General features: G+C 37.8%; 1 pseudogene; it reads left to right on the forward strand.

Annotated features, from left to right (window-relative positions):
- Positions 1 to 45,208: 45,208 nt before the first annotated feature.
- On the forward strand, positions 45,209 to 46,617 carry LOC110307534 (cytosolic non-specific dipeptidase pseudogene; annotated as a pseudogene).
- The last annotated feature ends 97,562 nt before the right edge of the window (positions 46,618 to 144,179 follow it).

The following is a 144,179-nucleotide window of genomic DNA, read 5'->3' on the forward strand; positions in this document are numbered from 1 at the left end:
TTAGATGTCTGCTTGTTTTCTAAGAGAGACAGAAAGGGTTTGGAATTAATTGGGATGGGAGATGGGGAATTCTCAGAGAATGTGGGGGAGGAAAAACTGTAATCAAATATATTGTTTGAAAAATATCTATTTCCAATAAAAGAAAAATTGAGGGAACAAAAGGATTTCTAGGTTTATCAGACTGGGCAGAAGGAAGAGAGATAGACACTACATAGAGTAAATAACATATTACACTGTGATGATGCTCAGTGCCATAGAGAGCTTAACAACATGAAAGGAATCTGCAGAGTGTGAGCTTTAAGAGAAGTGTGCTGTATCATGCAGGAAGGCTTGGATGCTGGCAAGCTCACTAACAAGTGGCATTTGAAACTGAGTGAGCACTCAGGTCTTGTGTTTATCAGCAGGAAAATGTTTCTAGATGGGTAAGAGAGAGTACAAACTTCTCAAAATAGAAGAAGGGACAGCTATCCAAAAATACCCATCAGGCTACATAACTGGAATGAAAAAAGAAGGTCAATACATAGGAGATCGCAACCATAGTCCAGGTTGGCCCATGAAATGGCCCTTGGCTCTTGGACTCATGCGATGGCCCTTGGTCATCATAGGTCCAAAACTTTCAGTTGAATGACATGTAGTGGGGAACTGGAAATGAACACTGACTATGCTCCCACAATTTAATCATTTCAATACTCAAAACATGAAATTTGATTTATTTATATTACAGTCTCAAGTGTGTTTTTTCTGCTATGAAAATTAGGAAAATTATGGCAGATTTCATTTAGTAATATTCAGCCATCAAAATCAGTTTTTAAAGGAAAGAAGTAGGATCAGTCAAATTAGACATCATTCACATCTGAGTTATTAACTAGTGCATTCCAATATTGGAGTATACATATACAGATGCATATCTGATGATTTTTGCTATTCTAAATCAAGTTTGAAAAGATAAACTACTCAGTAAATATTATTGCAAACTATCTATTTGATAGATAACTAGGATACTTTAAAATAGGTTCGAGCTCTTAAAATAAAATATTTTTCTGATCTTTAAAAATATCTATACATAAAAATAAATTTCACAAAGAAATAGAAATCAATAAGGAGAAAATGCATGTCTGCATGGGTGTTTGTAAGATAACTTGGTAGTGTAAGTGTCTAAAACCTAATGTGTAAAGACTTGGTATTCAGTATGATCAGGAAGAGATGGGGCAAACTTTCAGAGGTGGAGCATAGTGAAAGCCTTCAGATCATTGTGGGCATGTCCTTGAAAGGACCAAGGCTTGATTTCCTTCTTTCACTCTTGGTGTGGCCATATCTGTAAGAAGGCTGGTTTTCTCTGTCATGCTTTCCCTTCATGATGCATTGCCACAGGTACAAATCCATGTGGCCAATCAACCACAGACTGAAACCTATAAAACTGTATGTCAAAATAACTGTTGCTGTTTATGTTGACTTTTCATATGATGAAACACCAACAAGAGCGTAGTGTATCTATTTACTATAGTGCAAAACTCTATGGAAACATACATCCTGGTCATGACTTTTTCAAGGGAAATAGTAAACACTGAGTCAGATAAATATACTGTACAAATATAAGAAGAGCAATTAAAGGTAAATTTTGAAATAAGTCTTAAAATAAATAGAATTAGTAGTTAAAAGCTAACTTATTTGAAAGAAAACCATTGTTAAAATTATGAAAAACTATCTTGATAAAAACCAGAATCTAAAGGAAATCTAAATATGCATAAGCTTATCTAATTATATGGTTGATTTAAAATATATGAACAAAAGATAATAATATTGTTTTTCCAAATAACAGATTGACAAAATAATTGAAAATATTCAAAGCTGAGAGGTTAATGGAGAAAAAGAGTTATATATTATTGTAGCATTTCTAGGGCATGCATTTCTCAGACACTTCCACAAAGAGTTTGAAATCTCTTTTTACTTGGTGCATTTGAGAGATAATCCAACTGGTATGCAGGAATAACAATGTCATTGGAATAGAATATAAACTAGAAATAGACTCAGAACTCACTATGTTGAAACTAGTCTTTTACTCCAATGAATTGAATATATGTCATTCAATTAATAATGTTTGCAAAATGTCAAAAAATAGAGCCTCAGTTCACAACATATCAAAGTTAAATTCTAAATAGATTTGTTTAAAATAGTTATGAATAATTTAAAAAATATTCTCCTTGATCCTGTGGTGGATAGCAGCTTATCACTCGAGTTTATTAGCCAGAAAATTTCAAGCAGTATCTAAGTAGAAAAAAAAAAAACAAAAAACAAAACAAAGACAAAAAATTTAAAAGAAACCTAGAAACTCCCAATGCTAGTCATTGTGAGTTAAGTTGAAATTTTAAGTGTTTATCAATAAAATAAAATTCATATGACTATTAAAGAAACTGAGGTAGATCTGGAGCTCCATGGGAAAACTGCAACCACTTTAACCTATCAGAAGTGAAAGGGAAAGTTAAAATTAATGGGGTATGCTGTGCATGTTTGTTGTTTTCAAGAGGAAGCATATAAAAATAATAATTACATTAATTATAGTAATTACAAAAATCATTATTTGTTACTATGAGTCAGGTAGTATTTTGTGTGCCTTACCTCTCTCAACAACTCCAGGGTGTTCACAATCTCTGGGACCCCTGTGTTAGGAAATCTCAGTTGCCTGTAATACTAGTAAATGGAGGAATTGTATTCAAATCAGACAGTCTGACCTCAAATTCTGTAGCAATGACTTCTGCAGGCTGTGGATTCCCACAACATATGCTCTTGAATATTTTCTGGCTACAAAACAAAATAAAAATTTGTAGCTACCAGTAGTAGATGAGTAATAATTATATCTTGAAATATATGAACCATGTTGTCATTTTATATCAAACTTACAAATTTGTTTGAATTTACTTTGTTGATATGCATGATTAATCAAGGGGGGGGGAGAGAGAGAGAGAGAGAGAGAGAGAGAGAGAGAGAGAGAGAGAGAGAGAGAGAGAGAGGAAAAGAGAAAAGAAAAGAAAGAAAAGAAAAGAAAAGAAAAGAAAAGAAAAGAAAAGAAAAGAAAAGAAAAGAAAAGAAAAGAAAAAAATGAAGGAATCCGGGAGGGGGGGAGAAAACAGACCCCAACTGGTCTAAGTATCTCTTTATGGCACAGATCAACAGAAAGCTAAAGTTGCTGAACCTGAGAGCAAACAGCAAGCCATTTGACTGGGCTCCTTTCCTGTGTCAATGGATGGGATTAACCTGCTGGGCAGAACCTGGGCGCCAATCTCTTTTCTATCAGCAGAGATCAGAGTGGGCTACTGTCCTTCTTATCACCTCTTCTATCTATTGATCATGTCCTCTCCTTTTCTGTGTGCCTGACACCATGATACCTAGGAGCTCAAAATGCCGCTGGACTCAGAACAGACAACAATGCTGGGGGCTGCTCATTTACCCTCCCCTGGGAAAGGAGGTCTGGGAGTCAGTCCTGGTTAGCTCAGTCCCTGGCAGAGGGGCTTGGTTTCTTTGGCAAGGAAGAAGTCACCATATGTCTCCAGATAGTGGCAACTTTGCCACCTTCAAAGGAAAGTTAACTATGCCCTTCTCGAGAGGACTCAGGTGTCAAGCATACTGGCAAACCCCTGGATGTTACCTGAGACCTCTAGAATGCTGCATTGTTCTTCCTAGGCTTCTGAGAGTGAAAGAGATCTAACCATTATTATGTGGATGCAGAACTAAAATCAGCCTTTTTGTGATCTATAGTTGGTGGGAACTGATAAAGTTCCTGGGGGTGAAAACAAAGTCAGACTTGACAAGTTTCCAAAGCATCTTGCCCATGCCCAGCTGGGGAGAGATTTCTTAGTGTTTTGTCTCAATGTCTCTAGATAGTGTAAGGAATGGGTACAAAGCCAGATTATCAGTTGATACTCGAATTCTCATCATCAGGAAAAAGCTACAAAGGGAAAAATTCAACTATGTTTACAGATTGTGTTAATATAGAGAAGTTCTCCTATTATCTTCTGACAGTGAGTTATCAGGGTGAAAATGTTTATTTACAAGACCAGAGTATGAGAATAAAGTTCAAATATTTTGGAAAGAGAAAGACATAGCATTTGTATGTCCTTTCTGTACTTGCTTCATGAGTTGTGTTTCTCTTTTGGAAACCAAGGTTAATCTTTTGCTGTGTCTTTTACAAGGAAGTACTGACATTTGTCTAGGGCATTGGTGCTAAACTGTTTGGTCTCAGAACTACTTTGCATAATTAAAAATTATTGAAGACCTTGAAGGGTCTTTACTTATATGAGTCTGTCTGTCTAAACTTAATCACAGCCAAAGTATAGTTTAAACATAGAATTAATTAAAATGCACTAGTAACACTGTCACACTCACTTAAATACCACCAATGCTCACTTCAACATAACTGACAGCCAGATACCTTTATACACAATCTCACAATTAAGAGAAGGTAGGCAATGTCATGGGCATCCTTCCTATGCGTGATGGAAAGAAAGAAGGGTACAGTCATTTGCAGGTGTGTTCTACGGTGCTATGCAGCTTAAGGAAATCCACTATACATTCTTAAGAAAATAAAATAATAGTGCCTTCTTTTTATTAATCTGTACATGGATTTGACTGTTAAGGACCTGCCCCTGACCCCCCAAGGGCTTCAGGTACCTACAAATATCTTCAGGCCACATGTTGAGAACTGTCAGTCTGATATCTAAGCAAACCAGCCAATAAATGAGATGAGATTAGGCAAAAACCACCTAGGTACTTGATCAAATATGATGACAACAGTATATTATTTACACAAAAAAGCTACTCACTAGAAGATGAGTAGTAACTTGCTTTAAATGAGGTAAACTATGATTCTGAGATTCAAACCATGTGAAGGCCTGTTTTGAGAAAGTCAGGTGAAAAAAAAAACACACACACACTTTAATATCATTGTCAGCCAGATGCCTTCACGCACAAGCTCACAGTTAATGTTGAAGCAATCTGAGAACTTCTGGTGAATTAGATAATTGAGAGTTTGTGAACTATTCGAAATTAGAACTCTAATGACATTATTCATAAAATACGTGCTGTATTTGGAGCAATTGTGTCAAGGTTATTTGCATAAACAACACTCCACTTTTAATTCATCTACAGATTGGATGGGACAGATCAGGTCTTTGGAGCAAAAGGCTATATTTATCTCTCAAGGATTTATGAGAAAAATGACAAGAAAATAGATGTAAAGGGCCACTGTGAAACTAGTGCAATTAAACACAAGATTTATTTGCTTATTTCTGGGTTTGGTTCATTTTTGGAAGTATCTTTGTGGGATAGCTGTAATGTTAATGTCCAAGATCTGACCTTCAGGGGATATATGGACCACACAGGGATCCAACCTTCAGGGAATATATGTACCACACAAAGAGTTGAAAATAGGAATAAGTAGTAAGAGTTTTTAATACATTAATATCCAACAGTTTCTCACAAGGCCATGTATCTGAAACACAAATTGGCTTATGGCAAATGAACCCAAATAAACTTTATAAAATATTAGATTATTTGTAATAGCAAATTTCCCCCAGGTAATTAAAGAGCAGTGAGTTAGCTGGACAATCATCTCAAATAATAAGAACACACACATGCAGACAGACACATATGTACATATATGAATTCTTACTCACTCATGCAAATGCACATATTCAGGTACACATATTTACATATGCATACATAATTTCATACACATGCAAATGAATGTGCATATACAAATTTACTTACTTGCATATACAAACTAAAAAGAGTGTTGTAGAGACAAGAGCAGTGAGTTTTCAGCACAATAGTCCCAAATAATAAAATACACACATACACTTCTACATGCACATATGGGCATTCATACAGCATAAGAATCTCAAACAATAACACTCACATAAGTACATAAATATTAATACATAAACATATATCTGTGTACATGTATACATATACAAACACATAAACATTCACATATACCCATCACACATACATACAAATACACATATATACATATACCTACACATGCGCGCGCGCGCATACACACACACACACCTAAACCCTACATGTAGTTCTAAAAGGAGTATGTGTTTGTTCAATACCAGACTTATTAAAGCCTCTAAATACTAAAAAATTTTCATGTTGATGTAATGCCATACATATTTCTGATCTTTACTAATAAATACAATCTCATTAGTTATAAAACTTTTGACAAGTTATAACCCAAAAGAATAAATCATAAATAAATATAATGATATATTTCTTGCTGAGTTTGGAGGGTTTAGTGTGACCACATGTGCTAAGATTCAAGCTCATTGCTTGATGCTTAGAAATACTCCAGGAATCCACTCCATCCTCACCCTTCCCATCTGCTCCAAAGAACACATCAATCTTTAGTGCTGAGGACCTGAGGATTCTGATTCTTGACTCCATCAAAACAAAATGATGACACTGACAAGAATTCTCTGACATGTGGGATTTGGGTTTACAAGGTAGAAGAGGAGATATGTTGTTAGGATTGCAAGTGGAAAAGCTACAAGAGAAATCACTGAGAGAAATACAGAACTGTTATTCAGCTAAGGATGCCAAGGCGCTATAAATGGACAAACTGTACTGTTTTCTTTGCTACAAAAGAACTCAGGTGAGAGGAGAGGCCAAGACTGTGCTAGCAAGCCAGACTAGATTTGTTGACTTCAGGTTTGTTTCAAGTGAAGTCTTCAAGATAATAATTTAATAGAAATAAATGATGCCACACACACACACACACACACACACACACACACACACACACACATTCCTAAATATTTCTCATTAGTGCAAGAAGAGACTTTAAAGATGGACAACACTGTTTTATAAAAGGTGTTAGCCTAGGCAATCTGGATTTGCTGTAACTTCCTGGCACTGGGATAACCACTACAGAGAACTGCTCAGGACACCGAGGAAGCTGGGGACAGAAATATGAATTGCCTTGCAGTTGCCTCTGGGAAGCAAGCATGCAGAACACTCCCCCAAATCACAATGAGCTTCAGCAGTGTGCATAGATTATCTGATTTCTCAGTGTCTTGAGAGCTGCTTGGGGAACTAGGGCTTGTATCTCTGACTTCTGTGTCTCTATATTTCCTCTAATAAATTTTTATAATCTTAATTAAAACATGCTTAGAATATGGTGAATGAGATTAATGCTTATTCGAGTAGGCATACAACATTTTCTAGTTTTTAAAATACAGTGGGCTATTAATCATTCTCAAAGGAAGGAAGTTAGCAAGCCTGTTTCTTCATCAGGAGCTCTGTAGCTCTTGTCTATGTTCCCATTTCAACTCAAGGTCTGCTTTGACTCTCCAGGTTGTGCAACAGGGGCCCATTATCTTAAAACCACAGGAATGAAAAACAAGGGCTGAGAGAATGTTTCTGTGCTACACATAAGCCTCTTGTTTTATATAAGACACACCATTATCTGTAGTTTTGCTGGGTCTATTTGAATGTAATGAGAAAAGTTCACAGTATTTTGTGCATCTCAGCTCCGGTTAAAATAGCTGTTACAATTCAAACAACTCAATACAAATCAAAATTCTGCATTTCTGGTCTTTACCATCTGAAAAATATTCAGTTAGAAAACACAAGAACATAATTATCTCAAGTGAATAAAGTTTTGGGCTTATCAAAACTTCTAGGTTAAAAAACCATATAGCTCTTATTTCCTGAAATGTAGCAGGATGGAATTATGGGGTCAGGCTGTCTAGGAGGGTGCAGGCTAGGCAGTCTCTAAGGTCCATCAGCAAACTGTGTTCCAGAGGCTCAACACTATGCGTAGGATTGACAATGAAGAATTCTAGGTCCTTTAAAGGCTAGATCAGAAGTGAACATTGCATTCCTAGAAATACAAAGAAATAGATTGTATATCATAAAGGAATAGATTGTACACCGTTCATTGACAAAGGTTTTTTTTTTCTGTATGAGCTTAGTTAAACCACATTAAATGCTTATCTTTCATTAGCTGCAGCAGGACTTATTATTTTCACTTTTGATTTTTAATGATTTTGGCTTTTTTTTCCCAAGGCAGGGAGAAAAAAACAGCTATTTAAAGAAAACAAAGTTCCTTGAATGTTGGATAGGGAACCTGTAGATGAAGAACCAAAAGTAATCTCTAGACTTGCTTTTTAGTAATCTCTAGACATGATGCCTTCTTCCTATTAGTAGTAAGGAAGAGTTCATGAGAGCTAAAATGTTGTTTATGTGGTTTGATTTTGGTCACAGGAGAGCTATGCGTTAAGGAATAGAGCAGATTGATCGTTGTGGTTCTCAACACACATTAATAGATATTCTATTTAGCTGTGCTTGTCTGCTTTCTGAGGCTATGATAAATACCATGTCCAAAAGCAATAGCCGAGGAAAGAGTTTGTTTCAGCTTTCAGGTTACAGTCCATCATTAATGGAAGCCAATAAGAGCTTGAAGTAGAAACCACAGAGGCAGGCTGCTTGCTTTCTGCCTTTTGTTACATGGACTCTGTGCATTCTGCATGGAGACACACAGTAGGTTTCTGCTGATCAGCTCAACATACTCCATGAAGATGTTCAGTCTGATTGTATAAACATGGATAAATGCATGTCAGTACAGGGTTTTATTCTATTCCCTTTCCTCTAGGAGTAGAGAAGATAAAACTTCATGAATATTCCCGAGCAATGCCCAAGTTAATATGCTCTGGTGTGCTGGAGGCTGTAACCACTAGTGAGTCATCATAGGAAGGGTGGCCACACAAATTCAGACCACACAAGACTTTTCAACCTGGGCCCTGAGTAGGTCAAAGAATCACCACACATTTAAATTTCCTCAGGAATAAATTGATTGTTGAATTAGACTTTAGAATTGTAATTGAAAAATTGATAAAGCTCACATTATAGCATTTTTCCACCATGTGATTCAGCTAGTAGAGACACACAAATAAATGATGGCTAATACTTGCAGCCCAGTTGTTTTAAAAGCAATTTTTGACTTTTTTTCTTTTCTTAAAAAGTTTAGTACTAAAGTTTAAACTTTATGTTTGTTGTGTTTGATATTTTCATTAAAATTATTTCAAGCCTGAATATCCTATGAGAAAGCTGAACAATGAAACATATACAGTGTCATAGCACTTACGGCTTTTTAAAATGAGGAACTGAGCTGCTAAAATCTCAAAGATTATGCGCCAAGAAATGTAAGGGCTATTCCTACAATTTAGAGTGCATTTGCCCTATCTAGAAGACACTGTTTATGAAATGGTATACTAAAAATATTGAGATTAATTTACATCTTAATTAAGGGTTTATGATTAAGATAAGTGATTGCAATAACTCATACCGCCTGACTCTACTTGTCCTTTTGTTTATGGCCTGTTATTGTTGTTCACTGCTGTTTTCCCATGATGCCCTGCTCCAGGAACTGTACTTCAAATTTTACAATGCACACTGCCTGGCTACAAGAAGTTATAAGTAGCACTTCTCCTGATGCTGTAAATCATACACATCTTCATCAAATAAGCACAACTATTTAAGAAATGACAGATTAACAGGGTAGACACAGATTTGACATGTATCCTCTGTCTGCTCCCAGTCTTCTTTGTCAACAGTGTCCCATCCCAGAATGGCACACTCTATCATGAGTCTAACCAAGATATCGCTATCACCTAGGGAACATACATCATATCAGAATTCTATCTTATATCTATCTATATCTATCTACATCCCATGAATTTTAATAACTGCATAAAGATACAATTTCTTCATTGTAGTATTCTATACAGTTGTTCCATTTCTTCAAATGTCTCATTTATTCTGTTTGTTCATTCTGCTCTCCATTTTCAGTCTCTAGGATCCTTTAGAATCGCCTAATCTTTTCACAGCATTGATAGTGTCGTCGTTTGAATGAAAGTGGCCCCTTTAGGCTCATGTGTTTGCATGTTAATTCCCAATTGATGAATTAGGATGCTTGAGAGGATTAGGAGGTGTTGGAGTAGTTGTGTAATTATTGGAGGAGGAGAGTTTCTGGAGGTAGACTTTGAGCTTTCAAAATCCCAGGCTGGGCTCTCTCTGCCTGTTGCCTGTGGATCAAGATGAAAAGCTCCCAAGTACTTCTCTAGTGCCGGTCAGTTTCTCACCGTGATAATGGACTGACCCTTTGAAATTGTAAGCATGTCCCCAATTAAATGCTTTTCTGTTAAAAGTTGCCTTGTTCACAATGACTTCTTACAGAAATAGAACAGCAACTAAAACACATAGTTTTTTTTTTTATATGTTTTCCACAAAGTTATAAAACTTCAGTGAGAAACTTGTTAGCCTCTTTAGATTGACCTCTTTCATTTAACAATGAACACTTAAGGTTTATCTATAGATTTCATAGTTTGCAAGTTCATTTCACTTTAATGCTGACAGATATTCCATTGTCTGGATGTACCACAGTTGATCAGTTTATTCATCCAACCAAAGATTTCTTGGTTTCATTTTATTTTTTCTAAAGCAATTATGAGGGAACTATTTTCCACATTATGTCTTCTACTTCCTCAGTAGCTAAGTACAGTGCTAGCTATAAGATCTATGTATGGACAAAACTAACTTTATGGGATATTTTTGTTTGTGATTTTTGTTTTTTTCTTTTTCTTTTTTTTTGCATTTTGTCTCATCATTTTTTGTTGTTTGTTTGTTTTGATTTTAATTTTTTTTGTTTTGGGGTGTTTTGTGTGAGCAAGAAGGAAAAAAGAGAGAAAGAAGGATAAAAAGAGATTGTATATAGGTAGTAGGTAGATTAGACAGACAGTGCATGAGGTTGGGAAGTGGAAATGATATGGGAGGAGTCAGGAGAAGTAAAGAAAATTATTGAAACATATTGTATAAAAAAACCACAATTTTAAAAAGTTTTGCGTGTGTGGAGGGGTGGACTTCTTCATAAAATTCATGGCATTATCAAATACTTCTAGTTTGCTGAAAATTTTTGATATGAATAGGTACTATATTTTTCAATTGTGTGTTCTGTTTCATTTGAGGTGATGTGTGGTATGGCTTCTCTTTAACCAGTTGGATATGATAATTAGAGAGATAACCTTTCAGAGCATGAAATCCTACATTGGTATGCTTTTAATCAATCCTAATTTAAGTTTTATAATATTTACATTAATTTTCAGTCTCCCTTTTAAACTTCTTATCAATGTATAATAATTATTTTAATAATGGGTTTCACTGTGACTTTTTCATGCATTTGCATAACATATTTTGCTCATATTCACTACCTGTTACCTGCTTTTGTCTGTCTTTCAACTTCGGTTAAATTTCCTCTTCATAACTAACCTCCTGTTTTCTTCATGTCTTTTGTGCATGTATGTAACCCAATGAATTTCCTGGTTTAGAAAATCTATGCTAGTCAGTGTTCTTAGGAAGACCAGAACTAATTGAATGAACAGAATGAATTTGTGTATTTATAAAGGAGATTTATTAAAGCACCTACAGGCTGTGGTAAAGCTAGCCCAACAATGGCTGTCTCCTAATAGAAAGTTTAAAAAGTATGGTAAATCCTTAGTCCATGAAACTGCATGTTTCAGCTGGTCTTTAATTTATATTAGGATTGTGAACCTAATATCAATGAATAGCAGAACAGATGACCTTGCCACAAGAGCTAAGGCCTGTACACAAAACACAAAACCTTCCCTTTTTCATGTCCTTTTCTTCTGGGCCAATGCATGAGTAGCAGCATGCTGATAGGACGATGTATACTTTTCCAGTGGCTACATCTTTGTATAAAATTCTTCTCCTTCCCCATCAAATTTTATTTGTATATAAATCCTCAGAGGTGGGTAAGGCTTTATAAGCCTCTACTACCTCCAAAACAGGCTCAATTTTGTGAAGCTCTTGTACAAGAATCATGAATGCAATGGATTCAATGGTGCATCAGCTGTGCTATGCATGGAAATTAATGTTTGACTCACACCCCTTCCTCTGGCTCTTAAGTTCTTCCTGTACCTTCTTTTCTTGCTTGAGCCTTGGAAGGAGTATTTGTTATCAATGTCTAACTTATGGACAAGCCCAGCACACTATGCACATTTAGTATGCCTAAAATAACAGCTTCCATTTTGACCTGATTTACAGCATAAAACATGAATTGTTCCCTAAGAAGTCTTCATCAAATCCAAGCAGGAAATGGCTGGTTACCCCAGTAATCAAGTTATCATTCATTATTGCATCAATGGGCTCATCTTTCCAGGCCAATTCAGATGTTTTCACACAGAATCCATAGCTGAGCAAGGTTAGTGATGACAGCTATTGCTCGTCAATATATACACACCACCTTTGGCACTGTGAGGACTGGGTTACCAAGAAGCTAGGCAGTTTCCAGTCTAATTCTAGCTTGATCTTCTGATAACCTGCTGGGACCTCAGAGACAGCTCTAGCCAGCATATAGACTGATAGTTTACTCTTGGCACTGATGTTTTTATTTAATAGTGTTGTTTTCTGTAATATTTTTGTCACTGTCTTTTTGCTACTATGGTTTCTAGAAAGACCATAAATAATTTATATCTTTATAAATAGGCAAGGTAGCTTTTTATATGCTGGACCCTTTCAAGCTTTTATACCAATTCTCCATGATGTCTTCTATTAGAGTTTATATTTTCATACTCTAGCACTGATTCATATGGAAAATAGTGTTCACAGACTTCTCCCATGGTAATTTGAGAGTCTCAGTATCTTCATACTTCCCTCTTCAGTTTCAGAGGTTTTTCTCCATGAAATCTGACATTGGAGAGATCTAAGAACTGATGTGTTAGAAGTATTCTCGGTTTCTTTGCCAAATGGCTTGATAGCTTCCAATTTTTTCTGTGATGGGACAGAGACCAGAAGCCTCATGCATTCGAAACTACATCTCAAACAGAAAAGATGTTTACTTTGATCTATTATGGGGAAGAAGTATGTACATTTAATTGAAATGCTGACAAGGTCTGGAAATTAGACTGGTTTGCCACTTGGGCTTATAGACTAATAATGCTGAGTTTTGTTTCTTTTACCCCCAGAGATTTGTTCTTTATCTTTCCCCATTGTGGTGTCTCATGCTATGGACTGTATCAGTTCTTGGACTGTTGGTAACATTTGGGAAATGGAACACTCTAGTGAGTCATCAAGAGATGAAGAGAGAGTTTGTATGAGAGAAAATTTCTTGGGTTTGTGTGGAATATCTCTTTTAAACATTTTCTCTGCTTTGATGTTTGAATTCTATGTTTAAGTGGCCCTGATTCCACATGCTAGCCCAAAGCTAATGGGAGGTAATGGCTTTCTTTTAGTGGCAGTCCATGGATAACTCAACATCCTCGTTTCCTTTATTCATACTGAAAATAGTTTCTTCATGGACTTCTATTTAATAATGGAATGGACATCAAATTACTTACAAGTCAAAACTCTCTATGTGTAGCATGTCTGTTCTCTAGAGCTTCAATGTGTAATAAATAGCTTTTTTTTTGTTTTATCGAAGTAGTTCACATATGGTGTTACACATCTGCATATTCAAATATTAATTTAAAAGATATTCACTTACAGATAATGTTTGAAGTTATCATGTCAAAAGAAATTACGAAGAGAGAGACTGTTAATAGAAAATAAGGGGACTGGAGAGAGTACTCAAAAGTTAGGAGAACTTGCTGCTCTGGCAAAGGACCAAGTTCAGTTCTGAGTACCCACACCAGGCAGCAGCCAGTGTCCTATATCTTCAGCCTAGAGAATTTAACACTGTTTTTCAACCTCTGCAGGTGCAAGCACGCGCACGCTCGCGCACACACACACACACACACACACACAAAGAAAATGTAAATATAATAATGCTAAGGTCTAAACCTCCAAATCCATCATTGAAATCATGTAAAGAAAAGTAATCAACATAGAAATTAAGGAGGAAAATACAGGAGAAGACAGCAAATCTCAAGGGGTATGCTGTTAAGAAAGCCACAGAGTATAGCTAAGAGAAACACTGCCAGGAGGTAGGTGAGAGGGGACAGAGAGAGGAAGTGTCAGAGCTTTGCCCACTCCAATCACTACATTTACTTTTCTTGCAAAGTGAAGGCCACTAGAGAAGAATCTTATTGAGAAGACGGTCATCATAAGACGTGTGTGGGAGGAGACATTGGTGTTGATGAGCTCTATGGAAATGGCATCTACAGGCCATCCTTTGAATTGTGCCTGAAGTTTGTAGGCACATTTAAGGAGAGATCTGTACATTGCCACTGAGTATACATGGTATGGTCTCCTGCCTTTGGAGACAGTTATATTTTTGTTGAGTTGTTCTAAATATAGAGAAAAAAGATGGAGGATGATTGCTTGGAAGAAAAGAAGCATTTAAAACTGGATTCCTTCTGAATACTTTTACCCAATAAAGGACATTTGTAGGAAGGTGATGAAAGTACAGAATTAATTCTCCACATAAGAGACAAGTGATGAAATTTAGGATGCTATGGAAATACAAATGGAAATGTACCCTGATCACTAGTTAATTAAATTCCATGTGAAGAAGTGTCAAATAATGAGGATGGGGTTAAACTTCTAGAAGAAGAAACTATATAAACTATATATAACTAGGTACATTATGACTTGAAAAATAACCCCCCTAGTCTCCAGCACAGATTGAGAATAAACAGTTTAAGGAAAAGATGAGGAATCAGAAAAAGTCTGAATGAACATAAATGGAAGGAAATTACTGCAGGTGTCTATAAGAAATTAATGAGGTACATAAATTGTGGTCTATATTTCTTGTCACAATTTGATAAAAAAAAATGTGTGGAGATGGCAAAGAGTGAAAAAAATGGGCCTGAGATCTTCAAAGCATTCAGTCTGGTCAGAAAGAGTCCAGCATCCCTTTGCCGTGAATGCTGCCAAAGAATGATGTCATCCATAGCACACAGCACATGGAGGTGGGAAGGGGGTCAGAAAACCATGTAATTACAATGCCCGAGGTGAAAGGCTGAGGTGATTGGTTTTAATTGGGATTGCCTGATCTTTTTAGAACTTCTGTGGCATTTTGTTTTATGCCCCCTGTCACCTCCCATCCCCATCTGGGGACTAGAGTTTAATATCTGTTTTTTTGTTTGTTTGTTTGTTTTTTTCTGTGATCATCCATGCTGTATTTACTCTGTTCACTGTCTAGTTCCATGAGCATAGAAAGTCTGTATTAGTCATCTTAATGTCTACCACGTCATTCCCCAGACTCTTAAATGTGGAAGAAAATCAGTAGACACTCAAGGCTAATCCTTCACCAAAATACAAGTAGTTTTTCACCCAAACAGGGTTTTGGACTGCCTGGAAAAAGCCACTTGAGGTTTGGAATGTGCTGAACCTACATTCTTTGGACGCCAAAAAGGTGCAAGATCAGACTATTTTGGTTACTGTTCAACATCTAGTCATTATTATAAGACATCCATTTATAAAGATAACTTTCTAAATTTTCATTTTGACTATCTGCTTTAGAGGTGTGTGTCATTGTGGCTAACCAGTATTCCTATGACTGATGACTACTGCTATTCCGTGTGTGTGTTTGTGTGATTGTGGAGGCCAGCCCACAGACTGCCTCTTGGGTGCATTTAAAAAGTAATGCCTCCGAAGACAAGAAAGAACTTGTTCAAAATTGCAATGAAATGATATCCCAATGCAAACACACGTCTTGTGTTTTAAAGCTCTTTAAAAATACCAACAAAGAAATCATTTATTGTACTCTCTATACACAGTCACCAGAGTTGCTGACATATAATACTCCAAAGAATCTTGAGTTGTTCTCAAACAACATGAAAACTACTAAATTCATAGAAGTTTAGTCTTTTGGTATAAAATTAAAAGTTAAATAAAGGAAAGCTGGCATCCAAAGCAAGGTTTTATGATTCTAAATTATCTACTGTATTCATCCATTTATAACAATGTGAATAGTAAGTATTTGATAAAGTATCATTGAAATAAATTCAGTAATCCAAATGAAAATGAGTATGTGAAAATTATGTCCAAAAATGAGACAAAACACAAAATGTAGACAAAACCCACTTTGTTTTGTCTCCTTCCTTTTCAGGATATGGAGTGTTAGTAGATTTTTCTGATTATTAGCACTTTACTATTCAAACAGATCGACAGCTCTAAGACCAAGTTAAAATGGAAACCTGTCAATTGATAAGGTAGTATGTCCAAAGCAGACAATGTATATAACTTAATGATCATTTCAAGGGTAGACTACTCCACTCGTCCTTAGTCAAGGCTATTTTGGGAAGGCAGCCACCATCTGGAAAGAGGTGTGGTTAGCTTCTCTCCTTCTCCCCAAGTTTTTATTTCACTAGTGTGCTATAGCCAGCTGGCCCATTCCCACTCACTGTTCTCAGATGGTCTTTTCCATGTCCAGTTTCTTCTGATGGATTCCCTTTCTTCTGAGTACCCTCTTTCTTGAGGTAGACTTAAATAGCTCTAGATTTTATTCTTTTATATAATCCAGGGGAAAGGGCCCCCTCCCCCATGCAACAATATGAACAAACCAGTACCCCGGAGCTCATGTCTCTAGCTGCATATGTAGCAGAAGATGGCCTAGTCGGCCATCATTGGAAAGAGAGGCCCCTTGGTCTTGCAAACTTTATATGCCTCAGTACAGGGTAATGCCAGGGGCAAGAAGCAGGAGTGGGTGGGTAGGGGAACAGGGCAGGGGCAGGGTATAGGGAACTTTCGGGATAGCATTTGAAATTTTAATAAAGAAAATATCTAATTTAAAAAAGGCAAGAAAAAAAAAGAATAATTGCTTCTTAATGAAGTACTCTAGACTCTGTCCTGCCACAGACGACAGCAAACTTTCTGAGACATGAATAAGCCTCAGATCCAAGCTAAGCCCACATTCCATGAGCAAACTTGAGCTGTCCATATGGCTCCATACTTGAAAACAAAGTAGATAGCAGCAACCCACTCTGTCCTACCACCCAACATATCCTCTAAAGCTTGGGAGTGACTCACTGACATGTCAGAGACCTGGAATTCTTTTCAAAGACCATAACTCCTTCTTGCATATTGTGATCTGATTATGACTTTTATTTGGAGAAGGTGTGAAGACACTGGTCTTTCACTAATTTCTTTGTGAATTCTGTGTACATTTTGATAAATGGATCAGATGTTGTTGATTGGAGATGGGATGAAATGTTATTCCCTTCCCATTGGTATGCTTGAGCTTCATGTCCCTAGTTATTTTTCTTGGGCGGTAGTTTATTGACCTTTCTGAAGGACCATTTTATGTTCTAGGAAACAAGGCCAAATATAAAAGTAGTGTGAGGCTTATTTTTGATGAAGCTTGTTAGTTGGGCAATTTCCTACTTAGGAATATATTGCTATAGTAAGATTGTATTTATGCCATCAACACTTATTCCACTCAGAAACTCATGGTAAGAAAATGACTGGATTTCACATATGAGTAAGATGAATGGGAAATCCCCAAAATCTGTAAGTATTTTTCCAAACTTCTTCTATCTTCAGGCAAGCAATATCTGCCACACGTCAAGGAAGCAAATAGGGTCAGAGTCTATGCCTGCATACATGTCTACTTTCCCTCCTTTAATATAGTATAGAAGTCATTTACTGAGTAAGGCCAAGTAAAAGTTACTGACTGGGTGAGTGATATTCAGCAGTGACTGGTAGAGATATCAAAAGCCAAATTCAGAAAGTACAAAAATCCAGGGAACAGCATGACTTTGTTTAATTTAAAGGGTTAGTAACTTAGTGGTATTTGGCTACTTAAAGGAACAAAATTCTTGATCTCCTAATAATTCCAGAGAACCTCCTTAAATGCACCACTCAACAGCAAAAAATAAGACAGAAATTATTAAAGTAACCAGACAAAGATGAAAAAGCTGTGAAGTTTACATTGGCAGGATAAAGGGATTGGTTAGGAAAGGTGAAGGTGAAGAACAAATAAAATTAGTTGGCAGTACATAAAACCCATGTAACTTTAGTATTGGAATAGTGATTAGTTTACATGGGGAATTATACTACCTTGGATATGTAGCAAGGGACACTTTAAGTTGGGATATGATGAAAGACAGGAAATCCAGAGATGAAAATTAAATCCTGAAAAATTAGAAGGAAGTATACATTTGAAAGTACCAGTGCAAAAGTAAGACTTGAAGCCATTCCTTGGGTTATCAATAAAATATAGATTAAGAAACCAAAGGAAGACCCCAGAAACTAAGGGGATGGCGAAAAGAAGGGAACTGAGGGAAGAGGGGAACTAAGAAGACAGCAACGGACACCTTTCAGGATTACAAAACATATTATTGATCCTTTGTATCTGAATAACAATAATTTTATACTTCTACACAACCAAATTTTCATCAGCACTAGGGCTTTTTGACAACTATCATCGAGTTTATAAGTACCATTCAGTTAAACTGGTTTCCAGAACAAGATGACTTACTGACAATCCTTCCTGTTTGTATCATTTCATTAAGAGTTATGGTTATAGTATGACCCACAATTGATTTATTCAGATGTTTGCACACAGAACCCATAGCTGAGCAAGGTTAGTGATGACTGCTATTGTTCAGCAGTATACACACCACCTTTGGCACTGTGAGGACTGGGTTACCAAGAAGCTAGGCAGTTTCCTGTCTAATTCTAGCTTGATCTCCTGATAACCTGCTGGGACCTCAGAGACTTCCCTAGCGAGCATGTAGACTGACAGTTTACTCTTAGTACTTGTCTTTTTATTTAATAGTCTATATTTTCTGTAATATTTTTGTTGCTGTCTCTTTGCTACTATGGTTTCTGAAGAGACCATATATAATTTTATCTTTGTACATAGGCAAGGTGGCTTTTTTATGCTGGAAACTTTCAAGCATTTACACTGATTCTCCATCACATCTTGAATTAGAGTTTATATTTTCATATTATAGCACTGATTTATGCGGAGAACAGTGTCCATAGATTTCTCCTATGGTAATGTGAGAGTCTCAATATCTTCATACTTTTCTCTTCAGTTTTGATGGTTTTGCTATATACATATTAGTGATAAACATACAGAGAAAGGACTAAAAATCTCATTCATGATAGCTTAAAAAATAAAATACTTTGAAATTAACATATACAAATGAGAAAACAAAGAAATTTCTACACTAAAAAATTCAGAACAGAACAGTAAAATTTAAGATACTAGACAGTGAAAACAACTCTATGCTATTTGAGCAGTAAAGATATTACTGTGAAAATGGCCATTCACAAAAAACAATCTATGGACTTATTACAAATGCAATAAAAATTTTAGTGCATATTCTTCATAGTGGTTAAAAGGTAAGTTCACAAGTCCCTAGATAAAGAAAGCAGCACTGAACATAGGGGCTGCTACTGAAATTATCACCATTCCTACTTTTATAGGGCAGAATTTTTCAGTAAATGATGCTGGTAAGACCAGATAGCTACATGTAGAAAACTGAAACTGGATATTCCTCTCCCATTCTGCCAAAAATTCAACTCCAGGATCTCAACTTAAGACCTGAATCTCTGAAACTGCTAGATAGAAGAGTAAGGGATTTATTTCAAAATACAGGCAACAAGAAAGACTTCCTGAATACGACCATCATCAAGTGTGAAATAAGACCAAGAATTGAAATCATGGGACCTAATTAAATTAAAAGGGCTCTGTTTAGCAAAGAAAACTATTAAGTAAGTAAAGATATAGAGTATAGAATGATAAACAATCTTTCTGCTATAATCTGAAAGAGGATTGAACATTTAAAATAGAATCTACACATCAAGAGCACAAAACTCATCAATAAAAATGTATGGAGTTGAACAAATACAAATCCATAATGAATGTTTTAAAATGGTCTGTTTCCTCAGGCAGTAGAGAAATACAAATTAAGGCTACTTTATATTTTATTTATCTTTATACTTTATAATTCTATTTAACCTCAGTCAAAATAGCTCATACCAAGAAAATGACAGTAAATTATGGTTAGGTAGTGGGGAGAGAAACATTTATTCATCCTATTGGTGGAAGTATAAATTGGCAGAACCACTTGGCAATCACTGTGGAGGCTTCACCAAAAGCTAAAAATGGATCTGCCATATGACTCAGCTATACCACTCCTGTATATTCCCAAAGGTCTCTATAGCCTACTCCAAGACACAAGCCCAGTCATGTCCACTGCTACCTTGTTTACAATAGGCAGGAAATGTAACCAACCTAGATGTTCATCAAATGATGAATGAATAATGAAATTGTACATGTACACAAAAGAATTTTATTCATTTATTTAAAAAGACATTATAAAATGTATAGGAAAATGGGTGAAACTAGAAAAATTAGACTGTAAGGAAACCCAGACATAGGTAGATGGTGCTACATGTTCATTATTGTACATAGATTCTATCTATGATTTATTAAACTGGATTTGGAACTCGCAGTGCCTATAGGGCATGGAGTTAGAAAGGGAGCAGTAGATGGGAAAAATGAAGCCTGTTAGAGGGAGAAAGTATATAAAAAATGTTTTCTTTGAAAATGTGTATAAGTGTCAGAATTAACCATGTGATTAAATGTCAGTGAACCTTGATGTCAATGTGAGTCTCTTCACACTCCAAGAACATATTCAGTGTCTTAGATTTTTCTTTTGTTTTACTGTAAATAAAACCACAGAAAATGACTGACAACACTTAATGTATAAATAAGCACAAATTGGGATAAACAAATTATTGAAGATGAAAACCATAATGCATATATATGTGTGTGTTTGTGTGTGTGTTTTATACATGTGCACATACACATGTATAGAACATATTCAATGGCTCTATACAGAAACCTCAAGTTTATATACAGTTGATTCTTATTGTTTTCCATTACTCATGTCCTATAGTCATGTTTAATTAGAGAACACCAACTCATTGCTTCAAGGAGAAAACACAGGGTTTGTTTCTTATGACACTCTGATGACATTTTAATCAATGTATTGATATTCAGTCCTTAAAGCCCATCCTCAAGACTCTGTGCAACCAAGCCACAAATAGATTACTAACATGACACCTTATTATTATAAGCTCTAAAACTAGAAAGCATGCATTAGTTTGATTGAGTTTCACAATAGATGTCTGAAGAAGATGATGCAAAGTTGTGATCATTCAACACAATGCTATGAATGACTATGAGGTTCTAATAGAGAATCCATGGAAAAGAAAGATTAACTTCACACACACACACACACACACACACACACACACACACACACACACACAGTACAAAGAAAAAAAAGTGGGCTTTTTATTTTTAATGTTTTTTAAGTATTGTTTACTCTTAAGATTATAAAATTGATTGAAAAAGAAGAAAATATTTATGACAAAACCCTATGATATATGAGCATTTTTTTAAATCTGTAAATCTACCCCCCTTGACCTCCCCCAATGGAAAACCCAGTTGTTTTGAAGTTTAAATAGTATACATAACAAAAAAAGGAAATTTCAGTTTTGAGAGAAAATGAAACAAAATAACTCTGTTAGGAAAAAAAAAGTAAGAAGGGGTGGAAAATGAGATAAAAATGATTGAATAGAATAAAGGAGAAGAACCAGAAGTCCCTATAGCTGAATTAATTTTATCTCCATTGCATCCAAACAAAAGTTATTCTCTCTACAAGTAAATATACAACCAAATAAATACACATTAATCCATGAATACACATATATTTATGTATATAAATTTGTGCATATTAATATATGTACATTTCTGATTTTTAAATATCCAGATGAAATCCAAATTTTCAAGATCAGACTGAGAGTAGTATGTCAATGGATCAATGTCTTTTTTTTTTTTGAGCAAAAAATGTCTGTGATGCAATTCCATATCTAGCAAGGATAAAAATGAGAATAGTATCAAACATGCAACATCTCAACTATTGTGCTTCTCCTACACATCTGGGGAAGCCATTAGCTGACTTTTAACAAACAGAATAGATTCCAGTTTACAAAATGGAAGAACAGAGGATTAAGAAGTGCATCACATATGAAATGAACAATGGTGAGCAAGGGGATTTCCAGGATTATTTAACACCACAGGCAAAGGCATTCTAGATGCAAACCTTGTCATTCAAAAAAAAAAAAAAAGAATAAGACCAGGCATGTTGAGGTATGTTATTACCATATTTTTATTCAATGGCATACAATGGCATATTTTTAAATCTTTCATAATGAGTAAATGAGTCAGTGATTCAAAACAAGGTAGGTCATTATTAAGGAAAAAGTCATAACACAGGGGGAATCCAAACAAGGAGTAAATAAAGGGAATTTTAAGGATGATGAACTAAGGAAAATTCCAAGATTACAGTTATAGAACAAGTCTAGAGACCTACCAAACCAAACCAAACCAAACCAAACCAACAAGCACCATGGAATTGAAACATCATTGATTTATCGTCTGAAAATTAACCCAATACACTGTTGGAAGAAACATGAATATGTAAGAATAATTAGAAATGAAATAATCAAAATGAGATTATTAACATAAGTAATATGTAAGAAATGCAGGAAACAGAATCATAACATGCATAATCCTAAGCTCTGAATAATATTTCAATTGACAAAATATAATGCTAACCATCAACATTGATTAAGCTTCAAGATACTACACTATGTGAGTACAGGAAAGAACACATGGAGGAAAATTATTATTGGAGAGCCAAAACTTAGTCTACCAATGCAGGAAGTAATCAGATAATGGTCTGAAATGTGAGAAATATGAAAATGTACAAATTCTGAAAGCAAACAATATTAAGAGTCCAAAGAGGTTGCAAGGGCCTCCACCAGGGCATAACTTTCTGGATCCATTCTGCAGCAGTTCGGACCTCCAAGGATTCTGGCTAAGAACACCCCTCATTTAACAAGAATTATGATTTGCAAAAACATCTCTATGCTAGTCATACATATTTTAGTGTAATTTACCTTTAAAACTTTGCTATGGTTATTATTAAGTGAAACAATTAACAGTGAACTTGAAAATATTGACCAGTACACACTCTTCCAGAAAAGACATCATTTCTGACTCCTAGGCAAGCAACCATGGAGGTCTGTGTCAGTGTGCTCATCTGGTCCATTGGTTCCAATCATGGGGATTGCTTACTTTCCAGGTACTGCAGTTATGCCTCCACCAGGGTATTACAAAGCAAGCTTTCTGGAACTGGACTGCAGCTACCCAGACCTCCCAGGATTCTGGCTAAGAATATCCTCCATTTAACAAAGAATTATGACTAGGATTGTATTGCAATAAGTTAACCTTTCATTTAATTTAATTCTCAATGTTGGATTGGTACTGAAATCTATTTATGGACTTTTTCCTTCTTCTCCTCTTCCAGGAACATTATCTGGCATTCTAAACTTGGGGAAAGTCTGTATAAGGAACCTCTAAATCTTGGCAGAAAGTATAAATTTTTAGAGATCTCATGAGTAAGACCAAACTGTGGGATGTCTCAGAACTGACCTTCATGATCATCTTTTCCAACCCCCTCATTTTACACGCTACAGAAAAATGCAGCCAAAGCAGCTGAGTGATTTATCCAAGGCTGTACAGCTTATTAATGGCATAGAAAGGATGAGAATTCAATTGTCCTAAATTCTAGCTCAATAGTCTTCTATTTCTGCATTACATGAGACTGCATTGAGGCAAAATGAGTGCAACATGGAGCATAGCAGACACTATCATTATTCCCCCATGCTGTGTTACCCAAAAGCACCCCATAACCTATTCTACACTACACTAAACTTAACTGTCCCTCGTGAGATGCACTGCACACTGCTCTGTAATACAGTATTCTTCACTGCCTCATCATACTACTCAATACCACTTCATTCTAGACTGCAGGGTATAACTACCATACTACCAAATAAATAACCTGACAGGAATTCTTGGTTTCTATTCTGTGCCTTATCATCAGGATTCCACTAATCTCTTCCCTGTAAGCCCAGCTTGAACTTCTAAACAGGAGTTGTTTCTGTCCTTGCCCATCACAGTCCCTAAGATTCCTGCCGTCTCTTTGCTATCTTGAGATTCAATCACCTTGCATGTACCATGGAGCCAGATTTTTCTAATTTTCAAGATTGAGGAGAATAATAATCCAGCATCCCGGACCAAGGTCTGACTCTTAGACCCTCCATTGTTATCTCCCAATTTGTAAGGTGCTTTGCTTTGAAGTCAGAATTCCATGGATTGTTCTGCTCTTGACTTTGACTGGGTTCTGGTCTAAAGGAATGATCAATTTCAGTGCCCTTTCTAACACACCAAGGAGACCCTCAGCTGGGCCTTATAACTGAGAATACCTTAACCTTTCTCTCATCTAGCACCGTCTTTTAATAATCAAGACTGTCATTAATAATCAGGATTTATGAAGATCATCCTCACCCCTTACTAACAATAGTAACTGCTGCCTCAGCATTCTCAAGCATGGCAGTATCACTAGGGAATGGTTGGAATTCTCTAAGTAATTAGCATATAGCTACAAAGTAGTCCCATAAAGTCAGATCTGGATTTATCATTACCAGCTGGTGGCCTGAGAATCAATTTCTCCATATATGAAATGCAGATAGAACAATGAAATCTATCCTACTGGATTAAAAAGAGTTGTTTAGCATACAGTGAGTACTGAAAGTGTTACAGATTATTCTTATTTCAAGCCTTCCGTTAAAAAGTCGTAATCACATCTGTTTGAATAACTTGACCACAGTCTCACAGTTAAACCGAATCAGCATCAGACTAGAAGCCAATGTTCTTAGCATTTGTATAATCTGCCTTTTAGATAAGCAAGTCCCTAGACAGACTGATTTTCTGAGCAAGTCTCTGCCCACCTGTTGGGTGGATCCAGCTTGGATTCCCCTAGTGCCAGGCGGCTGCCTGAATCGTGACGAGAACATGTTGATCACTGTTGGACCTGTGCCTAGCCCACCCAGCAGAAACCTCCCCGCCAGCCTCTGCAACAAGGACAGCTCTCTGCTCAGTTCCAACCTATAGAGCAAGGCTGGTGTCAGCTTTATTCCCTGGGCCAGGCCTGTCTGGCTTCAGGTAGGATGTTATGACTCAGGAGAGAATTCAGAGTTCCCATAATTTTTTTTTTATGTAATGTCTGTTGCAGGGTCAACATTATACTCACACAAAGAAGGGGATAAGGGAATAAAGAAAGGCAGAAAGGAAAGCTTGTGTTTACCATCAGCGTTATGAAGCCAACAGGAAATGGCTCAGGGTATATTAACTACCATCCTACCCTGAGTAAGAGGGAGCGATGACCTCCTTGAGTGACTAAAGAGTTAATCATGCCCCAGGTGAGAGTTTATTGACTAGTTTCATATTGTATTTTGAAGAATTCCCTTTGTTTCACAGCAGCAAGCCACTTCTGTGCTTATGTCTATTTTTAATATCCTGGAATGCAAGGCTTTACCCATTATTCTCTTTAACTGTGGGTTTTTCCGACCCTCGGGTAGATTTATACGTCTAGCTGAATGATTACTCAGTGAGTCTTTACTAAGGGATGTTCTGTTCCAAGAATGACACATTTCTTTGGGGATGACTTTCAACCTAACAGAGGTGGGTGGGAGGTCAGGGGAAGCCCCTACCAAGGAGAAAATACCTTCTTTGTGTGCTTGAAGAAAAAAACAGTTGGATGATGAACAGCCTGATTTGGGGGCTGTGTGTGGGTGAGCCACTCCAGTGAAGTTGTCCTCAACGCTCCCTCATAAGAAGAGATATGAATTTAATGAGCTGAATTCTGACAAGCCTTAAAGCCAAAGACAATTAGAAAAAGAATAACTCGAATTCTTACTAGTTATGAAATCAATTTCATTTGAAGGAAATTATACATGCATATTCCTTTACAGTGTATTGTATTTAGATCACCATTACATATGAAATCACACTGAAATTTGTGTACATAAGCCTTGCCTAAGAGATACTGCCTGAAGGCAGAAGGCCATGGGCATACCCTGCTGTAAATATCCTCTTCCAGAGTACTATCATGGTTGTTCACAAAGGATACTGGAGTACTTACGACTCTAAGAAACCCTACAATAAGGATGTTTTCAGCTTCATTGATCTCAGTAGTCCAAATGCAAACATGACCTCCCTCTTCCCACCTGAACACTTACAGAAATCCCCAAGATTCAGTGCTCCATTGATCATTGGCGATATGCTCTAATGTAAGAGGCTCTTCATAATACTAATGCCTAAATGCTTTGTTATTATTTAAGAAGTGCATTAAGGTGCTCTGTGGTGCTCCTTATAGCACACTAAACAACACTTAAAACTTTGATTTCAAAGGAGGTTATTTAAGAAGTGTCTTCACTAAAACCTATGTCTGTTGAATGTGGTAAATGACAGGCTACATCAAGTCATTATTGAGTCAATAGCAAACTAGCCTTGGTTGTCTTGGAAAAAATGAATTTTAAAGATGTTTCTTAGAGTGTTATGTCAAGCTCTGGTTATATCCTCCCTCTCCCCCCCTCCCAGCTCTACACTCTCTGTGCTGCATTTCACATTGCTCTGACCCACCTTTTTAATTTTCACAATAAAGGGTCTCCATCCTTCCAACCTCATTCTCTTCTACTTCCTAACACACTGTTTTTACCATTACACAAGTTTCTTAGGCCTTTCTGGTCTCATGGCAACTGCTGGAAATATTCAACTTTCTCCCTGCTACTAATGCATAATATACCAAGACCCTAAATACTTATCTACACTTATAGAAATTAATGAAGATACACATCATCAATAAGAAGAAAATATTATAAGGATTTCCAGTCCTGTCAGTGATCTATTTTTTAATCCCACAAACTGTTTATTCTCTAGAAATTCACAAAAAATCCTAAATTATATACAATACTCTCAGATACCATTTCACGTCTCACAATTTAACAATGATATTTCCCCCCTTAATTTGATGGGACAATTGTTTTGTACCAACAACTCTCAAAAACATTTCAAGTTCCATCACAGGCAGGTAGGCAGTTTTTCTCCTTCTGGCTCCCTCAGCCACAGAACACAAGCAAGTACCTTACATTTTTTTTTATAATGAAAATGAATACAATCTAAATTGCAACTCATTTCTAATAATGTATTAGTTGTATAACATTTTGGAATGACACTGGGTATGATAGAATTAAGCAGTTTCTGCTTCGATTGTTTTTCATGTTTTTCCATTCCAATATTCTATCATGAAATGATACTCTGCCTCCATTTGTAAGTGTCATCCATTAGGGCGGAAGAAAGAATGTCTTAGGCAATATAGATCCACTAAATGGTACTTTCCAGAACGATGATAAACCAGATGATCTAAAGACACAGGAATGTATATACCGAGCCCCTGCGAGTTCCCATGCCTGCTACAGCATTCTATTCATTCACCATACTTTTCTGAAGGTGTGAACTATGAGTCCTTTCTGAAGAAAAAAAAAATACCATTACATGATGTGTGATTGAGCCTCTGAGAAAGAGCACAGATGTGATATTATCCATACCCTTCAGGGCAGGATGTCAAATGACTGTACTGCACCAGAAAGTAAAACACTATGGATCTTGAAATGACAGTCCTGGACTCACTTTTATCTACATTAACCACCATTAACCAGATAGTTAACTAGTAATAATTTTATAAAACCTGGGGGGGGGGGACTGATTTGTTATCATTATCATCTTACACATATAAAATATTTCAAATTAGAAATATATCTATCTAATAATAGTTCTTCATGAGTCCCACAATTTCCATTGAGAATGGAAAGATACAGAATGTGATTGACTTCATTGAGTCAAAAGAAATTCAGGTGTTCATACCTTATAAAAAGTCTGCATACATGTTAAGAATAGAAAAAACATTTTAAAATATAATATTTGATAATAAAAGTAATAATATTTTTGTTATTGTAAATTGTTAGGGTGTCTACAATACCCAAGCAAGTTTTAGTGACCTATAAAACATGCGATAAATGATCTTTCCAGTGTCTGCTCAGCCTTCACCCAGTATTCAGAAGCCTAGACAGAGAGTTGGAAGTGAGGTAGGCTGAGAACTGCCACTGTACTAATCCTCAGCCACCTCCAAGAACTGAAGGCCAGAAAGCAAAAGCTCTGATGTTTGCCTCTAATTAGGAGTAAAGAGATCATAGCTCGCTGGTCTCCCAAGAGCCTCACCAAACTAGTTCATCCATTATTAAGCCAACTTATATGGAAAACGCTACAAAAAGGAAAATGATATCTAATATTTTTAGACAGAAACTTGAGTATACTTTGGGTCATTAACTACCTTATCCTCCAAATGAGTCTGACTTTAAGAGAGTGTGCTGCTCATATATAATGCTGAAAAGGTATAAAGACATTGTTTAAGTTGTAGTTTGGAGGGTAGCTTATAAAGATATTCTTAGGGCACTTAAAAGATAGCTTGGGACACAGGAGGGTTTGCAAAATTAAAAAGAAGAATATATCCTTAGAAGGATTTATCAGTATCATATATTAAAAATTACCGCCTTCCCCTGAACTCCAGCCAGGCTTGAGAAAGATAGCCCAGCGAGAAGTCTTCCGTGTACACAGGACTGAAGCAGCCTGGTTCTTTTCACACATGTGTTACTGGGGAAAGCCTGACTTTGCCTCCACCAGGCCTTTCCTCTCCTCCCCAACTGTGATTAGTCACTCGCTGTTTAAAACTGAAACGTTCATTTTAAATACTACAAAAATGTGGCACGGAGCACAGGCAAGGCATCTGTTCCAGCAAAATGTTATGTTTTGATCATTTTCAAAAATGATTTTTCTGTTTTTAAAGAAAGTGTGTGGACATGGGGATGAGTCAGTCAGTGTGAGGGGTACTGTATGCTGGGTTATTTTGAAAGCTGCAAAATTTAAAAATACATGGAAAAAAATAATTTTCCTTAAATATTATTTCAAATTTATTCTTTGACTTAGTATTTTTTCTTTTTTAATCTATCCATAGCCTCAGACTCATTGCCAGAGTAAAAATGTAGCCTCCCTGAAGGCTTCTGTAGAACCTTCATCATATGGAACCCACGGTATGGGCCTCCAATAGTATTTGTGGGCTTAAGTAGTCTGTAGGAGAAAGAACTGTGTAAGAAGTTAGTTTATTCAGATAAATATTTGCATTTCTTCTTAAAACAGTACCAGGTCATTTGATATTTCCAAAAAGCAATCTGCTTCTTCAGTAGTGCTTCCACCGATTATAAGTACATCTTTTACTTATGTGACATTTTACAAAAAAGAAAGGAAAGGAAGAAAAATGAAAGAAAGAACAAAAAAGTATCAGAATGTTGAGGTTTCATATCCTTGACTTTATATGTCCTTTCACTTTCTAAAATAAAGTGCTGTTGGTTTCTTAACATTGGTTGACATCCTTCCCAATGTGTGTTTTTTTTCTGCAGCATTAGAATACTTGTAAGCTTGTTGTCATGCATGGTAAGGCTAGATTTTGGTAGCATGTCTCTTAATTTCTCTTCTGTTTTTATTTAATCTACCTCTCCTTTACTCTTGCAGTGCTCTCTTTGTGTGAATTCTGAAAAGTAAACTGTAGTAGCTGCTCTCTGTGAAGACGCATGTGTAACTTTGTTCTTACTTGCTCATTTTGATATACTACTTAGCAGGGAACCCCAAATTCCTGTAGAAAATAGACATGAACTGAGCTTGCTGGGCTTTCCAAAGCAAATCATCTCAATTGGGTGTCTGTCTTTATCTGAAAAGAGAAGAATGAAAACCATCTACTCTTTGATGGTTTACTGGATTCTGTGATGTCAGAAATTATCTGCATTTGCACAGCATGGATGAGTTAGAGTTTATAATACCACCATATTGATCAAGCAAGATCAGAACAGTCACTCCACCAACTATTTTTATGTTGATCTGTTCGTTTTGGCCATCCAAAGCAGCACAATCAATTGGACTAACCATTTGAGATACAATTTGGCTAGTAAGAAAGCCAAAACACCAGATTGGCTTCTTTTTTTAATTGGTGTTTTTCACGATATGAAAATATTGGGTGAAAATGGAAAAACTGAGTCAAAGATCCAGATGTTTGATCCGCCTGTTGCCAAATAGCCACACATTTTGTAGCATTCACATTTGCAACTGAATTTCTCAGTTTTCACCAGAAAGGCTGTCATCATATAGATATAGTCTAAGAGGAACTGTAAACATGTAACGGATATGGTCCCAAGAAAAGGATCTCTTTTACCCAAGATGACAGTTGCTTGTGCATCTGCTGTTTTCTTCTCACTAGACAGTTTTCTGGACAGAAAGGGGACAGCGTCCATTGTTCAAAACCTATATCATTCTCTTTATCTAGACTCAATTCTACCTTGAAAGAAGTTGAATTATAGTCATGACAAGAACTGTTTCTTTCCTGAACTGGTCTACTATATAACTCAGATAAAGATTCAAAAGCTGTGCCTCCAAAAATGACAAGATAGGACCCAGAACCATTTCTTCTGCATTGGCTGATTCATTACATTCTGACCAGGGCTTCTTCTAAGCATTGGAATAGTGTATGTAATGCTCTTCTGCATATCCTAAATCCAGGTGTTAATAGAGTACATTTCAAATGAGCTTATCAAAAATAGAGTTTTGCCTTTGGAGTAGCTCCTGAGAGTAAGACCTTTAAATTAGAAATGCTGCTACATTCCTACTTTTTGATGACTAACATTTGTTTACTTAGCTTCTTCTACATCCAGGCACACATTAATTCAAAGTCACAACCATAGAGTGTATTGGCTGTGATTTTTTTCTTTTCTTCTGCTTGGATTTACTCCTCTTGAAATATCACATTTTAATTATGTGCATAGCAATGACTTCATTGCTTCTTAACTCAGCAGCCAACTCATTTTCCCCCAATGGTATGATGACCTGTCCTGTGGGAGAAACCCATCTGTTTATGTTCTTTAAGCCTTATCTACACAAGGAACAGGTTTTATGTTTTGAAACCATCTTTCCTCATTTCATTGCTTGCTGCTTGCCTAGAAAGGCAAATGAGGGAAGCAGAAAGAAATCTCTTCATTCAATAGGCATTTATATCAAAACCAACAAGCAAATGCCCTAGTATAAATAGCATTGCCTAATATTTGCTAGAGGTCATGTATTTTTCCATGTAATTATTAATTCTCATTGTAAAATACATTTATATACTAATGTATCACATAGATTCATATATACATGTACAATTTAGCAAAGGTTTCAGTATATGAAACTATAAATATAGTTGTATTTTTAGGGTTATATATAAAAAGAAAAAGAAATTAAATATCTGGCTCTTGATAATGTGTACATATGAAGGAAAACCATTCTTATAGACTAGTTTTCTGCCTGATGATAGCAATAGGTTATACAAGGAAGTGATCCTGCCTGTCTGGCATGAATTTTGTCTTGACAGTAAACATTGGATGAAAGGTGCTTAATGTCTTTTTAAAAAGTTCTGTACTGTCAACTTTTACAAGTGATCAAGGGAGATCCTTAGCACCTGTCATCACTTACTCCTAAGAGGAAAATTTGTTCCAGAAAAAATGCAGTATTCATGTGCAGACTGTTTTGCTCATCCATGTAGTTTCTGAAATGATCTATCGTAAGTGGATGGGTTTCATTGGTGACACCCCATTTAACTGGAGAGCAGAGGGTAAACTACAATGATGTAACATTTCTGATTTGTATCCAGAGAAAATATAAATTTTGAGCCTAGAATATAGCAGGGGAATGCCTAAACAAGCACACTTCTCTGCCTATAGGGAAGGCAAATTTGCACAGGGACAATGGTAAGAATTGGTCTACAAACAGTAGGTTATTAAACAACTAAGTAGAGATCCAATCAGATGCAAAGTGTTGACTCTATGTATTGTCAAGTTAGCAAACCCCTAGTATGCTAGCTTAGTTGTTTAAAATTTATCATGAGAAAGAACAAGGGTTGGATTTTTCTCTTTCTGGTTCCAAGCTCAAAGGTCTCAGGAAAGAGCTTCTTTAGTATAATTTTGAGAAGGACCCTTTGCTGTTCCACTCAAGGATGACTAATTATAGGGAAAGACATAGACATTATTTCAGGTTGAATTAAAGCTTTTCCCAAGGACAACTGATGGTGGGTGAGGAGTATCTGAATTCTGAGATTAAAGTGGAGAATTTCCCAGCAGGCACTTGTATGCCATCCTATCCTTGTCCATATGACAACACATTCTTGCTATATACTATGTCTACAGTGCACCACAGTAAGACCCATGCCCACATTTTTATAGAAATATGTTACCAATCATGGTAACATGCATGAATTGTTTGCGTAAGTGGCTAGTGTCCTATGATTTTGCAAGAGCTTCTTTTTATGGTATTATTTTTATAATAAATACTTTGTGGCAAATTATATTATACTAGTTAAGAAGTATCAATAAATCAATATTTGGTAGGTCGCAAACAATACTGGTCTTTCAGTCACTATTTCTGGATCAACTCTGACATTCTATAGGGCAGACAGGTTTATTCTAAAATAAATGAGTATGAAACCTGTGTCTGAGAAACTGACTTTTAAGTTTAGAAAATATTGTATGTAATCCACACAATGACTCTGAACTGGATGTGATCATAATTTATAAAAGAGGAAATTAATGCTAAGTGAGAATAGCAAAAGGCTGATGAAATTAAGGTGATAGTTTTTGATTATGAACTCAACTCTGTTTTATTTTAAATACATCACAGGTCTCCTCACTGAGCTCTGTCAATGGCTGTGCTTGGCTGATTCTCAGGGGCCACTGGTTGTGCTAGCCAGCTGGTCTCCTGTATTTGACTCCACCTTGCTCCCTGCCACTACATCACATAGTAACCTTGTGTTCACACTGATGTTCACATTCACTCAGGGCTCCCCTGGATGCTTTCTTTAAAATAAATGACATCATGGGCTACACAAGTTTCAGCATCTCTGCTTTTACTCACTAGGTGCCAGGAGTACCCTTAGCCTAGCAGTGATTATCAGACGCGTGCGCACTCACACACACACACACACACACACACACACACACACACACATACACAATGTGAGTACTGCATTCTAGCCCTTGAAAGTGTAGAACAAGCATATATGATATGTTTAGCAAAATACTGCAAGAGCCTTACTTACTATCAATGTTGCCCACCTTTGCTTTTGTAAGTTTATACATGTGTAAATATAGAACTCATATTTAGTTTGCCCATGTGTTTACTTAAATAGCTCTCAGGATCATTATCCTATGCTGAGAATAGCTGTCACCTGGAAACCTGAATATTATGCCTATGTGTTCTGACTTTATTTAATCATGCCACTGATTATTGGCCTTGAAAATGGTGTGAACATCAATTTGATACATTTGTTTAAACTTGGTTGGGGACTGTGTGTGGAGTTGACAGAATATGAGCTGGGAGATGCCTTTCAATTCCTGTCAGTGTTTCTGTCATCTTGTGATTATGTCCTGTTTTCTACTCTTGAGGAAATTTTGAGCTACCTTGTGGTGAATTTGAGAATCATTGAACTACTTACAATAAGAAAACTCTTGGTGTGTGTGTGTGTGTGTGTGTGTGTGTGTGTGTGTGTGTGTGTGTGTGTGTCTGATACATGGAATAAGAGTGAAGGGGTTTTTGGAGACTGAATTGTTAGGATTGTATGGTTGCATAGTATTGAGTCCTGAGACTTGAATAAAGTGTGCTGTTTTGAGGGTTTGGCTAAGTGACACTAGTGGCTCTGCTGAGCCTCTGTTTCGGCCTTGTTCTCCTTCATCTATCTGTCATTGTCATGATTCTTGCTGTGCATACCAAAGTGCTTTCTTTATCATATCCTGTGCAGCTTTGCCATCATCCAGTCCATGCTTTTCTGAAGCTTATATTCTTCTTTCACTGTAAATCAATTCAAATGTCCCATGCTGAGACAGCCTCCGCCATGATGCTAAATGATCCCTTAGGACGACTCAGCAGCACCCAAATTACTGCGCACACTTACCAGTTGACTTTGGAAAACTGACTCTCTTGGACTTTAAAAATAAAACATTCTCTCATGGTTTTCTTAATCTTTTTATGAGCTACACACTCATAATTTATTCACCAACTACCTAAGCAATTTCTATCTGTGTCAGTTCTGAGAGCTGGGCTGTACTAGTAAACACCATTGACAAAGACCTTACTCTCCTGGAGCTTGACATTCAAGATTTATAGGAAAATTTGTAGGAGGTGCTAGATGCTAAGGATAATATTAACACTGTGCAAACCTGTGACAAGTTCCTTTTTGAGAAGAGAGATTGAGAAGATCTACATGCCCAATGTTAGGAACATACCTGTATCATTTGAGGACTGGCAAGGGAGGCCTCTGTGATGAAGAAGGGAGAGGAAGGCAACATTAGGGGATCTGACATGAGCAATAAGAAAGGAAATCTGGAACTTACCAGGATTTATTATAAACTTGCTTTTTTAAAAAAAAAGGTAGAAATCTATGAAAACATCAAAGTATATGTATGATTAAATCTAACATCTCACAGAGACTTCTTAGACTGCAATAGTATAAGCAAGAAGCTGGATTATGTTTTCAGTCATTGATAGAGGGTTACATGGTAAATGTGTTCAGGAGCATATAGATTGTGAAACTGCATAGAGGTGCAGGTGATAGCATTTACTGGATAGGGAATGAAGACAAAGAGCCTGACTCTATGATTTCAGAGGTACAAAGAATGGATCTGTATTAACTGACATGTAGCCAAATTGGGAGAAGTCAATTAGAGTTTTGGTTATAGAGATGCTGTAATAGTATAATTGAATATTTGAGCTTAAGGAAAGACTACAAAGACAAATATCTATTTTAAAGAAATTAGTGTATGAATGGATAATCTTGAAGGTCATGTAACTGCATATAACCATCAAAAAACTGGGATCAGAAAATAAGAGAACTTTGAACCAAAGTCCAGCAATTTACCCAGTGGAGAGAATGTCACAGGAACAACTGGCATTGTCAAGGGAATAAAATCAGATGTGGCTTCATAAAAGTCAAGCAGGGAATCCTAAGACCTTTGTCTGAGAATGACACAGATGGCAGGCCCTCATTTTCTCAGGATGGTGTTCATTCTTACTGTTTCAGTAGTTAGTAATAGCACAACTATTCTTCATTCTCATGAGTGGCACAGCAAAGCTATTAGTGGGTCCATTCCATGAAAATTGGCCATCATGCTTCAAAACATTTAATTGCTTTTGTGCACAAAATTATGGTAGAAGGACTGAAGGCAAAACACTGAGTAGAAGGATGGTTGAGAGAGGTATTGGTGGCTGTATCTACAGACACCTCAACCCAAACCCTGCTAAAAAGGGGAGCAAAAATGAATGTGATAACTGAAAATCAAATTACTATCATTCAAGAGTGGTAAGTTTTGTTGAAATACTTAGTTTGGAGTCTTTTTGATAGGGTCTCTTCATTTTGTTTCAGTACCCCTCTCCTTTGTCCACTAAACGTTGAGCTTGCTTAGAGTGTGATATCCAGCTTCCTATCACTGTGACATTTTTGAGAAAAATGACACATAAAAGAGGGACATTTATTGGATAATGTTCAGATGTTTCAGGGTTGATGGGTCCCACTGCTCTTGGACCTATGGCACCATAGTACATTGTGACCGAAATATGCAGTGGAGAAAACATCTTAATCTCATAGTAGATGGGAAACAACTAGACAAAAGGAAAAGCTGATTGCTTTTGAGATCATGTTTCTAGTGATGCAATTTCCTTCAGTAAACCTCATTTTTTAAAAGACTGCAGCATGCCCCAACAGCACCACAAGCTGTTGACTCTGGGACATTTATAATCAAGGTACGAGGGAAGTGCATTCAAGGCTCTGCTACTTAAGAGCTACCAAGGAAGAAGAATCATTCTTATTTTGAGCACGCTCTCACTGGTAGTCTTCTCAGCCTCTGGTGGATAGTCTTCACATACATACGGATAACACTAACTTAGTGGGCTACCAAGAAAAAGGACAAAACATTGGAAGCCATATATTTTGGAAGATATGGGAGAAATATGATGAGGAAAAAAGGGTAGAAGATATGATTTTTCATTGTATATTTCTGAAATGCTCAAAACTAAAGAAAAACTATAATGAAACAAAAAAGATCCAGATTATAAAGGGGATGAGACTTAAGCATTGTATTCATTTCAAATTCTCCCACTTGGCAACTTCACTGGTCCTTGTGATTGCAAATAAAACTGACCAGAAAATCCTGGTTCGAAGGATTTGGTTTTGAACTGAAAGCAAATGAAGCATATTCAGATAGCTGCCAGAGGACACACATAAGCAAGGCCTTACATGTAACACTGCCCAAACGCCATCTGTGAATCCTTCCTCATCAAATCTACTTTAGTTCAATGTCCTCTCTTCTGAATGACACTGATCTATGGCTGTTCAAGGCAGAACCTTAGAGGTAACTCTTAGTCTCTCTTTTCTTCTCAGCTTTCCCCATTCCACTTGTTACTAAACTACAAAAGCTACAGTAAAACCCAGAGCTATAGCTCTGCTCCATTTTGTTAAGATGTAGTCATCATCTTGTACCTTCTCAGAAAGCTCTAGTCCCAAGATTCCATATCAGCTATTTACTGGTTGTTTCACCCATGGAAAACAATGCTAAAATACTGGGGAAGCAGGAAGCAGGAACTGGATGTTTTAATCTCTAGGTCATTTCTCTTTTTATCTGCTTCTTAGCTCTTTCCCTGACTAGTAACTGCATAGAACAAATGTCCTTTCCTCCATTTTTAAGCAGAATATTTCCTCGTCATTTTTTAACAAACTGGATTCCCAGAAACAGTCACACTGATTTTGGCCTCTTTATGATCATCTGAGAAAGCACTGTTTCTTCCTTGGGCTGTGTGAGTCCTTTACATCTTTTCTCCTTCTTTCCTCTGACCCATTCATACAATAATCAAAATCATCTTTAAGAGCCTTAAATTATTCCACTTAATGGCTTTCAGTCTACAGAAAAAGACAAACTTACCCATCACTGTGTCCCCAACGCATTATGTACTTTGGCCTTCGTTTTCTAATATCATCTCATTCAGTCTACACTATATTTTCTCCCTGATTTTCTGAAGACCTTGCCCTTTCCCTGAGACTGCTGTGCAATATCACATAAAAATGTTCCACTCCCTTTATCCTTGTTTTTTCTATTTTGGCTATTCTGACTTTTATTTGATGTAATAAAATTTCTAGTTATGATTTATTTACATGGTTACTATTTTTTTCTTTTCTTTTTTGACAGACAGCAAAAAGCATTTATAATTTGGTCAAAGCTGGGGTTAACAGAGTTTATAAATTCTGAAGGAACTTGACAACAACAAATCTTCAGTTTTTGGAGAGAAGAGAGAAGCTGATTTCAATACTTGAAAATGAGATATCTCACAATGAAAACTCCTCATGTTATAGATTTTAACATAATTATCAATACATTGCTTCCAGCTATTTCCTAATTTTAATTACATACAGTTTATGTCTTTATTTTATATAGCTATTTCTGAGAAAAGAATGGAAGCAGAAAGATGAAAATGAAGGAATTATGTAAAAGAAAGGAATGTTTGCCAAATGCAAAACTTGTGCTTTCTACTTTTTTTTTCTTTTTTTTTTTTTTTTAACCAAGACTTTCAGTAGGTCAGGAGAGAAGACTGCAATGTCTGTCATCATTTCACAGAGGTAGCTTAACTTACAGGTTGTATTCTCAGAGGATAGCAGACAAGTGTTTAGAAATAATGAATGAATGTACAATAATTACACTGTTTAGTTACAATGACATTTTTCAGAGGTATAACTATCAACCAAATCAGCTGTTCACATCTGGAGTTATATTTGGTCTCAGTATATAGACCACTTTCCAAAATTAGAGAAAACGTCATTTCAGGAGCTAGAGTTGTAACAGCTAGAGATCCTACCTCCTCCTTCTTCTCAATACTTTCCATTGTGGTGTTTTCCACAGGAAAACCCAAAGGTCTTGGCATGGCATGAAAGGCATTGTTTAATATCTGCTGGCAGTAAACAGTTTCTGCCCCACATGCTGTTCTAAATCAGTCTGAGTGACTCAGAAATACTATGGTCATACATGCAGGCAGGCTTTTCCATCCCACCATCCATGTGATTGTCCATACAGCTGTCTTCACTGAGCTGCTGATACATCCCAAACTGTAGTCCCAAACTGCAGCCAAGCTTCTGATCTGACAGGAAGCCACTTCTCTTTTTCGGAGCTTCCCCTTACTCCCACCAATCAGTCCCCTGTGTTGCACCCTCCTCCAATATTTCTCTAGTAGGTGAATTGTCTTACTCTGCCTTTGCTCCTTTCAGAATGCTTAACGTGTACTAGACTATGAACAGGATGCTCATCTTGTTCCCATTTGTATTTCAGAACCTGTGCAAGGTCTGAAAGGAACTTTGCAAGCTTGAGCTAAATGAATAGCTGAAGCATCGTTTGCACACTTTTATCATCTCAAGAAATGAATTTGCCACAATAAACTCCTATTTGTTTCCTTTCTGCTTGTAGTTGCCAAATTGCATTTCTTAGTGGGTTGTTCCCTATTCCTTCAGCTCTTCTTTTTGTAGCTTTGGGCTCAGCCAAGGCCCATCTGCTCCCCCTGCCACCTGGCCTACTGATTCTGCCTCCTGTTCCCTTCCCTCCTTCTTCAGTGACAAGTTGATCCCTAGAGCTGCTTTTCTGCAGGGACAGAGGATCTCTTTGGACTGTGATCTTTCTTGAAGTTGGGGAGGGACAGGATGGCCCTACCCCTCTCACTTAAGCTTTCACAATGCTAAGAGCAGCTCTAAGCCTAGTAAGCAAATCCATTCTACCTCAATTCTGGGGGTGTAGTGGGAGGAGACAGTCTCTAAATCAAAGAAATAATCAGAGACTCATTTGCATGCACTATTGGTTTTGGCTCCAGGAAATGTTAATAGCAGAGGGAGTGGGGCCTTCATGCCTCTTTATGCTGAAATGCAACTCTATGCCTTTTGCTACTCAATAGTGCCACTAGAGAAGGAATGACATCTGGTTAGTGAGAATAGGTAGGTCTGAACTCCCCTTTGAGGAGGAATGGTGATATACTCTTAACCTTTCCTGATGAGACAGTCTCCTAGCTTCTTCAAAACCATTTGCCTTATAAGAGCAGGCACAAAGCAAAGCTATTCTGCCTGTGAGCATTGTACTCTTTCTATGACTGGCACCAAGGACTACCTGGGTTTCCCTCCCACAACACTCTTCCTCTTGTTGAAAGGGCTAGGAGAATGCCCTGCAACCCCATGAGTGCGCCTGTTTGTTGAAATCAGTTCAAGATCATCCAGGTCTGCAAAATTCGGCTGAAGCAGCTTGTTGCATAATTTACCAGAGAAGAGAGGGCCATCTGGAGAGCCAATCTGGAGAACTCCAGCAAAGGCAAAGTCTCCCCCCACCCCACACCCCTCTTAAGTCATCCTGATTGACTCCCTGCCTATATTAGGCATCCACGTACTGAAACATGATGGTTCAGGTCAAAGGCCTTGCCCTTATGGCATGGAACCCTGGCCAAGTACTACCTGACTTCCAAATGCCAGGAGCCCCACCTACTGTAGCTGTTTAAGGTTCTCAGTCAACTCCCACATGTCTTATCCCATGACATTGTGGGGGCCTGTGTCATTCCAAAGGACAGCTGGTTTACACATATGCAGAGGAGGCAGCTACCCACAAAGGGATGTGGAAAAGCTCTGCCAAATGAAAAAATAAATAAATAAAAAAATAAAAGAACAAGTATGCCTTAACCTTTAGTCAAGAAATAAGTCACTGCTTCCTTGGAGATTAAATCCTTTGTGTTAGAAGAATCTAGTTCTTTTTAGTATAGCACCTGTAAATGATTCTATAGGAATCTTATCAGAACATAGTGTTTTCTCAAGCATTCATACGATCTTTTAAAGCCATCTAGGAGTTCCTACAGAATTGCTCCTCAATCCATCAAGTCCAGGGAGGAAACTAAGAAGTCAGGGAGGAAGGAGATCTCTTTGAGCCGGCCCCTGCCTGCCTCTTCCAGAGTCCTCTTCTCTTCTCTGCACCTGGCCTCCCTGGGGCTCCAGGTGCTGCCTCTGTACCGGCTCCAGTTGATTTGTGTGATTTCCTGAAATGTTCAGTCGCTCCCTGGGCTGGGAAGGAAACTATGCAGACATCAGTTTACATCTGCCACAGGTATGGGATGAGAGGATGTGATAGAAATTTTCTAATCCTACGCTGGGTACTGTTCTTAATTTGCCTGTTCTAATGGGACCATACATAAATGAAGGCAATGTCTATTGTACAATTAAATCAGTTTAAAAATCAAATACTTTAGAGTCTAATATTAAAAATAACATTCTAGGATTAATTTCTTACCAATACAGTACAAATAATACTTATAAGATTAAATCTTTAAAAGACTGATATAAATTTAGGCCCAGCCATATAACTATATCCAATTAAAAATAATCTTTTCTTCTTAATGTGGGCTAAATGGTTTCCTCAAAACCAGCCTTCCTGTTTCAGCAGTATAGCATTCTTCTGTGTGTTTCCAGTTCTCCCTACAAGGGGTCAGCTACTGGAATGGTAAGAGACCTTCAGCTTCCTTTCTTGCCAAACCCTGACCTTGGATGTTCAGGAAGATGGTTTATGCAGTTGAGAATGGATGTCTACAATGTCACATGAGCAATGTTCTGAACTGTACTGCTCATTTCACTATTAGACTGGGTCCACTCTTTCACTGCTTTCACTTCTTGGAACCACACCTTTTTTTCCCAATTAAGTATTGACTCAAAAAGGGCAAAGCTCAGGGGTTTAGAATAAATCTCTTCCTGATAAAATTGAAGTTTGGGTATTTGAAGGAAACTCATTCAAACTATCTTCATCTTGGTTAGTCCCATAAACCATAATAAAGTTGTCTTCCTTGCCACTTTCATTAATTTATTATCTGCTAAGGAAACCACACTGCTCAAAAGTCTGGAGATTTTTAGGAGAATTTGTCTGGTAATATGCTTTGAGATTCTAGAAAGGTAATTCTGAGTACACAAAAAATTACAAATAATCGGCTGATAATCTCTGTGTCCAGGGTTTAAAATCTTTACCTTTTATATTATGACAGTGGCAGTATGATGAGGTCATGAACTCCCTTAAGTAAATGCATGAAACACATAAGATCTAAAAAACAAACAATTATGTTGAAGTATAATTTTCTCTGGTACAAAATTTATTCCTCTTGGAATTCAACAATATCAAAAACAAGTAAAAAAAAAAAAGAAATGCTGTACCTTTTATTATTAGAATACATGTTCATCGTGGGTAAGATGCAAAATTTGGAAATTATAATACAAATATAGGTTTTTAAAACATTTTTTATTTATGTTTGCCAATTGTGCAAAATGATAAGTTTTATTGTGACATTTCATTACATGCAAGAAAAAGGTTTTAAGTTATCTATAGCTTCAATTTTAAAGGAATCTTTTTGAACATTTACTCATTTGTAATAGATGACCAGTTTGCTTTTTAAAAAATAAAAACCATAAAGCAGAGGATGTAAAACAGTGAACCCAAGCTTCCAAATCTTACTGCAAACACAGTACTGGAGACGTTTCATTGAGCAGAACTCTGCCAATTAGGAGACCAGAACCAGGATAGATAGTCATTTCATCTGAGGCAACTTTTTAAAAATTTAGAAATTTAAGTTCTATTTTAGGCCTCCTGGCCAGGAATCTCCAGAAACAGGATTAGAGAATCTACACTTTTCAAGGCTCCTTTGTGACTTAGGATTCTCAGCAATCACTGGCAGTTTCCCCCCATCCTCTCCATGCAGAATGCTTTCAAAGGAGATCTCTGTTTCTTTCAAACAATGTTTGAGTTTGCAGATTCACCTCAAATGTTGCAACCCAGATTAACCCATACTGGCATCCTCATGTGCTAAGACCAGAGTATGGTATTTAAAAAAAGAAAAGGGGGTGGGGGGGAGCACTTGATTTCTGTTTAGTTGTGTCCTCATCATAGAACTTTCTTTTCCCTTGCTCGTGTGCAGAGAATGAGGGCGGGGGCTCCAGCCTGTGACTGGGCAAAACGAGAGCTCTACTGTCAGGAGATTGGGGTGTGTGTGTGTGTGTGTGTGTGTGTGTGTGGAGGGGGAGATTCTTGGAGTGACTCTCTGAATCTGGATCGTGGGTTTTCTCATCCTCGTGAAGTCAACGTGCTGTGCTTTATTCATTAGCACCTACAAGGGACTAATTGCCATCAGGCATGTAGGTGGAATTCCTGGCAGGGAGCAAGATATGGAATAGGTTTGATGACAACCAATGATCTGCCAAAGCCCTGTCAGAAGGAGAACAGAGCCTTGCTGTCACTCATCCACCCCTTTAAATTCAAATGAAGATGCTTCAGGGGAGGGAGGGGGAGGGGGCTGGCACATGGCCAACTTTGCATTGATGATACTGTACACTTTTTTTTTTTTTTTTTTACTGTATATGTGAAAGTCCCTGCTCTTGACTGTGCTGTTGCTAAAAATAAGTAAAAGAAAGTAAAAGAAATAGAAAAACCTGAAGCTTTTGTGTCAGGCTAGAATTTGCTCCTAATTTAAGTAATGTCAGTGGTAAGAGGTGACTGATTCATCTATGCTGGGCATCTAGGGGTCTTCTCACTTCCTGTAACTGTCAGCACAGTCACATATGGATCATGCACACATTTCCGTGGGACTCCTCAGTTTCTCAAGCAGGCTATGATCTACAAAAGACCAAAGCTGCTAATGCTGTCAGGAAACATTCAGAGGTCAGTCATGCAAACTAGAACAAGAGCCCCTGGCAGGAAACACTTCAAGTTTTGCACATAATAGTAGTGTTCTGTAGTTAGGCATACAAGGCCTGAGCTGCCTTGCCCAGGGACAGGGAGTAGCAGAATCAGTGACCAGCAATGCTCACATATTTAAGTCAGAATTACTCCTCGATAAACAAGCACACTTGGAACTCATCCAAGTAATAAATGTGTCCAACTTCAGCCTTTTCCAATAGAACCACCATTTCTTCCCATCCTTGAGGCCCCTCACCTTCTCCCTACTACCTTTCTGTGGGAGGCAGGGAGAGTAACAAGTTCCATGTTCTGCTGTGCCAGATCAGTGGTTTCTCAGTAAAGTGAAGGCATGACTCACTGCCTCATGCTGCTTTACTGCAGAATCTCTGGTCTCAGATACATCCAGCCAATGACAGAAAGTGATCTGTTCTGAGTAGTGCTATGGATGAAGAGGTCACAAAGATGCCCCCATAATAGCCTTTCAAGTCAGTAAGATCACAACTGCTTAAAATCACGACAGCCTATGCAACATTTTTTTTTCTGTAAGTGTTTTCAAGAAACTTACCCCACTGAAGTCCTTGCTATTTGTTTCACAAGTACTTTATTTTGTTTTTCTATGGTTGGAATGACTACATTTTCTTAAGCTGACTACAAATGTTATGCCAGTGACATTTGTAGGTGGAATCAAAACAGTGTTAATTAGTTTTATTGAACAGTTCCCTGACTTTAGCCTGTCTGTTATTAACAAACACACAGTATATTTTCCTAAGCTGTTGAGTACTAAGTCCTTCAAAGCTCATCATGTTACCTTAAAGCACCTTTACCTTGTGCTGTAGGCTTGCATAAATTACACATTCTACAGATGTCTTACTGGGAGAATTGGTGGTCAATGACCATAAATATCCATTCCCTGTTCCTTTGATGGAGTGGTAAAACAGTGACAAAAGTTTACCTACATTTCCAAGAAAGGGAATTTCATGATCAAATGTTAGTGAGCCCAATTATAGAAATGTGATGGGTTAGTGCAGATGGATAAATAATTCCAGCTGTGAAAGTAGGAGAGGGCAAAGTGTTGTTTCCTTGCCCTTTTGTGCCCTTACAAAAGAGCACAGCTTCATGTTCTGTGTTTTGTGTGTAGAGACACATTCACACATTGTGAAACAGGAGATGGAGTGGGGAAGGGGAACAGAGAGGAGAGAATAGAGGAACAATTCAGTTGTAAAAAACAACAAACTGGGTAGAGCCAGGATTCCTCCCACAGACCTCAGGCTTAACTTCTTAAGAATGAACCATCCAAGCCAGGCGTGGTGGCACATGCCTTTAATCCCAGCACTCGGGAGGCAGAGGGAGGTGGATTTCTCAGTTCGAGGCCAGCCTGGTCTACAAAGTGAGTTCTAGGACAGCCAGGGCTACACAGAGAAACCCTGTCTCGAAAAAACAACAAAAACAAAAACAAAAACAAAAAAAAGAAAAGAATGAACCATCAACAATTCTCTCTTAAATTTGTGTATTAACTCTTTTTCATTGAGCTGCATGAGTGGTTCTGATGGTATTCAAATTAATAAATGGTAGGCTGGTGTTAAAGTCGAGCCTCCTACCTAAGGGTAGGACATAGTTAAGAAAGAATTTGTTCTGTAACTTAGGTTCAGCTCTCAGATCCAATCAAGAAAAGCAAACAATCAAACAACTCAGAGAAAGGTTTGATTTGGCCCCAGTGTTAGTGTGTACAGGATATTAAGATGAGTCTTACAAGTATGGACAACTCCTGAGGCAAGCTTCTGTGCAGAGTGTTCTGGTGTAGTCGGTGAGGTGGTCCTTGGAAGTCTAGCCCTAGATATCTACTCCATGCGGAGTAGGCTAAAACATTTTGTACAACACTTAAAATAAAGGTGGAAATATTCTTACCGAAGAACAAGTACTTTTATAGGTTTGGCTTTGTTTTACAAATTGGCATCGAGTATTTTTTTTCAAACATTTTTGTTTGTAAACAGTATTTTGAAATTTTTTACTATGTAAAGTTTTCTTGAGCAATTATGCTATTAATCTCAAATTAGCATACATAAGAACGGAATTCATTCAGGCATTTTTGTACATTTGTGCCGTTAAACTTTGCTCTAGTGTATCTCCCTTGCCCACTGAACTTGAGGAGTTTTGAAGCAGTGGGAAGATGAATTTCGGTCAGCCTTTGCTTCATATGAGTCCTGCTTCATTAGAAGCTTATCACGTGACCAGGCTGCCTTGTAAGCCACTATCTTAATTTATGTCATTTTAGCTCATGTAAGTCACAGGGAACTCAAATAAATCTGTATGTCTAAATTATGTGTCTAAGGATGTGGCTGGAAATGGAAGCTAAATTTTGTTTTAAAAACTTTCAAACTGACGCGGCGTGAGTTTCCTAGGTCTGAAGTCGGCCTGAAAGATGTCAGCCCTCAGAGCTGTCTTCCAATACATCGATGAAAACCAGGACCACTGTGTCAAGAAACTTGCAGAATGGGTGGTCATCCAGAGCGTGTCTGCATGGCTGGAGACTAGAGGAGAGATCAGAAGGATGAAGGAGGTGGCAGCTGCTGATTTCCAGAGGCTGGAGGGTTCTGTGGAGCTGGTGGATATTGGGAAGCAGAAGCTCCGGGATGGCTCAGGGATACCCTTCCTCCCATTCTGCTGGGCAAACTGGGCAGCGATCCTCAGAAGAAAACAGTGTGCATTTACAGGCGCCTGGATATGCAACCTTCAGTCCTGGAGGATGGGTGGGACAGTGAGCCCTTTTCTCCTTGGTGGAGCGGGAAGGCAAGTTGTATGGGAGAAACTGCACAGAAGATAAGGGGCGGTGGTTGGATGGATGAATGCCCTGGAAGCCTATCAGAAGACTGGCCAGGAGATCCCAGGCAACCTGCGGTTCTGCCTAGAAGGCATGGACCAGTCTGGTTCCAAAGACCTGGATGAGCTAATTTTTGCCCAGAAAGACAAGTTCTTCAAAGATAGGGACTATGTGTGCATTTCGGACAATTACTGGCTTGGGAAGAATAAACCGTGCATCATGTACGGCCTCAGAGGCATTTGTTACTTCTTCATCGAGGTGGAATGCAGTGACAAAGTCCTCCATTCTGGGGTATATGGTGGCTCAGTGCACGAGGCCATGATGGATTTCATTTCACTGATGGGTTGTCTGGTAGACAAGAAGGGGAAAAAATGTATCCCCAGCATCAACAGTGCTGTGGTGCCTGTAACAGATAAGGAGTGTGAGCTCTATGACCACATTGGCTTTGATATGGAAGAGTTCACTAAAGATGTGAGGATGCTTCAGCACAGCTGCAAGAAAGATATCCTGATGCACAGATGGCGATACCTGTCCCAGTCCCTCCATGGAATCGAAGAGGCCTTCTCCAGTTCAAGACTGTGATCCCCAAGGAAGTAGATGGCAAGTTCTCCATCAGGCTCGTGTCAAACATGATACCAGAAGTTGTTAGCAAGCAAGTTTCAAGCTACTTGTCAAAAAAGCTTGCTGAACTTCAGATTCCCAACAAGTTCAAGGTATATATGAGCCCCCGTGGGAAGCCGTGGATGTCTGACTTCAACCATCCTCATTACCAGACAGGGAGAAGAGCCCTGAAGACAGTGTTTGGTGTTGAGCCTGACTTGACCAGGGAAGGTGGCAGTATTCCTGTGACCTGGAACTTTCAAGAGGCCACAGGCAAAAATGTCATGCTGTTGCCAGTGGGATCAGCAGATGACAGTGCCCACTCACAGAGCAAAAAGGTCAACAGGCTCAATTATATAGAAGGAACCAAGATGCTGGCTGCATATCTGTATGAGGTATCTCAGCTATAGAACTGAGAGTATATCTATATGAGGTGTCTCAGCTGAAGAACTGAGAAGTCTCATTTTCCTCGGAGTGCTGTTCCTACCCAGAAACAATCTGCCCTCTCTCTCTTCCAGCTTTCTTGGGAAAATGGAAGTTTCTTTTCCCTATCTCTTTCCTGTCATCTGTGTCAGGCAGTTGGAAGTGTTCAGTCCTGAGGCTTACTGAGGACAACTGACTGGCCATGATTGGAGATGGGGGGTGCCTCAGATGTGGTCAGTGTGACTTCACATCTAGGAAGTAGCCAAAGCTCCAAGTCTGTGGGAGGTACTGCCCATCGTGGACTGAGGCGCAGGGAATATTCAGGAAGGAAGGAAGAACATCCAGTAGCTCCTTGTGCTGTGACAGCACCATGATGACCCATCACTGTGCTCTGTATCCCATCTTAAGATCCTAGCTGATCATCACTGATGTCCCTTCCTGTTGCTGTCCCCTAGAATTTATCCCAACAGTCCCCATGGAAGCACCAGTCCAGTTCCAGCTACTACTAATAAATGTGACAATGAGCTTCTGGGTGGGGGGGGGGGAGGGGAGGGTACAGGGGGAGGAAGGGGGCTTTCAAACTAATGTTATGATAGTTATAAGATTAATAGGCTTATAATAGGATTAGACACATATTTCTAATATACCGAACTAGTATTTTCTTACTTATGTTTGGGGATAAAATCTATGCAATTTGGTTGGTTTCATTGAAATTACACAGATAATTCAATCAATATGTTTCCAGATGTTGTTATTGCCTTTCTCCACTAAATGTTGGTTTCTTTCCCGATCTCACTGCTCACACACATGCAATAGAAAGTCACTCATTAATATAGTTGCAAAGCCCAATAATGGAAGGGTAGAAATGAAGAGAAAGTCGACTTAAAAATCATAGAAAGGCTAGGTAATTTGAAAAACAGTCTACTTTGTTCAAATTAGGAGGTAAATACAAACTGACTTTCAACTTGTCTGTTATGATGTCAAAATATCCTATAAAGAGTCTAGCCTTCTGAACTCATTCCTCTTCGACAGTTTGGTTCGGATTTTTCCGTTACCTTGGACTATGTGAGTTTCTGTCATACAAGGCCTCATCCCTAGGTCACTGGGAAAGCCCTCTGCCTCCTCTCCCACCTTCAGTGATGCCTGAAATACTTTAAGTAGGAGACCAATCAATCAATTTTGCCTCCACAATATGAGTAACAGCTAGACCTATATTCATACAAGATGAAAACTGAAATCAGACATTTCCTAAGGCTGCAAGTATGTATGGGACAAGTGAAAGGGAGGAGTGGTGTGCACAGGTGTTCTCTAGGCCAGAAGGCATGCCAGCTGCACCAAGTCTCGAGACAGGAAAAGAAGTTACAAATTTCATAGGCAAATGTCATCTATACCAGTTTATCCAAGGTTCATATTAATGAAACTACATCAATGAGCTCATGATACAAAGAAACTTGCAAGTTGTCACTTTGTGCTATTGTAAAGGCATTAAAGTTACACTCAAATGTGAATTCCACAAATATGCAGTGTCCTGCCCAACATGTGTCATGTATACTATGTTTGTCACTAGCTTCCTATGTAGACAAGTATTATCCTGAGTGCCTAGGCCTTTGTAAGTAGGGGGATCAAAGGAATGCTAGTTTTCTGGGTACTGGTGATCTGCTCCAGGGTTCAATGTCTACAAAACAGGCACTCAGCCAAGTGAGTACCATCACTGGTCCACATCTCAGAAGAATTCTAAGAAAAAATATTCAGTATATTCCTTGTAATCCAACTTAAATCATCCCCCCAAATCAGTTGTAAATGCCTAGAAATATCTTTCCACTTGACCAAAAATCCCACAGGCAAAAAAACAAAACAAAACAAAAACATACAAGCATAAGAATTATAATAAAAATTATCTTTCAGAGTGCAAAGTGATACCCTAAGGTTTCATTCAGGCAATTGGTGTTCAAATTCAGACAATCTTTGGTGTTTGTTTTTCCAAAGACTACTAAAAATGATAATGACAAGAAACATAGCTAACATGATTATATACATAAACATAAATGGTTTGTCTACTGATTCTTCTAAAGGAGTCAATAAATAATTAGTATGTGGAATGCTACTAACAGCTAAAATTCAGTAAGACACCAAAAGTGTTTTGCATATGTAGTTTTCATATCTTGAGGAAGGACAATTTTAAATTTACAAATCAAAAGATTACTGTTAGCCAATGTTTATTCATGTTATAAAGGTGACTAGCAATCCCAAGAAAGTGCTATGTTGCTACAATATAAAAATACTTGTGAAGAAGCTACAGTGCTGATATGATTACTATCAACACTAAGTTTCAGTGCCTTGCTTATTTGCCTTGCCTTACCCTTGAAGGTTATGCAGTTCTCTCTGTGGTAATTCACGTCAGTAGAAGTCGCATGTATATGTTTGTAATAAACTTCACAAATGAATTTCTGTTGACTGATCAAGCAAAAAAATTGTCATCACATACCTATTGTGGTAGTTTTAGCATTATATGCACAAAAGACAAATCCATAAATGAATTAATTATGCACTGTAATCAGGACAAAGAGTTGTCCTTTCCATGGAAGAAGTGATACAATTTAGTCAACTTGCCACCAGGCCCCTGGCTGGTGACCACTTGGAATGGTATCATATCTGGTCTCTGTGTTGGTCTCTGCTTTGGCAGACCTAGCACTCAGCAACAACTATATCAGGCCAACCTTGGTGAGTGACAGTCCATGTTGTCCAGCCCATTTATAATCTCCCTCTCTCTCACCATAGCCACTGTGTTCATGGGCCTATTGGGTAATAATGGGACGACTGGGAAAAGCTACTGAGTATCCAGGTCATTGTATATCTACTTTTATTATTAAACTTTTTTATGATTTATGGGACTAACCAAGATGAAGATAGTTTGAATGTGCTTCCTTCAAACACTCAAAATTCAATTTTATCAGAAAGAGATTTAATCTTAACCCCTGAGCTTTGCCCGTTTTAAGTCACTTTTTGGTGGGGATTTACATGGGACACAAGTATTCACAACCTTTTCCCATTTGGAGAGGTCTATTCACATACTTCTTCCCCTCACCAGTTATCCAATCATGCTTTGTCCAAGTTCCTGACCACCCATCCAATCCATTGCCATTGGCCTATGAATCAGTGAACAATTTTACATCTGGCCATTTCTCCTTTAAAACAAAACATATCAGCATGTTTATTTTCCCAAATTCTGCCAACTGTGAGAGTATCTTCTATGGTGTCTTTCAGGTTTCCCCAGAAATAGGTTGTAACGGTGCAGCTCTCCACTTTGGGGTTGTGCGTACATAACACACAGAATCATCAGTAAACCAGACCCTTGTCTTCTCTTCCTTAGTCAACTGATCATGGGATATACTGCATGAGACTATAGATAGATGGCATGGAATATAGGTGTGGCCCAGATTAAAGGTGAATCTTCTCACTTCAAAAGATCTCTATTAAATGTGTATCTTCTCATCTCAAAGATCTGGATTAGAAGTGAGTTTTTCCACTCAAATGATTTAATTAAGAAAAATAAATCCCATAGAGGAATATCTACCACTTGGATTTTAGTTCTGGATATAGTCAAGTAGACAACAAAGAATAACCATGACACTAGTTATATAAATGAGGCATAATTTCTGAAATCCTGTTTCAACTGACAAGTGACCTTGATTCATTTTTAATACTGCAATACAGTATTCTTGTGCAATGTAGGAAGGTCAACTTTTGGGGGGGGTTCTCATGTTTCTCTCTCTGTGTCGACTAGCCTAGTTTTGAACTCAGAAATCCACCTGCCTTTGCCTCCCAAGTTGCTGGGATTAAAGGTATGTGCCACCAGTACCCAGCAGAAGTAATTAGTGGGAATCAAATGCCTGCCACCAAGCACGAGCCAGGATTAGAACCAGTGTCCTTTGGAGCCCCAGTCAGCACTCCTACATGCTGAGCCATGGCCCCGGCACCTCATGTTTCTTTCTAAATATCTCTACATTGACACTTTGATTGTTCAAATTTCCATCTGTGTGCTTGTGTGTGCTTGTGTGTGCATGCATCAGAAGGCAAGCTGCAGTAATTTCTCCTTCTTCTATGAACTCATGCCAGCATGTTGTGTTAGTCACTTGCCTCATAGTGATGATCTGAAGTCAGCCACAAAAAGGAAGGAAGGGTTTTACTCTGCCTCACTGGCCCACAGTGCAGTCCATCACAGGAATTAAAGGAAGTTGTGACTTTGGGCCCCAGTCACATTACATCCTTCTGTCAGAAAGCAGAAGGAGGTGAATGCTGGTGCTTAGCTCCTTTTCTCCCCTTCAACCCAGCTCGTGGTTAGGTTGATTCTTCCGATCTCAACTCTCCTAATGGAGAGAGCTCTTCACAGACAATACCAAAAGCTCAACCCCTTGGGAAAGTCTAGATCTTACCGAGGGCAATCAATATTAACTGTCCCAAAAGGCATGGCCAGAGCTTACAGACTGAGCTTCCTTTCCAAACAATTCTGTTTGCTTTTATTTCAAGGGAGGACAAAGTTCAAAAAAAAAATGAAAAGATCCCCATGACTACACGTAAGTCGCAAAATAATGAAGGCAGTGGTGGGAAAGGTGTACCTTCCACTTTTTCTTTACGGCCACTGAAAAATAGATGCAATTTTAAATTTATCAAGGACTTTTGCTAAAAGACCTCTGCACACAGTACAACAGGAATTTATTAGAGCCAAATGATCTATGTGACATAGCTCTAGCTACTTCATATTCTCTCTCAGAAATGATTGACCTGTTGGGAAACACTTGGATGGATAAGTTTTGTGGTGTTTATAGGTGAGAACTGCAGGTACAATAAATAACACTGGAAAGAAGCAACTATGGAAGTGGGACTCTGTTGTACAAGTAGAATTTTGAGGGGCAATATACAATTGAGTTGGGTCTTGAAGTCCTGGACTCTTCTCTCTCTTTCCAGGCAGTTGTGTGGTGACTCCATCCTCTGAGTATACAATCACACCATGGTACTTTGCTACTGCTACAAGCCAAGTGACAACAGGCCAACTGAGCACAGACTAAAATCTCTGAAATGTAAGCCAAATAAATATTTCTTCCCTATAAATTGATCTACTCATGTATTTCTGACACAGTGGTAGAAAAGTGATTATCACTTCTAAGAATGATTTCTTTAGCTGCCTTCCCCAGCATTGTAGACTTGTAAAACTTCTAAACAGGTCAAATCTATTTTTAATGACTCATAAAACAACACAATGTGTTAGTGAAATGTGTATGGTTACTCCGAACTCAGATACCCAGACTTTTTTGAGTCATTCTGTCAGGTGATACTCTGACTGTAGCTGTCTTCTGGCTTTGCTTTTCTAAAATACATGATTCTAATAGCGTGGGATGGATTATCGGGATCTTAAAGTTTGAAATTTGATTTAGAATAGTAATAGAGAAGTGTTCAGTGGGGAGCTAAAGACATTGCTCTCAATATTATCTGCAACTTGGGTTCATTTCAGGCTTATAATCATAGAGCAGAGACATAGCTGTTAAACAGATGACCCACAGCTGAGTGACATATGAAAAGAGGCTTCTTCATGATATGATTAGACACTCAGATTTTTAAAAATAACGTCTCATTCGAGTTTCAGATGTAAGAGAAATCCTCAACAGCAGTGGTCTGTTGGGTATCATGACCAATACTTAAATCCCAGTCATTTACCAGACTGGCTTTCTACAAAGATGAACTCTATCTGAGAATCTGATAATTCTTTCAGATGCACAAAGAAGTTAAAGGGAAGAACAGTGCTTGAATTTGCTAATGCTTTTGTTTTCCCTGTATTGGCATTTCTTCATGATTGCTTGGAGGTATTACTACAACTTGAAAAAATGAAACAATGAATTTATGAAATTCTTAGGCAAATGGATATAGCTGGAGGATATCATCCTGAGTGAGGTAACCCAATCACAAAAGAACTCACTTGAAATTCATTCACTGGTAAGTGGATATTAACCCAGAAAGTTAGAATACCCAAGATCAAATTTGCAAAACACAAGAAAATCAAGAAGAAGGAAGACCAACCAATGCATGGATACTTCATTCCTCCTTAGAATAGGGAACAAAATACCCATGAAAGGAGTTACAGAGATAAAGTTTGGAGCTGAATTGAAAGGATGAACCATCCAAAGAGTTGCTCCACCTTGGGATCCACCCCATAATCAGCCACCAAATGCAGACACTATTGCATATGCCAGCAAGATTTTGCTGAAAGGACCCTAATATAGGTGCCTCTTGTGAGGCTATGCCAGTGCCTGGCAAATACAGAAGTGGATGCTCACAGTCATCAATTAGATAGAACACAGGGCCCCCAATGGAGGAGCTAGAGAAAGTATTAAAGGAGCTGAGGGGGTCTGCAACCCTATAGGTAGAACAAAAATATGAACTAACCAGTACCCCCAGAGCTCATGTCTCTAGCTGCATATGTAGCAGAAGATGGCCTAGTCAGCCATCATTGGGAAGAGAGGCCCCTTGGTCTTGCAAACTTTATATGCTCCAATACAAGGGAACGCCGGGGCCAAGAAGTGGGAGTAGGTGCGTAGGGGAGCATGGTGGGGGGATGGTATAGGGGACTTTTGAGATAACATTTGAAATGTAAATGAAGAAAATATCTAATAAAAATTGAAAAAATACTATTTGTTTATAGTAAAAGGGAATAAGAAAATATCTGATAGTACCTCTTGAGGTTAATAAGGTGGGATGATGATGTCCAGCTTGAGGCCACAGACACATGGAGGAATGAAGATGTGATATGGCTTCTGACAGAATTGGACTCTGACAATGGTCCACTTTTCTATGTTGATTGTAAAGTAAGATTGCAGAGACATACATCTGAATGCTTGCACACACAAGCACATAGATAAAGGCTATATGACATTTAAAAACCCTTTATAGCTATAATATAATCCTTTTAAAATCATTGCTGGGAAAAATCTATTTGATTTGCCAGAGGGTACTTTATTGATAGACTTGATTTATAAATAAAGCACCAAACAAATTCTAACTTTCAAAGTTTCTATGCATACATGATAAAATAGTTAAAACAATAGCTGTATATAAGAGCTGAATATTATGAATTAGGTAACAACAATTTAAGATACTTTTAATCCCTGCAAAACTACTTGTTTCCAGAAAGGAGACAGTTCAGCTACTTTCATTATATTCTTGATCAATTTTACTGTGCCAGTGGCCTCCTGAGATTTCCTTACCTTTAACAAGCACTTTAGTAGTACTATGTGTAGGAGAGATTATTCTGAGATCATCATAAGTATGAATTTATTCTATCCTTATAACAACCCTAGATATTATATAATACCAGTAACAGGGTGCTCAATTGAAGCATGCATAACTATCTCATGCTAAGTGAGCCTTTTAACCATCATTTCACACGTAACGATGTATGTAAACTCTGCATATAATGATTAATACATGTCATCTAATTAATATACACTTATGTTTTATATATAGCTAAGCCACTCTTGCATATTTTTTGTTTTTTGTGGTTTTTTGTTTGTTTGTTTGTTTGTTTTTGAGACAGGGTTTCTCTGTGTAGCCCTGGCTGTCCTGGAACTCACTTTGTAGACCAGGCTGGCCTCAAACTCAGAAATCCGCCTGCCTCTGCCTCCCAAGTGCTGGAATTAAAGGCATGTGCCACCACTGCCAGGCTACTATTGCATAAATTACCCATTATTCTAGCCTCAATCATGTGTTGCATAAATACCAACTTTCCTCAGTGAGGGAGCTAGGCTCTGGCACACACATCTTTCATAATAAAGTTCCCGTTTGTCGTTCTTGATGTTGGGGAAGTCTGCAGCACACACGAAGTATTGATTTTACTTTCTGCCCCTGAAGTAGATATTGGTCATCCAAAATCCTCTACAAAATATCTGGTGATGTGGAAATTTTAAATAGAGGTAGTGCTATTGTCAGCCCACTTATTTTTGAACCATCACTTGGTCCCTATGTAACTTCATTCCCACCTTTCCTTAGCAACCAGTTCTTGTGACAGGGGCATAGAGATGGATACAACTTCTTTTAGATATAAAATTTGTAGTACTATATCTGTCCCAAATCAGTGCATAACAAATTTAGCTCTGATCTTATTTTCAACTTAGAAAAACCCCTCAAGTGATGCTTTTAGCTTAGATTGCACATTAACAAATTATATGTAATTTTCAATCAATCAGTGATATCCATTCCAAAATGAAATTACTAATGCTGAATTCTCTTCAGTTTCCACAGCCATTTGTCACTGGGTCAATAAAAAACACACACTGAATTTAAATCTCACTGTAAAGGAGTGTGTGTGTGTGTGTGTGTGTGTGCGCATTTATATTATCTTTTTTTCATTCATATAGTATCATTAAGTAATCCTCAAAGAATCACTGTGGGAAGAGAAGATAACAAAAATAATGAATTTGATTTAATATATTTTGATTCTGAAGTGCCACTAAGAAACACCCATGGTCTCTTATGAATTTAAAACAACTCTAATGCATTTAAAAATGTTAGCCTTGTATTCACAAAATGGAGTAAATTGGAACTATACTTGAGAGTTTTTGTATTACATCAAAAAGCTCATCAGACAAAAGTACCATGTACCTAGGTTGAGATGGTTCTTAGGAACTAATATTGACAAAGATAATTATTTTACAAACAAGGATTTTGGTCTATTCCTCAAGTCCAGGAGCCAAGGCCTATACCTCAACTTTAGAAGAGATCTGGTGATAATCGAAGAATATAAAGTAGTGGGTATAAGAAGAGATGAGACTGGTAGAAGTGAAAATTGATGCCCAGGAAAGGTCAGAATAAAGAGGGATGTGAATGTCATTATAAGAACGTAGAGGTGATCTTAGAAAGCTTTGCTTATGTCTTTAATTACTTCTGGAAATAGAAGTGAGTATAACACAGTAGGATGCTAAACTGAATTTGACGCAATGGGGAATTATAAGCATGTGAGTATATCTGAAACAATCACTTTTAAGTAGTTTATATTGTTCTTATTGTCAATGGGGTGGATTTAAGTTTGTAGGTTTTTAAAATAGAAATGAAAGAAGTAGGTTATTTGATACAAAAGGGCATACCTGGTATGCCAATGATAACCCAAAAATCCAACTAAGGCATTTCCTTCCTCACAAGGCTGAGAGTGTGAATTAACTTTATCCTGTCACTCAAAGGACAGACTTTCTTGCATTCTGAGCGCTCTGTGTTGGGAGGAGCAGAGCAGTGCACTTTTAGATTAGGCAAGAAGAAAGAAGCATATAGTCTATCACAGCTTCATGGAGTTGGTAAACTGAGCTAGCCCAGCTGAGTATATAAACACCATGTACAGCAATGCTAATCTGACACTACACCATCACCTTTAGACAGAACAAATTAAATGCCCAAACACAGGCTGTTATCAGCCTATGACAAACCTTTGTTTCCCTCCACCAATCCTCAGGTTGTAGTGCAGCATTTACAGGGGCACCTCCAGACTTATTATTCACTCAAGAGACAGAGCAAATAACCTACAATCTTCATTCCTATGAGGCATTTGGGCTGCTGAAAAAACACTTTTTTTTCCATATACCTATAAAGAAGGACAGTGATGAAGATATGATCTAAATAGCATGCCTTGAGGGAACAAAAACTGGACTCTCTAGAGTGTTCCCATAACATTTGCTCCCCTTTCAGCCTCCCAAGAACCTAGTTCCTCCCTTGAGTTAAGACATGACATTCTTGGTTTCTAGATTGAAGACAACATCTATCTGTAGAGTTGGCTATTTCTGTAGAATATTAATGCAAGAAAAGTAATTCTTTGGAAGAAAAGGGGAATGCAGCATTTGAGAACATACCTTGGGAGTTTTATGCAAATCTATGACATAATGTATGGGGTTGGTGTGATTACTATACCTAATAGTCAAGGTACAAGAGCTTGCAAGGCAGACTTCATCTGCCTGGCTCTAGAGCTCTCACTTCTCCCATTATATCTTAGCCTTCCAGTGGGATTGTACTTCTCCAGTTTATGAAGTAGGATTTGCACAGTAACTTTTGACTTAGGTACATAAAAAAACTATATACACAAATATATAAACACAGCTTCCTAAGTTATTAGACTAATTATATTTTAAATCACAAGATGCTACTACACACAAAGAATGGCAGAGGAAAGAAAAGAAAAAGCACATGAGAAAACTCAGGTCAAGTATAGATAAAGAATTAGAGTGGCATGCTTAGACCCTGTCAGTGGGAACTCAGCAATGGCTTGGCTCTCTTTGAAGACTTTAGCAGTTTATCCTGATGGTAAACAAAAGTTCACAGCCAGGATTTCATTTTAAAACATTTTTTTCACAGGTAATTGGAAATATTTTAAGTGCAGGCATCCTTATAGCAACACTTACAACAGTTTTCTAAATCCATCAACCTGAAACTACACAAACCTAGTAGTATGCATGTCTACATACTAGGATGACACTTCAAAGTACTGAGAGAATGATAGAACAATATGGGGATCTCAAGTTCATCATGTAAAATGAAAGACAGCAAACAAAAAGGTCCATGCCCTGTGCTTTCATTTATATGGCTTAGAAAGGCAAGAACTGTAGGGCAGAAATCAGGTCAGTAGTTACTAGTGTCTGCGATGACAGAAGAGAAGTCCTTGTATGAAACACAAGAAAAATGGGAGAGCGATAGAAATATTCTGTATCTTAATTTTAAGGTGGTTCTCGTACTATGCTATAAAAAGGACAGATTTTGGTGTATGTAAGGTACAGATAATTTTTAAAAGTACAGCACGATACAACTTTAGAAAGTGGTTTCTTTATATATGTTTACTTCAAGAATCCTTTATAATATACACATACACATAGAGAGATAGACAAACACCTTTGTTTTCAGAAAAGTGTATTTCAATAGAAAACAGAATGTTGATGTTTAAATGTCTTTGAGCAATTCCTGGTTTGCCCTTTTAACAAATCCCACCCACAAGGTACCACAAAATTTTGTAATGTGAGTGAGGATACCAGAAAACAATATGCTAGTAATTTGTTCCATCTCCCATCACCCTGTTACAGATGCAGTCAAAGCCTCTGAGTGTGAAAGGATTTGAGCCTATTACAAAGATTAATGGAAACACAGATGGGGTCTCATGAAGAACTAACAGCTTCATATGAATTGCAGTGGAAACAATTGTCTTAGAGTCATGTGAACTGCTATAAAAGCTAAGTTACAACGCAGTCTCACTGCCCTCCAGCACGGCTTGACAGCCTTTGGGGTCTGAGAGCAGAGGACTCAAAACAGAGATTTATGCCAGAAATTAAACTCCCGAAGGCCCCAGTGGAATACCCTGAGAACCCTTTGGCCATATGTAAATGGACTGCTGTCACTACAAGAGAGCATTCTAAAAATGAGGTGGAATGGGGTGTAGGACAGAGAGGATTTAATAAAACAAAAAAACTTGTAAAAATAAAAATTTAAGAGCTGTTTCGAAATTCTAAAACTTGCTTCATGTCCCAGTGGTGCCTGAACATGCTTCGGGCTATCGTTTAAATTTTTTTCCAACCAGTGGGGTGTGCTTTTTACATCGCTGAAGACTTCTAAACATAGTCAAGCTTTTCATCTGTGAAAAGTGCAAGGTTTTTTTTTTTCTTCTAAGAATTCCTGCTTAACATACCTATTTTCATTTTATAAACCAGCTGAGACGTTTGAGAAGATATGATATAAATAACATCAGTGATGACACTGAGAAGCCTTAAAATGAACAACAGGTCAGGATCAGAAATTCTTTTTCAAATTTGTCTTAAGAAACCTCACAAGGTATTGAATATTACCAAGAAACTCCTACATTTTCATATTATATACTGCTATATTTTTCTCTCCGCTCACATATTTTCCAAGGTCCTGCAAGCCAGTTAGCAGAAAGACTCACATGAGACCCTGTGACATTGGACGAATCTTGAAAAGCCAAGAAACGGGCAGAGACAGGCACGATAGAGGCTTCTGTGCATTTTAGAGCTTCTAACAGTATGAACAAAGCTTTATTTCTAATCCCAGGAGCAGAATTTCAAAATATGGGCTTTGCTGGAATATTTATCTAGTTTCTCAACACCTGACTAAAGCCAAGTCTTAACCTCAGCAAATAATTGGTCCTTTAAAAGCTGTAACTCTAGCATCTCTAACAGTTGAATCGTTGAGATATGTTGACACACATAAGCCAAACAGAACAGAGAGAAAATAAAGTGTAAGAAAGGCCTGCAGCGCTACCCCTCCTTCTTTGGTGCCTACAGGCAGCTAAATCCATGTTAACAGCCATACAAAGAGTTTAATACGTCAGAACCCAATTCCACTCAGACACTAGCGTTTCTTTCGGAGTGTAAGTAAAGAATTTCAGAGGAAACTGGGAGAGGTGCTTTTCTTTGAATGGTTTGTTTCCTGAGGTAAATCTACTGTTTATTTTGGCCTCGAAGACATCTTCAACTTGTAATGTAATTTAGCCTTTCAGTCACTGTAACACTTCCAATTATTCTTGAGTATATCTCATTGTGTGTACTGCAGACTTTGTCCAGGAAGCACCAAGTTCTTCTCATTCACTGATACTCATGAGCTTTGGGAGGACTTTCAAGGAGGAAAATAGATATCAGTGCATTGCCAGCTGCTGAGTTCAACTGTTGGGTGGTCTTTCTGTCAACAGCATCCTGTGACTTCCATGATATTTCTGCTCACCTTTTGAATCTCAGATTTTGGAAGAGCTTCCTGAAGGAACCAGATATAGAGAAAAATCTTTCTTTGCATCCTCTTGGACCATAACAGGAACAGGATGGGGATTAGCACCTGTTCTATGGCTCAGACATGTTTGCTGTCCACATTTGCTATCAGAGATTTCCACAGCCATCCCCAAGAGGGATCAGAGAAAGTGTATGCCAGGTTATTAAGACCTATCATGTCTCTTTCCACTGAGACCTCAGCTGGCAAGATTTGTCTGGAATCTTGGAAGAACAACTGTCTTTATGGGATCTCAAGCCAAGAATTTTCTCCCAGAAGGGCAAGAGTCTTGACCTGGGTGAATTCTGGTTTTTCCAGTGTCTAGAGACAAAGAGACAAAGAGCATGGCCCACATGCTCTCTGATCCCGTGCAAGGTTTGCCTGCAAGTCGTGCCTTTTAGTCCTTACCCTAAGAAGGAGTTGCTGAATATTTCCTGTGGTTTCTAGCTTCTACTTTCTTGTTTGCAGAGAATATTTGCCCCCTCTGCCTCATGGGACTATTTCACCTCCTGCACTCATTCAGTTGTCCTGAAGTTAGGGAATGATCCCCCTTGTGGAAGAGGATATGGAGAACTCCTTTTTCTTCTTCTTTTTAGAGAATTTATCTATTTATTTTATGTGCATTGCTGTTTTACTGGTATATAGGTCTGTGTGTGTCAGATCTTGTAGTTGTGAACTGCCATGTGGGTGCTGAGATTTGAATCCGGGTCCTCTGGAAGAGCAGTCAATGCCTTTACCCCTGAGCCATCACTCCCACACCAAACACAATCTTCTTAAAATTTGAAAATCTGAAATTGATATTTCTCCACCTTTGGGCATTTGGCTATGGTCTACCCACTAGGCTTTTACAGATTTTTCTCCATTCCTGTCCTCTTCAGGTCCAATTGTAACTCAAAAATCTTGACTTTAGTGGTGCCAAAGTTAGTATAATGCTTCAAAGGGACATATCTAGTAGTTCCTTATCTGGACTAGAGCAAAGATTAGACCTTGCTTTTCTTCCACCACCACAGAAAGTCTGTTTGCCCAGTGAGAAATAAACTACCAGTTTACCAGACTTAATCAACCATTATGCCTACACAGTTAAGCAGCTCCCACCAATATAAGTGGGAGTGTAGGGAGTGGTTCTGATGCTGTTATCAGTAATCTGTGTGTGAGAGCTGAAGGTCCTGCTCCCCAATTGGTTCTTAAAAGTCCTGTCAATAAAACATGCTAATGGCTGAGCAGAAGAGACTGGACTTTCAGGTTTCCACAGCAAGAGATGCAGGAGGAGGAGGAAAGAAATTCCACCATGCTTTGGAGGGAGAGAGAAACACCTGCCATGTGACATTTCTGGTGGAGTGGCCTTTGGGCTCTTCCCCTACTGGGCTGGGAGTAGCAAGAAGATTAGAAATACAACTAAACTGAGGGCAGATTGAGGTTTCGGAGCAAAGAGAAGATAACTGGGAAACTAAGTTGAGGACAGATTTAGCGGTGTTGAGCTGTGAGTAAAGATAAAGGTCCTCCAGTCAAGGGAAGCTTAGAAGATAGGTGTGTGTGTCTTTCATCCTAGGAACCAAGGAGCCTGGGCAGGGCTGGTAGTGTGGTCTGCCAGAGCTTTATAAAAGCAGGGTAGTAGAAACTGCATGCTATATGGGAAGAAGGCTATAATATAATGTATTTTATAAAACAATAATTTTGCTATGAGGGAAGGAAAACAAATATTCTGTATCTGATATGAGTCGCAGTGCAAAGACTATGATAGAAAACAGAGGAAATGTAGTAATTGACAGATTACTGGGAATCAAATGACTTCTTAGTGTAAGATCCAGTTTATCTTCAAGGCATCAGTAGCCTCAGGGAATAATACTGAACTGGACAGAACTGAGAAAGAAGGCTTGCTAAATCTTCCAAGACATTACATATTTTAGGATAAAGCAGACACCTGTGTCACCTACCTCTCCTCATTCATTCATTCACCTTTTACTAGCTTTCCCTTATCATATACCACAGAGCAAATCTATTTTTGCCACAAGGGAATATTTCAAGGAGGGACATTATGTAACATTTCTTCGTTCAGTATCTAATAAAATTTGTGCATGATCCAGAATGCATTTTATTTGAAACGTAATCTTAAGATCATTTACCACTCTGGTATTTTTCACTTCCTTACAGATTCTATAAAAGAAATAAAAAGTTTACAAAATCTTTTGGATGAGAGTAAGAACCCCAGTTTTATTGCCTGGGCAATAAATGCATATCAATACAAGAAGTAATTGCCTTTGTGTTCCCTTTCTTAACAACTGTGCCATATCACCAGCACTCAACTGTGCCACATCACCAGCTCAAAACTGCACCACATCACCAACTCACATCAATGGAGAAGAAAAGAGCTATGTGTAGCTGGAGGCTTCCTAGATTGATCAAGTGGATAATAAATTGGAAATACTTAAAGGAAGATGAATTATAACCCAGGACATAGAATTAGATATTTTAGGGCAGTGCACAGAAACGGTAGGAAGAGCAATAGCCCCAGAGCCATATCCATCACTTCAGTCACGTGGAACAAGGTTGTGCGCCAAACCAATGGGCTGACATGGGACGATGTTAGGTGGCTACTTCAGAATGGCCATCAGTGGAAAGAGAGGCCCATTGGTCTTGCAAACTTTAGATGCCTCAGTACAGGGGAACGCCAGGGCTAAGAAGTGGGAGGGTAGGGAAGTTGGGGGGGGGCATGGGGGACTTTTGAGATAGCATTGGAAATGTAAATGAAGAAAATACCTAATAAAAATCATAAATAAAAAGATAAAATGAGAATAATAAAATGTTGCCTAATGGAGCTATTGTGTATTTAACTGTAGTAGTACATAGAAATAGTTCTCATAACCCTTAGTATATCATGAAACACTAATAAATGTTAACTACCATTTTATTATTAAAAAAAAAGAAAGAAAACACCTGATCTGTCTAGTGAGTTCAACTTGTTTTGCTTTTTGTGTTTCTGATTTTTTTTTTCAGATTTCATATATATTTTTTGTGTTCCCGGCTTCTGAGGATAGTACCAATTCATCCCTGTTATCTAATTTTAGACTGGTTAATTTAGCCGTTTAGTCTTATATTTATACTTAAACATGCACTCCTTGTTCTTTAACCAACACTTCTCCACTTATCTTAATCTCATCTGAAAAAAACAGACTCATAAAATAGTAACTGCAAAAAATGGATTTCTCTCTCTCTCTCTCTCTCTCTCTCTCTCTCTCTCTCTCTCTCTCTCTCTCTCTCTCTCTCTCTCTCTCTCATCTGAGGTTTCTGTATCCCAGAAAAGGGGCATCTTTTCACAGTATCATCAATGCTATCAGACAGATGGTCATCAGAGCACCGGGCTGATGAGTGAAAATAACAACAAACCCCAAAACAAAGTACAAAACAAAAACCAAACCCAACAACAACAAAAAACCCTAACCTTACTTTTAATTAACCAATAGACTCTAGTCATATCAAGCACTCCCAGAATAGTGAAGTTTATCAATTGGTATGGGCAGAGGTCTTATGACTTTATCAACACTAAGGATTCTATCTGTCAATAGTGTTGCACTGAAAATTTGTTTCTCTAACACAAATTTGTGGATACATTCAAACTATAGACCCACTCATTTTCATATCATGATCCAATATACCGATTTCATATACCTTAAACACATCTTTGTCCCATTAATTGTAATACCATATAACTATATGACTTTGTTGTATGTTGTATAAATCCCCCAGAAGATAAGCGGTCATTTTAGGCTCTCAAAGGAAGAAGTCAATCTTCAGTACTTCATTAATATATTCTATTTTATACAAGTAAAATTCATATCTTAGATAGTACTACAATTTAGTAGGATGAGTTTTATTTACGAGAGCAATGAAAAATAGTCAAGATTCGTTATTTTTTTTAAAAGGTATATAGTATACACACAGGATTGTGCAATGAAAGTACACTGATATCAGATGTTGACAAATGGGAGAGAATGATAATATTACAGTAAGACACTGGAGACTGTAGGGTTATGGGGTCCTGCATCTTCTTCACCACAGGGCACGGCCACTTAGCACGAGCTATCACCAGGCAGGTGTTGGGCCTTAGAGAAGCCCTGGGACATGGCTCCCAGAGTGGGAAGATACAGTCTGAGGCTCTGGATAGCCAGAGCTGGTTTGGGGCTGTGAGGCCCGGTCCTTCTGGTTTTCAGGCTTTCAAACACCCAGGAGCTGGTGAGAGCAGTGGAAGAGCTGAGAACAGAGTAGGGGCCAGCAGACTGAATCTAGCCCAGGGTTGGGGAGGGGGTGAAGGGGGGCTCTGGCTGGTCCTTCAGCTGGTCCCGCAGTGGGAGGTGGGAGTTCTTGGCTTGATAGCTTTGGGCTTGGCTTGAGCTTGGCAATAATAATTGCATTTCTTTCTTCTTTCTTTCTTTCTCTCTCTCTCTCTCTCTCTCTCTCTCTCTCTCTCTCTCTCTCTCTCTTTCTTTCTTTCTTTCTTTCTGTCTCTCTCTCTGTCTCTCTGTCTCTCTCTCTCTCTCCCTCCCTCCCTCCCTCATTGCCTCTCTCCCTCCCTCCATTCCTTCGTTCCTTCCTTCCTTTGATTACTCAATGAGAAAATAGTTAGACTGCTTGGGGGAGTTTGATAGCTGTTTCTTCTTCATCATCCCATTTCATTGATCAGAGTTGAGGCCAAATAATAAGGCATTATCCTTTGCACCAGAATTCTTTGGATTCTTTTTCACTTTTGAAGGATTCTGCTATTTTTTTCAAATGAGAAATGTAAAGACTCAGAACGAGTTATAATCTGCTGTGTGTAATTAAAAAAAATGATCTTTCTCTTTTGCCCAGGGCAGAGCTTAGCTTCAAGATAACACTCTAGCTAGTCTCACTCAGCTCTGCCAAAGGCCATTTTTCCCTGGGAGCTGTGGTCACTCTCCCAACCCCTCAGGCCTAGCTTCCCAAAGCCGCCAATGACTTCTCTGCCTGCCTTCTTTCTTCTCCTGCCCACCTTAACTCTGCAGATGGAAATCACTAGACAATTTTAATATTTTAAAACTAGCCAGATAACTCAATGGCTGGACAAAGAATTTCCTGCCCTTATCTTATCAGCTAGTCTATTCTAGCCATTCACCAGTGGTGGAGGCTAATGTGTTCAGTCTCCCAAGATCTCATATGGCTGTTGTGGCTTCCCATTGTTCCAAAACCTGGTCTGAATTTCTCTTTCTTTCCTTCTTCGCTTTCTCCTGGGACAGAGAAGTTCTACCTTTTCCCCTTTGCCCAGCAATTAGCTTCCACCTCTTTTATTGACACAATCAAGAACCAATTAGAAAACTGATATCTCCCTCTGCAATAATTGTCTCATAGACAGAGTATTAATGCAGGGAGAAGGAGTGGAAACTGACATCAGAGTTTTTGCTTTTTCAGTTCGTGAGCAGTCCTTCAGTGACCAGTAATGAGAAAGAGAAAATGCCTTGAAAAATGGCATTCCCCTGAGAGGAACACAGAAAGACTGTGGAGTGTGATGTTTCTGTTTTTTTTTTTTTTTTCTTCTCATAACACAGATATACATGCACACAGAGAGACAAAGACAGAAACAAGGACAGAGATTCAACCAAAGAAGAAAGCTGAAGACTATATGCAATTATAAAGATGATGCCAGGAAAATTTCAGTATAAACTTCTATTTATACGACTAAACACATCCAAATAAATAAGGAAATAAATATGTAAATAAATAAATAAGCAAACTTTGCACCTTTCTTGGAGTAGTAAGAAAGTGGCGGTATGCTCATGGCCTTGTTATTTAGAGAAAATTGTATGATTACTAAGAGGCTGTTGTTATCAAGAATTAAAAAAGAGCAAACAACACTGAGAGTTATAGATGTACTTACTGAATTGTTCTCAGTATTCATGAAAATAACATGAAAAATAAGAATGATGTTATAGATGTCAGAGAGAGACAGAGAGACAGGGAAAGAGAATAAGAACAATTATGTGCTTGAGGGACCTTAGATGCACTTGAGAGAGAAGATGAGGACAGAGAATTACAACTAGGTCTTTCCTTTTATAAAATTACGACAACACTGGGCATTCTGCCTGGCTCATAGTAATATTTAATAAGTGTCTTTTGTGTCTTAAGTGGGAATAATTTCCCAATTAAAACTATATAAAACATGTACAATATGATGATGACAGAGTTTATAGGATGCTTTTATTTCATCACGAATCTAAGATATCACTTTAAATACCAACTTTTACTTTTATGATCACAATTAATAATATATTTTCAGTCCATCTAATATTCCCAAGGGAACCATTTCCCATATTCTATGTAAAGCACTGGGGATATAGAGACAACTGAATCTGTCTTTGTTCTCAAGTTTCTCACTGTCTTGTTCTGTGACCTTCACTCTTAGGAAACATGTGTCTGAACTGTATGGGCACACTAAACAATAGGTGCCCTACTCATGGAAGAATGTGTGATTGTTAGGATAAACACAGAGACAAGAAGGCAAGAATTTCAGTTGAGAGTCATTTATTGTATCAGTACCATGATTCTTAGAGCAAAAGGAGGTAGTGTTGGCCATAAGGTGTTTTAATAGCTTAGGAGTACAACTTTATTCTTCAAGTGAGACTGAGGTGTGGAAACATGGAATACTCTGTCAAAGTCAAGTATGTAATAAATGGTAGAGCATGGAGTTTAATGTAAGCAAATTGGCTACAAAGTCCACACTAAATCAGCATGTAGTTATGTCCTAATTATTGTAATGCAGAGCAAAAATGGTGACATGGGTCATGATTAATTTTATACCCCTCTTTTCTTCTGCTCATCATTTTTAGGGTGTTACTAGTATTTTGCCGAGTGCTTATTTTCATGGTAATGTAGTTTAAAGTGCAATTGTTCTAAATTCCTGAGGATCTAATATTAGATGATTTCTAAGTATCTGTAGCTTTATTTGTATTCATTTCTTTTCACATTTCTGTAACCAAACACTTGACAAGAAGGAACTTGAAGAAAGAACTGTATTTACTGACTCATAGTTCGAAGGGGTAGAGTACACCATGCTAGGGAAGCACGTGGTAGGTAGCTCCATGGCATTGGGAGCCCACAGCTGGATTTCTTTATGCTCTCATATCTTTAGGGGTTAAGAAGCTGAGGTAGAGAGGTTTTGTGATTAGGCTTTTAATAAAACTCTCAAAGACTATCTTCAGTTACTCGCTTCTACGAATGAGGCCTTACTTTCTAAAACTTCCTAACTTCTATAAACAGAATTACTATCTAGGAACTAACTGTTCAAACGTAATATCCTATGAGCTATTTCACACTCAAATCCTAAAAGGTATTTAAAAAAAAAAAGGGTAATGCTTGATCTTAACCATTCTGACTGGTGTGAGGTGGAATCTCAGGGTTGTTTGCATTTCCCTGATGATTAAGGATGTTGAATATTTTTTTCAGGTACTTCTCAGGTGACAGCAGATGCTGGCAAGGATGTGGAGAGAGAGGAACACTCCTCCATTGTTGGTGGGATTGCAAGCTTGTACAACCACTCTAGAAATCAGTCAGGCGATTCCTCAGAAAATTGGATGTAGTACTACAGGAGGATCCTACAATACCTCTCCTGGGCATATATCCAGAAGATGTTCCAACCTGTAAGAAGGACACATGCTCCACTATGTTCATAGCAGCCTTATTTATAATAGCCAGAAGCTGGAAAGAACCCAGATGCCCCTCAGCAGAGGAATGGATAAGGAAAATGTGGTACATTTACACAATGGAGTACTACTCAGCTATTACAAAGAATGAATTTATGAAATTTCTAGGCAAATGGATGGACCTGTAGGTCATCATCCTGAGTGAGGTAACCCAATCACAAAAGAACTCACATAATATGTACTCACTGATAAGTGGATATTAGCCCAGAAACTTAGAATACCCAAGATATAAGATACAATTTGCTAAACACATGAAACTCAAGAAGAACGAAGACCAAAGTGTGGACACTTTGCCCCTTCTTAGAATTGGGATCAAAACACCCATGGAAGAGTTACAGAGACACAGTCTGGAGCTAAGACGAAAGGATGGACCATCTAGAGGCTGCCGCACCTGGGGATCCATCTCATAATCGGCCTCCAAACACTGACACCATTGCATAAGCCAGCAAGATTTTGCTGAAAGGACCCTGATATAGCTATCTCTTGTGAGACTAGGCCAGGGCCTAGCAAACACAGAAGTGGATGCTCACAGTCAGCTATTGAATGGATCACGTGGCCCCAAATGGAGGAGCTAGAGAAAGTAACCAAGGAGCTAAAGGTATCTGCAACCCTATAGGTGGAACAACAATATGAACTAACCAGTACCCCCCAGAGCTCGTGTCTCTAGCTGCATATGTATCAGAAGATGGCCTAGTTGGCCATCAGTGGAAAGAGAGGCCCATTGGTTGTGCAAACTTTATATGCCTCAGTACAGGGGAACTCCAGGGCCAAGAAGTGGGAGTAGATGGGTGGGGGAGTGGGTGAGGGAGCGTGTGGGGGACTTTTGGGATAGCATTGGAAATGTAAATGAAATAAATACCTAATAAAAAAACAAAATTAAAAAAATGTCAAATTTAAAAAAAATGACCAATAAAAACAAAAAAGAGGGTAATGCTAAAGAAAATATGGCTTTATTCCTAGGAATAATGCTAAGCTGCTTAACATAATTGTGAATGTGACAAGAAATTTATTGGGGGAAGATTTAAGAAATACTTCATTAACAGAATAGTTTAAAACAAATCAAGAAAGCCACACAGGTCCTAGAGTCTGAGTCTCAGGTTTGGAGGGATAGGAAGTCTCATAGTCACAGATAAGAACCAAGGTAACTGAGGTGAAAGTTTCTAAAAAAACATCTCTAATAACTTGAGAAACTGTGTAATTAGGAAGGCAATTTATAATATATATTTTTGGGGGGTCCTTTTTTTTATTAGGAATTTATTACATTTACATTTCCAATGCTACCCCGGCGTTCCCCTCTATTGAGGCATATAAAGTTTGCACGACCAATGGGCTTCTCTTTCAACTGATGGCCAACTAGGCTATCTTCTGATACATATGCAGCTAGAGACACGAGCTCCGGGGAATACTGGTTAGTTCATATTGTTGTTCCACCTATAGGGTTGCAGATCCCCCCAGCTCCTTGGGTACTTTCTCTAGCTCCTCCCTTGGTTGGCCCTGTGATCCATCCAATAGCTGAAAATGAGCATCCACTTCTGTGTTTGCTAGGCCCTGGCCTAGTCTCATAAGAGACAGATATATCAGGGTCCTTTCAGCAAAATCTTGCTGGCTTATGCAATGGTGTCAGTGTTTTGTGGCTGATTATGGGATGGATCCTGGGGTATGGCAGTCTCTAGATGATCCATCTTTTCCTCTCTACTCCAAACTATGTCTCTGTAACTCTTTCCATGGGTGTTTTGTTCCCAATTCTAAAAAGGGGCAAAGTGTCCACACTTTGGTCTTCGTTCTTCTTGAGTTTCATGTGTATAGCAAATTGTATCTTATATCTTGGGTATTCTAAGTTTCTGGGCTAATATCCACTTATCAGTGAATATATATTATGTGAGTTCTTTTGTGATTGGGTTACCTCACTCAGGATGATGCCCTCCAGGTCAATCCATTTGCCTAGGAATTTTATAAATTCATTCTTTTTAATAGCTGAGTAGTACTCCATTGTGTAAATGTATCCCATTTTCTGTATCCATTCCTCTGCTGAGGGGCATCTGGGTTCTTTCCAGCTTCTGACTATTATAAATAAGGCTGCTATGAACATAGTGGAGCATGTGTCCTTCTTACAGGTTGGAACATCTTCTGGATATATGCTCAGGAGAGGTATTGTGGGATCCTCCTGTAGTACTATGTCCAATTTTCTGAGGAACCATCAGACTTATTTCTAGAGTGGTTGTACAAGCTTGCAATCCCACCAAAAATGGAGAAGTGTTCCTCTTTCTCCACCTCCTTGCCAGCATCTGCTGTCACCTGAATTTTTGATCTTAGCCATTCTGATTAGTGTGAGGTGGAATCTCAGGGTTGTTTTGATTTTTTATTTCCCTGATGAATAAAGATGCTGAACATTTTTTTCATGGTGCTCAGCCTTTCAGTATTCCTTAGGTGATAATTCTTTGTTTAGCTCTGAGCCCCATATTTTCATGGGATTATTTGATTTTCTGGAGTCCACCTTCTTGAGTTTTTTTATATATATTGGATATTATTCCCCTATCTGATTTAGGATAGGTAAAGATCCTTTCTCAATCTGTTGGTGGCCTTTTTTCTTATTGACAATGTCTTTTGCCTTACAGAAGCTTTGCAATTTTATGAGGTGCCATTTGTCAATTCTCGATCTTACATACAGCACAAGCTATTGCTGTTTTATTCAGGAATATTTCCTCTGTGCCCATATCTTCGAGGCCTTTCCCCAGTTTCTCCTCTATAAGTTTCAGTGTCTCTGGTTTTATGAGGAATTTTTAATCCAGTTAGATTTGACCTTAGTACAAGGAGATAGGAATGCATCAATTTGTATTCTTCTACATGATAACCGCCACTTGTGCCAGTACTATTTGTTGAAAATGCTCTCTTTTTTCCACTGGATGGCTTTAGCTCCCTTGTCAAAGATCAAGTGACCATAGGTGTGGCGGTTCATTTCTGGGTCTTCAATTCTATTCCATTGGTCTAGTTGTCTGTTGCTGTACCAGTACCATGCAGTTTTTATCACAATGGCTCTGTAGTACACCTTTGGTCAGGCATGGTGATTCTACCAGAGGTTCTTTTATCCTTGAGAAGAATTTGCTATCCTATGTTTTTTGTTATTCCAGATGAATTTGGAGAATACCCTTTCTAATTCATTGAAGAATTGAGTTGGAATTTTGATGGGGATTGCATTGAATCTGTAGATTCCTTTGGCAAGATAGCCATTTTACTATATTGATCCTGCCAATCCATAAGCATGGGAGATCTTTCTTTAATTTCTTTCTTCAGAGATTTGAAGTTCTTTTCATACAGATCTTTCACCTCCTTAGTTAGAGTCACACCAATGTATTTTATATTATTTGTGACTATTGAGAAAGGTGTTGTTTCCCTAATTTCTTTCTCAGCCTGTTTATCCTTTGTGTAGAGAAAGGCCATTGACTTGTTTGAGTTAATTTTATATCCAACTACTTCACTGAAGCTGTTTATCAGGTTTAGGAGTTCTCTGGTGGAATTTTTAGGGTCACTCATATATACTGTCATATCACCTGCAAAAAGAGATATTTTGATTTCTTCCTTTCCAATTTGTATCCCCTTGATCTCCTTTTGTTGTCGAATTGCTCTGGCTAGGACTTCAAGTACAATGTTAAATAGGTAGGGAGAAAGTGGGCAGCCTTTTCTAGTCCCTGATTTTAGTGGGATTGCTTCCAGATTCTCACCATTTACTTTGATATTGACTACTGGTTTGCTGTAGATTGCTTTTATCATGTTTAGGTATGGGCCTTGAATTCCTGATCTTTCCAATACTTTTATCATGAATGGGTGTTGAATTTTGTCAAATGCTTTCTTAGCATCTGACGAGATGATCATGTGGTTTTTGTCTTTGAGTTTGTTTATATAATGTATTACGTTGATAGATTTCCATATATTAAACCATCCCTGCTTCCCTGGAATGAAACCTACTTGGTCAGGATGGGTGATTGTTTTGATGTGTTCTTTGGATTCAGTTAGCAAGAATTTTATTGAATATTTTTGCATCAATATTTATAAGGGAAATTCATCTGAAGTTCTCTATCTTTGTTGGGTCTTTCTGTGGTTTAGGTATCAGAATAATTGTGGCTTCATAGAATGAGTTGGGTAGAGTTCCTTCTACTTCTATTTTGTTGAATAGTTTGTGAAGAACTGGAATTAGTTCTTCTTTGAAGGTCTGATATAACTCTGCACTAAACCCATCTGGTTCTGGGCTTTTTTTTTTTTTTTTGATTGGGAGACTATTAATGACTGCTTCTATTTCTTTAGGGGATATAGGACTGTTTAGATAATTAACCTGATCCTGCTTTAACTTTTGTACCTGCTATCTGTCTAGAAATTTTTCCATTTCATTCAGTTTCTCCAGTTTTGTTGAGTATAGCCTTTTGTAGAAGTATCTGATGGGGTTTTTGGAGTTCTTCAGGATCTGTTGTTATGTCTCCCTTTTCATTTCTGATTTTGTTAATTAAGATGCTGTCCCTGTGCCCTTTAGTGAGTCTGGCTAAGGGTTTATCTATCTTGTTGATTTTCTCAAAGAACCAGCTCCTCGTTTGGTTAATTCTTTGAATAGTTCTTCTTGTTTCCACTTGGTTGATTTCACCCCTGAGTTTGATTATTTCTTGCCGTCTACTCCTCTTGGGTGAATTTGCTTCCTTTTTTCTAGAGCTTTTAGGTGTGTTGTCAAGTTGCTAGTGTGTACTCTCTCTAGTTTCTTTTTGGAGGCACTCAGAGCTATGAGTTTCCCTCTTAGAAATGCTTTCATTGTGTCCCATAAGTTTGGGTATGTTGTGGCTTCATTTTCATTAAACTCTAAAAAGTCCTTAATTTCTTTCTTTATTCCTTCCTTGACAAAAGTATCATTGAGAAGTGTGTTGCTCGTTTCCATGTGAATGTTGGCTTTCTATTATTTATTTATATTGTTATTGAAGATCAACCTTAGTCCATGGTGATCTGATAGGATGCATGGGAAAATTTTCAATATTTTTGTATCTGTTGATGCCTGCTTTTTGACCAAGTATATGGTCAATTTTGGAGAAGGTACCATGAGGTGATGAAAAGAAGGTATATCCATTGTTTTAGGATAAAATGTTCTGTAGATATCTGTTAGATCCATTTGTTTCATAACTTCTGTTAGTTTCACTGTGTCCCTGTTTAGTTTCTGATTCCATGATGTGTCCATTGATGAAAGTGGTGTGTTGAAGTCTCCCACTATTATTGTGTGAGGTGCAATGTGTGCTTTGAGCTTTACTAAAGTTTCTTTAATGAGTGTGGCTGCCCTTGTATTTTGGAGCATAGGTATTCGGAATTGAGAGTTCCTCTTGGAAGATTTTACCTTTGATGAGTATAAAGTGCCCCTCCTTGTCTTTTTTGATGACTTTGGGTTGGAAGTCGATTTTATTAGATATTAGAATGGCTACTGCAACTTGTTTCTTCAGACCATTTGCTTGGAAAATTGTTTTCCAGCCTTTCACTCTGTGGTAGTGTCTGTCTTTTTCCCTGAGATTGGTTTCCTGTAAGCAGCAGAATGTTGGGCCCTGTTTGTGTAGCCAGTCTGTTAATCTATGTCTTTTTATTGGGAAGTTGAGTCCATTGATATTAAGAGATATTAAGAAAAAATAATGGTTGCTTCCTATTATATTTGTTGTTAAAGTTGGCATTCTGTTCTTGTGGCTGTCTTCTTTTAGGTTTGTTGAAGGATTACTTTCTTGCTTTTTCTAGAACGAAGTTTCTGTCCTTGTATTGTTTTTGTTTTTGTTTTCTGTTATCCCTTGAAGGGCTGGATTCTTGGAAAGATAATGTGTGAATCTGGTTTTGTCATGGAATACTTTGGTTTCTCCATCTATGGTAATTGAAAGTTTGTCTGGGTACAGTATCCTGGGCTGGCATTTCTGTTCTCTTAGTGTCTGTATAACATCTGTCTAGGATCTTCTGGCTTTCATAGTCTCTGGTGAAAAATCTGGTGTAATTCTGATAGGCCTGCCTTTTTATGTTACTTGACACTTTTCCCTTACTGCTTTCAATATTCTATATTTATTTAGTGCATTTGTTGTTCTGATTATTATGTGTCGGGAGGAATTTCTTTTCTGGTCTAGTCTATTTGGAGTTCTGTAGGCTTCTTGTATGTCCATGGGCATCTCTTTCTTTAGGTTTGGGAAGTTTTCTTCTATAATTTTGTTGAAGATATTTGCTGGCCCTTTAAGTTGAAAATCTTTATTCTCATCTACTCCTATTATCCGTAGGTTTGGTCTTCTCATTGTGTCCTGGATTTTCTGGATGTTTTGAGTTAGGATCTTTTCACATTTTGCATTTTCTTTGATTGTTGTGCTGATGTTCTCTATGTAATCTTCTGCACCTGAGATTCTCTCTTTCATCTCTTGTATTCTGTTGCTGATGCTTGCATCTATGGTTCCAGATTTCTTTCCTAGGGTTTCTATCTCCAGCGTTGCCTCACTTTGGGTTTTATTTATTGTGTCTACTTCCCTTTTTAGGTCTAATATGGTTTTGTTCATTTCCATCACCTGTTTGTATGTGTTTTCCTGTTTTTCTTTAAGGACTTGTAACTCTTTAGCAGTGTTCTCCTGCAGTTCTTTAAGTGAGTTATTAAAGTCCTTCTTGATGTCCTCTACCATCATTATGAGCTATGCCTTTAAATTCGGGTCTAGCTTTTCAAGCATGTTGGGGTGCCCAGAACTTGCTGTGGAGTGCTGGGTTCTGATGATGGTGAGTGGTCTTGGTTTCTGTTAGTAAGTTTCTTATGTCTACCTTTCACCACCTGGTAATCTCTGGAGTCAGTTGTTATAGTTATTTCTGGTTAGAGCTTGTTCCTTTCATGATTCTGTTAACCTCTACCAGCAGACCTGGGAGACTAGCTCTCTGCTGAGATTCAGTGGTTAGAGCACTCTCTGCAGGCAAGCTTTCCTCTTGCAGAGAAGGTGCACAGATATCTGGCGTTTGGACTTGCCTCCTGGCAGAAGATGAAGGCCTGAAACAGGGCTTGTCCCAGAAGCTGTTAGCTTCTGTAGTCCACACTCTCACTTGCTCAGACTAGTCTTGGTGGAATCCAGGAACCAAGATGGCTCCCTCAGGTGCTCTGGCAAAGCCCTCCTGGGTGGAGTAGACACCTCTCCTCTGGCAGGGATGGTGTCCGGATGTCTGGAGCCTGAAAGGGGGCCTGCCTTAGAAGCTCTGTGGCTCCTGCCTGTCCCAGAAGCTGTTAGCTTCTGTAGTCCACACTCTCCCTTGTGCAGACTAGTGTCATCAGGGTCCAGGAACCAAGATGGCTCCCCGTAATATATTTTCATGAGGAAATCTGAAACTATTTCAACTATTTTCAACTATTTTACCTGTCAGAATTGTATAACACATCCTGAGCAAGTTGTAATTTAAAGTTGGACCTGAAACACTACTGTTTCTGTAATTAAGTTTCTTTTTAATTCTTAAAATTTTACTTTAATGCTATTGAGTCATATGGAAAGGATAAAATTTTATCATTTGCTGGAAAATGTATGAAATTGGAGGACCTTGTGTTAAGTGAGATAGGCAAGGCACAGAAGAAAAAATACATCCTCTAGACAGTTGAGAATATAGAATTCTAGAGAATTGAGGTATTAGGGCTGGGAAAAACATCCTGAGGATGTCTGGAGAGCTCGGTGAACTTGTTCTAAAGTACAGTTAGATGTAGAAATTAGTTTTTAATGTTCTGTTGCAAAGTCAGGTAAGTGTTCAATCAAAAAACCAACTGGAAGAAACAATGCAGGTTCTCAATACATAAGCCAGGAAATATTTGATCTGATGATAATTAATACTAAAGTTATGATGACTTACATTCATTCCTGCATTATTATGCTGTCACCCATAGATAAGCACAAATATGTCAAAAAGAAAAAAAATTAGAGAAGGCACAGAAAGAACAACATGATAATGCTACTGATCATTATGAATAATTTAAGATGCAATATGTACAAATATAATGATAAATTAAAAATAGTATAGAGTCCTTAATAAATAACAATGTGTCATTTATAATGCCTATAGAGCTCTATACAAAGGAATTTTTTGTTGTTGTTGTTGGAAGCCTCCAAATTTCTTTTCTCTCTGTGTGTATGTGCTTCTGAGGGGGTATTTAGGCATTTTTGTGTGGGTATGTCCATGTGTATACAGGTGCTTGTGGAGACCAGAGGTCAGCACTGAATGTGTTTCTATACTGTTCTTGAATTTATTTTTGAGATGTAGTATTTCATTTAACCTGGTGCTCATCAATGTGCCTAGGCTGGCTTGTTAACTAGCTTCAGGGATTCTTCTCTCTTTACCCTGTGATTGTTAGGATTAGGGTTATAGACACAGGTCATTGCACCCAAACATGGTGTAGATTTGAAGATCCAACTTCAGGTATGATGATGCCAAAACAAGCACTTCTCTAGCCCAGGCAGCTCTGTGGTCCCAAACCTTACAATTTCTAGTACACAGCTTCTTTTATAAGACAGAAAAAAAAAGAAAGAAAAAAATTTTGTCCAGCATTAACAGAATGTGAGTGGTACTTTAAGAAGAATACCATAGCCTCACAATAATAATTACAGTTCACGCTTAATTTGAGAAATAAAATGCAACAAGATAACTGCATGCATACACAGGCATCATAGTGATTTTTCAAATCCTTGATCTAATCTCCATCCTAGCAAGAGGGTGAATTGCTTTGTGACTCATTGTTTTTTCCTGCTTTTAATTTTCTGGACTCATGGAAGCTCTACTGTTCCGGTGGTCAGGCAAGGAAACAGCAACCCAGAAAGTGATGCCAAAAGACTTTCCCATGAGTTCTCGGCTCAATATTTCATTTTGGTTTGCTTTTCTCATGTACTTGCCTCAAAAGAAAATACAAATGGCTGTGTGAAGCTATTGTTTGTATAGAACAACTGTCACTTGAAGATTAGGAAACAATGAAAGTCTTTGTTTCTAGAATGCACAAGTAAATATAATTCCAAATGTATATCCTAAATTTGTGAGAGAAATTAAGTATTCTGTTCTGTTTAAAGCCATTAACAATATAATGATATTTATTCTCAACAAGTAGAAATTTGATTAGATTAGATCAAAAGTGAATAACTGTTAACTCTAAGTTTCATATGGGTAAAATTATATGAATTTTCTATTTTTAAGGTCAAAATTATTTAAATATTGGAAATTTCATGTGTAGATGTTCAAATATACCGACATGTTTATTATTAATTCTTTACATTAATTAAGCATTATTAGGGCCTTATAATAATAGCCATATACTTTTTTATTCATAAAATAAAATGCAAAAAATATTCTAATACTATTCCATATGTACAAGCACATATATAAAGGCTTAAATACAAATGTTAAGTATTACCACAAATATATACATATACACACAAACAGAAGCAGAGACAGAAATTTCACTGTGTTAAAGAATGCATATGTCATCAATGTGACTATGGAAATAAGTTCAAAGTGTTTATGTCTATTAAAATATTTTATACAATATAAGTATATGCAGTTTTTAATTAGAATTTACAGAAGCAGAGAGGAGGTTGAAAAATAAAAGAATTATTCTCCATAGTTTAGTGAACTATTCCCACTAACAGAGATATTTAAGTATGTCTCAGAGGGGCTGAAAAGAGGACTCAGCTGGTAAAGTGCTAACCTATCATGTGTGCATGTGCACACACACTGCAATTAAGAAGATACAAATAAAGCAATAAGAAGACAGGAAGCAAATTGATGTAAATGAAATTACTGACATTTTCTACAATTTTAAAATAAGAGTATACAACGATATCAAAAGATTTTAAAAGTTCTTTATTTCACTCTACTGCATAGTGCTTAAATATCACACTAAACAGAAAGTATATTAAATAAATTAAAGTAGAATTCAGTCTTTGCTCCTAAGAACTACAAAGTGTTTAATATTTTCTTTTAAATTTTCAAGAACAAAATAATCATTATCTCATAAAGTATATTAAAAGTAACACAAATAGGGAAAATTTCCAACTTATTTTACATGCCTTGCATAACTTTGATACCAGCAGTAAAATTAATATTAATAAACAGTACTTTACCATTAAAATTGTTGCCAATTCTTACAAAAATATTATATGCTATAATAAATCATTAGCAAACTCATTGTAATGGGAAAAATATAATTGATCATGAGAAAATCACTGAGTGCCATCTGCAACATTAATGGAGTATGGAATAGGAAACAAGTGATTTTCTTAAAACTTTATGAAACAACTTAGAAAAACTCAATATATAGCGATAATAAAATTGAAAAACTATTACATCTTCAAGTTACAAATTGAGACTGGGAATCTATGTTAACCTACTTTTTGATTAAAAAGGGCAGAAAGCTTCCTACCACAATTGTGGTCATTTAAAACAAAACAAACAAACAAAAATCCCAAACAATGCAAAAGATGAGAAAAAGAAAAAAAGAGATAAAAGTTATGAGAAAGAAATTAGGGAAGCAACACAATAGTCACAAACAATATAAAATATATTGGTGTGACTCTAACCAAGCAAGTGAAAGATCTGTATGACAAGAACTTCAAATCTCTGAAGAAAGAAATGGAAGAAGATATCAGAAGATGGAAAGATCTCCCATGCTCTTAGATTGGCAGGATTAATATAGTGAAAATGACCATCTTACCAAAAGCAATCTACAGATTCAGTGCAGTCCCCATCAAAATTCCAACTCAATTCTTCATAGACTTAGAAAAAGCAACTCTCAAATTCATTTGAAATAACATAAAAACTAGGATAGCAAAAATTACTCTGAACAATAAAAGAACCTCTGGGGGAATAACCATCCCTGATCTCAAGCTATACTATAGAGCAATAGTGAAAAAACTGCATGGTATTGGTACAGAAACAGGCAAGTAGATCAATGGAATAGAATAGAAGACCCAGAAATGAACCCACACACGTATGGTCACTTGATCTTTGAAAAAGGACCTAAAACCATCCAGTGTGAAAAAGACAGCATTTTCAACAAATGGTGCTGGCTAAACTGGCAGTCTGCATAAAGAAGAATGCAAATTGATCCATACCTATTTCCTTGCACAAAGCTCAAGTCCAAGTAGATCAAAGATCTCCACATAAAACCAGATATGAAGAATCTAATAAAAGAGAAAGTAGGGAAGAGTCTTGAATACTTGAACACAGGAGAAAACTTCCTGAACAAAACACCAATGGCTTATGCTTTAAGAACATCAATGGACAAATGGGACCTCAGAAAATTACAAAGCTTCTGTAAAGCAAGGGACACTAGCAATAGAACAAAATGGTAGCCAACAGATTGGGGAAAGATATTTACCAACCCTATATCCAATAGAGGAATAGAGGGCTAATATCCAATATATACAAAGAACTCAAGAAGTTAGACTCCAGAGAACCAAACAACCTTATTAAAAAGTGGAGTACAGAGCTAGAGAATTCTCAACCAAGGAATCTCAAATGGCTGAAAAACACTTAGTCATTAGGGAAATGCAAATCAAAACAACCCTGAGATTCCACCTCACACCAGTCAGAATGGCTAAGATCAAAAACACAGGTGACAGCAGATGTCCAGGATGTGGAGAAAGAGGAACATTCCTCCATTGTTCATGGGATTGAAAGTGGTACAACCACTCTGGAAATCAGTTTGGCAATTTCTCAGAAAATTGGTTATAGTATTCCCTGAGGACCCAGTCATATCACTACGAAGCATATACCCAAAATATGCTCCAACATATAACAAGGTCACCTGCTCCACTATTTTCATAGCAACCTTATTTATAATAGCCAGAAGTTGGACACAACCCAGATATCCCTCAAAAGAAGAATGGATACAGAATATGTGGTACATATACACAATGGAGTACTATGCAGTTATTAAAAATGACTTCATGAATTTCGCAGCCAAATGGATGGAACTAGAGCATATCCTGAGTGAGGTAACCAAGACACAAAAGAACACACATGGTATGTACTCACTAATAAGTGGATATTAGCTCAAAAGCTCACAATGGCTATGGTACAGCTTACAGACCATGTGGAGCATAGAAGGAAAGAAGATTGGGGGGGGGCGGTGGATGCTTCGGCTCTGGATTGAGGAGGGTACAGGACGATTGTGGGAAATGGAAGGAGAGGGGGACAAGGGATGCTTAAAGGCAGAGGAGGAAATAAGGGTGGTAGTATCAGAACCTGGAGAAGACATGAGAGAGGTACAGAGGATAAGGAAATCAAATAAAAAATGGTAGCAGGGAGGATGAGGAATTGGGGATAGCCACTGGAGAGTCTCAGACACCAGAGAAACATGAGACTCCCAGGACCCAATAGGAATGACTTCAGCTGTAATGCACAGAGAACGGGGAGTTAGAACTGTAAAGACTACATTCAGTAGATAGACACAGCCTGTGGCTGAGGGATAGAGCCACCCACTCATCTCAAAGTTTGTTTGTTTGTTTCCAGAAATGTTCTTGTCTAAAGGAAGAATAAGGAAGAATATGGGAAAAAAAACAGATTGAAGGAAGGGCCAGCCTGAAAATGTTTCCACCTGGGGATACCTTAATGTCTGCAGACACCAAACCCCACACTTGCTGTGGTCAAGAAGCGCTTTTGAACAGGAACCAAGTGTGGAAGTTCCTGAGATGTTTGGAGCCAACAATCAGGCTGAAGTTAGAGAACCTGGTGGGAAAGATGGCAGAAGGACCGGAGGAGCAGAGAGGGATTGCAACCCCATTGGAAGAACAACATAGGCTGGCTTAACCACGCAGTTCTCCCAGAGTCTAGACCACCAACCAAGAAGTGTCCCTAGAGGTATCTTTGGCTCCAGCTACATATGTAGCAGAGGATGACCTTGCTAGACAGCAAGGGGAGGGGAGGCACTTGGTCTTAGGGAGGTTTGATGCCCCAGAGTAGGGGGTTGCTGGAGTGGTGGGGCAGGACAGTTTGAGTGGTTGGGGGAAGCACTCTCATACAGGCAAAAGGGAAAGGGGAGGGCAGATGTGGGATGGGGGTGGTGGTGGAGGAGTAACCAGGAAGTGGGATATTATAGAATGAGGAGTTGCTGGAGGGGGTAATTGGGAAGTAGGATATCATTTGAAATATAAATGAACGGAATGATTAATAATAATAAAAGAAAAATATTATGAAACAACTTAGTAAAACCCAACATATAATCATAATAAAATTGAAAAACTATGATATCTCCAGGTTACAATTGAGAGTGAGAATCGGGGTGAATCTACTTTTTGATTATAAATAGTAGGAAGCTTTCTACCACCATTGTGGTCATTTAAATCAAAAACAAACAAATGAACAAACGAAAGTCCAAAACAATGCAATAAGATGAGAAAAGGAATGGGCATTGTAAACTTTATTTACTTTTTTACAGATTAAGTGATCATTTGCCCAACAGAATGCCTCCCTCCAAAGTGGCAGAAATCTTTTTGGGAAATCCAAAGAGGTCATCAAAGGAGGTGTATCCTATATGTACTGCATGACTTTCTATTGTCAACAGCATAAAGTATGATAGAAAGTCCTAACAAACCTGTGAAAATAGTGAAACCACAGAAGAATATACAAATAGCAGAAAGAAAGACAGAGAGGGGGAAGGGAGAGAAAGAGAGAGAGAGAGAGAGAGAGAGAGAGAGAGAGAGAGAGAGAGAGAGGGAGGGAGGGAGGGAGGGAGGGAGGGAGGGAGGGAGGGAGGGAGGGAGAGAGAGAGAGAAAGAGAGAGAGAGAGAGAGAGAGAGAGAGAGAGAGAGAGAGAGAGAGAACTGGAATGAAGAAATAGCACTTGCCTCCTGAGTCACAGAAATTTGTATAAAAAGAATCTTTCTAAGATGACAAGTTCTGTAAATTACCATGGCTAACTATAGAATCAGAACTAGCTAAATCAACTCTAAAATATGAGAATAAATAAAAGAAATTTGCTATAGGAGAGTTAGAAAAGTAAAGCTGCATTAATCTACAATGTAATGCTGGCACAGGAAGGTTCAACTCAAAGAAATAAATCTGGGTACATGGGAGACATAAACATAGATACCATATAATTTCATAAAAACGACAGAGGGCTTATTGGGTGGTTTTGGAAAGCTTATGTTATAGAGTAAAACAAGGTTGGCTGCTCTCGAAAGATATAAAAGGACAGGGATATTAAAGGATTTAAATTGTAGGCAAAACTGGGAATTTGTTTGCTGGGATTTATAATAAGGATCCTTCAAAGGCCTCTGTGTCAACATATTGGTCACCAGCCTGTGGCAATGGTAATAGATCAGTAAAATAATAGTGGCCTTGTGGGAAAGATTCCTGTCAGGGGAAGCATAGCTTGAAGGGGATATCAGGCTTTCACCCCCTTTTTTTAAATATATTTTTCTTTCCGGTCACTAGAAGGTAAATATCTCTCTCCTCTACTTATTCTCATAAACCTGAAGCCACTGTGGTTTGAAACCAACCAACATGGATGACAGCCTTGGAAAATGAGTCAAACTAAAAATTGATATCATGTATTTTGGTACAGAAATAGAAAGTCGACTCATAGTACTAGAATCTGTAGATAAATGACTTTGTAGGTTTTTTTAAAACTACTAAAGGCATCTAAACACACAAAAAATAAGGAGTTCAAAGGATGTATCTGATGTAGTCTTCAGAATTTCTAATAAAATGATTGCAGGCAAAATAAATAGAAGTAATGTACTGTGAACACAGTTTTTGAAACATGGAATTAACAACTTTATGTAGTCAAAGTGATTCAGAAAATTAAGATGGTGGTAAATCCATACATAAAATATCCCTGTATAATGATGTATGATATATAACAGAGGTATCTTGGGTAACTAGCAGGTATATGGAGAGGGGCATGGCCTCATTTTATGGTAGATTTTTATGTGAGCTATGCATCCAGTTGAGAGGAAAATTCTAGAATTCTGAGTTCATGTAGTCTGAGAAATGTCCATAAACAAATAGTCTCTCATCAGTATACTTACTAGCTTGGATCATTAATAGTTGGGTACTGAACTGCTGTAAGCACAAAAGCCAGTTGCCTCACTGTTTAAAAATATATAATGGAACGAAAACTGTCGAAAAATGAGTCTACACGATGAACTTGTGAAATTTAAAAGGCTATAAATATGCACATCATGTTCTATAATAGAATATTAAATAATGTGGAAGTGGAGCCAGGCTTTTCTCCAACAGGAAAAGGAAATTTCAAATCAAGAAGAGCCTTTCATAGTTCAATTTTACTGAAAACTTAGAACAGCCAAACACTCAGTCTTTTACTTGGAATTCCCTTTTCAAAAGCAGTTATCAGAGAGCTTCCTAAAACAAAAGTTGCATTTGCTTTTTTCCACCCTCATCAGGTTTTGATTAAACTCAGAGATGAACCTAAGGGGTTCATAAAAGTTTGCCAAGTGATTCTAGTTAGTGCCCTGAAGCTGGTATGTTGTCCAAGGAATTGGGTAGGCTCTGGAGTCACCTGAGGACTAGAGTCAAAGATTTCCAGGATCTCTTTGATTGCTTTAGAGGGTTCTCAGGGATCTGAAAGCTTGAAGAGCTCACCACAATGGTCTGACATAGGAGGTTCCTGGTTAGCATTGTGCTAGAAACCTCCCCAGTTCACTGCAAGTTAACTTTCCCCAAAGAGGAATACTATCAGCAAGAAAAAGATTATTGTTGTTATTATTATTATTATTATTATTATTATTATTATTATTACAGTTTGTATGTGTGTGTGTGTGCTTGAGTCAGGATCTGTCACTGACCTAGGACTTTCCAAGTTTCCTAGGCTAAATGACTAGTGAGCCCCAAGGATCTGCCTTTCTACAATTCCAAGCATTTACTGCCATATGTGGATTTTGATGCTTGAACTGGGGACCTCATGAGCAGAGGGAGCATGTTTCCACTGGTTCTAATTTTTAGTTGATATTTAATGTATATTTATTGGTTCAATGTGATTTAATAGTTACATGCAATGTGTAATGATAACATTGGAGTAATTGCTTTTTATACCTTTGAGAATTTATTATTCTGTTTGTATTGAAAACTTTGAATGTTTTCTGGTTCTTTATAAAAATAATTATGTAAAAAGAAATAATGAAGTAGGAAGGGTTAAATGGAGTGGAATGGGAGGGCAGGATAGAGATGAGGGAGGATTAATGACACTAAAGAGCTTTGAAAAATGCCACATGGAAACCTACTGCTATAGAAACTTGCCCAAAAATATATGCATATAAGAGGTCAAAACAGGATCACCCCTTTATGTGGCAACAGTAATACTTTAACACCTTTCTCAAATACCATAAGCCATAAAATCCCATAGATAAATGTACCCCCCCACACACACACATAATTACAAGCTATTGCTAAAGACACTACATACTAAAGTCATAGAATGTGGAGAAATCAGCTGGTACTGACCTGGAAATTTCATGCCTACTGGGTAGCTTTTAGATTAATAGAAGGTGCTACCAGAGGAGAAAAATAGCCATCAGGTTTATCCAGCTGTGAACTCTGTGAGTTATAATAACAGGCCTGGGAAGATATGCCCAGTGGTGCATCAGTAATAGGAATATTATGGGAGTAACCAACTATTTTGTGATTGATTTTAAAGCTTGCTCTTCAAGATAGAACTCATTCCTGGTACCATTGACTGATACCCCTAACCCCCAAAATAAAACAGAACAAAAATGTTGCTGGCTAGGTCATTGGCTTTGGGGGAGAACATAGTAATACTATTTTACTAAATGGAGATAGTAATAAATCTCCCCAAACTATTATATTAAACCCATAAATTAGAGAAAAGCACCGGGGTAGCTAGGGCGCAGGGTCGGCTGACACTCGCCAGCTACCCACAACACCCGCCACAGGATCTTAAGACTTCTGGTGAGTGGAACACAGCTTCTGCTCCAATCCAATTGCGTGCCGGACCTGAGACTGCATTAGTTAGGGAAGCAGAAACCGCCTGAGTAGGGCCACAGGCCTCATCCGGCCGGACCAGCACCAGCATAGCTAGAGCGCAGGGTCAGCTGACACCCGCCAGCTACCCACGACCCCCACCACAGGATTTTGAGACTGCTGGTGAGTGGAACACAGCTTCTGCTCCAATCCAATTGTGCGCGGGACCTGAGACTGCATTAGTTAGGGAAGCAGAAACTGGCCTGAGTAGGACCACAGGCCTCTTCCGGCGTACCGCCAGCTACCCAGGACCCCCGCCACAGGATTTTGAGACTGCTTGTGAGTGGAACACAGCATCTGCTCCAATCTTTAAACAGTGACATCTACAACAACAAACCCCAAAGATTACCAGATGGCGAAAGGTAAACGTAATAATCTTACTAACAGAAACCAAGACCACTCACCATCATCAGAACCCAGCACTCCCACTTCGCCCAGTCCAGGGCACCCCAACACACTGGAAAAGCTAGACACAGATCTAAAAGCATATCTCCTGATGATGGTAGAGGACTTCAAGAAGGACTTTAATAACACACTTAAAGAAATACAAAGGAACACTGGTAAACAGGTAGAAGACAGTAAAGAGGAAGCACAAAAATCCCTTAAAGAATTGCAGGAGAACACTGCTAAAGAGTTACAAATCCTTAAAGAAAAACAGGATAACATAATCAAACAGGTGGAAGTCCTTAATGAAAAACTGGAAAACACATCCAAACAGATGATAGAAATGAACAAAACCATACTAGACCTAAAAAGGGAAGTAGACACAATAAAGAAAACCCAAAAGGAGGCAACACTGGAGATAGAAACCCTAGGAAAGAAATCTGGAACCATAGATACGAGCATCAGCAACAGAATACAAGAGATGGAAGAGAGAATCTCAGGTGCAGAAGATTCCATAGAGAACATCTGCACAACAATCAAGGAAAATGTAAAATGCAAAAAGATCCTAACTCAAAACATCCAAGAAATACAGGACACAATGAGAAGACCAAACCTACGGATAATAGGAGTGGATGAGAATGAAGATTTTCAACTCAAAGGACCAGCAAACATCTTCAACAAAATTATAGAAGAAAACTTCCCAAATCTAAAGAAAGAGATGCCCATGAACATACAAGAAGCCTACAGAACTCCAAATAGACTGGACCAGAAAAGAAATACCTCCCGACACATAATAATCAGAACAACAAATGCTCTAAATAAAGATAGAATACTAAAAGCAGTAAGAGAAAAAGGCCAAGTAACATATAAAGGCAAGCCTATCAGAATTACACCAGATTTTTCACCAGAGACTATGAAAGCCAGAAGATCCTGGACAGATGTTATACAGACACTAAAAGAACACAAATTCCAGCCCAGGCTACTATACCCAGCCAAACTCTCAATTAACATAGATGGAGAAACCAAAGTATTCCACGACAAAACCAAATTCACACATTATCTCTCCACGAATCCAGCCCTTCAAAGGATAATAACAGAAAAAAACCAATACAAGGACAGGAACCACGCCCTAGAAACAACAAGAAGGTAATCCCTCAACAAACCTAAAAGAAGACAGCCACAAGAACAGAATGCCAACATTAACAACAAAAATAACAGGAAACAACAATTACTTTTCCTTAATATCTCTTAATATCAATGGACTCAACTCCCCGATAAAAAGACATAGACTAACAAACTGGCTACACAAACAAGACCCAACATTTTGCTGCTTACAGGAAACTCATCTCAGAGAAAAAGATAGACACTACCTCAGAATGAAAGGCTGGAAAACAATTTTCCAAGCAAATGGTATGAAGAAACAAGCTGGAGTAGCCATTCTAATATCTGATAAGATTGACTTCCAACCCAAAGTCATTAAAAAAGACAGGGAGAGACACTTCATACTCATCAAAGGTAAAATCCTCCAAGAGGAACTATCAATCCTGAATATCTATGCTCCAAATACAAAGGCAGCCACATTCATTAAAGAAACTTTAGTAAATCTCAAAGCACACATTGCACCTCATACAATAATAGTGGGAGACTTTAACACACCACTTTCACCATTGGACAGATCATGGAAACAGAAACTAAACAGGGACACAGAGAAACTAAAAGAAATTATGAATCAAATGGATCTGGCAGATATCTACAGAACATTCTATCCTAAAACAAAAGGATATACCTTCTTCTCAGCACCTCATGGTACCTTCTCCAAAATTGACCACATAATTGGTCACAAAACAGGCCTCAACAGATACAAAAATATTGAAATTGTCCCATGCATCCTATCAGATCACCATGGACTAAGGCTGATCTTCAATAACAAAATAAATAATAGAAAGCCAACCTTCACGTGGAAACTGAACAACACTCTTCTCAATGATACCTTGGTCAAGGAAGGAATAAAGAAAGAAATTAAGGACTTTTTAGAATTCAATGAAAATGAATCCACAACATACCCAAACTTATGGGACGCAATGAAAGCATTTCTAAGAGGAAAACTCATAGCTCTGAGTGCCTCCAAAAGGAAACTAGAGAGAGCACACATTAGCTGCTTGACAACACACCTAAAAGCACTAGAACAAAAGGAAGCAAATTCACCCAAGAGGAGTAGACGGCAGGAAATAATCAAACTCAGGGGCGAAATCAACCAAGTGGAAACAAGAAGAACTATGCAAAGAATCAACCAATCAAGGAGCTGGTTCTTTGAAAAAATCAACAAGATAGATCAACCCTTAGCCAGACTCACTAGAGGGCACAGGGAAAGCATCCTAATTAACAAAATCAGAAATGAGAAAGGAGACATAACAACAGATCCTGAAGACATCCAAAACACCATCAGATCCTTCTACCAAAGGCTATACTCAACAACACTGGAGAACCTGGATGAAATGGAGAAGTTCCTAGACAGATACCAGGGACCAAAGTTGAATCAAGATCAGGTTAATGATCTAAACAGCCCTATATCCCCCAAAGTAATAGAAGCAGTCATTAATAGTCTCCCAACTAAAAAAAGCCCAGGACCAGATGGGTTTAGTGCAGAGTTCTATCAGACATTCAAAGAAGATCTAATCCCAGTTCTTCACAAACTATTCCACAAAATAGAAACAGAAGGTACTCTACCCAACTCATTCTATGAAGCCACAATTACTCTGATACCTAAACCACAAAAAGACCCAACAAAGATAGAAAACTTCAGACCAATATCCTTTATGAATATTGATGCAAAAATCCTCAATAAAGTTCTTGCTAACCGAATCCAAGAACACATCAAAACAATCATCCATCCTGACCAAGTAGGTTTCATCCCAGGGATGCAGGGATGGTTCAATATACAGAAATCCATCAACGTAATCCAGTATATAAACAAACTCAAAGATAAAAACCACATGGTCATCTCGTTAGATGCGGAAAAAGCATTTGACAAGATCCAACACCCATTTATGATATAAGTCTTGGAAAGATCAGGAATTCAAGGCCCATACCTAAACATGATTAAAGCAATCTACAGCAAACCAGTAGCCAACATCAAAGTAAATGGTGAGAAGCTTGAAGCAATCCCTCTAAAATCAGGGACTAGACAAGGCTGTCCACTTTCTCCATACCTATTCAACATTGTACTTGAAGTCCTAGCCAGAGCAATTCGACAACAAAAGGAGATCAAAGGGATACAAATTGGAAAAGATGAAGTCAAAATATCACTTTTTGCAGATGATATGATAGTATATATAAGTGACCCTAAAAATTCCACCAGAGAACTCCTAAGCCTGATAAACAGCTTCGGTGAAGTAGCTGGATATAAAATTAACTCAAACAAATCATTGGCCTTTCTCTACACAAAGAATAAACAGGCTGAGAAAGAAATTTGGGAAACAACACCCTTCTCAATAGTCACAAATAATATAAAATATCTTGGCGTGACTCTAACTAAGGAAGTGAAAGATCTGTATAATAAAAACTTCAAGTCTCTGAAGAAAGAAATTATAGAAGATCTCAGAAGATGGAAAGATCTCCCATGCTCATGGATTGGCAGGATCAACATTGTAAAAATGGCTATCTTGCCAAAAGCAATCTACAGATTCAATGCAATCCCCATCAAAATTCCAAATCAATTCTTCAACGAATTAGAAAGTGCAATCTGCAAATTCATCTGGAATAACAAAAAACCTAGGATAGCAAAAACTCTTCTCAAGGATAAAAGAACCTCTGGTGGAATCACCATGCAGGACCTAAAGCTCTACTACAGAGCAATTGTGATAAAAACTGCATGGTACTGGTATAGTGACAGACAAATAGACCAATGGAATAGAATTGAAGACCCAGAAATGAACCCACACACCTATGGTCACTTGATCTTCGACAAGGGAGCTAAAAACATCCAGTGGAAGAAAGACAGCATTTTCAACAAATGGTGCTGGCACAACTGGTTGTTAACATGTAGAAGAATGCGAATCGATCCATTCCTATCTCCTTGTACTAAGGTCAAGTCTAAGTGGATCAAGGAACTTCACATAAAACCAGAGACACTGAAACTTATAGAGGAGAAAGTGGGGAAAAGCCTTGAAGATATGGGCACAGGGGAAAAATTCCTGAATAGAACAGTAATGGCTTGTGCTTTAAGATCGAGAATTGACAAGTGGGACCTCATGAAACTACAAAGCTTCTGTAAGGCTAAAGACACCATCAATAAGACAAAAAAACCACCAACAGATTGGGAAAGGATCTTCACCTATCCTAAATCAGATAAGGGACTAATATCCAATATATATAAAGAACTCAAGAAGGTGGACTCCAGAAAGTCAAATAACCCCATTAAAAAATGGGGCTCAGAACTGAACAAAGAATTCTCACCTGAGGAATACCGAATGGCAGAGAAGCACCTGAAAAAATGTTCAACATCCTTAATCATCAGGGAAATGCAAATCAAAACAACCCTGAGATTCCACCTCACACCAGTCAGAATGGCTAAGATCAAAAATTCAGGTGACAGCAGATACTGGCGAGGATGTGGAGAAAGAGGAACACTCCTCCATTGTTGGTGGGATTGCAAGCTTGTACAACCACTCTGGAAATCAGTCTGGCAGTTCCTCAGAAAATTGGACATAGTACTACCGGAGGATCCAGCAATACCTCTCCTGGGCATATATCCAGAAGATGTCCCAACCGGTAAAAAGGACACATGCTCCACTATGTTCATAGCAGCCCTATTTATAATAGCCAGAAGCTGGAAAGTACCCAGATGTCCCTCAACAGAGGAATGGATACAGAAATTATGGTACATTTACACAATGGAGTACTACTCAGCTATTAAAAAGAATGAATTTATGAAATTCCTAGCCAAATGGATGGACCTGGAGGGCATCATCTTGAGTGAAGTAACACAATCACAAAAGAACTCACACAATGTGTATTCACTGATAAGTGGATATTAGCCCAAAACTTAGGATACCCAAGATACAAGATACAATTTGCTAAACGCATGAAACTCAAGAAGAATGAAGACCAAAGTGTGGACACTGTGCCCCTTCATAGAATTGGGAACAAAACACTCAGGGAAGGAGTTACAGAGACAAAGTTCGTAGCTGTGATGAAAGGATGGACCATTTAGAGACTGCCATATCCAGGGATCCATCCCATAATCAGCTTCTAAACGCTGACACCATTGCATACACTAGCAAGATTTTGCTTAAAGAACCCAAATTTAGCTGTCTCTTGTGAGATGATGCCGGGGCTTAGCAAACACAGGAGTGGATGTTCACAGTCAGCTATTGGATGTATCACAGGGCTCCCAATGGAGAAGCTAGAGAAAGTACCCAAGGAGCTAAAGGGATCTGCAACCCTATTGTTGGAACAACATGATGTACTAACCAGAACCCCGGAGCTCTTGTCTCTAGCTGCATATGTATCGAAAGATGGCCTAGTCGGCCATCAGTGGAAAGAGAGGCCCATTGGACTTGCAAACTTTATATGCCCCAATATAGGGGAATGCCAGGGCCAAAAGAATGGGAATGGGTGGGTAGGGAAGTGGGAGGCGCTATGGGGGACTTTTGGGATAGCATTGGAAATGTAATTGAGGAAAATATGTAATAAAAATATTAAAAATTAAAAAAAAACCATAAATTAACTACATTTCTTAACCCTCCCCAGAGAAACTTCTTCTTGTATTAGAAGGTAATTAATGCAGAGACCCATGGCTCACCAGATGCAGAGATTTAAGAATCTGTGGAGTGCTTAGATTTAAATGGGACAGCTAAATAGCACCACTACCATCCAAAGCTTAGGGATAATCTCAGAAAATGGGGCAGAAAGAAGGTAGGAGCCAGAGGGAGTTAACACTTTCAGTAAAACAATAGTCGCTAGATATGACAGTGTCTTTTTACATATGATCTCTTTATGAGTGTAACAAAACCTACCTTCCCAGGTCACAACACTTATTGGGGAGGGGCTCATTAAATTACATGCTCCAGTAGGTTGTCTTACACCCTTGTAGATGGAGGCAAGCAGAAACGGGTTAAAAAATATAAATATATATACATATATGTACTTATATGAAACATGTATACACATAAATATGTTATATAGATATGCTCCTCAAACATAAAGAAATATATCATATATATTATACACAAACACATATACATACATTACAATATAATATAATTTCATTTTTTAAAATTCTCAAAGGACTAATAAAATAAAAAATTCAAACAAACGGGAAGTTGGAAGCAAGTTTTGGAAAGTAGGAAAGAATTAAAGGGTGCATAAAAGAAGATGAATTTCATCAGAATGCATTAAATTCCTGCAGGAACTTTTCAACCAATACAAATAATTAAACTATTATCACAAGTGTAGGCTGAAGAGAATGAGAATTTATTCTTCCTGTGTAACTCTGTCTCTGTGTCTGTTGTCTTTGTGTTCTTCTAGCTGCTTATCCTTCCTAACCACCAAGGGCTACTCTTCTATCTAAGTAATGAAATATTTTATTCTCCATAAGTGTTTTTCATTTGTTTTTTTTACTTAACAAGCTACCATTTTCTTCCATCCATGCTGCTACAAACAATAAAACTGTGTTTTTATCAGTAAGTAATATGACATGTATATAGACATATGTATGTACACACTGTGTTTTCTTCAATCCATCTGTCCTTGAATGGGCATTCCAATAAGCTCTGTGTCTGAAATATTGGTAAATGGGGATGTAATAAATATGGAAGTACAGATACATTTTTGAGACTGACTTCATTCCCTTTGGGTATGTTCTTAATTCTGGGCTTGCTGTAGTACGTGATAGGCAGCTTTGGGATGAGGTAGGGGTGCCATGTGTCTTTCCAGAATGCATGTTCTAGTTTTCAGTCACATGAGCCTTGTAAGTGCTCCTCTGTCTTCACCTCTTTAGCAGCATTTGTCATTTTTGTTTTATTTCTGACTACACTGACATACTCCATTTGTTTGGATTCGCATTTCCATAATAAATAGAGACATTGAACATCTTTTCATATACTTGTTGACTATTTATGTATCTTTTGAGGAATGTCTATTTATAGCATTTGCCATTTTTAATCAAATTATTTGTTCTTTTCCCATTCTATTTTATGCAAACCCCTGATAAATTCTGGATATTATTAGTGCCTCCTCCGATGAGCCATTTACAAATATCTTCTCCAGTTTTTCTGCCTGCCTCATCTCTATTGACTTGTTACTTACTGAGCAGAAGCTTTTTAGTCTGATATGATCTCATATGTTTATTTTTGCTTTTGTTGCCTATGATTTGGGGAAATACAATAAGTATAATATAATGCTGGTATCTTGGATCTTTCCTTTATATTTTAACAGCTTAATTTGACTAATTGTTATTGATTTTTATATAGGATAAATTTAAAATATATTTTTACATATGGATCCTCATTTCCCCATTCAGCTTTTTAAAAATATGTCAAATGCATGATTTTGTTGCTACTATTTCTGTATTGTTAAGTTGCAGTAAATCCATAAGTAATTAAACCATGAATAAGAACTTAAACATCAGAAAGAAACAGATATCATACTATCACTACACTAAAACATACAAAGAAAGGGTTGTGATGGGCACAGCCTCAGTCTCTTGGGTTGTATCTGGGACAGAGGTAGTACTCAAAATTCACCTCCTGGGGACATAACCTATTGCAGTATACAAAGGGATGTATAAACCTATTATATCTTCTAGAAGGCTTTCCTACTTCAACATAATTGGTGAGAGATTAGTAGTAGAATAGATGTCTTAATGAGTAAGTCCACGGTAGTTGTGATGATTTGAATAAGAATGGCTCCCATAGGCTTGCATAGTTTTGAATGTTTAGTCATCAAGGAGTGATGCTATTTGGGAGGGATTAGGAGTGTGGCCCTGTTGGAAGAAGTGTGTCACTGGGGGTCTGTTTCGAGAATTCAAAAGTTCAAGCCAGACCTTTCTCTTTGTGCTTCCTGTGCATCCATTGTAGAACTCTCTGCTACTTGTACAGCAGCATGTCTGCCTGTTTGCTATTATGCTTCCTGCTAAGATGAAAAGGAACTAAACCTCTTGAGCTGTAAGCAAGCTCCATAATTGCTTTCTTTTTATAAGAGTTACCATGATCATGGTGTCTCTTCACAGCAATAGGACAATGACTAAAACTGTAGTATGATGGTTCCCAATTGAAATTATTCATCTATTTCCAAGCAACATTCTTCATAAAGTAAAATTCTTAAAAGGTGGGTCCGGGGGCAGGAGTGATGATTCAGTAGTCAAAAGCATGTGTTGCTCTTACAAGGCTAGAATTCACACTGGATGGATCACAGCTGTCTGCACCTATAGTTCAGGGGGTCCAATGCCTATTCCTCTGCAAGCACTGAACATGGTACACATATATATATTTAGGCAAATATTATATATATATATATATATATATATATATATATATATACACCAAATACAAGGTAATTTTTGTTTTTACTTTATTTGGTTTTGTTTTGATTTTACAGAAGACCAGAACAACCTAGGGTGTCTATTAAAACTTAGATTGAAGTCTGACCCTACGTATGAGAAGTCATAGTTGCCTTAACTAAAAGGTAAACAAATATGTTTATTCAAGAATTATTGTACTATTATGATGGAAAAACTAACATTTGAGAGAGCAACTACTCAATGGAAAATATACATTGCAATGGAAAGCTCATAAACCAGACAGTTTAAAATAAATGTGAGACTGTAGCGGGGAACCAGTGGGATTCTCTGGAAATATATCAATCCCATATTGTTTTCTTTTCTTTTCTTTTCTTTTCTTTTCTTTTCTTTTCTTTTCTTTTCTTTTCTTTTCTTTTCTTTTCTTTTCTTTTTCATTTTTAAATATTTTTATTATGTATTTTCCTCAATTACATTTCCAGTGCTATCCCAAAAGTCCCCCATACCCTCCCCCCCATTCCCCTACCCACCCATTCCCACTTTTTGGCCCTGGCGTTCCCCTGTACTGGGGCATATAAAGTTTGCATGTCCAAAGGGCCTCTCTTTCCAGTGATGGCCGACTAGGCCATCTTTTGATACATATGCAGCTAGAGTCAAGAGTTCCGGGGTACAGGTTAGTTCATAATGCTGCAGCACCTACAGGGTTGTAGATCTCTTTAGCTCCTTGGATACTTTCTCTAGCTCCTCCATTGGGGGCCCTGTGATCCATCCAATAGCTGACTGTGAGCATCCACTTATGTGTTTGATAGGCCCTGGCCTAGTCTCACAAGAGACAACTATATCAGGGTCCTTTCAGCAAAATCTTGCTAGTGTATGCAATGGTGTCATTGTTTGGAGGCTGATTATGGGATGGATCCCTGGATATGGCAGTCTCTAGAAGATCTAGATGGTCTTTTGTCTCAGCTCCAAACTTTGTCTCTGTAACTCCTTCCATGGGTGATTGTTCCCAATTCTAACAGGGACAAAGTGTCCACACTTTGGTCTTTGGTCTTCTTGAGTTTCATGTGTTTTGCAAATTGTATCTTATATCTTGGGTATACTAAGTTTCTGGGCTAATATCCACTTATCAGTGAGTATATATTATGAGAGTTCTTTTGTGATTGGGTTACCTCACTCAGGATGATGCCCTCCAGATCCAACCATTTATTTACCTAGGAATTTCATAAATTCATTCCTTTTAATAGCTGAGTAGTACTCCATTGTGTAAATGTACCACATTTTCTGTATCCATTCCTCTGTTGAGGGGCATCTGGGTTCTTTCCAGCTTCTAGCTATTATAAATAAGGCTGCTATGAACATAGTGGAGCATGTGTCCTTCTTACCGGTTGGAACATCTTCTGGATATATGCCCAGAAGAGGTATTGCAGGATCCTCTGGTAGTACTATGTCCAATTTTCTGAGGAACCACCAGACTGATTTCCAGAGTGGTTGTACAAGCTTGCAATCCCACCAACAATGGAGGAGGGTTCCTCTTTCTCCACACCCTCTCCAGCATCTGCTGTCACCTGAATTTTTGATCTTTTTTGATCTTTTGATTCTGACTGGTGTGATATGGAATCTCAGGGTTGTTTTGATTTGCATTTCTCTGATGATTAAGGATGCTGAACATTTTTTCAGGTGCTTCTTAGCCATTCAGTATTCCTCAGGTGAGAATTATTTGTTTAGCTCTGAGTCCCATTTTTTAATGGGGTTATTTGATACTTAGAGTAAAAATGGTAAAAAAAAAAATTATGTGTGGTACTTTGGGCCTAATGGTAGTTACTTTGTGGATAGATATTTTAAAGACAAGCCACAGGTTGGTACCTCATTTAAGAATCAATGTATTGTTAGTTTGTATTTGTGGTTGTTATTTGCTTGAATGGCAAGAGAAATGTGGGTAGATAGTGTTAACAAGAACTATTTCACAGAATAACTGGGACACTTCAGGCTCAAAATGCTGTTTCTTTGAGTAAGGCTAGTGGCTCACATGTCTGGGTTCTAGTCTGGAAAAGCATCTTAGAAATCTGGAAGAGAAGAAGGGACTAGGCGGCACGAGAAAGAGATGTAGCTATGACAAAATTCTGATCAAAGCTCAATTTTACTATTCTGACACTCAGTTATATAGGAGGGAGAGGGGTCTGATTCCCGCCAAATCATCTTGGAGTAAGGTTGTTGGTGAACATGTGATGGCTCCGGAACAACAAAGTGGCAGGCTCCAGCAGTGGGCGTGGCAGAACGATTGAGAGGCAAGCTCCACCCCTGAGCAAGCAGGTTTCAGGCTGGAGAGGGGAGGCTACATCTCCTCCCTGTTGTTAATATAAAAAAGAAAAGACTGGGCTGAGACATAAAATTTATTTAGTTCTGCTTGAATTTTAGAGCCTAATGAAGAAACCTGTCTCAGTGGGAATTCCTAACTTTTCTTAAGGTAAACAGTATCTGGATAAGATTGTCCTTTTTGTCCTAGTAAGCAACTAGCAGATTAGCCCTGAGCTGTAGGCTCTGACTTTTATAATGCTAATTAGTACTGAATAGGTAACTTCCTAGTTGAAATTTTTTTACTGAATACAGAGTAGTTAGCTACAAGGTCTTTCTAGGGCGTTGGAACCCTGGTGAAGACTGACTGTAAGAATTTGAAATGCACTTTATTCTGAATAACACTGAAGGAGAGTACAAGGATATTCTTCCACATTTTTGGATGATAGGTGGGGAACAGGGAGGAGGGGGTTACGACCGGCTCCTTAATACAAGGCCAATTGGCTTTTTTAGGGTGGGAGGCTGTGAAGGGCTTGCCCTTCTAACAGTATGGTCTCCAACCTCTCTCCCCCCCATTAATTAAGTTTAATAAGGACACGCTTAACTGAGGTGATCAAATGATTTTCTCATCCGTAGACGAGTGGGCTTTTAACCTTGGCTTGGGGGGAAATTGACCCGATTCCTCCCGTGGGTGCTGTCAGGACCCACACTTGTGGCTCTTGTTATCTTTTGGGGAGGGGAGGCAGAGCCTTAGAAAGATATTTTTGGTTGTAACTGGAACTAGATACCAACCTCCATCCAAACCGGGTGTATCTCACAGGGAACCCAGAAATGGTCAAGGTGGACCTTCCCCTGCAGTAAATCTCTGTACCAAGCGGTACCCATACTCTATTCATATGATCAGGAATCAGTATGCACAATTCTGAGTACGGTGCAGCTCCTAAAGGAGAATTGTCAACCTCAGATTAGCAACACCTAGACAAGAATTGTGTCATTAGTAACACCATGATTTGTGACTAAAATAGGAGCTGGAAGTCATCCTCCTCATCCCTGTTATTCCCACAGCCTGAGGAACTAAGGGTACCTTGCAGTAACAGCAAGGGTGGAAAACCAGAGGCCAGCTAAGGGACTAAGCCTGTCTATCAGAATAAAAACCAATCTCTTTTAATATTTGAAATATCTGCCTTTCTAGCCCTCTTGGTAAACCTAAATCTCAACTCAGACCAAAATCCACGAGCTGGAATATCCTTGGAATGAAGATAGCAGTTGCCACCTGTATGCTCTTGGGGGAGGGGATGCATGCCCGCTGTAGTCTTAGTCCGGCTGGAGGATGTTGATTGACCTGCTTGAAAAAAAACAAGATCTAGACAATGAGAAAATAGCAATGCAAATCTTCTTTTGGGGAAGTCCAGGTACTGTATTTAGTTGTAAATTGTAAGGGTAAAGCTCAGTCTCTGGCCTCCTGTGGGGGAGCTGGCTCTGAGAGTAGCAAGAAAACAGCTTTTCTGGGAGCCTGAGTTCCCAACTGAATTCTATGCAAAAGAGAATTTTTAGTCCTCAAAGTGATACTTACAAGAAGATTCAGGATCTTTGTTCAGCTGCTGAATTAATCTCTTGGGCAGCCACTGAGCTCCATCTTCATCTCATGAAAAAACACAGACCGAGCCCCTTCCCCAGATTAGAACCCGATCTGGACCCTTCCATTCATTATTTAGTGGGTCCTTCCATTTTACCAATGCATAAGAATTAGAAGTAACTGGATGCCAGTGGTGATCCACTGCAGACTGACCTTTAATATCATTTTGCAAAAAATTTAGAACAAATAAAGTAAAGGCAAGATGTGCGTTTGGTGACCTTGGGAGATATAACTGCCCCTGTTTTGTCTTAAAAAGCCAATTCTTTCAGGTGCAATGAGCACGTCCAACTATTCCTTGTCCCATGGAGTTATAAGGAATTCCAGTGTTATGTTTGATACCAAATTTCTTACAGAATGAAATAAATTTTTTACTAGACTAGGATGGCCCATTATCTGTCTTAATAAGTTTAGGCAATCCCATGGCATTAAAGGCTTGTAGGCAATGATCAATTACGTTTTTAGAAGCCTTTCCTGTACATAGAGAAGCAAAAATAAATCCTGAACAAATATCGATACAAACATGTATATATTTTAGTTTTCCAAATTCTGCATAATGGGTTATATCCATTTGCCAAATATGATTAGGCATAAGGCCTCTAGGATTGACTCCTAAATGTGGCACTGGAGATAATGTAATACATTTAGGACATTCTTTTACAATCATTTTCGTTTGCTCCTTAGTGATCTTATGTCGGAGCCATAGGGTATGGCTAGAGAGATGAAACCTTTCATGATCACGTTTGGCCAAAGCAACAGGATCCAAAATTAAGACTTCTCCTATTAGAGCTCTGTCAATGTAATTATTGCCTTCAGCTAAAGGTCCAGGAAGACCCGAGTGAGATATAAATTTAGCCTGGCATTGTTTTAAAATGTCCAGGCAATCTAGAACAATTTAATAAATATCTAAAAACTGCCTTCTTAAAAGGACAGCATTTTTTCTATGAGGTATATATGTATAAGCAACTTCAAATTTTGAGAATTAATAGTATCTAAGGGACGAACAATCTTAAGCAATTGAGAGCTCTGAGATATAGCATTGACTATTAATATACAAATTACGGTCTGATTGTTCAGTATTTTAAAACACCATCTACAGCACACAACTAGATTATTTGTGCTGAAACAGGGGGAACTGTGTGTCTCAAGGCTCTACCCCACAGTAGCCAACAGTTAGCTGGGCCCACGTGGGCCAACGATCAGCTGGGAAGATGAGAAAAATTACTTTACAATGTTTTTTCTGACCAAGGAATTGTTTTGGGCACAGCTAATATTTAATTGCCAATGAATATAATTAATAACAATTGTAAAAGCTTTCTTTATTTTTTTGTAAAACCTTTTGTAGTAAACTAAAACCCTAAGTAATAAAAAGATATCATCTCTGAATCTTTTGGGTGAGAGCAAGGATTTAAGGTAAACTTCCCTTGAGAAGCATTAGTTAATAAAATACTTTCCACTTAGGAAAAAATATACACTGAAAGATTTAAACTGTTAGCTTCTTGTATAGAAGCAGAGACAATAAAATTTTTTCTTACATAATGTAAAGCTATATTAGCCATACCTAGAGGCAAATTTTTCCAGTGATTACCAGTTCACTAGAAGCAAACCCTTTATCATGCAAGGAAAAAAAAAAACGAACCTTTAAACCTATGATAACCTTACATGAAGTAGGCAAGCCAGATTGTAATGCCTCTATAAGTTCTACAGTCTGATTGACCCTTCTATAAACTTTGAATTAGAACTTTATTTAGAACAACATCTGGATAGATCTGCGACACTGTTCGTTTAGCTAAAACAAAATTTCCCTGGAGGCAGGGAGAGGCAAGTTTCAAGAGCTTCCTTAGGCACCTGTTTTTAAGACAAAAGAAAGTCACACAAGCCCTGCTGAGGCTGCTCTGAGCTTTGTATGGCTGTATGGCCACAGAGAGCTGTATTAGTGCTCTCATAAGATGATTACTCTTGTAATAATCTTAATTAACAATATATGGGTGAGTAGAAAATCTTAAATTTGCAATCAAACTGCAAGCTGCAGTCAATGGAACACTGGCAGTTTTAACCATAATTTTCAAGTTTCTTTTGTAACGTTAGGATAATATCTACAACCCTGGGAAAGCAAAACCCAAGTTTAAAACAATTTATCATCTTCAAAATCAATATTAGAAGCATTACTATCATATTAGAAAGTTTGGCTGCCAGTTAATACCTATGAATATATGCAAGCTTTAATGCTTTAATAAAGAGGCATTGCTTTAGATCTTATCTTAAGTTTTACTTTTTAGAATAGGAACCACATTAATTATTATCTAAACTAGGAATATCTTTAGAGACCCAGCCTCTTGGCCTGCCTTATGCCACGTGTTGGGAAGACATTAAACTTATCAATTTTAAGACTAACCATCTGTAGCAATGTAACAATTATTAATCGTACCCAACAATTTATGAGCTGATTATGAAAACACACAGAGCACATTACCAATTAAAAAAAAAAACAAATGAAGCAGTTACATTTAGACTAATCAGAAAATCTTAATTTTTCTAGCTACAATCATAGAATAAAAAGGCACTTTATCATTTATCATTTGTCAAACACATTAATCACAAACCATTTATCAGCTTTTTTACCCCGAAACTCAGAGGCTGTAGACTTGCCCTTTTTTCCTAAAACGAACAGTTTTTCCAGCAGGGACCCTCCTGCCATGTGTCTGTTTCCTGGTTGAAGCACGTGGCAGCTCTTGGCTTTGCACATAAAGTATTTTAGCCAGTTTTATTATCCAACATAAAACACAGAACATTCATTCATACAGACTGGACACAAGCATACATGAATTGAACACGAGAACAGATTGGTGCACCAGACATTAGACAAGACACAAAACGGGAAGAGTACTTCTGCTGTAAAGCCCAGAGAGAACAAAACATGGCATTCCTGAAATTTCTCTCTGCTTTTTTGGGACATTTTCCTCCTGCATGATGCAGTTTTTTAACTGCAGCCATCCGCCTGATTATTAATTTCCTTTTAATAAACCCTTTCTTTTCTCACGCCTAAAAATGTAGCTTCTGGGAGCGACAGCTAACTGCCTGTTACATTCCTAGCTCTTGACACTGCTGAACCTAAGTGAATTAGCGCTCAGGTTAAATGCTGTTTCAGCTTAGCCCATACCGACCTTCTCTGGTATGAATTTCCTTTAATTATTTTCTTCTTCTTTCATGAAGCTCCAAACCAGCAGTGCTTCTTCCAAATGTCCTCTGCCGTTTCTCAGTCCCGAGTTGGTTCGCCAAATGTTGTGTCGGGCCAGAGGCTCACATGTCTGAGTTCTAGTCTGGAAAGGCATCTTGGAAACCTGGAAGAGAAGAGGGGACTAGGTGGCACGAGAAAAAGATGTAGCCACAAATATATACAATTATTATTTTTTCAAAAACATAAATGAAACAAAATACAAAAAAATGAGTAGGAAGAAAGGTTACTGAAAGCAAATTTATAATTAAAGAAATAGAGAATATGGATTGAAGACAAAAGTCTGATCAAAGCTCAATTTTACTATCCCGACACTCAGTTATGAAGGAGGGAGAGGGGCCCAATTCCTGCCAAATCATCTTGGAGTAAGGTTGCAGATGAACACGTGATGGCTCCAGAACAGCAAAGCAGCAGGCTCCAGCAGTGGGTGTGGCAGAACGATTGAGAGGCAAGCTCCACCCCTGAGCAAGCAGGTTTCAGGCTGGGGAGGGAAGGATACAGTTGATGGCAAAGATGATTCCAAATATTAATTAGAAAGGAATCTTCTTTTCTCTGAAGTTTGGGTTGGGAATTATACTAGGAGAGAAAATCTTAGACAGCCACGCAGTCATAGTCTTTGGAAGGCATTTCAAGATACTGTTGGGGAAGCAAGGTGGCCATGAAATATTCTTAGTCCAATATTTCAATGAAGTGACTAGCCAGATGCAACCAAAGGCATTCCAGACAGGGGTCATTAGAAAACAAAACAAAACAAATAAACAAAAAAACCTCATTCTCCTGTCTGTATTGATGTTTCCAGGTTTTCAGGTACCATTGTTAGCAAATGGTATATATCTTTCTGGTATCACCTGTTGCAAAGTAACCACACGTGGGGAGGAGTAAGTGTTGTTCTTCTTTCACACAACAGAATGGGTATAGTCAGTTACCATGTACATATACTAAAAGACATAACCAAGAGCATGATGAATGTTTTCATTAGCCAGATATTAATATTTTATAATGCACACACACACATGTGTACTACACACATGCACATACACACAAACACAAACACACACACACAGATTTTATTATACCCACAAATATATACAATTATTATTTTTTCAAAAACATAAATGAAACAAAATACAAAAAAATAAGTAGGAAGAAAGGTTACTGAAAGCAAATTTATAATTAAAGAAATAGAGAATATGGATTGAAGGATCTGTAAGAAGCAGTTGAGCACTTTCTGTTCTTACAGGGCCAGCGTTTGATTCTCAGCACCCACACTGGGTGGCTTACAGTTAATGGAAATGCCAGAAAAGAAAGCCAGTAAGATTGTAGTGGTGTTGGGTAAAGTTCTGGGATATGAGTGTACTCACGGGAGGATGGTAGTTGTCAGAGCTGAGGGTCAGATAAGTGGAGTAGATGAGTTAGGATGAGTCAACATATCTGCTACAATGTTTAACTCACTCATGACGATAGGAAGGGCAGAAAGGAAAACTGATTTCAGGCATAGAATTCATAGAGGGTGAAAATGATGAGCTGTAGAAGATTATACCCAGTGAATAATCTAATGGAAATACAAAGAAATTAAATAATGTGAGATAGTCCAAGTTCACTAATATTTAGAAACCAGACCTGTGGGGAAAAGGCCAAATGTTTAGTATATCAAGTAGAGAAATGTAAAAATCTGTAATGGAAGTGGAGGGTAGGCTTTACTATGCATGTGGTGAATTGAAGAGTGGCAATCACAATATATTTATAGAAATATTGCCTTCTCATAAATTAGCATTATACTCATGAAATTTGATAAAAGGAATTAAAAGTTGGGTCTCTAAGAGGAAGAAGTATCTCCTATTTAATTTGGTTGGAATGATGATTAAGTGTGTTTGGGTGTTTATTAGAAGGTGGTTAGTGTTTAGACAGAACCCTGACAGAACCACAAGAGGAGGATGAGGAAACTCAGGTCCCTGGAAGCAGGCAGTTGATTGCCTAGGGAGCTGATAAAATGGGTATGTGTGGCATCTTCTAAAGTGTAAAGTCAGGTCCTTATTCAAAAGAATAGGTTTTAAAATGCATCAGTCCTCTAATACCCAATACCATGTTTCTTCTAGTCACTGACCATTCTCTTTTTATTTTTTTAATTTAAATTAAGATATAGTTAAATCATTTCTCCTCTCTCTATATCTTTCCACCAATTACTCCCATGACTCTCCTCCCCATTCCATCTCAATTAAATTAATGTACCATTGTATATGTTTTAAGGAAGACAACTTGCTATTGGATAACAATTCAAAGGCTCATCCCTGGGAAAACCTAATTTTTCCCTCCCTCAGACATTAAGTGCCTGTGTTTTACCAATATGTCAGGGAAGCCACACCCATGAAGCTGAACAACATGGCTGCCTAAACAAAACCTGAACAATGACATCATAAATTGATATGCCAATTTGGATGGGCAGAATTTCCTGTGGCCCCAACCCTAGATGAAGACTGAGTGAATTTTTTCTTCTTGTTAATGTTAACTATTTACTTATACATGGAAAATGTTTGCTTTCTTGGCTTAAAAAATCCTGTTAAAATTGAAAAAAATTCAGAATTCCCAGAAATCATAATAGAATGTTAGATTGTTGTATAGAAAATTTCTGAGGAGTAGTTTCACAGAAGCTGACACTTGGCAATTTATGTTGGCTTAGAAGAAAACTGTTACAGAGTTACATATTAATTCCTCTTATTTTCCATTTGTTTCTCATAGATTGATGCAGTAAATAGATATTTACTGAATAACTGCTTAATTTTTGTCAATACCTCATTAGGTAATGCTTGCAGGCTTCAAACTCACCAAGAAGAACAAGCTGGTCTTGAAATAACAGAGCTATGTCTACATCTACATTCCAACTGCTGGAATTAAATGGGCATGCCTCCATGTCCTGCCTAAGTACCTGTACTTACCTGGAGCCATGACAGTGCGCCCTGATGAAGAAAATAGATAGTAGATTTTAATTAGCTAGGCATAGACATTGAATAAAAGACTAAAAAGATGTTAAGATCATATATCTCATGCCAAGTGCCTTTAACACAACAAATATATAAGTATAAGTATATACTTACACACACATATATATGTATATATATATATATATATATATATATATATATATATATGTATAGTGTGAGAGTGTGTGTGTGTGTATGCACTTACTATATATTCATTAATTTTCTAAAATACAATGTAATGCTATGCTGTAAACTTTGCATGGAGGGTTAATAACAGGCAATATCTAAAGAGTAGTGCCTCAGAAAATGGAGATTAAGGATGAGCAATGGGAGTTAACATAGGAAGACACTTCAGGTATGAAAATACCTAGTGAATTTAAGAAACAAATATGAGATCTTCATATTTCAGCCTAAAAGTATTGAGAGAAATGTGAAAAAACAAACTATACACATGCTTATTGATATGTGATTCTCAAGAACAAGATTTAGAAGGCACATGCAAACAACACACATGCACACATATGGTCTCATGAATATATCTTTCTTTCTCTCCGTGATACATACAAATCCATACACACATAGGCAACCACTCTAGAGCCTATAGACACACATGCATACAGTTTCATAAACATCTCTCTCTGTCACTGTTACACACACACCACACACACACACACACACACACACACTGAGCTACTGTCCAGTGACCCTGGGTTATTTTTCTAGTCAATATATTATGTGCATGCTTATGTATATGCTCTGATTTTTTCCTACATGTAAAACATACATGTCTACAAGATTTGCTATCACTAATAACAGCTAATGTAGGCTGGGAGATATAATGCTGTTTCAATTTTCTGTGGTTTAACACAGATGGGGAAAGTATTTTAAGAAGCTTAGCTATTTTGTTAAATGTTTATGACTTGTAAATTCCCAGCCTTTTAGGATTCTCCAAATGTGTTGACATTGATGGTGAATTTAAAGGGAAATTAGCCAAATATGTTTTTGTCTAATTAACCCAGAGCATCTAATAATAGCTGTGAGGATTGCAATGCAAAGTAGGGCTACTTGTTTACTGCATGGAGATATGCTCCTACTATTTTCCTTTGAAGTTTAGATTTTCACATCCCCCAACCCCACACATACCTCATTCCCTGAAGACTCCCTGAATAATCTGTCAGAACACAAATCTGCAATCTTGTTTTTTTCTAAAAAGAAAATAAAATGTAGTCTACTAGTTAGTTGTCTTTTTCTAGAAGTCCAAATTCTGAGTCTTTTAATCTTGTTTCTCATAAGATGCAAAAGAGGGACTCAATCACTTCTCTTTTAATTATCTGTTGGTCATATGGGTGATAAAATGTTAGAATTTTGCATGTAGTTTTTAATTTCTTGGGCTAGTGGTTTTATAATTCAGCAATTATTTATCATCCTTGTCTAAGTAAGGGTAGTAATTAGAATAGAATCTGTAATAATTCTGTCAGACAACAATGGTAGTAGCATTGGGAAAATTCCTGCAAGATATTCTACAGACAGTAAGAGGCAAGGTCAGGCAACATTATCACTGTGTGCCTATTATTTTAGATGCTGACCTTCAATGTAAGCTCATGCCAGGCATCCCATCCCACCTCAGCTTCCTGAGTGCTGGGATAACAGGCTTGAGTCCCCAGTCCTGGATAGATGCTTTCTTAGTTTTAATTTTGGTACATGTATTTTTTAAATCTTCAGGGAAATTTGTTTTGTGGATGGTTATTAATGCTAACAAGAATACATCAGCATGGCCTCAGGATAGTAATTAACAACCCAGTCAGAGGTTGTTAGAAATTTTCCATTTATTTTGAGAGATGTTATTAAATAGAATAGAATCTCATATATGGCCTAGAAAAGAATTAAGATCATTTTCATGATCTTAATATGAAGAAAAAGATTGAGTAAATGCAACTAAAATCAAGGGTAAATAAAATATCCAGCCATTTTCAAAAGAAGGCAATGTTTGCAGAGTAGGAGAATCTGTGTTCCTGTTGATTACTAGTCTAGCTATGCATAGAAATGTCATAAACTTGAACTCAGTTTCTAGGAGTGTTGTAGCAACATTACTTTCACTTAGAATATAAATGTGATACAGTCTAAACACACTTACTGTTAAATTCTCAACTCATTTGTGAAAGTGTCTCATGTCTGGGTTAGACAAACTTGTGATAGCAGAACAAAATTTTTAAAAAACTACAAAACTTGCTGGAAGCATTTGTCTCTCCTTAAAGTGTGCAGGATTCATATATTGACCTATTAACCTCACCTTGATTTCAAAACAAATAAAATGCTTATGCTAGGATAAAATTTGGTTGAGGTGCCATATTATCCTTTGAATACTTGCAAACTTTCAAAATTCAAAGGTTGAAGCTTGATCCCTAGCATGATAGCATTTGAAGCTAGTACTTAATACCTTTGCTAATGAGATTACTACGATTCTCTTCACTTCTCTCCCAAGTGAGCACACAGAAAACAGGCATGCTTCTGTGCACAGAAGCCTTCAGCAGTCACTCAATCTGATGGTACTGTCACCAGGGACTTTCCAGGATCCAGAATTGTTCAGAATTACTGTTGTTTGCAGGCCATACAGCATGTGTATCTGCTGTATGTGTATCTGCTGTATGTATGCAGACAGAATTTACGAGGAGAAGCAGGAAACTGTATCCACAGTAAAATACCACAGTTCATAAGACAGGGTTTTGAGATATGAACTGATCTATTTCAGCTAGCATTCCCTGAAATTGGGTGGCAAATGGCATGAGCTATGGGAAGTTCTCATGTGGTATGTTGAAACCAAAGCTTCAGTGAAATTTTGTGATACAACACAGGTAAACATTTCCAGAAAAATCTGAGATTCAACATATTTGATTATGAATTACTTTTTGGTAGTTGAGCAGTCATGTAATGTTTTCTCATGTAAATATTTTTATAACCCCACCTACATTCAGTTGTATGACATCATAGGTAACCAAGTTGTGGTCTAGGGAATTTTCAATCCTGATTGATTTCAGAAATATACTAACAAACTTTAAGCAAACCAATACTGTGTGATTATTATGCTTCCAGAGGTATACAAAAAGAAGAAAAAAAGTAATAGAAGCAAGGAATTTGGGATAAAAATATCTGTCTACAAAGTAATTCTTTCATTTGTTTCCCTGTTATTAAGATGACTAAAAGAGCATATAAGCTGAAAAAAAAAAAACCGTAGAGTACTAAAAGTTAAGGGAAAATGGCATCTCCATGTTAAATTCTTAAAAAGACTATTTTTAGACTACTAACTATGTCTAAGAGAGACAGAGCTGGTCAGTTCACAAGTGTACAGAAATCATAGAAAAGCTTGTCTGGGGAAAATATGTTTAATGACAGAAACCCCTCACAGGTTTCAGGGACTTTCTCCTAGGTGATGAGGATAAATGCCAGCCATAGAGAAGATGATACCCAGAGTTGACATGTCTGAAAAACTATAGTGCTATTGTCCATGATGAAGGGGGTATGTCTACTCCCAAGAGATATGTGACACTGATGTCATGATTCCTGTGATATTTGGAAAACACAGTGATAACAGAGAAAAAAGCATCACTGTAGATCCATGGCCCACTGTTAGTATTGCACATTCTCCTTGTGAACGGACACATCATCATCCACAGTTGAAACTATCCCACAGTAGAAAGAGAATGAAGGCTGCTGATGAATGACAAATCTAGGAAGACAGAGATACAAAGAGGAAAAACAGCAAACGTAGGAAAAGCCATCACTAAAACTTAACAGGGGAAGGTTTCCTTGATGTATGTTGGGTGGAGAAGATAGAATGGGACCCAACACCCAAACAAAACTTCTCCATAAACATGATGAAGATGATAGTCCTGTCCTAATGTCACTGAAACATCAAAATGGTAGGAAAAATTGTTTTCAAGTGGAAGAAATTCAAGTTGATACCAAGCTTTTCACATTGGAAAGATGCAGAAAAGAAGTAAAAACAAGGTTTTTGAGAGAAATATAATATGCTAGACAGTCTGGTGTTCCCATTTGAGAGCATCAGAACAATGGAAATGAGTAAAAGGGCTTTAAGTGTGTTTATTAACTTTCTTCTTATAAAAAATTTAATAAAATTTTGAAAAGTGTTCCAGATGACTGAAGAACAGATCAAATTTAAAAGATAATAAAAATTATATATGATTTTTAAGTTTTTATTTACCTATGTTTGCTCCTATATGAGTAATGTTCACGAGTGCTAGCATGTGAAGGGCCCAGGAGATGGTGGCTCATACTTCAGAGATGGAGTTACCTCAGACCTGGATGTACAGTCATCTATGAGACACCATGATTGCTAAATAGGTGTTACTATCCAACTCCATTTTTCATAATTATTCAGCAAACCCATTGAATCTTTGAGCCATCTGTGTAAACCCTGATTATGTGTAATTTTGAAGTTTGGTGAATAATTAGAACAAATTAGGTTTAGATTGTATTGTAAATGGAATGTAGTGTTTATTTAAAACCAGTCTCTGATGAAATAGTTTAATATTTTTTAAAGCTCTGTCTGTGTGTGTGTGTGTGTGTGTTGGTGTGAAGAAAGCAAGAAAGGAACATGGAGCAGTATTTATAGATTGTTGTGTGCCCCAAGACCAACATATGAATGCTGGGTATCTTCTGGAAAAGCCATAAGCACTCTTAACTGTGGAGGTGTCTATCCAGCCCCCCAAATTAATGCTTTTAAAATAGCTAGAAATTTAAATCAATAAAAGAGATTTAAATAGTCTGATTTTAAAAAGCTTAAAATGTTTAAAAATGATAATATTTTGGATATAAAATTCAGTTATACCAGAAAAAAATCTTAAGGGTTGGAATATGAAAAATTGCTTGCAAGATCTCTAATTTTATACATGTAGGGAATTCACAAGTCCATGTATTTAAACAGAATTAAGAAGATATCTAAGGATACTTTAAATATAAACTAACAATTAGTAAGGAAAGAGGAAGTTTAAACAGCTACAAGTCCAAAAACAAGGAAACAAAGTGAATTTTAATCAAATCAATTAAATAAAACCAATAAGTGTAAGAAGACCAACAAGCCTAAAATATGGTGTAATTTCTTATTCCCCAATGCCTTTAACCAAAATTAAATAAAATTACTTGATACTTTAATTATTCAGTAGCTGTTGCACCTTTTCAAATTTGATATTTTTATATGCACTTTCACTTGAGAAGATTCTGGAAGAAACAGAGGTACATTGTCTTTCTGTCCTCCACAAATCTGGTGTCATCACCCCCCCCCCCCATTACCAGTATCAGTCAAAAGACCTAAGTGTGAAAGGAGTATTTTTCTGGCTTTAATTTCATTTTGAAATTTGAAGTTTAGAAGGATCCTTTAGTTAGAAGCTTAATGGCACCTTGCATGCTGTCTATTCTATGTATGTCTTAAGGTTATAAAACACAGGGTGGTAAATATGTGTTTTTTAGATAGAGCTGTCATTTATTAAATTTTGCCAGCAAGATGGCTTAGTGGGTAAAGATACCTGTAAGCAAACCTGGCAACTTGATCACTGAAACAACTTGGTGAAAGGAGAAACAATTTCCACGAGTGGTTCTCTGACTTTTACTCATATGCTACACACACACACACACACACACACACACACACAGAGAGAGAGAGAGAGAGAGAGAGAGAGAGAGAGAGAGAGAGAGAGAGAGAGAGAGAGAATGAATGAATAAAATTTGACTGGATTCTCCGGCAGAACATATACTTTAAGTAATGTATTCATAGACTGTGTAAAGTAGTGTGCCAGGATGTTGCCTCATGCCCACAAACCTGTGCTTTACTCTGCATCCTGGATACATACTGCATCACAGTTAATTTTCCATCCTGAAAACGTTTTCAAGTCATCTTAAAGTATTCTTTACTCCCTTGGATTTGTTTGCCATTTGCTCCAGTTGTTTAACCTGCTTTTTACCTCCATATTGGACAAGCTTGTTGTTGCTGTTTTTGTTGTCTAACACTATGTCTTTTGTTTTGGTGTGTGTGTGTGTGTGTGTGTGTGTGTGTGTGTGTGTGTGTTGCAGTTCTAAAATCAGACAGTCATATCATCGTTGGGCATAGATCTCATGGATGATTTTGAAAGCCCCCAAACCATGATGATTGACATGCCATTTAGCTCTAAGGTATCTACAATAAGCATTTGATTTGAAAAACTAAATTATTTTTTCTCAGTTTACCTGACAAGATGAGTGAGCGAGTAAAGGGGGCAGGGAAGAGAGAGGGTTTCCTTAGCTTCTGCTTGACATCTGCTCAGTCACAATGTTCTTAGGTGCTGATGCTTATGAGCACAAGTGTCTTCATGTGAGTTCTTTAAATATATATGTTTGGTCATATGTGTATGGATATGGAACATTACAAATACATTTGTTGTTTTTAAAACTCCTCAAAGTCTTTGTATTTTCAGGAGTGGAAGAAGTGATGAATTAGTTTGTGCATTTCATGCATTCCATAAACTTCGGGTTTTTTTCATGGAATAGTTGAAATATGACTCACAACCTCCTATGGTCTGCGTTTTCCTGTGTTTTCAGCTCTCTTATCAAACTTTATAGAAAGTGTTCAGTGACTCTAAGTCTTTGTATATTCCTGTGGCAAACACTGTTGTTCAGGAAGATACATCCCAGCATCCTTTTGACCATGCTAGAAGACCTGGAGAGACTGGTCCCTCCCTAGATTTTAAACATCAGAATCTACATTTTCACAAAGTAACAAGAAGAAAGATTGCAAGTTCAATTTTAAACAACATAGTTGTACAAAGTGTGGGAGTACCCTCATGGACTCCCAGTTCTTAGGATTCTGAGAAGGAAAGGTCAGTCCAATCTAGTTACATAATGAAACCCTGAGTCAATAAATCAAATAGATAAATGAAAGCATACTGTACAGTTGACTCTAAATTTACTATCAGCATAAGCAGTGTATTTTAAACACACACACACACACACACACTTTTTCAGAGATCAAGAAATCTATCAAAGACATAGAGCATAGAGATTTTTTATTGGGATATAGGTCAGAATATTTGTACTGAATTAGATTCCAATTTGTTTCATTCATAGTGACTAACTATGGCAAACTAAAGTATCCCCCTTTAAGTATAGTTTTAAGAAGTAAATCTCAATTACTCCTACAAAGAAAATAAATGAGTCCACATATAATTAATGAAAAATTAAAGAAAATGATATTCCAAAGATAGTGCAAAGGAGACTGGAAGAGTAGAAGAGAAATATGCTAACGCTGCTAATGATGAAATCAGGACGACGAAAGCTGTAACATTTGTAGACTGCCTCAGTGCTTTCCAAGCTTTTGAATATTCAACAACTCATTGAAGTCATTATAACAATCCAGGGAAGAAGGCAAGTTAGATATTTTTAAGCGCAGTTCATTAATTTAAGTAAGGCCTGACCCAGTAGACTATAGTAACTAAGTCTGGTGTATCAATGTACTCTGGTCGTTCATTTTATTCCAATTTAATTCTATGCTGTTCTATGCTGGTGCTAGTACAAGTAGAAATGGGCCAGGAAAGGGATGAGTTTACTACTGTGTTCACAGCATCTGAAGTTGACATTTTTTTCTGCCGCTGAAGTATCTCTTTGTTTTCTGTTTTCCTTACACTTCTCTGTAATGTTTTTCTAACCTTTTTTTTTCCCCATGTTTCCTCACCTGCTTCTTTCTTCCTCTTAAACATCATCTGCATCATGGACTTAAGCTTTTTCCACCTTTCTGTTGGTCACCTGCCTCCACATCAACCTTCCAGGGACTCTTTGTGTCTCAGCTATCTGTTCTACCTCCTCCTCTCCACCTGGCCCAACCACTGCTTCGCCAGGATTCCCTCTTTTGCCATAAGTTGTTATGGCAACCGACAGTCAGTGGGCTCAGGAGACACCATGCCGAGCCAAAACTGGCAGGAAGAGACGCTGAGCAGCATCTGCGGAGGTTGATAAGGCCAGTGTTGGTTGGCCCCTCCTATAAGGGAAGAGAGATAGAAGCAGAAAGATTACCACAGAAGATTCTCAACTGGACAGAAGGTCTGAAAACTGCTTTCAAATTTTGCTGGAGTTACATGAGGCCTTCTCACTGAACTTCCAAGTCCATCCTTTAGAATCAATAATTCCATTCCTAGTCTTAACCTCAGGTCCATCAGGATAAAATAAAAAATTATCCCAGGTTCTGGGTAGAAAACTGAATAATATTATTGATTGGAAAATTACTTTGAGAAACTATTTGCCTCCGTGGATTAAGAATATAAAGTATATTTTGAGATAACTGAAGTGAAAAACCTTCAGTTCTGTAGATTTCTCTGTGAATTTCTTCATCATATTTAGAGCATCCTGGCTTCTTTGGAGTTTTAAGAATACAATTCTTTGTTTTCCTCTTTCATTAGCATTTTTCTCTAATATAAAATTAGAACATGACCAATGACATTACCCTTTAGGAGGGCACTCTCGTTTGTCTGAATTTGGATCAGATCTTTCATGTATACTATATTTTTAGTTGAAATCAGACTGTGCCACAATTTAATAATGTAATGTTATCCACTCAATGCACCAAGTTATTGAAAACTTGGAGTTACTGTGTTGTAAGAAATAAAAATAAAAATGATGATACAAAATTACAAGCCTGTGGAAATTTGGACATATTTTTGAGAGTTGTCTTTATGTAGAATTTCTTGAGGTAACTAATGGCATCTTTGAATTTTTCTCTTTTATTTCTCTTGAAAAATAGGGAGAGAGGGAGAAAGAGACAGAGAGAGATAGACACAGGGAGGAGAAGAGTAAAGGAAAGAATAAGAAAGCATATGGACATGCCTCAGAATGCATAGGCAGTCAGAACAAACTTCAGGAGTCATTATGCAGATTCAGGTCATCAGACATCAGGGTTAGCAACTTTACTCATTGAAGTATTTCAGCCCCTCTCACTCTTTGAAAATACATTTGCTTTTACTCAGTTGACATATTATATATTTTCCCCTTTGTATTCTAGGCTCTGGATTTTTGGGTTCAACTATCCATGGTTTGAAAATATTTTTAAAATTATAGTTTGCTGAGTAGGTACAGTTTTCCCTTGTCATTAATGCTTAAGAGATACATTATGGTGGCTACATAAATAGTATTTAATTTTTATTAAGAACCATAAATAACTCAGAGATGACTTAGAGCACTTGGGAGGATGTGCGTTTTATTCAAACACAATCACCATCTTATTTAGATACTTGAGCACGCTGTGCTTTGATGCTTGCATCTGCAGGTGACTCTGGAAACAATCCCTAGCTGATACAGGGCAACTTTATGCTTCCTGGACAATAGTTACTTGTACACCTTATAGAATCTTTGTATATTATGACATGTTTTCCCATAGATTTTAATGGTTACATGATAGAAATACACAATTTTGTAAATTCTTTGTAATTTAAAATTTTAATAGTTAGTATTATTTTCTTACAAATAAACTTGGAGATGCTTTAATCCATTTTGACTTTTTAAAATGGAAGTTCTTGAGACAAATGGGTAGAGGGTAGACCAGATGACTAAAGAATGCAGGCTGAGTTCTGGAGGCCAGGCCAGGTAGCCATGTGTGAAGCGAGGACAGCTGGAGCTAGAGGAAAGGGAACATGAGTCTGTCCAGTACAGTGAACTGCTAAGACTCCAATCTGTCTTCCAAGGGCTGTTTTACCAACTAGCTACAGAAACATGAGTAGGAGTACTTAGAATTGCACTATTCATTTTCAAATATAGTTTTTTAATACAAAGGATTATTAGAAAGCTAAGCATACTGAGTGTCCCACAGTAACTTAATAAATTGACCTGTTGCAGAATAGGAAACTTGAAAGCTATTTTGGTATTTTTCACAACTAGTTTAACATAAGGTTGCTGAATGGCAGAAGTTGACTTTGATTTATTGTGAATTTGGCAGGTGAGTTGGATAGATTGAAGAGTTTACATTAAATATGAAATCATACAAAATATTAATAACCTTTTTACTGTAATTTTTCTTTAAATTGTTTAATGTTACATATTTGCTTACCTATTTTTATTATACTTTAATGACTTAGAAAAGTTGACCATTACAGATATTCCACGTTGGCATTTCATAGCCTTTTGTCTGGGTAATACTCACCACTTTCCTAAAGCATTTTTCTTTCTTTCCTCTCTTCATTTTTTTTTTCTTATGAGGAATGAAGTAATAAAATATTCATGTCTAAAGACAATGGTACTTGAATATCAAGAGTAATAAAGTAACATAGACTTGAATTCCAACATAATAATGGAATGTACACATATAATGTGTTCTAAAATATTTCCATTGAAAGTACAAAATACAAAGAAAAAAGCAAAGAAGAGGGAGCACATACAAACACACATTCAGATCACACAGACACACAGACAGACACACATGCACATGTGCATGCATGTATACACACACACACACACTCCAGGAAGGGTGAAAGAGTGCTTGGTATTCATACAAGAGATATTTGATGGTATTCCCACTCCATCTGCCACACCCATATGACATCAGCCAAACAGATTTTAATTCTATAGGAGGGGGAAGATCTTGTGTGTGACATAAAAGGACAGAATCTCACATGTACATTATGGGTGAGAGAGGTGAGAGGGTGGAACAGACAGTGGGAAACAATGGTAGGAAAGAGAGCAGCTCACTGCACAATGGCCATACTCAGACTTGTGGTCCAGGGTCCTCTCCCTGCTCTCTGTGTGGGTAATATTCTACTAACCAAGGATGAAGACCAGGTGACCTCTATCTGAGTATAGTTATTGTTAGTTGGAGGAAGCTCTTGTAAAAAATATAATACTACATAGAAGTTGTTGTAAACTTATCTAGATGAAATTAGAGGACATGACAACTTTTTCTTTCATTTCCTACATAGGGCACTGAAAAGGTAAATTATATTGAGTAGACAAGTGGATGATGCCAAACTAACTCTGGAACCTGTACATAAACATGAGATGGCAGAGTCCATTGTGATTTAGTTCACTCAGTATAAATGATAAAGGGAAATGAGAAAGAATAAAGAAAAGATGTTAAAGGTGAATGAGGTGCCTATGTTTGTGTGTAATATGCACAGTATGTACAGGGAGGGAAAGGCTCTGGAACACGTCCTCGTAAGTAACATAACTACATAAATCTGGATTGTGCTGCTTGGGGTGAGTGAATGGCATAGATAGAAGTGCTGCTGTTTGAAAATATGTATTAGCACCACACATCAGCACTAACAAAGGGCTGTCTCGTAAATATGTTAAAGTGTGTTTCATACTTCACTACCCCTAATAAATATCAAAATCTTGTCATTAGATTGAAAAAAACCCTCAAAGTAAATATAATCAAAGCAGTAAAGGACAAGTATGCTATTGCAAGAAAGTGGAAAAAAGACAGCATTTTCAACAAATGGTGCTGGCACAACTGGCAGTTATCATGTAGAAGAATTCGAACTGATCCATTCCTATGTCCTTGTACTAAGGTCAAATCTAAGTGGATTAAGGAACTCCACATAAAACCAGACACACTGAAACTTATAGAGGAGAAAGTAGGGAAAAGCCTTGAAGATATGGGTACAGGGGAAAAATTCCTGAATAGAACAGCAATGGCTTGTTGAAAGATCAAGAATCAACAAATGGGACCTCATAAAATTGCAAAGCTTCTGCAAGGCAAAAGACACTGTCAATAAGACAACCCTATAGGTGGTACAACATTATGAACTAACCAGTACCCCGAAACTCTTGACTCTAGCTGCATATGTATCAAAAGATGGCCTAGTCGGCCATCACTGGAAAGAGAGGCCCATTGGACACACAAACTTTATATGCCCCAATACAGGGGAATGCCAGGGCCAAAAAAAAAATGGGAATGGGTGGGTAGGGAAATGGGGGAGAGTGGGGAGGGTATGGGGGACTTTTGGGATAGCATTGGAAATGTAATTGAGGAAAATATGTAATAAAATATATTAAAAAATATAAGACAAAAAGGCCACCAACAGATTGAGAAAGGATGTTTACCTATCCTAAATCAGATAGGGGACTAATATCCAATATATATAAAGAACTCAAGAAGGTGGACTCCAGAAAATCAAATAACCCTATTAAAAAATGGGGCTCAGAGCTAAACAAAGAATTCTCACCTGAGGAATACCGAATGGCAGAGAAGCACCTGAAAAACTGTTCAACATCCTTAATCATCAGGGAAATGCAAATCAAAACAACTCTGAGATTCCATCTCACACCAGTCAGAATGGCTAAGATCAAAAATTCAGGTGACAGCAGATTCTGGAGAGGATGTGGAGAAAGAGGAACACTCCTCCATTTTTGGTGGGATTGCAAGCTTGTACAACCACTCTGGAAATCAGTCTGGCAGTTCCTCAGAAAATTGGATATAGTACTACCGGAGGATCCCGCAATACCTCTTCTGGGCATATATCTAGAAGATGTTCCAACCAGTAAGAAGGACACATGCTCCACTATGTTCATAGCAGCCTTATTTATAATAGCCAGAAGCTGGAAAGAACCCAGATGCCCCTCAACAGAGGAATGGATACAGAAAATGTGATACATTTACACAATGGAGTACTACTCAGCTATTAAAAAAATGAATTTATGAAATTCCTAGGCAAATGGTTGGACCTGGAGGGCATCATCCTGAGTGAGGTAACCGAATCACAAAAGAACTCACATAATATGTACTCACTGATAAGTGGATATTAGCCCAGAAACTTAGAATACCCAAGATACAAGATACAATTTGCTAAACGCATGAAACTCAAGAAGAACGAAGACCAAAGTGTGGACACTTTGCCCCTTTTTAGAATTGGGAACAAAACATCCATGGAAGGAATTACAGAGACAAAGTCTTGAGCTGAGATGAAAGGATGGACCATCTAGAGACTACCATATCTGGGGATCCATCCCATAATCAGCTTCCAAACACTGACACCATTGCATATACTAGCAAGATTTTGCTGAAAGAAGCCAGATATAGCTGTCTCTTCTGAGACAATGCCGGGGCCTAGCAAACACAGAAGTGGATGCTCACAGTCAGCTATTGGATGGAACACAGGGCCCCCAATGGACGAACTAGAGAAATTACCCAAGGAGCTAAAGGGATCTGCAATCCTATAGGTGAAACAACAATATGAACTAAAGAGTACTCCTCCCCCCCCCCCCCCCGAACTCCTGTCTCTAGCTGCATATGAATCAGAAGATGTCCTAGTTGGCCATCAGTGAAAGAGAGGCCCATTGGTCATGCAAACTTTATATGCCTCAGTACAGGGGAGTGCCAGGGCCAAGAAGTGGGAGTGGGTGCGTGGGGGAGTGGGTGGGGGGAAGCATGTGGGGGACTTTTGGGATAGCATTGGAAATGTAAATGAAATAAAAACCCAATAAACAATCTGAAAAATATCTAATCTCAAAATATTTCCCATTACTCAGAGAAAAAGTATGAGAAAATTATGATGGGGTAATGATAAGAAATAGGAGCAAGTCGTGAAGAGAAAAGCAAGCCTATGACAGAAATTCATATTATCTGTAAGTATCCCAAGAGGAAAACAATGGAGTTACTGGGAAGAGGAGGAAAAGATTGGATCAGCATGGAACATTCCAATAATATTAGATAACACAGGAGAGAAGGATTTCAGCCGGAAGTTTTCCATGAAAAGAAAATATTCTGAACCTACAATTCTATATCCACCAGAATTATCATTCCTCTATGAAAGCCAACATAGACCTCAGTGAAGTGATTGTTACAGAACAGTGCATGTATGCTATGTGACCACAGGGCAAATGCTCCAAGACAAGCTTTTGGCTTTGTTGCAATCCAAGAGAAACTAAAATAAAAAGATACATCTTTACTAAGCAATGAAAAATAAATATAAGACATCTCAGAAAACAATAAGTGGTATGCAGAACATAGTAATGCCTATTCTCTAAAGACATTCACATGTTTTTTAGAGGTGAGGACCCATTGTGTGTGTGTGTGTGTGTGTGTGTGTGTGTGTGTGTGTGTGCATCCGTGCCACAAATGGAAAGCCCATAGAAACCTGAAGAGTCTGGAAGGATGCCCTGGAGCTGGAATTACAGAAGATAGGAGATGCTAAATGTGGCTGCTCAGAACTGAACTCTAGTCTTCTGGAAGATCAGCCTGTGCATTTAACCACTGAGTGATTTCTCTATCACCATGTGGGACACATTCAGAGAAATACTTTTTTAGGGATATTGTCATTGTGAAAAAAATCAGTGTGTACTCATACTGAGACTGCTTCCTAGGTGTTTTTATATTCTACCCCCTCACCCTCATAGGCTAGTAGCCATATCATAAGGCAAAATTCATTTAGTCCAATTTCAAAAGTCTTCACAGTCTATTACAGTATCAGCACTGCTTAGAAACTCCAAAGTTCAAAGTAATTTCTGAGACTTTTGAATCTCTTAACTGTAATCCCTTGTAAAACCAAAATGAAAAGCCAGATCACATACTTCCAACATACAGTGGCACAGAATATACATTACCATTCAAAAGGGTGAAAAGGGAGGATAGTGAGGAAATACTGGACCAAAGCAAGGCTAAAATCCATTTTGGTAAACTCCAAACTTTTTATCCTCATGTGTGATGTCAAAATGCTCTTCAGCTCTCCAGCTCTCTCCAGGTTTGTTGACTGCAACACTCTCCCTTCTCATGGGCTAGTTTCACCCCCCAGTAGCACCCTTTCTTAGCAGGTTATTCCATCATGGCTCTGGCATCTCTAATACAGGAGTCACCTTCACAGGTTCACAAAATGGCCTCTCTGGACCTCCATGCAGGGACACCCCTGACTGGCCTCAGCAGCATTTCTTCGACATAGAAGGAGATTCCATAACCTCTTTCTTCTATCCTTGACTTTAAAGCCAGAACCAAGCAGTCAAAGTTGCCAAGTTCTGATATGTGCTAGAGCTGGAACATGGCCTACTCATTCAATTATATCTACACCAGCTTTATGGTTTTGATGATTTCCTTCACAGCCTAATTTTGGCTCTCCCAGAAATTTCTCTGTAGCCCATGTTGGCCTTGAATTTAGAGATCCTCTTATTGAAGGAATACTCTACCATACCTAGCCCTAAGCTGTTCTTTAATTTCTTTTCACATTGAATGCTTATCTGGGTGGTGTCTTGCCTTGAAGTCATTGCTTCTTTTATTTCATTTAACATCATATTTTCTTTTAATCTGTTCATCCCCTTGAACAAATGGTTTACTCATTCCCATTTCCTGGTGACCCTTTTATACATGAGCTATATTTTTATATTTTACCTTGCTCAATTTGCTCCTTTATTATAGATCTTCTATAGATCCTGAAGTGAATACTAATAACCACCAGACAGAGTCAATAATATGCTGTTTTGAAATTTCTTCTGCCAATGTAATTAATGCAAATCACTTCAATTTAGCTTTAGGCCATTTTTTCAAACAAGGGCAAAATCTAGCCACATTATTGATCAAAATATCAGAAGAATTGTCTCCAGGCCATTCTCATTAATATTATTCTCTTAAATTTCTTGAACCAGATCATCACAGTTCAAAATCTCCCTCAGCATCACTGTCTTCCATGGCCCTAGTAATATGACCCATTAATCAGCCCTGAAAACAGTCCATTACCCAAACTATGTAAGTACATATTCCTCTCTATAAAATATATGGTCTTACCCATCATAGCAATAACCCAGTCCCTGGCACCAACTTTTGACTTAGTTAGGTTTCTATTACTGTGAGGAGACACCATGGCCATGTCAACTCTTATAAAGGAAAACATTAAATTGGAACTGGCTTATAGTTCAGAAGTTTGATGTAGTATTATCATGGCAGGAAGCATGGTGCTATGCTGGCAGACACTCTGATAGAGATATAGCTGAGAGTTCAGTGTCTGGATCCACAGAGATGGCAGAATGAGAAATGTGAGCCAACAAGCCTGGCTTAAGCTTCTGAGACTTCAAAGTCCGCCCCCAGGGACACATTCCTTGCAACAAAGCCACACTTACTCTAAGAGGACCATAGCACCTAATAGTGCCACTTCCTGGGGTCTTATAGGGGCCATTTTTTTTCAACCAACCACACTAGACAACATAAACCTGGAGAACTACTATCTAGTATATTTATCCCTTTATTGGCACAAACATCCCTGTGTTTACTTAAGTGTGATTACTTAAGTATCTCTTAGAATTTCATATATATCCACCTTATTCTTTTGCACAGTACCAATTATTGCTTAGGATTCTGCTGCTTAAGTTGCTACATTTTCAAAATCTTGAGTCTGGTAAAGGTATTTCAATAGGAATGAGCATGTCAAGGACTTCATTCTGAGACAAGATGAACTTGGAGTTCCTTTTTTTCCCTCCTGTTTGTCAACTGAATGCAAAGATGTCTAGACTCCCATTTGGCTTTAAGATATGGATCATTAAGAGCTAGACCTAAAATCTTTTAATAATGGATAGGAAAAATCCAGGATTTATCCATACCATTTATTACAGTTCAGAAATACAGTGGAATGGATATTTAGCACATCTTTGTATCACTACTTTATTCCAAGTATCTACCAAAAGGGAGAGAAAGAGGTAAATTATGCTATAGTTATGAATAAGCAATCATGATCACTTCATGTAAAAACTCCTAGCCTATTACTATTATTATTTTAAGGTTTTAGAGCAGGGTCTCATGCAGCTTAGGCTGGCTTTGAATTTCTGATATTCTGTTATCTGCCTTTCAAGTGCTATGATAATGTGATTTGGGTTCTGCACCCAAACCAGCCAACTAGAATTGAAGGAAAAACTAAGACAGAACCAGAAACACTTTGTACATCTGCTTATCCCAAATGATTAATTTTCAAAATGTGTTCTTAGCACCTTGTGTTATGGGGAAGTGAGTTAACTTGGAAAGGAAAGTAGCCCAACTCAAAGTCAGTGCCTTATTCTGTTCTGCTTGGCTTTGGTTCTGCTGCCTTATTGGTCAAGTGTAGCACTGACTACATAGGACTGACATAAGGACGAGAGGAAGAGTTTAAGTACTATTTGCCATATCACAGGGAGGATACAAATTCAGTGCTGCTAATAGCTGTGTGCTTTGACAAATGGGCTTGCTAATAGATTTGAAAAATACTTTTGGATATTCATGTATATTCATAAAATTTCCTGTTTAGAAAATTAAAATTGAGTGTAAAAGAAAGACAATTAATAAAACAAGCAACCTGACTTGTGCATGATCTTGGCTTTCTGGGTCTAGTGGAACAACTTGAAGGTGTACTCACTCTATAGTGAGGCTGGAAGTTGCCTTCTCTTTCTTCTAGGGCCTTGTTTCAGTGTGACTCCTTTGAGCTCAGTAAAGGATACTAATAGAATGAGGTGGGTTTGGATGAGTGCTGAAAGGGGAAGGGCTAAGATCAGGGTCAAGATCTCTTCTTCCTTAGACAAATCTCTCAATACACTCTCCCTCACAATCATTTGTAATTTACTTGCTCAAATGCTGATGAATACCTGGTTCTATTTCAGAAATGGGTGGACACATTGAATGGAGGTAATTTCTGAAATATTTCTACATATATCAAATCTGTATTTCTTTGTGGCTGTATAAGAGTTCATCTAGAATTCATGGTAGAAAACATTAGAAACAGTGACCCATGTATTTCCCCCGAACACACACACACACACACACATCAAAACATCAAGGAGGCTGAAAACACAATCAGAAAGTCATTGTACATTTCTTGCCTAAAGCTCATTGGGTATAGCAATCATTCTTACACTTTTCCATTTAATATGCCTATATGATCTACCTATACAATGCAACATTAATCATCCACATTCAAAGTTCAAAGTCACCCTTACAATATCAAAGTCTGCACTAGTGGATACAATCCTCTGAGTTCCATATGCATAGGATCTTCCTGCCTGGGCATCAAGTATTGAGAAAGCTTGTATCTCCCCAAATGACAGCAATCACCACTCCCCTTTCTTGATCTTGTTCAATCATATCACTGGGCTCTTAATTTCAATGCTCCTCTTTCTGGAAAAGCCACTGATCTGTCCTGTTAGGTTTCTCACCAAGTGCTGCAAACTACCTCTTAATTCTCTATAAGCCTCTGCAGAGTCTTTGTCAAGGTCCCCAGTGTGTCTACAGAACTTGACATATGGTGACTATACAGTAAATACTGATGAATAAATAAATAAATAAATAAATAAATAAATAAATAAATAAATAAATAATAGCAAGAACAGCGAATGCATTAAAGTTTATCTCCCCTTTTCCCCTTTGTCCCCAGGAGACCCCCATCCTCCAGAATTCAAAGAAGCAAGTTGAACCCTTCCTACATTAAGCCTATCTTAAATGCTGCTTTTAGAAACTTCAGTGCACACTCACACACCATTATATGTTATTTCAGGCTGGTGTAATAATAAAACTGTCAATCCTATGAATAAGAACTATGTCTTTACTTGGATTCTTGCTCATGTTCTTGTATATTTATGTATTACTAGAAAAGCAGCATTTTTAAGATTCCTTAGATTGTTTTGATAAGATATGACTCCACTTTTCCCAGCCTTTCTTATTATAAGAATCTTTAACAAGCATGCACATGCTACCTTACAATTTTATGGGATGTAAAGCATAGTAAAATTTGATTTTTAGAGAAGTATTTTTTAGTATAATATTTAAATAATGATACTATTTCTGATTATGTAACATTTGTACAAATGGAGTAGTTGTTAATGTTTATACATATGAAACATGCTTTAGATTTTGATGAGAAGCACTTATCAATGGTTACTATTTGGAGTACAAGTAATGTTTTAAAGCACATACCTTGAACTTAACATTCTTCTATATGTAGATGTTTTGTGGTTGTTGTTGCTGTTATTGGTCACATAGAAAGGTTTTGATGTTGGTTAATCTAACAGTTTATTTACGACCTTAATTCATGTGACATTTGCAAACACCAATTTAAAACCATATGTGATAATGGGAGACTCCAAAGGCATAGTTTTGTTCATGAAACACTAGAAGCAGGCAGTTTTCTCAGGGACCAGCCTCTTCCCCTATGACCAAAACTGTGTCATGATTTTAGCTAGAAAGTTAGAACCAAGGCAGCTCCTGCAGTCAATGAAGCTGATTGTTGGCAACGTGTGTCATGCTAGTTGTGTAGACTGCTTGCCTACTATGCAGAAACACACAGAGTTGGGAAATACAGAAGGAAGAACAGGGGAGCTTCAGAAAAGAGTTTAGTCTGGGATCGTCCTTTTTCACTTCACCATCTATCTTGTGTTCTTCTCATACCAGCCATTCTTACTTTTGGTCCTCTGATTTTCGGTTGTTTGTTTTATAGTTGTGATTTTTGTGTGTGTGGGTGTATACTATATGTGAGTGTGTGTGTTGTGCCTATATGTTTGTTTTATTTTTTGTTTACTTTATTATTTAGAAAATTTTATATTTAAGTATTATATTTCCATCAGGTCTCATCCCTGGTCCTTTATTCTAACTCTTACTAAGTGCCTTCTTCCTCTTGATTTCATAACTTCTTATTTTTTATTATTATTGCTTCATAGAGGCACATAAATTTATACATGCCATCTATTGAGCCCACATAAATTTATAGATACCATCTATTGAGTCTCTTTAGTGTTGTTAGTAGGTATACGTGTTCCAGTCTGACCACCAGGGGTTGGATAATCTGTTGAACAAGACTGGACAATACTGATTATTTCAACTTTAGGGTTTCTCTCTCTCTCTCTCTCTCTCTCTCTCTCTCTCTCTCATTACATAATCTTATTTATTTGTTTATTTTACAATTCAGTTGCTGCCCTGCCCCCTGGTACCTATGTTACATAGTCCCTCCCCCTTTCCTCTGAAAGGGTAGAGCCTCCACCTAAGGAATCCCCCATCCCTGTCACAACAAGTCCCTGCAGGGCTAGGCACCTCCTCTTCTATCTAGGTCAAACAAACCAGCCCACTCAGGGGAACACATTTGACAGACAGGCAACAGTTTTTGGTGTAGCCTCCACTTTAGTTGTTAGAGGACCCACATAAAAACTGAGCTGCATATCTACTACATATGTGCAGAGGGCCTAGGTCCAGCCAGTGTATACTCACTCTGGTTGGTGGTTATGTTTCCGAGAGCCCTCAAGAGTCTAGGATAGCTGACTTCTGTTGGTCTTGCTATGGAGTTCCTATCCCCTTCATGGCCCTCAATCATTCCCCCAACTCTTCCATAGGAGTCCCTGAGCTCCCCCCAATATTTGGCTTTGGGTCTCTGCATCCGTTTCAGTCGCCTGCTGAGTGGAGCCATAAACCCTTGTCTTCTGGTTTTTAAGTACTTATAACAGGGACAGTGTAACATGTGGAGGAGTTTCTTATTGCCCATTTGCTGTATCATTCAGGAGACCCTCAAATGCCATATTCTAATGGATCTATGATGTGTCAGCTTGTCACAGACTTAGGACAAAGTTAAATGTGTTGATTGTAGGACTGAGTGGAGGTACTGACTCTCCCAAGAGGCCACATGTACGTTCAACCAGAAATAAGGCAGCAAAATCAATCAAGGACTCATCAGTCCTATCCTTTCTTAGTCCTTCTAGTTCCCTCTAAAACTTCTGTTCTAAACCATTCCCTTTAATGGGGCATTTGGAAATGGACCCCTAGGATGTGATTAGATTTAAGTGAGATAATAAGGTTGGGTTCTCATGGCATGATGCCCTCCCAAGACAACACAAATGAATATTCCCTTTGTTCCTTATCTTTGCCAGCATGACTTGTCACTTGTTTTATACTAATCTTTATCACTCTGACAGGTGTAAGATAGAGTCTCAGTCCTTTTGGTTTGCATTTCCCTGATGGCTAAGGATGTTGAAGTTTTTTTTCTTTTTTCTTTTCTTTTCCTCTTTCTTTCTTTCTTTCTTTCTTTCTTTCTTTCTTTCTTTCTTTCTTTCTTTCTTTCTTAGAGCATTTTTTAAATGTTTCTCAGCCATTTGAAATTCCTCTTTTGAGAATTCTGTTTAGTTCTGTATCTCATTTTAATTTTTTTAGTAATTTTATTTTATTTGTTTTCATTTCAAATGATATCCCCCTTCCCTGTTAGCCCTCCACAAAGCCTCCATCCCATCTCCCTTCTTCCCCCTCCCGTTTTCCTCTATGAGGGTGCTCCTCTACCCACTCACCCACTCCTGCCTCTCCCCTCTAGCATCCCCTTACACTGGGGCATTGAGCCTCCCTCCCCTTCCATTGATGTCAGATAACACAGTTCTCTTCTACATATATATCTGGAGTCATGGCTCCCTCCATGTATAATCTTTGGTTTAGTCCCTGGGATCTCTGGGTAGTCCAGTTGACATTGTTCTTCTTATGGGGTTGCAATCCCCTTCAGTTCCTTCAGTCATTCCCCTAGCTCTTCCATTGGGATCCTGGGCTCAGTCTGATGGTTGGCTATGAGTATCTGCATCTGTGTTGGTCAAGTGCTGTGTACCCCATTTTTAAATTGATTTATTTGGTCTTATGATATCTAGTTTCTTGAATTAATTATATATTTTGGATATGAAGTCCTCTATTGAATGTGGAGATAATAAATTTTTTCCACATTCTATAGGATGCCGCTTTGTCTGATAGACTGTGTTCTTTGCCAAACAGCTTTTCAGTTTTATGAGGTCACATTTATTATTTTTTTTTTATCTTAGTGGCTGTGCTATCAGTCTTTTTCTGTGACAGAGTTCAAGACAATTGCCCCACTTTCTCTTCTATCAGGTTCAATGTGTCTTGTTTTACATTGAGGTCTATGATCCACTTGAACTTGAGTTTTGTGCAGGGTTTTGAGTATAGATCTACTTACATTTTTCTAAATACAGACATCTAGTTTGACCAGCACTATTTGTGAAGATTTTTTTATTTTTCTCCAGTACATATTTCTGGTTTTTATTAAAAATATAACACATTCATAGGTGTCTAGATTTATCTCTGGATCTTCCATTCAATTCCATTGATCAATGGGTCTGTTTTTATAGTAATTCCATGCAGTTTTCATAGTCTTTATGACTATTGCTCTATAGTACAACTTGAAATTAGGGATGATGATCCACCAGGAGTTCTTTTATTGTTCAGGATTCTTTTAGCTATCCTAGACTTTTGTTTTTCCACATGACTGAGAATTTTCCCTTCACAGTCTATAAATAATTGTATTCAAATATTGATAGGAACTATGTTGAATCTGTGCTTTTGTAGGATGGCCATTTTTCTTATGTTAATCCTACCAATCCATGAGCATGGGAGATCTTTCCATTTTCTGATATCTTCTTCAATTTCTTTCTTCAAAATTTCTTTTGTTTATCATTCTAAGTCTCTCACTTGCTTGGTTAGAGTTACTCCAAGATATATTTTATGTTTACGGATATTGTGAAAAGTGATGTTTCCAAATTTATTTCCCTGTTTATTTGTCATTTGTATATAGGAGAACTACTGTTTTGTTTTGTTTTTAAATTTAATCTTGTTTCCAGTCACTTTGCTGAAATTGTTTATCAGTTGCAGGAATTGGTGGAATTTTTGAGGTCATTTATATATACTATCATGTCTTCTGTAAAAAAAAATGATACTTTGACTTCTTTCCAATTTGTATTCCCAATCTCCTTCAGTTATCTTATTTCCATAGCTAACACTTAAAGTATTATATTGAATAGATATAAAGAGAGTGCACAACTTTGTTTTGATCCTGATTTTAGTGGAATTGCTTTCAATTTCTACCCATTTAATTTGACATTATTTATAGGCTTGCTGTAAATTGCCTTTGCTATATTTTTATATGTCCATTGTATCCATAAACTCTTTAGGAATTTTATCATGAAGTGGTAGGTGTTTGATTTTGTCAAAGAAATGTGATCGTCGTGTGGATGTTTTCTTTAAGTTTGTGGCAGTGGTGGATTATATTTTCTAGTTTTTATATATTGAACCATCCCTGCATCTCTGGGATGAGGCCTATGTTATCATGATATGATCTTTTTTATGTGTTCTTGGATTGTATTTGAAAGCATTTTATTTTATTTTATTTTTTTTTTTTAGAAGAAAGAGTTTATTTGGGCTGTGGTTTCAGAAAAGGAAAAGTTTCATCATGTTGGGGAAGCCTGGCAGCAACCAGGAGACATAGGAGGCTGGAACGTGAAGCTGAGCACTTATATCCTTAACCACAAGCATGAAATAGTGAGGATGAACTGGAAATGGTGAAGTCTTTAAATTACCAAAGCCTGCCTCTAGTGAAATATTTTCTTCTAGGCTACACTTCCTAAACCTCTCCCAACAGTACCAGAAACCAGTGTCTAAATATTCAAGTAGCCAAGATGATGAGGAACATTTCTTTTTTGTTTTAATATTTTTTATTACATATTTTCCTCAATTACATTTCCAATGCTATCCCAAAAGTCCCCCATACCCTCCCCCCCACTTCCCTACCCACCCATTCCCATTTTTTTGGCCCTGGAGTTCCCCTGTACTGGGGCATATAAAGTTTGCGTGTCCAATGGGCCTCTCCAGTGATGGCCGACTAGGCCATCTTTTGATACATATGCAGCTAGAGTCAAGAGCTCTGGGGTACTGGTTAGTTCATAATGTTGTTCCACCTTTAGGGTTGCAGACCCCTTCAGATCCTTCGGTACTTTCTCCAGCTCCTCCATTGGGGGCCCTGTGATCCATCCACTAGCTGACTGTGAGCATCCACTTATGTGTTTGCTAGGCCCCGGCATAGTCTCACAAGAGACAGCTATATCTGGGTCCTTTCAGCAAAATCTTGCTAGTGTATGGAATGGTGTCAGCGTTTGGAAGCTGATTATGGGGTGGATCCCTGGATATGGCAGTCTCTAGATGGTCCATCCTTTCATCACAGTGACGAAAGCATTTTAATGAGCATTTTGTATCTAAGTTTACAAGGCTACTGTTCTGTAATTCCTTTTCATTGTTGAGTCTTTATGTGGTTTGGGTATCAAGGTAACTGTGGCCTTATGAAATGAATTGGGTAATATTCCTTCTATATCTTTTTTTCTGGAATAATTTGAAGAGCATCAGCTAGCATCAACTCTTCTTTGAAAGTCTGATAGAAATCTGCACTAAAACACTAAAACAATCAGGCTCTATTATTGTTTGTTTGTTTGTTTTGTTTTTGTTATTGTTGTCTGTTGGGTTTTTTTGTGGAAGACTTTTTGTGATTGTATCTGTTTTATTAGGAGTTGTACATATATTTAAACTGTTTGTCTGATCTTGATTTAACTTTAGTAAATAGTTAAATCTATAAAATTATACTTTTCTTTTAGATTATCCAATTTGGTGGATTACAGGTTTTTAAAGTATATCCTTATGATTTTCTGGATTTTCTTGATGCCTGTTGTTAATGTCTCTGATTTTGTTTCTGATTTTGTTAATTTGAATATTCTTTCTGCCTTTTAGTAAGTTTGGATAAGAGTTTGTCTATTTCTGATTTTCTCAAAGAACTAACTCTTTGTTTTGTTGATCCTTTTTATTTTTGATTTGTTTCTGTTTTATTGATTGCAGCCCTTAGTTTGAATATTTCTTGCCATCAGTCCCTCTAGGGTGTGATTACTTTTTGTTCTAGAAATTTCAGATATGCTGTTTGTTTGCTGGTATAATATCTGTCTGTGTTGTTTTTGTTTGAGAGCTTTTTTTTTAGTCACTTAGTGCTATGAACTCCTAGCGCCACTGTTACTATGTGCCTTGAGTTTGAGTATGCTGTGTATTTATTTTCATTGAATCCTAGAAAATCTTGTCTTCACACAATTTTTTTTACACAGTAAAAAATTTTCAGTTTCTATTAAGTTGAAAGCTTTCTGGTGTTTCTGTTATTGATATCCACCTTTAATCTATGTGATATAATAGGATGTAGGTAATTATGTCAATTTTCTTGTATCTGTTGAGATTTCCCTTCTGTCTAAGTAGGTGGTCAGTTTTGTAGAAAGTTCCATAAGATGCAGCAAAGAAGGTATATTCTTTTGTGTTTGGGTGAAATGTTCTATAAATATTTGTTAGGTACTTTTGGTTTATAATATGCATTAGGTCTCTGTTTAGGTTTTGTCTGCATGGACTGTCCATTGGTGAGAGTAGGGTATTAAAGTCTCCCACTATCAGTGTGAGAGGATCAATATGTGATTTAAGCTGTAGTACTGTCTCTATTATAAACTTGAGTGCTTTGTTATTTGGGTTATAGAAGTTAAGAATTTAAATGTCATTTTCCCTATCTCTTTTGATTGATTGTACCTCAAAGTCTATTTTGTTAGATATTCAAATCACCACACCAGCTTGCTTCTTAGGTTTGTTTATTTGAAACATCTTTTCCAACTCTTTGCTCTGAGGTAATGACTATACTTGATGATATATTTTGTGAATGTAACAGAATGATGTATTCTGTTTTCCCATGAATTCTGTTAGTCTGTGTCTTATTACTGGGGGAATTAATACCATTGATATTGATATATATCAATGATCAATAACTGTTGATTTTATTATTTTTTTATTGTGCTTGGTTGTGGTGCTGCTGCTGTGGTGTGTGTGCTATTTCCTTCCTTTTTAAGCTATTGTTTTAGCTTTCTCTGTGCCATATGACAATATAGCAAGAACTTGGACATTGTAGGCTTCAAAGCAAAGCAATAAATGTGTGCTGTGTCAGCCATCCAGTCTGTAATATTCTGTTAAAGAAACTCCAGCTGAAGAACCCATAAGCAGATGTAACTCATGCTTCTGAGGGAAAGACATAAAACCAAACAACCAAATAAACACAAGCTAAATATACAAAACACTATAGAAGATGCTGTAAAAGAAAAGAACTAAACAAAAAGAAAAAAAGTCACCAAGGAAAAGTAAGAAAACAACTTATTTAGAGCAGAAAGATTGTGCATATTTAGGAAACAGCCCCGCAGCCAGAAGGATCAGCAGGTGTGAAAGTCTTAAATGGAGAAAACTGGCAGCAGGCCTAAGTGTAACCACCAGGGGAGGACTCAGTGATCATTTGGTTCTTCAATCTTGAATTCTATGTTATCTTATATCTTTCATATGACAGTATTTGTAATGTAATTTTATTTGATAGGTTTCATCTTAGTAAAGTATAGCCATCATTATTTCAGGGTTATAAACCATAACACAAATATACCAGTTGTAAAAACCTACTAAAAACCTCTATTCTTGCTGAAGATTTGTGGTAAGTTATTTTTCTTGCATACCACTTATGTTATCTTTAACCTGTATGCAACAGTAGCCCTCTGATTCATTTTCTATAATAAATTAATTGAGGCCAGGCACTTTACAAAGAAAATATCATTAGGATTTCAGGGGTTGAAACAATGACATTAGGATTTTCTTAGTTCTGGAGAGGGTCTTATGAAAGATTCTAGAACAAAGGCAAGAACACGTGTAGAATGAAGAGATACCACGATGAAAAGAAGCCTAAGAAAAGGCCAGTGTTGTTTTTTTTGTATTCCTTAGGAGTTAAGAAAGGTGCCAGTGGAATCAAACGTCCCTCAGAAGCCAGGGTTTTCCACCCTTATCATGTAACTAGGCTTAATTCTCAAAAGTCTTACTACTAATGCCACCACAGTAATGACAATGATTCTGACCTGTGGACTTTAGGACATATCAAAACCATCAAGATCATTAACAAGGATGCCTATGATTAATAAAAGGTGGTGGGGGGGGGTCTGAGAAGGCTGCTGAAATCCTGGCATCCATAAATGGAAATTGACTGCAAATGGAAGTTTATGTAACCAAATGCCTGTTATTGTTACTGTTACAAGTTCAGTATTGGTGATCATCTATGCATTTTCTTAAAAGTAATTGGGGTGAAAATATAACTAAATAGTAGAGAATATGCCTAGTATGTATACAACTAGCCAGCACTGTAGAAGGATAAAAATCTCCCTAAATAAAATCAAGCAAGGAAAATTGATGGAGAGAGGAAGACTGGGCAGAATAGAATGGAAGGAGGAAAGAACATAGGGAGGCACAGAAGAATAAATGAGATTTTAAAATGTGCATATCAAACATCTTAATAGAAAATATCAGTTAATAGCTGAAAAGCTGACTATTCCATGTACACAAGACTGCTTTCCTTTCCCATATAATTGAAACAGCTATGATGTTCCACATTAATGAAACAACATTACCATTGCTCAAGGTAACTGAAACACTTATAACCAATGATTTGTTTCTAAGCATACAATTCTTCCACTAATTAATTATAACAAAATTTATAAAAGTTAAGAGGAAATTACCAAAGTAAGATACTTTTAAAGAGGAACCAGTAAGTGTGTTTTACAAACAAAACTTAAATAACCTGAAATAAAAATTGAGACCATAAACATGTTAAGTTCTTTAAGGAAAGTTTGCAAATGAAAGCCTTAGAAGAAACTCAGATGACTTGAGAGTCCAATTTCTAAATTATGGTTATGCTTGGTTAGCTGCTACAGGTAGAATTAAGTTCTTATGCGTCCAATGGCAATTTTTCCTTTTTTTTTTTTTTTCTTAAGGCCATGATTTGAAAGAGAGCAAGGAAGAGAGCAAGAATGAATAAATCTAAGGGTTTTCAGGGAGGAAATGGAAGAGAAAAATGTTGTGATTATAATCTTAAAAATTAAAATAAAGAAACTAAAAGAAGTTCATTTAGGAGGTGGTACTTGCAGACTTAGCTACCATCTCTGCCTATATCTGTTGCTTGACCTCTGCCGTTATGTTGCTGTAACTTTAATTTTTCCAAGATCTATTTTTACTGTTGGTTCTCAAAAGCTTTAATCTCTCTGTAGCCCACTACCTACCAGAGGTAGTGAAAAAGAAAGGATACAGAGTGGGGGAAGTAATCCTGTTTAGCAAGATTCTTTGAAGCAACTCCAGTCTGTTTTGTCTGGACATTGGGAGTTCTTCAAGGGTTAGAAGGCTGCATAGCTCTAACCACTCACAAACATTTCACCGATACACTAACAATCCAATTTGGTAAAGTCAGGATAGCAAACAGGATTCAGCAGTGGTGGCACTTACCTAGTAGAGACAGCTAGGACACAACCTCAGCACAAGTCATCAGGAGGGACAAGGAGAAGGTCTCCACTGTGCTTCTCTCAGTGGTGTGAAGCTAAGATTACCAAAGACCAACAAGCATTGCACAGCTAGCTCTACCATACAGCCAAGATCAGCTCTGTCACTGTGCAGTAGTTTTATACTCTCTCCAAATATCACATGTCCTTTCACATGCTTGCTTTAGCAAAACATCCTTTCACCTGTGTCTGCATCACCAAAATGTTCCTTCTTGAGTTTTCCCCAGCAAACTATCATATACTATCCAACACAACTCATTTTTCTAAGAACCCTTAAATTTCCACTTCATTCTGCTATCTAGTTTCTGAAGTCATTTGCTTTGCTACCTTGTACCTTACAAGTACTGTCTTAACCCAAAGGCTAAGACATTACATAGGATATGCCACATTAATTAAAAAATATTATGATTAAAATCCAGCTAATTATATTAAAGAAATTTTGTGATGTTGTTTGCATTGGAATTTAGAAAAAGAACATACACATACAAGTTTTCCTTGCAATCAAATGTGCAAAGGAAGTCTAATGGCTAAAAAACTGTAGTTTCTTGAAATTTTAAACACTCAATAAAATAGTCACACATAGTGGTAGACACATAGAACTCCAGTACTTAGGAGGTATGTTTTTTCTATTTTATTTTTATTAGTTATTTTATTTATTTACATTTCAAATGTTGTCCCCCTTCCTGGTTTCCCCTCCACATATCCCATTATCCCATCCCTTCTTCCTGGTGCTTTTATGACGGTGTTAAGCCACCCACCCACCCACTCCCACCTCACACAATACCATCCCCATACACTGGGGCATTGAGCCTCTTGGAGGAATTCTAATTAGGGATTTTATCACTGTGATAAAACACTATGACCAAAAGCAACTTGAGGAAGAAAGGCTTTATTTCAGGTTACAACTTTCAAGTCACATTCTATCACTGAGGGAAGTCAGGGAAAGAACTGAAGCAGAGTCCATGGAGGAACTCTGCCTACTGGCTTATTGTGTGACTTGTTCAGACTGTTTTCTTATATATCTCGGGACCACTTGTCCAGGGGTGGCATCATCCACAGTGGAATGGACCCTCCCATATATATCATTAAGTAAGGAAAAGAACAACCATTTTTCATACAGAGGGCAATCTCTCAATTGAGTTTATATATATATATATATATATATATATATATATATATATACACACACACACACACACACACAATTATAGAAAAACAAACTTCCCTAATCTAAAGAAAGAGAGGCCCATGAACACACAAGAAGCCTATAGAACTCCAAATAGACTGGACCAGAAAAGAAATCCCTCCCATCACATAATAATCAAAACACCAAATGCACAAAACAAAGAAAGAATATTAAAAACAATAAGGGAAAAAGGGCAAGTAACATAAAAAGGCAGATCTATCAGAATTATACCAGACTTCTCACCAGAGACCATAAAAGCCAGACCATCCTGGACAGATGTCATATAGACCCTAAGAGCACACAAATGTCAGCCCAGGCTACTGCTATACCCAGAAAAACTCTCAGTTACCATAGATGGAGAAACCAAGATATTGCATGACAAAACCAAATTTACACTATATTTTCCCAGAAATCCAGCCCTACAAAGGATAATAGATGGGAAACTCCAACACAAGGAGAGAAACTATACACTAGAAAAACAAAAAAGTATCTTTGTTCAACAAACCCAAAAGGAGACAGCCACACAAACACAATTCCAGCCCTAACAACAAAAATAACAGGAAGCAACAATCACTTTTCCTAAATATTTCTTAACATCAATGGACTCAGTTCCCCAAGAAAAAGACATAGCATAACAGACTGGATACGAAAACAAGACCAAGCGTTTTGCTGCATAAAGGAAACACACCACAGTGACAAAGACAGGCACTACTTCAGAGTAAAATGCTGAAAAAATAAATTGGAAGCAAATGGTCCCAAGAAACAAGCTGGAGTAGCCATTCTAATATCGAAAAAAAATCAACTTTCAATCAAAAGTTATCAGAAAAGATAAGAAAGGACACTTCATACTCGACAAGGGAAAAATCTACCAACATGGACGCTCAATTTTGAACATCTATGCTACAAATGCAAGTACATCATCATTCATTAAAAAAAAATTACTAAAGATCAAAGCACACATTGCACCTCACATAAAAATAGAGGGAGACTTCAATACCACAGTCTCAGCAATGGACAGATTATGAAAACAATAGCTAAACAGAGATAAGTTGAAACTAATAGAAGTTATGAACCAAATGGATTTAACAAATATCTATAGAACATTTCATCCTAAAACAAATCAATATACCTTCTTCTTAGCACCTCATGGTACCTTCTCCAAAATTGATTACATAATCAGTCACAAAACAGGCCTCAACAGATACAAGAAGATTGAAATAATCCCATGCATTCAATTAGATTACCACAGACTAAGGATGGTCTTCAATAACAACAAAAAACAACAGAAAGCCCACATACACATGGAGGCTGATCAACACTCCACTCAATGATACTTAGTTAAAGAAGAAATAAAGATATTAAGACATTTTTAATGTAATGAAAATGAAGGAACAGCACACCCAAACTTATGGGAAACATTAAAATCAGCGCTAAATGGCAAACACATAGCTCTGAGTGCCTCCAAAACAAAACCAGAGAAAGCATATACTAGTAGCTTGACAGCACACCTGAAAGTTGTAGAACAAAACTAAGGAAATACAGCAAGAAGAGTAGATGCAGGAAATAAGCAAACCCACAGCTGAATTCAACCAAATCATCAGTTCTTAATACAAAATCCTATACTCAACACAACTGGAAAATTTCAATGAAATGGACAATTTTCTAGACAGATACCAAATACCAAAGTTAAATCAGGATCAGATAAACCATTTAAACAATCCCATAACCCCTAAAGAAATAGAAGCAGTCATTGAAAATCTCCCAGCCAAAAACGCCCAGGACCTGGGTTTAGTGCGGGATTGGAAGAGACCTGCAAAGAAGAACTAATACCAATACTCTTCAAAGTATTCCACAAAATAGAAACAAAAGGAACACTACCCAGTTCATTCTATGAAGTCACAAGTATGCTCATACCTAAACCACACAAAGTCCCAACGAAGAAAGAGAACATCAGACCAATTTCACTTATGAATATTGATGCAAAAATACTCTATAGAATTCTCCCAAACTGAATACAAGAACATATCAAAATAATCATCCATCATGATCAAGTACGCTTCATCCCAGGGATACAGGGATGGTTTAATATACAGAAATCCATCAACATAATTGATTATATAAACAAACTAAAAAAACCATATGATCATTTCATTAGATGTTGAGAAATCATTTGATAAAATTCAACACTCATTCAGTCTTGTAAAGTTCAGGAATTCAAGGCCCATACCTAAACATATTAAAAGCAATATACACCAAACAAGTAGCCAACACCAAACTAGATGCAGAGAACCTTGAAGGAATCCCACTAAAGTCAGGGACTAGACAACATTGCTCAGTCTCTCCCTACCTATTCAATATAGTACTGGAAGTACTAGCCAGAGCATGTAGACAACAAAAGGAGGGCAAATGGATACAAATAGGAAAGGAAGAAGTCAAAGTATCACATTTTCAGATGATATGATAGTACACTTAAGTGACTCCAGAAATTCCACCAGAGAATTCCTAAACCTGATGAAGAACTGCAGAAAAGTCCCTGGATAAAAATTAACTCAAACAAAGCACTAGCCTTCCTCTACTCAAAGGATAAACAGGCTGAGAAAGAAATTAGGAAAACAATACCCTTCAAAATAGTCACAAATAATATTACATACTTTGGTGTGACCCTAACCAAGCAAGTGAAAGATCTGTATGAGAAGAACTTCAAATTTTTGAAGAAAGAAACAGAAGAGCGCAGAAGATGGAAAGATCTCCCATGCTCATAGATTGGCAGGATTAATACAGTAAAAGTTGATATCTTAACAAAATCAGTCTACAGATTCCATGCAATCCCCATAAAAATCCAAACTCAATTCTTTATAGACTTAGAAAGAACAATTTGCAAATTCATTTGGAATAACCAGAAACAGAGGATAGCAAAAACTACTCTCAACAGTAAAAGAACTCCTGGGGGAATCAGCATCCCTGACCTCAAGCTTTACTACAGAGCAATAGTGATAAAAACTCCATGGTATTGGTACAGAGACAGACAGGTTGATCAATGGAATAGAACTGAAGACCTAGAAATGAACCCACATACCTATGGCCACTTGATCTTTGACAAAGGAGCTAAACCCATCCAGTGGAAAACAGCATTTTCAACAAATGGTACTGGTTCAAGTAGAGGGCAGTATGTAGAAGAATGCAAATCAATCCATTCTTATCTCTTTGTACAAAAATCAAGTCCAGTAGATCAAGGACCTCCACATAAACCAGAAACACTGAAAATAGTCGAAGACAAAATGGTTAAGAGCCTTGAACACATGGGCACAGGGGAAATTTTCTTGAACATCTAAACACCTGTTTAGCTTATGCTGTAATATCAAGAATCAATGAATGGGACCTCAGAAAATTGCAAAGCTTCTGTAAGGCAAAGGACATTGTCAACAGAATAGAACAGCAACTAAGAGATTGGGAAAATATCTTTATGAATCCTACATCCAATAGAGGGCTAATGTCCAACATGTACATAGAACTCAAGAAGTTAGTCTTCAGAGAACCAAGTAATAAAACATGAGGTACAGAGCAAAACAAAGAATTCTCAACTGAGGAATGTCAAATGGCCAAGAAGCGCCTAAAGAAATGTTCATCATCCTTAGTCATCAGGGAAGTGCAAATCAAAACAATCCTGAGATTCCACCTCACACTAGTCAGAATGGTTATGATCAAAACATAGATGACAGCAGATGCTGGCAAGGATGTGGAGAAAGAGGAACACTTCTCCATTGTTGGTGGGATTGCAAGGTGGTACAACCACTCTGGAAATCAGTCTGGAGGTTCCTCAGAAAATTGGACATAGCACTACCTGAGGACCCAGCTATACCACACCTGAGCACATATGTAAAAGATGCTCTAACATATAACAAGGACCCATGCTCCACTATGTTCACAGCATCCTTATTTATAATCGCCAGACACTGGAAAGAACACAGATGTTCTTCAACAGAGGAATGGAGACAGAAAATATGGAGTGCAACGGAGTACTACTCAGCTATTAAAAACAGTGACTTCATGACACTTTTAGGCAAATGAATGGAATTAGAAAATATGCTGAGCAAGGTAAACAGTCACAAAAGAACACACAAGGTTTGCCCTCACTGGTAAGTGGATATTTGCCCAAAAGCCCGGAATAGCCAAGACACAATTCACAGACCAAATGAAGTTCAAGAAGGAGGAAGACCAAGGTGTGGATGCTTCAGTCCTTCTTAGAAGGGGGAATAAAATACTCAAGGGAGGAAATACGGAGACAAAATATGGAGCAGAGACTGAAGAATGGCCATCTAGAGACTGTCCTACCTGGGGCATCCTACATATATACTCAAACCCATACACTATAGTGGATGTCAAGAAGTGCTTGCTGACAGGAGTCTGACAAATACAGAGGCAGATGTTCATAGCCAAACATTGGACTGAGCATGGGGTTCCCCAATGGATGAGTTAGAGGAAGGACCTAAGGAGCTGAAGAGGTTTGCAAATCATAGGAAGAATAGTAATATCAATGAATCAGCCTCCCCTCCGCCCCCATAGCTCCCAGGGACTAAACCACCAACCAAAGTGTACACATAGGGACTAATGGCTCTAGCTGCATATATAGCAGAGGATGCAAAGAGAGGTCCTGGGAAGGCTCGATGCCCAGGCTCAGGGCAAAGCCAGAATGGAGAGGTGGGAGTCGGTGGGTGGGTAGGTGAGCACCCTCATAGAAGCAAGGGGAAAGAAGATGGGATAGGGGATTTCTGGAGGGCAATCCAGGAAAGGGGATAACATTTAAAATGTAAATAAATAAAGTATTTTTTAAAAGGTGATGTCACAATCCCCAGTAACTTCACTGAGTTTTCACATATACAGCTCCCATTGGCATTGCATGGTTTATCACCTTCATGGCTCTGGAACCCAAAGGCTTGATGCTTGATTGTGTGAAATGCTAGAGAGAAGCTTGACAAAGCAGGCGGCAGGACTAGAATGGAGAAAATAGATTCTGACTTAGGAGAAAAATAACTGTTATTTCATATAATAAAATGCTAAATATTGTTTCCCTGGCTCAAAAGCATTCACACAAAGTAAGCCTAGAATTCCTTTCATCACTTCCAAGTTAGTGTTACTGGAAAGTACGCATAGTTTTTAACTTTGGTCTAACCCACGTTCTTGTCATACTTTGTCATCTTAAACCAAGTGATCATAGAATAAACATTTTTTTTTTAAATAAAGCTATGAGGTAAAGCACGAACAAAGAATTCTCATTATAAGTTGATTCTGAGTGTTTGGGGATTAAGTACAGAAACGGGAAAATAACTGAATGAGTGTCTATCAGAATGTAATTCAGGACTGACAGTTTTTCAATTATTAATTTGAAGGTCTTGAAAATTATAAAATGATTCAATGTAGTCAATATATTATTATCATCATAATAATAATCCCATATTCCAATAGGCAACAGAATTAGGCAATTTGTTAAAAGAGTTCTGCATACCCCAAATCATCTTTGAAATGTACTAACAATTAGAAATATCATCATGGTAAACTTTACAAAAGAAGAGGACTCAAAATAAATGTATGTCAATTTCGGTATATGTAATGTATTTCATATACACACATTATACATTCTGTCTTTGTTAGGGTTTTTATTGCTGTGATAAAACACTGTGACCAAAAGAAACTTGTGAAGAAATGGGATTGTTTCAGCATGTAGATACACATCACAGTCTGTTACTGAGGGATGTCAGGGTAAGAATTTAAACATGGCAGAATCTGGAGGAAGGAAGTGATTTACACACACACACACACACACACACACACACAGAGAGAGAGAGAGAGAGAGAGAGGGGGGGGGGGCCATGGAGGAAAGCTGCTTAGTGGCATGTTCTATGTGGCTTACCCTTCCTAATTTCTTATGCACCCCAGAACTCCCTACAATGTCCTGGGCCTTCACACATCAATCACTAAATACCATAAAATTTCCCATATTCAATGTCAATCACATTCAGGCATTTTCTCAGTAGAGGTACTCTCGTCCCAAATGACTCCAAATCTGTGTCAAGTGGATGACAAAAAAATTTGACCCATTGTCAACTTTTCACACAACTATGTCACTGTTAAACCATAACCTTTCCTTTTCTTTTCATCCCCACGGTCTTACGTTATATTAATATGGTAATATAAACATTCTAACTTTTAAAAGTCCCATATTGTTTAAAAATTCAAACAGTTCAGTCTCTTTAATTATCTGTTATTTATTTTTTAATTAAAGATCAAAGCATGTAAAAATATCTAAAATCTCACCAAAATTTCAAAGTCTTCCAATTGTTATCCTTTAAAATAAAAATCAAGTTAATACTTTTTTCAAGAGAGGAGAACTAGGACCTAGTCACGATACAATTTAAAAAAACCCTAAAGTCCAGCTGTATAACATCAGACTTCTAGGATTCCCAGTTGTGTAGGATCTAAAGGGCTTGATTGCAGCACGTCTGTGGTTTACAATAGACTTGGGTTGGTTTCACTCCATAACTACTCTTATTTTTGGTGGTTGTTCCATGATATTAGCATCTAACAGTATACAGGTTTCCTGCTGTAACTGGGTTGCACATTCACCTGTAGACATTCTAGGACTATTTTCAGCTACAGCTGAACAGAGCCACAGATTCTGTCTGTCTGTCTGTCTGTCTGTCTGTCTGTCTGTATATGCTTGCTCATTTTTGAGACCCTGTCTATTTAGCCCCAGATATCCTGAACTCACTAGGTAGACCAGGTTGGCCTTGATCTCCCAGCTCTACCGACCTCTGGCTCCCACCACACATTAAAGACATTTGCTACCACACCTGGGTAGATTCTTAATTTAAAATTACGTATGAATGGCCCAAGTAGAGTTTTTGTTTCCCTCTGAAATATTATAAGCCAGGACTCTCTTTTTTTTTTAATTTATTTTTTATTAGGTATTTTCCTCTTTTACATTTTCAATGCTATCCCAAAAGTCCCCCATACCCAACCCCCCAATCCCCTACCCACCCACTCCCCCTTTTTGGCCCTGGCGTTCCCCTGTACTGGGGCATATAAAGTTTGCAAGTCCAATGGGCCTCTCTTTCCAGTGATGGCCGACTAGGCCATCTTTTGATACATATGCAGCTAGAGACAAGAGCTTCGGGGTACTGGTTAGTTCATATTGTTGTTCCACCTATAGGGTTGCAGTTCCCTTTGGCTCCTTGGGTAATTTCTCTAGCTCCTCCATTGGGGGCCGTGTGATCCATCCAATAGCTGACTGTGATCATCCACTTCTGTGTTTGCTAGGCCCCGGCATAGTCTCACAAGAGACAGCTATATCTGGGTCCTTTCAGCAAAATCTTGCTAGTGTATGGAATGGTGTCAGCGTTTGGAAGCTGATTATGGGATGGATCCCTGCATATGGCAATCACTAGATGGTCCATCCTTTCGTCACAGCTCCAAATTTTGTCTCTGTAACTCCTTCCATGGGTGTTTTGTTCTCATTTCTAAGAAGGGGCAAAGTGTCCACACTTTGGTCTTCATTCTTCTTGAATTTCATGCATTTAGCAAATTGTATCTTATATCTTGGGTATCCTAAGTTTCTGGGCTAATATCCACTTATCAGTGAGTACATATTGTGTGAGTTCCTTTGTGATTGGGTTACCTCACTCAGGATGATGCCCTCTAGGTCCATCCATTTGGCTAGGAATTTCATAAATTCATTTTTTTTAAGAGCTGAGTAGTACTCCATTGTGTAAATGTACCACATTTTCTGTATCCATTCCTCTGTTGAGGGGCATCTGGGTTCTTTCCAGCTTCTGGCTATTATAAATAAGGCTGCTATGAACATAGTGGAGCATGTTTCCTTCTTACCGGTTGGGACATCTTCTGGATATATGCCCAGGAGAGGTATTGCGAGATCCTCCGGTAGTACTATGTCCAATTTTCTGAGGAACTGCCAGACTGATTTCCAGAGTGGTTGTACAAGCTTGCAATCCCACCAACAATGGAGGAGTGTTCCTCTTTCTCCACATCCTCGCCAGCATCTGCTGTCACCTGAATTTTTGATCTTAGCCATTCTGACTGGAGTGAAGTGGAATCTCAGGGTTGTTTAAGCCAGGACTCTTTTGTCTGAATTTCTCTCAGTATTCTCTCTCAAGACCCTGCAAAACAATCCTCTGAGCACTAAGCACCGAGCACTCAGTAGCTTTTATAACCCATAGCTCAAATTACCACTATAATTCTCCCCAAAACACAGGGTCAGGCCTCAGCAATCCAAATTCTTGGTATTAATTTCTTTTTTAGTTGGGATTTCTATTACTATCATAAAACAAAATGAACAAAAGTAATGGGAAGGAAGTGATTTCAGCTTGAAGCTCCACATCACAGTTTATCACTGATGGAAGTCAAGGCAATAACTCAGACAGGTCAGGAACCAGAGGCAGGAACTGATACAAAGGCTGTGAAGAAGTGAAGCTTCTGGCTCGATCCTCGTGATTTGCTCAGCATGATTTTATACATACCCCCAGGTGTAAACAGACTTACCATGGCAAGCCAATGCCACAAAGGCCTTGTCCCTCCCATATCAACCACTAATCCAAAAATGCCCACCATGGGCAAGTTTGGTGGGGGCATTTTTTAACCTGATGCTCTTTCTTCCCAATTAGCATGTATCAGGAAGAATACATAAAACCAACTTGCACACATATTTGTGGAGTCAAAAATGCTTTTTCTCTGAAACCACATAAATGGGGTCAAAGTGTGTTCTTCTTTACCTCAGTTTTGACAGAATGTCTATGCCTGGTTCTAATTGTGTAGACTTCTTCAGAAGGTATAGATCCTAGGCTTAAACCAACCATGTTGCAGGTTGGATCTTTGACAAGATTTATGTACTGAAAACTGATTGATGCTATTGAAGTGTGCTAGCAAAGAGTAAATGTGAAGTACTCCAAGGCATTGTCACATGCAGTGTAATTTTACTCATATTCTGGGTGGGTTAAGGAATAGAGGGATAGTAAACTACTGTTTCTAGGTTTGTCTGAAGACATTCCTGAAGGAGATACACAGTTGGATTAGCAAAGAAATTAAAGAAACTCATCCTTATCAGTGTGGCTAATTGCTTATCGTGCTGGCAATTACAGAACACTCAGGGCAAATGAATCCATACTCTCTTTTGAGCTGTGACATCTATTCATCCTCTTCTGTCCTGTGATATACTAAGTTCTTGGGCCTTCCTGGCCTAAGAATGGGACCCATTTCTTAGTGGATAGGCCTCATGCTAGGAGTTACATAATTAGCTTCCATGATGCCCAGTCTTGTGAACCACTCAGTACTCTCCAATCTGAGATTTCTCAGCATCGATAATTTTATCAGCTGTGGTTCCACTTTTCTGCTTCTTTCCTTGTGGTGTCCAGGTGCTGCAGTACACCAAACAGGGAAGTATGGAGCTGAACTGAGTTCCATGGTCCATGGGAGTGGAGCTAGGGGCAGGGGCAGAAGTTTTTCCTGGATATCTCAGTGTGACATCTCTTGAATGTTGCAGCTCTTTTAGAGGATGGTCAGTGAAACAGCTCTCTCAGACAGTATTCAACAAAACAGCCTGTGTGCATATACTTTATGCTGTGTGAACCAAGGGTTATATAGTTTTGTGGAAGTGGGTGAGAAAATCTAGGGTGGGCAGAAGGCTAAGCTATTGAGATGCCTCATTAGCATGGGAGGCATTCCAGGAATCTTGGTGCAGAGTTGCCTGATGTTCCTCAGGTAGTCAGTGTAGCATCCAGGATTCCCAGGTATAAAAGAGGAATCCCTAAAGACAAAGGGAGTTCACCATTTTGCACCAAGCTCAGGGCTTTCTGGTAATGTCAGATTTTGACCTTAGCAGCAGGGTTTCCCAACCATCAGAAAATTTCCACAATAAATCCTGTCATCCTATATCTATGTGCATTCCTGTGGTTTATTCTCTCAAAAGACTTTAAGACACATTTTAAAATTTTATTTATTAAGAAAACAGTTTGATCAGGAAGGTTATATATTTCAGTTTGCCCAGCACAACCCTAAATCCTAGAGTAATTCTCCAGAGCTCAGCGTTATACTTCTGAAAGTGTCCTGGTCCAATCTATTATTGATTATTCAACTGAGAACAATCTGAAGAAACACTGCAGATTTATTCCTTCAGCACATCAAGTAGGTCAATCAAATTCTAAGCCTTGTTTTTTTTTTTCCATTTATAAAACAGAATCAGAAAAATAACATCTTTATCAGATGGTGATAAGAATTACATATATTGATTAATAGGCTATTAAAACTAGTGCTTCTCGAGTAAATAAATACAAAGTGTTATCTCAAACACCTTGGTATGTTTTCCTGATTTAAAAAAGCTTGAAAGCCTATTTTCCCCCACATAAGTGGAATGCCTATAATCCCCCTAGCACATTCTTCTGCCATCCTCACCGATTGTTCCTGTTGATTCATCCTTGATCCCTTTCCTTCTGTCAGAGGGGCAACTCCATGCCTCCTCGTCCAGATCTAGCTTTAAACATGCCACTTTTGAAAGAAACTCCATCATTGCCCACTAATTTAAAACTGAGTTTTGAAAATAGCTTATGGTTAGAATTCACAGGAAGTCACATCCGTCGCTCTGGGATTGCCAAGAAGAAAAGTGCTGGAACTTTTCCTAATCTGTCTTCTGTTCCTTTGTGAGTGGGTGTTCACACTCACATAGCCTGCATCATGGCCAGGAAGGTTTACCTCTGGAGGGGAGGTTAGATGGGAATGCAGGGAGACTCTAGCTGGGAGCAGATGCCAGTGTGGAGGTGGCAGGATGGTCCTGCATATCAGAGCTCCTGCTGAGAGGGAGATGGATAGCAGTGGAGAGGATGCTTTAATTGACTCCAGCACTGTAGTCCTCATGGAGAACAGAAAACTATTATTTAAACAGATGGCAAGCCTGCCCATCCATAACCAGGCATTTAATGAGATAAGCCAGAACAGGCAGGGTTGTAGGTGTGTGAGTCCAGACCATTTTGGAAGACATCAACTTAATTGCATTTCTATTTTTGTGAAATCTGTTCCCAGATGCCCACCTTGCCCTCTATACTACCTTCCTTCTTTCCCTTTATTTTTGTCTTTCCCATCTATCTGGTTGGAGGGTCATAACTAGGTGGACATTTTGTTCTATACATTTTACCAAATGGAAATGGACCTGGGAAAGCTTTGAGGAGCTAATGATGGATAGGGTTTGGATTCGGATTTCTGCCCAGCTTTTTGTGAATGTTTTTTTTTTTCTTCCAGAAATTGGAAATGTAACCTCTCGTCCATAGCACCTCCCTTTTTCAGTTTGAAAATGTAATATATAAAATGAAACAGTCAAGTATTTAGAGGCTAACCCTTAGTAGGTGTTTCTTAGGCCTTGGATCAGAAATATTCTTCAAGGGCTCCACTGAGTACTTGTTTCTCATCAGCTAGTGCTATCTGGGGAAGCTGGGGAAGCTAGTCAAAATTTGTTCCTATGATTGTGCATCTGACTGTTACAGCATGACTCTGGCCCTGATACTATTTTCTGCTTCCTGACCCATAACATGTGAACAACTAGCTTTCCAGTCTCCCGCTGTATGACTCAGCTGTTCCACAGAGTCTGACTGCAATCATGGACTGAAATTTTAAAGTCTTGAACCAAAATACACCCTGCCTACCTTAAG

The sequence above is a fragment of the Mus caroli genome, unplaced genomic scaffold (assembly GCF_978045245.1).
Source record: "Mus caroli unplaced genomic scaffold, Mus_caroli_1 scaffold_15, whole genome shotgun sequence".
NCBI classification, from domain to species: Eukaryota; Metazoa; Chordata; class Mammalia; order Rodentia; family Muridae; genus Mus; species Mus caroli.